Below are 144,179 nucleotides of genomic sequence, written 5' to 3'. Positions count from 1 at the left end.
GACATATGTGTCTGAGCCACAGCGTCCTCTTGGGAGGGACAGAGCTAAAAAGTCAGGGAAAGGTGGCGAGAGGTCAGGGGAAGCCAGGCAGGAGCCAGAGAGCCTGGGGAGAAGGAACTGTCACGGAAAATGGTACAAATTCACCGGGCCCCCAGCCCACCACCAGAAAGGCAGCAGGAGGAGGCCCCATAGAGGGCCTACCCCGAAAGATGGAAAACTAGGGAGCAACGATTGAAGGCCAAGGCTAAGTGCTCCCATGGCTATTGGTTCCTCTCTCCCTGAGCACTACTAGGAGGAAGGGGAGATCTCTAAAGTCCAACGTGGTTTGGATTCTCATAAACCGTCCCCAGGGGACCATACAACTAAGCGAGATCCCTGGATGGCCAGACTATCCTGTCAGCATCTACTGAGGCTGGGAGTGCACTTGGCCCCACTCTGCTCAGAGCCAGACAACAAAAAAGTTGCATCTGGGCCCTCTTGGACAGCAGGGCGGTGGGCCTGGAGTGGGTCACAAGGCCTGAATGGAGCGGCCTGGCCTGGAGACGTGTGGCAGCCACAGGGCAGGGGACACAGACCCCAGACCGTGGGCCCAGACAGAAAGACATACAGGGACAGACACAGGGACTGGGGGTTGTGGGGAATGGAGGAATATTGCTGTAACGGTGGGTAACACCCCACATCTCAATGGCCTGACCAGTCATAAAAGTTCACTTCCTCAGTCAAAGCCCAACTCGAGTGTTAGGGTGGCCTGCCATGTGGCCTGTCAGGGCCCAGGCTGCTTTCTCTTGTGTCTCTGCCCCCTTAAAGATCTCTGACTCCTCCCTGTTCAGTCAGCAGAGTGGGACAGACACCCTGGAGTGTGCCCCCAATTCTTGATCCTTCTGCCTGGAAGTGACAGGCAACAACACCCTGCCCACATTCCCTTGGCGGGAACTAGGAATGTGGCCCCACCTAGAGGGAAAGGGGTCAAAAGGATGGGGTCCCTGGCTGGGTGGCTGCTTCTTAGCCAAAGACTCCACCCTCCATGGCCTGGAAAGGGGGTCCTGAAACTGTGGCGGACTGCTGGCCAGCTCTGCCTGCATCGCTAGCATTTACTGGGCATTTATGCTGGGCCAGGGCTCCTATAAAGTACAATTTATCCTGGTCTTCACAACAAGCCTTGAAAATGGAAGACTGTTAATCCCTTTATATGCGGAGAAACCAAAGCTCAGAGAAGTAAAGAGGCTTAGCCCTTGGTGGGGGAATCTGGATTTGAACCCCAGGACTTGGATATCAGGGTCTGTGGCATTTGGTTTTCCCAACTCACCAAACCGTTTCTCTGGAAAACGCCTGAGAGCTGGAGAGGGACAGACAGGAGGGAAGCGGGGAGGGCAGTGAGGAGTCAAGGAAAAGGACGAGCTTGTGAGCTTTCTCTGCCTGACCTCAGCCCTTGGAGGAAGGATCTGGCTTTAGCCGTCCCCCACAGGCCTGAATTCGAATCCCACCTCTGCAGATGCTAGCACGCAGGGTCTTGAAGGGTTGAGGGCTCCATGAAAACACAGCAGGATGGAAGTGCTTTATAAACACCAACAAGAGACAGTTCCGGGGATAGGAGGCCTGCCCTGAGGGGTGTGTGCCTGGAAGAGTGACAAGATGGGGAGCAGCCTGGGGACTGGGGAGGCATGAAGCTCTGCTGGCTCCCTGCCCTGGCCGGCACGGGGTGGAGGGGAGGATGGAAATAAGGCATTTGGTGGCCCCTGTGTTTCCAGGCTGCCTGAGGTCGGGAACACCTTTCCTGACTGGGACGGTGACTCAGGAAATGAAAAATGAATGGGTCGCTAAAATGTTTTACTTCCCTGGCTGCGCCCTCACTGTCAGTTCGAGGCCTTCAATGAGGGACCGAGCGTCCCTCGACCCTTCACCTTCGCGGATGATGCGGGGTCCTGCTTCCCCCCTCGCAGGTCCCAGAACAGCCTGCCGCTACACGGCTTATAAACTGTTATGGCCCAATGAAGAACTCACCCTTAAATGTCACTTACTGGGAATTAAGGTAAAGATGGACAGAGGGACCTACGTTGGCACAGCCCGATGTGGGGGCTGACAGGGTGGGGGTCAGCCTCCTTGGGAAAGGCAGTCAGACGTTAGGTCTGGGGTTAATGAAAAGTGCCCCCATCCCCCGGGGTGATCATTATCTCCAATAATTATCCCTGCTTAGTGGCAGAGGCGGGAGGGGGGGTTAGGTGGGGGTAGGAAGTGGGGGTAGGGCTAGAAAAGCTGTCATTAGACTGGATGGGCTAAGAATATAGAACAGGCACCGTGGACCTGGGGTCCCCGTGCCCACCTGCCTCAGCTCTCTCTCTCTGTCCCTCTGTCTCTCTCCCCTCTCTCCTTCTTTATCCCTCCCTTGCCCCACCCCTACTTTCCTAGCTCTGCCGCCCACCCCCGCTACCCCACAGAGGTCTGCATGGTTCCTGGGTTTCTCTTTGCCCTAGTGGACTCTAAGCACAGAATTGGGGAGGAACTGTAATGAGTCTGATCCAGGCCAGAGGACTGTGGTCAGGGGTGTCATGCCAGCTTCCCTGACTAACTTTGGGGCCACGGAGAAGTCAGTTTCTAGCTTTGTCCTTGGAGGCTCTTCTCTGGAAGAAGTTAGACCACAAGTCTCAGGTCCTCCCAGCAAGAACCCTTCGAGTCTCCTCTCTGTCCCATACCTTTTTTTTTTTTCATTGAAAAATAAACCTCACATCCAGAAAAGGGCACGAAACAAAGTTTCCACTTAACAAATTACTTTATTTTTTAAAATATTTTATTTATTTATTTATTTGACAGAGAGATAGAGAGTACAAGTAAGCTGAGCAGCAGGCAGAGGGAGAGAGAGAAGCAGGCTCCCCACCAAGCAGGGAGTGGGATGTGGGGCTCGATCCCAGGACCCTGGGATCATGACCTGAGCCAAAGGCAACCGCTTAAGTGACTGAGCCAGCCAGGTGCCCCAATAAATTATTTTAAAACAAACACCAGGGTAATCCCCACCCCAGTCAGCTGGGACCAGAATGTTGCCAGCTCTAGCAACCCTGTGGACCCCTTCCCAGTCCACCTCCCTCTTCCCCGGGATGGTCCCCAGGCAATCACTTCTGGCATCTCTTTCTAGTTTGTGTGCTCCCTCAGCCAGCCGGTGTTGTTTTGCCTATTTCTGAACTTTACATAAATAGACTCGTATGTTACGTCTTCTTTTGTGTCTGGCTTTATTCAACCAAGCTGGTGGTGTTTGTGCGCCTGGGCCACATGGTTGGTGTAGTCACGGTTCATTCGTTCTCTGTCCTAGAATTGTTGCTGTCTCTGGGCCCCAGACCCACCACCCATCTGCCCTGCCCTGGAGTCACCAGCTGCAGCACCTTAGCACTCCTGGCTACCTGCATGCTGGGGACGGGGCTGGCCCTTGCAGCAGCCACCCAGAGTCCTCTGCAGCCCCTGTAGACAGGCGTGTCCACATTGTACAGTGAGGAGTGCTGGGGCCAAAGTGAACAAACCCCAGTGTCTGGGCCCTGCACCCAAGCTTTCCCACCCTCCTGTGAGTGCTGGCTGCTAACAGGGAGCCCAGGGAGACTTTGGCACCCACAGAGATAAGTTCTAATGGTGGCGTCCCAGGCAGGAGCTGGGGAGAGAACCTGAAATAGCATTTCCCTATTGTTGCCTGGCAGATGTTTGCTAAGTGAATGAATGACCGCCCTCCCAGGATCCCTCAAACCAGGCTTCTAGGTGGCCAGCCCTTCTGCCTTCCTCCCAGCTGCCAATCACACTGGCTCTTGGAACTAGTATCTCTCTCTCTCTGAGACCCTGTGGGCCGGTGGAATTCTCCCAGACTCAAAACCTCCCTCCTTCCTTCCCTCTCTGTGAGATTAACTGCCTGCTCCTGGGCTCAGAAAGGAACTATAAGGATGGCTCCTGGTCATGTTGTGGGTCTCCCCAGCCCTTCCTGCCTGGAAGTTCCCTTAGGTCTAACCTCCATCCCCCTTACCTTCCCCGCCGCTGACTTTGCTGCTCTGCTGGTTCTGATGAAGCCAGGGAGGAGAGGAGGCGCAGCAAATAACACACCTGTGGCTTTGTAATGTAGGAAGCACCTGCTAATACACTAACTGAATGTGGACGGTGCCTACCATCCTGTTCCAAGCATTTGACATTTTTTAAAAGATTTTATTTATTTATTTGACACAGACAGAGACATCAAGAAAGGGAACACAAGCAGGGGTAGTGGGAGAGGGAGAAGGATGCTTCCGCTGAGCAGGGAGCCCAACGCGGGGCTCAATCCCAGGACTCTGGGATCATGGCCTGAGCAGAAGGCAGAGGCTTAACGACAGAGCCACCCAGGTGCCCCAGCATTTGACATTTTTAACTCATTTAACCCTAAGTACCACCTCTGCAGCAGGTACTCTTATTATCCCCCTCCGTTGAAAGGAGGGAGCTGAGAAGTTAAGGAGCTGGTCCAAGGTAGAGTTGCCGGATAAAATACAGAATGAGCAGTTAAATTTGAATTTCAGATATACAAGGAATTTTTTTAAGTATAAATATGGCCCAAATGTCGCATATCAAATTCACATGGGCATCCTGTTTTTTTCTGATTTCCTCAATCTGCCAACCCTAGTCCAAGGTCACCCAGCAAGTAATGGTGGAGTCCAATTCAAACCCCAGCTCGCCTCTGCTCCATTGGGATCTGCGCTAAGGCCCTGGCGCCCGGTGGAAGAAGCAGATGGATTTGAGACTATTTTGTAAATCAAACCGGCAGGGCTAGGAAACAGATTTTATATGGAGGCTAAAAGAAGCCCAGTTTCTGGCTCCAGTAGATAAGATTCAAAGAAGAGAGTTTTCTTGCTAGGGATCACTGGGCTCAGAGGAGGCAGATCCCCTGAAGGCCAAGGCCAAGTCCCCTGGGGGTTCTAGGTCATCTGATGGCCAGTGGCCACACCCTCTAATTTCCAACTAGCCACAGGGTCTGGCCTGGGCCCTGCCTGGCTCCAACCCAGACACCCCGGTCCTTCCCGCTCTCTGGTAGACTCCCCATTTCCAGCCTTAAGAGCCAAACCACCTCATCCGACTGCTAAAACCTCGCCAGGGTCTGCCCTCTGCCTTCCATCCCATCCTTCCCCAGAGCTAATTGCCTTATTTAGATGTAGCCACGAGGCTTAGCTGTAAAAATTGCAAAAATGAATATGGGATGGTGTCTGAGGCTGCAAATGTGGGTATGTGCTTTTATTTTACACCAAATAATGCATTTAATTACTTCTTCCAGAGGAAGCCTGTTTGGCAGATAGCGAAGGCAATGCTAATAATAGCACTTTGCACCGAGTGCCTCAAACACAGAGGAAGAGCCATGAAAGGGTCCCGTTTTCTGTTCCCAACAACTTGAAAGCTCCGCGAACACGCGTGCCTCCTTCCTCAGGAGCAGAGGGGATTGTGAAGAAAATGCTGTGGGTTTTCGCTTTTAACTTGCTGTTTTGATCCTTTGCAGCCACTAGAATGCAGGACCCCGGGAGAGACTGGGGTGTAGGAGGGCTGCTTGTCACGCCCCCTCTTCTCCCTCCTACCACCCTCTTAAAGGGCAGGGCCAGAGGAGCCCCCCCAAAATAACCCCCTTCCTTGGCTGAGGCACAGTTTTGTTCAAAGAGCATAGAACAATGAATCAGGAGAATTCCGTTTTGCCTTTGGTTAAATTCTGCTCCATATACAGGCCTCAGTCTTGCCGGGGGTGTTGGCCTTCATGTTCCTCATCTGTAAAATGGGTCTCATAATGACATCTACAGTCCAAGAGTGTTGTGAGTTCATATACATGGGCTTAGAACAGGGCCTGACACATAGAAAAGGGCAATTAATTTAGCCATAATAACAGTTTATTATTTGCTGAGCCAGGAGGTGTTTAGACCAGCTCAGAGACCAGGGAGATAAGAGTGTATGGAGACAGGTGTGACAAATTCAGATGTAAACTGAAAAAAACAAAATGGGTCTGTGGTCTGCTCATAGCTCTGGGACAACCTGGGACCACTGGGCCGAGATTTAGGGTCCCTTCTAGCACTAAAAATCTATGATTTAGATCCAACCTCTAGCCCTCAGATATAGAACTAGAAGGTGCCTTGGAGCCCATTGTGTCCGGCCAACTCCCTCACCCATTTTACAGATGAGGAACTGGAGGCCCAGGGAGGGGAAGAGCCTTGTGAGTTGTATGCGCGGGTGAGGGGGGGTGGGACTCTGAGCCAGGCTGTCACGTGTCCCTTGCATGACACGTTCCCACACACACCACTCCCCCACCAACCCCCCAGGCTGGCTGCCATGTGCTCTTGGGGAAGCTGCTGCACTTTTCCACACGACACGCTTGGTGTTTCCGTCCATGTAGAAGGAAGGGATGCCAAAACAGCATGGGGAAACCAGTGTGAGTTTATCCTTGCTGTGTCATCTGGGCAAGTAACATCAGTCCCTGAGCCTTGTCCTTTTCCATCCTTTACTACCACAGCCAATGCAGCTCTCCCTCTACAGGCTTGCTGTGTGGAGACCCTTTTTTTCTAAGCTGCTTTACCTGGATGAACTCATTTGTTCCTGACAACAATGCTGGGAACTGAGTCCTGTTATTATCCCCAATTTGTAGATGAGAAAACTGAGGCCCACAGAGGTCAAGTAAGTTGCCTAAGGTCATGTACTTCTCTTGAGCTTGTCACTGGGAAGGGTTCAATGTCCGCTGCATATGCCAGTGAGCTCGGGAAACATCACTCAGCAACATTCAGTGAGTATCAGCATCCCCGCACCCAGGCCCAATCTAGTCAGTACCTTCTAGGAACCTCTCATCACAGCCAAGACTCCCAGGAACCAGGAGACCTATTGCACACCATATGGCTATGGAATTAATAAAGTGTTGTAACCAAAGATTGGAAAAGAGATGAGGGGACTTGACTCCTGGAGTGGAACTATTAAAAAAAGAAAGAAGCTACTCAGCTCTGCAACAGAGGAGTGGGAACGAGGCCCAGGTCTCCTCTTAGAAGCTGGGCAAACACCAGGCAAGGGAGCATCCCTAACCAGCATAATGTGCCTGCTGTTGGTCATAAAGACGCAGATTATTGGCGTAATGGTGATAGAAGAACTGAGGAGTAACGGAAGGACCTCTTAGCAAGGCGGAGAGAGATAAGAAGGCAGGTTTATTGCCTTTAGCAAAGAGGGATACTCAGAGTTGGGACTCCCATCCTGATGACAGAAGACAGAGTCCACCTCACCGAGCTCTGGGGCTGTGACCCTCTATCAACCTCTGGTCACGGGTAAGGAGATGAATCAGAACCAGCAGAGCCTTTGCTCCCCATCTTTGTTTTTCTGGAGACCTGTCCATACTCTACACCAGCAGCAGAAGCCAGAACAGGCTTCCTGACCTCTGCCATCCTCCATCCCTGCCTATCCAGGCAGAGCAACTCCCCCCATCTTCTGTTTTTCCTGGTGCTAGGGCTGCGACTTACTGGCCATGTAACCTTGGGCAAGTCACTGCACCTCTCTGGGCTTCAGCGCTGTCATCTGTGAAATGGGCATAATAAAAGAAACCACTTCTTGGGATAAGTGTGGTGATTAAATGAGGCTTGTGAAGTGCTTAGCCCAGACTTTCACCCTGTGTAAGCGCTCAATAAATGTATTTTTAAATTATTATTAAGACCAGTTTGGCCCTTACCAGATTATATTATAATCTGATGATGAGTCTGTCTCCCCAACTGGACCATGGGCTCCAGACTTCTCATGTCCCAGTAACAACCTTATGACCTAGTTTCTGTTGCCCCATTTAAAGTATAATGACATTGAAACTCAGAGCAATTAGCCGGCCACCTGCCCCAACGTCACACAGCTGGTATCAGACAGGGGCTAGGTCCCTGCAAAGCCGTGCCAGAGGGAAACACTGTGCCAGGGATGCGTGGGAGCCCCTTGTCATATGAGAGAAATTTGGATGAACATGGAAGGTACAGCTCACAGGCAGCACCATAATGAAGGGAAGGGGACTTCCAGAGTTTTCCTCAGCAGGAGTTCTGTGTGGAGGGGTGAGAGGTCGGAGAACTTTAAGGATAGCTGATCTGATCTCCCTTGACTGACATTCACCCAAACAAGTCTATATAACCCGACCGTTCCCCCGAAAGAGGCTTCACATGTTAGTGGACATTGCATCCACCTGGGAAGCTAATTTAAAAATTCAGACCCCTTGGCCACCCCACAGGTAATTATCATCCCCAGTTGGCGGGTGTGGAAACTAAGGCTCAGAGAGGCTAGGTAACTTGCTCAGGACCACACAGCGGAGCTGGAATGGAACTTCAGGGCTCAAGCCCTGAACCACAGTGCCAGACTCTGTCTCAGGCCCAGGTGCAGGCATCTGAGGAAGCCACAACCAATCCCTTGGGGGAGCAAGACCATGGACAGGGGCCAGAGCTGGACAAAAAGAGTCAGGACCCCAAACTCAGAGGCAGGCCTTCTAGGCAGGGTTGTGTTTCCACTGGGGGCTGGCGGCTCAGAGAAGAAACTGAGGCAGAAGCACATAGGCTCAGCTGTGTGGACTGGCTCAGCAAGGCAGCAGGGCAAGTTCCTCATGGTCAAGGACACTGGCTCTGCAGTTAGCAGGGACTGTGTGACCTTGGGCAAGTGATTTGACCTCTTTTAATCTATTTTTAAAAACTATAACTGGATAACAACCAGCCCTACCACATAGGGCCCTTTGAGGCATAAGTGAGCAGATGCACACATCCTAGCTCCAGGGGTCCCTGGATAGGTGGTGGTTTAGCCTCCTACAGACCCAGCTCTGAATCACTGCCCCAACCCCCAGCAGTAGCTGGGTATACCACCCCGAAACTGCCTGAGGCCACCTTGAAGCCAGCAGGACTCCCCTTCCTCTCCAGGAGGGGAGCAGAAAGGAGGCCTACGCTGGCTCCTGATGCAGCCGTGCTGCTAATAGAGTTCCCTGCCCCCGCCCCGGGCTGCCATCTGTGCAGGGCTGGACAGACCTGCAGGTGTCAGAGGGCAGTTCATTTATAACCCACCCGGCTACCCATTTACACTGAGCCAGAAGGGCCGCAAGCCCTGAACCCTCAGACTCTCAGCAGGAGAAGGAGAGGAGAGCAGAATCGGGAAGAAGTTCCGGCCTGAATTCCTTTCCTCCCAGGGACGGACAGGTAGACAAAGGGGCATGGAGGTGAGGCCTTCTTCCTTTGACTCCATCTATCAAAGCCGTGGTCTCATGTCCACATCTCATTAATCTGCACACTTCCTTGAGAAGCAGAAGTGGGGGAGAGCCTGTGGGGGCAGGGGCTCTGCGGCTCCCCCGCCTGCATCCAGCCCCCGTGCTTATCAGCTCTGCGACCTTGGACAAGTTGTTTCTGCTCTCTGGGCCTCCGTTTCCTCATCTAGAAGCTGGAGACACTACCAGAAGCCACCTCCCGGTGCTGTTGTAAGGATTAAATGATAATACTGATAAAGATTTCCAACAATCACAGGCACATGGTGAATGCTCAACCATCATTATCAGCGGCTGGTCCATCTGGTGTCACCGTGGGCACTGGGGGGCCTAGACATAATAATGAGGCTGATGTGCCTCATGGCTTCCCTGGGGCTGAGGAGGGGGGCATTTAATGAGTAACAGGTCAGATAATTGAAGAAGGGCCACACAGTGGAGGAGGGAGAAGGGGGAAAGCGGAGGGTGTCCCTGGAAGTCTGGGTTGAAGCTATCCTGCCTGGCTCATGCCTTTCCCTCCTTCATTCTTCACTTTTCTTCACTTTCCGAGCCACTTCTAAGGGAAAAACAGAGAGAACATCTGTTGTTGGTCATCCCCCCCCCATTACCAGGCTGGCCTCAGGCCACTAGGCAGTCCTTTAGGATCTCTGCCCCTTGGTTGGCCCAGGACTCCAACAGATTCGCGTGGTCCCCACTAAAGGGGAAAGCAGATTGTTGACCAGGAACCAAGAAGCTCTGTTGTCTTTGGGAATAGTCCAGCGAGGGCCCCAACAAGAAGGCATTTTGTTTCAACTGTACATTCAGAAGAGGCTCCCTCACGTGTGTTATCTCCTCCACTCAGACATCCAGCTCTCTGAAGAAACAGTCACTGTTCTGTTCCCTTGTTTAGGGGCTCCCTGAGGGCAGGGTTTTGTACCCCCCCTTCAGATTGAGTCTCACTGAGGGCAGGGCTGTGGTTTCCCCCTCAGACTGGGATCCCTGAGGGCAGAGCTCTGTCTTCCCCCTCAGACCGGGATTCCCTGAGGCAGGACTGGGTTTCCCCCTCAGACTGGGATCCTTGAAGGCAGGACTGTGTCTCTGCTCAGACTGGGGCTTCCTGAGAGCAGGGTTGTGTCTCCCCTGAGATCGGGGGTCCCTGAGGTAGGGCTGTGTTTCCCCTCAGATTGGGGTCCCTGAGGCAGGGCTGTTTCTTCCCTCAGACTGGGACTCCCTGAGGCACGGCTTGTCACTCTTCAGACTAGGACTCCCTGAGGCAGGGCTCGTCTCCCCTTAAGAGTGGGGCTCCCTGAGGGCAGGTGGATACCACTTCATGTATCTTCTGGAACAAGACTCATGGGTGTTCTAGGGAGGGAATGATGGATGTTCCCTTTACCTCACAATTCCTTTCCTCCTGCGCCTCTTGGGTGGCTCAGTGGGTTAGCATCCGACTCTTGGTTTTGGCTCAGATCATGATCTCAGGGTCATGGGATCAAGCCCCATGTCAGGGTCTGCCCCCAGAGAGGAGTCTGATTGAAACTCTCCCTCTCCCTCTGCCCCTTCCCCTGCTCGTGCTTGCTCTCTTTTTCTCAAATAAATAAATAAATAAATAAATCTTAAAAAAAAAAAAATCCTGTCATCCTATCTAGGTAGATGGGCAGTGAGATAGAAAATTAAAGGTCCTGGCAGGAAGTGGAAAGACCAGTGAGAGCCGTGGAGTCCATGTTTCAGCAGTGGAGAGCTGATGGGGGTTCTGTCCAGGACGCACCCCACCTTCCCTGCCCCAGCCCCAGTTGCAACCAGCAGTTTTCACAGACCTGGGTCTGGCTTCAGGGGCAGGGGGTAATGCGGACAGCTCCCCAGTGCCCAGCCATCTCCAGAGCCCCAGAGGGAAGCACCTGTGCTGTGAGAGCCAGAAGGCCCATCTCTACACACACACCACAGAGATTGCTTCAGTTTGAGTGACTGCCCATCTAGTGTTTGTTGAATGAATAATTGCCAACAGTTATTCCCCCAGCCTGGTTGGCTCACGTCTACCAGCCTCTACCTGTCCAAATCCTCCCAGGCACAGATTCTCTCAACCTTCTCAACTGCACCCCGGCCCCCCATTATATTCAAACGTGGCCCTCAACTCCACTGCTCAACCTTGGCAGGGGGAACCAAGGGAGTTTCCTAAAACACTAATGCCTGGGCTCCACTGCCCCAGGGATTCTGATTTCATTGCCTGGGTGTGGGGCCCAGGACACTGATTCTGTTTAATTCCCCAGGTGATGCTAACCTCCTACAAGGTTGAGAACCACAGGATCAAGAGACCAGGCTGTGGTGTCCTCCAGAGGAAGAGGGAGCCCTTGATTATCACTAAATCCCAGTGCCTAACATCATGCTTGGCACATAGCAGATGCTCAATCAAAGTTTGCTAATAAACGATTTCATGCCAGATGGGCTGATCCCCTTCCTGGAGGTGAGACTGTGATGAAGAGCTTATCTCTGTTGACTGACAGACTTGATTCAAATTCTGCCATTTCCTCAGCCAGGCATGTGGAGCCTCAGTCTCCTCACCTGTGAATGGGGTTAATAAGAGCCAGCTACCTCCCTGAGTTGTTCTGATGGGGATGGAGAGCACATCTGCAAAGGCTTAGCTCAGGCTGTCTGTGTTAATCTGGGTCCTGGCGGGAAGCAGAAGGTTCATTCAAATCACTGAGGAGAGTCTATCAGAGGGGTTGCCTGCAAAGATGTGGGCAGAGTTGAGGAAAACAGTGAGGGATGTCACAGAAAGAACCCCAGGGCTGGCACCACTGGGGAGCTATTAGCACCCCTAGGCCTAGAGGAAGTTGGGGAGAAAGGGGTCATGGGGAGCAGGAAACAAAGCTATGCTGTGGGAGAGGGGCTGAGAGGAAGCGGCCACCGCATCTCGCCCCAAACACCCACCTCGGCCTTCCTCCCCTTCCTCCCCTTCCTCCTCCATCTCTTAGTGCGACCTCCTATTGGACAACACCAAGCAGGGGGGGATCTCCCGGAGCCCAGGGGAAGCAACCCATAGAGCTCAGCCTCCCAGGGGCCCCAGGCGGGGAGGAAGAGGGCAGAGAAGGGGGGGTTCAAAGGAACAGACAGAAGATACGCAGTGCCTTGCCATATGGTAAACACTGATTAAATAGTACTGCTCTCATTACTGTTCAAGGGGCTCCTGTGGACCGTTTTGTGACATCTGACTTGGACAATTTAATGGTATCATAGGCACACGTCAGGTCTCCCTAGCATTAGCGGACGGTCTGGGGGCTGGGGACAGCTCCTTAGCTGTTCCATCTGCACACGGCAGGGACCCTGCACACACTGGAGGGAGAAAGGACCTCAGGAAGGAATGACAGCACCTTTCCGTGTTCAGCCGTGGGCTTCTGCATGTTTGACAAGCCATCAAAATGGCTTTGCAATAGCAAGCTTCATTAAAATGGAAGCATGGTGTTCTAGTATGCAGATGGGGCCACTTTATTACTTTTTAATTTGTTTACAGAAAGCCCATGTTTGGTGTACACCATCTTTGCAAATAGTAACAAATGGGCATGTTTGCTGCCTCCAAAGCTGCCGTGTCCCTGGATAAATAGGCTGAAACCGTGTTTGAACACTGCGCTTGGTTACTCTTAATAGAATCTGACATGATCCTCAAAACGTGCGGGAGGCTGCAGGGAGGGGGACACAAAATGTGTGGTGGGTGTGGTGTGCCGTGTGTCGTGTGCGTGTGTCTTTCGGGGACATGTGCCCCTCTCTGGACTCACCTTCTTGAACTGCACAATAAGAGCCCTGGGCCAGATGGTCTCCACAGCCTTTGCAGCTTTCCTATCCCAGGGCTTTGTGAATTCTCTCCCACCCTAGGAGCTACAAACCTCCCTGAACCGATTCCCAGGGGAGGCCCTCTTCACTAGGATGAAATAAAACTACAAATTACCAAATGCATTTTGAAAATGGGTCAAATTGAATGAAGAATACTTAATGGAGCGTTAACTATTCAAGCAACAGTTACAAATACTTACACTGCAGTCCCCGAAAGCAACAATATTTGTAAATCCACTAGAACCCTCCAATCCCAATTTCACTCGTTAGTAGCTGTGTGATGTCGGATAAGTTGCTTAACCTCTCTGTGCCTCAGTTTGCTCCTCCATGAAGAGGGGGTAAAAATGGGACCATTGTGGGGGCTAGATGACATGACTCTTGCAAAGTATGCAAAGCCCTTCCCAGAGCAGGGCTGATTATTAACAACTGTCATTATCTTATGTGTGGTAGTAGTGTTTGTATTCAAGAGAAAGGACTTAGGCAATCTCTGTTTCATGAATTGCCCATTCAACAGAGCCTGTCCTGTCCTGACCATGACCAAGGAAGTGGCCTCGCCCCCACAGGTTTATTTCCCTTGAGATGCACATCACAACCTAAACCCCCTTTCTTATTTAGCTTTCTGTTTATGTCGGTCTCTCTCCACCTCAGTATGGGCTGCACGAGGGCATGGACCTTTTCAGTCTTATTTGTGGCTGCCTTCCCAGCGCCCAGAATGGCATCTAACTTGTAGTTCTCCACAAGTTCTCGTCCAGGGAATGAACACGCGGTGCCCGCACCGTGCCTGCGGTGGTGACCAGACCTGAGCATGAACTCTGGAAACCACTGGTCAAGATCAGGCCCCACCTGGACGCCACATATATGGACTGAGTGTTTTCTACACACACAGCCAGCCTCCGAGATCCCAGTTCATGAAACTGTCCATTAGTTGGCCTTGTGTTTTGACTTTTAGGATAAAGCAAGATCGGAAAACCATGGGGAAGAGCACATCCTATTACTTGGGAGGAAGTCCCAGACCGAGCAGCCTTGAGCCATCACCTGAGCCCCCACTCCTTGCAGTAACTCCTTATCCTGGAAATGGGTCCCCAGCTGAGGCTCCTGGAGGAGGATACACCCCTTCAGATGGCCTGGCGCTTTACAGTTTAGAAAGTTCTCTTAGAGTCCCCATCCCACCTGATTCTCCTTGGGGATCACAATCCCCATTTTATAGATGCAGAAGCCAGGTGTGGAGGCAAGACAGCCTGGCCAGGGCACTTTCCAACGATACACTGAGGCCTCAGCAGAAAGGAATGTTAATTACCCTGCTGACTAAGGCATGGGAAGGAGTTGGTGCGTTTCAAATAAATTTTCTTTCTTTTTTTTTTCACAAGTAGGCAGAGAGGCAGGCAGGGTTGGGGGGGAAGCAGGCTCCCTTCTGAGCAAAGAGCCTGATGCAGGGCTCCATCCCAGGACCCTGGGATCATGACCTGAGCCAAAGGCAGAGGATTAACCCACTGAGCCACCCAGGGGCCCTCAAACAAATTTTCAACTACAAAGAGAATGAAACTGAAAGGAATGGGCTACTCTCAGCAACCAGAATATTAGATTAACCAGGAACACAACCCCTCGCCTCAGCCCTCAACACTCTAGCTGGAAACATACCTTAAAGATCATCCTGTTGGATGCTTCTTAGGATTTCAGAAATTATATGTTACTTTTCTTTTTTTTAAAGATTTTATTTATTTATTGAGAGAGAGAGAGCGCGCATTGGGGAGGAAGGGAAGAGGGAAAGGGAGAGGGAGAAGCAGACTCCCGGCTGAGTGGGGAGCCTGACATGGGGCTTGATCCCAGGACCCCAAGATCATGACCTGAGCCAAAGGCAGATGCTTAACCAACTGGGTCCCCCAGGTGCCCCAGAAATTATACATTTCTAATTGATCACTCTAGCAGAGATTCACCCAGTATGGTAAAAACAAAAAGTCCACCTTTCCTGAGAAGTATTTAAAGGCATTCTCTTATTACAATAAAAATACCCAACCAAGGGGCACCTGGGTGGCTCAGTCAGTAAAGTGCCTGCCTTCTGCTCAGGTCATGGTTCCAGCATCCAGGAATGGAGTCCCACATCAGGCTCTCTGCTCAGCGGGGAGCCTGCTTCTCCCTCTGCCCCTCCCCCATTGCTACTCACTCACTCTCTCTTAAAGGTTTTAAACCTTGGTTCTCCCCAGGACAGGAAAAAGGAAAGGCCAGACGCCTACTGCTCCTTTTATTTGGGGCCCAATGAATCCTTCTCACCTCTCAGAAACTTCCAAATAACCCTCTCCCTTCCAGTAATTCTAGGAGAATGAAATTGACTCCCACCTGCTGCTCCTACCACCATTCAAGCTAATCGCTCAGGGAGAGGCAGGGCAGCTTCTCTGTGTGCCTGTGGTCTCCTCCTTCTCCTCCTCCTCACTGGCCCAGGGATATTGATAACCTCCATCAGTGATGTCACAGGACTAGGTGGGGAGGAGGCCACTGTCCTGCAGGTGACATAAAGACAGAGGACTCCAGCCAAGTGGCTGGGAAGCGGCCAGAGCCGAGGAAGGGGGCCAGGAGCCCCTCCATGGGTCTGCGTTGGAGGCTTTCATGTGAGGCGACAGCAGCTTATTACAGCTAATTTCCTTCCCCTTGCTAGAACCACAAATCCACAGGGTTTTCACAGCATATTTGTGTATCTGGCACTCTCAGCTCGCCTCCCCTTGGGGACTATAAGAGACGCTGAGGAAAGAAACAACATGGTCTTCCATAATTTCAAAGTCAGTTCCAGAGTTAATAATAAATTAAGAGCTGGGGGCGGGTGGAAGGGGACTAGATGTGGAAGGCCCACTCCCTGCCAGTGTTGACTGGCTCCTCCGGGAACATCTTCTAGGAGTCAGGAGAAATAATGGAATCTCTGGGATCTGAGATGCCCAGGTGGCTTCCCCAAGGTCACATGGCCACTGGATGCCAGATCTTTGTGGTACCAAACCTAGTGGGTGTCCTCTACTCTCCCCACCGAGGATGGCTGGTTGGGGAATGGAAGAATTGAAGCACATTCTCTCTCATGGATCTCTTTCTCCCTCTTGGTGGACAGTGGGGGCACCGGAGTAGGTCCCAGCACCCCCCTCAGAGCATCTGCTGATCCCAGAGAAAGGGCAGGACAGAGCTGGAAATTTCCTCTCCCTGGAAGATAACTAAACCCACTCACCTCTGAGGAGGTTTCTGGACCAGCAGCCACCTCAGCTGGAAATTCAACAGTCCCAAATACCTGTGTAATTTCGTTAGTCAGTTTTTGGTCCTAGGAAGACTATCTCCCAGACTGGGAGCTCCCTGAAGACCAGGGCCTCTGCCGTCAGCCTGGAAGCTCAATTAATTCTTGCCAGGGCTAAGATCGGGAGGGGACTTGGAAGCAGGGGTGTGAGGACTGCAGCCGTGTGTTGGGCACTGCTGGGCAGGTTAAGCCTGGAGAAGACAGTGAGGGTGGGGTTGGACAAGATGGCCGCCCCATCATCCCGGAAGGGCTGTCCTGTGAATCCTCCAGGATTCACTCCTTCCAAATCCTGCCCCCAAGAAGAAGGCTAGAATTAAGGGGAGAAGATACAGTGGACTGGACTTTGTTTCCAGAAAAGGATCAACTTTCTAAGAGAGTTGGACAGGCGAGAGGTAGTGAGCCTCCCCCTATGAAAGGCGGAGCTTCTGAGGAGGGGTCCGAAGCAACAGTTGGCAGCTGGACCAAGTGTCTTTAAGATCCTTTCCAAACCCAAGGGTCAGTCAGTGATGGTGGATATTCTAGTCTCATCCACCCCCCACACCTAGGGCTGCTCCTCCTAATAACCCCAGGGATGGACCAGAGGTAAATGGGCAAGAGGACACAGGGACAAGGCCCCAGCCAAGGAGGCCACTAAATCCATTAGTCAGGCAAACAGCTACAGCAGAGAAGCACGAACACAGCGGTGGCTGCTGCGGGCCTGGAAGATGGCCCTGCCATCTGCAGCTGAACAGACAAATAAATAGGGAAATAAACCTTCCTTGCTGGCCAGGATGGGCTCTGTCCTCACTATTGCAGGGGAGCGAGGCCTCTGCTCACCTAGCACAGGGCACCTGCTCGTTCTTCACAAGGGAACCTGGGCCAGAGCCAGGGAGTGACTTGCCCACAGTCACATGGCCACTGGCTCACAAGGGGCAGGGGCAGGGCACAGCCCTGGGGCTCCTCACTTGCAAGCCAGTGCTCTTTCCCCCACTCTTGGCTGCTCCCACAGAGCCATCTGCTCCAGCAGCGGCTGGGATTCCTTTTGAAAAATATGTTCATCTCAGGCAAGTCCCAAAGTGGACAGAGAGATGATATATGTGTTCTTCGCTGACCCAGGAAGAGCAGGCAGAAGGAGCTCCTGATATTTCTGGGATATCCAGGAATGTGTTACGCTCAGTTTCCTTGTTTCCACCCCAAGCCATGGCAATTGGGAAGCATGGGAAAATTCCTGCGTCTTTTGCTTCCTTCCAGGAGCTCTTCCACACCTACATTCTCCAGTGGCTGATGGGCGAATAAACCACTCCACTAGAAGATCTTGAAGACTCAAAGAGTTGCCCCTCCCAGGAGAATTTACATTTTAAGTCAGCCTCTGCTAGAGAGGAAGGCTTAATAAAGTGTCTAGAACCTGGACATCAAGGACTTTCAGGATGAGAGGGAGAGATGTGGGGGACCAAAGATGCCTTCCCAGGGCTCCACAGCTACTCTTGGATGGAGAGGGAAGCCTGAGGTGGAGGTGGGGGCACTCTGCAGGAGGGGAGGCAGATAACAAGGACCTGGGCACATCACTCAGTGTTGGGGGCAGCCCTCTCCATCAGGCACCAATGGCAGGGCTGTCCCCAGCTAGCCTTGTCCTGTAGAGATCAGTTACCTCTCCCTGTTTGTTGCTGAATCCTGGAGAACAGGAATTAGAATATTCAACACTAATCTACATCTGAACCAACAACCACCAGGACCCACTGCGGACCATCCTCCTTCACCACCCCTCCCCCAGCCCCCCAAACAGACACTCCCATCTCACTGACTTGGGTCCCCTCTTGGACCTCATTTTTATTTATTTATTTATTTTATTTCCTCTTGGACCTCATTAATCACACACTGCCTGCATGCTTAAGACTGGATGCAGTGACCCCCCCCCCAACACCTGGGGGTGGGGGAGCAGTCCCTGCTGGAGGTTTCTAGCTCCATCAATCCTAGGGCACTGGGAGAAGGAGCAACTCCTAGGGATAGTGCAGTAAAAGGAAGCTTGTTCACAGGCTCCAGAGCAGGGCCTGAGCAGAGCCCGGAGCTCCTGATCCCTCCCCTACCCCTCCTCTCAGACCCAGGGCAATTTCCCCAGAAGTGTGCTCACGCTGCGCCCTTCGAGCCTCAGCGCCAATTGACTGGATTTCAATCAGAAATCCATCTCCCTTAAGGACCGCTTTGGATAAAAGCAGAAGTAACCTGCAATCTAGATGCTGATGCCAAGTCATAATGGGGGAGCCGGAGAGAGGCCAGCTGCCCCACTCCGGTCCCCAGCCCGCAGCGAGGATGGAACCAGGCTTCCGCGGCGGCCAACCCAGCTTCCACCGACCTAGAGAAAGGGGGTAGCCCAGTCTCCCTGCGTCTCTGCCACCCGCCGCGACGGGCCGAGCCGCCGAGCCTGGGTGAGGGGTTAATGGGCTGCTAGCCCTTAGCCAGGGTCCGGGAGCCAGCAGTGCGCACGGGGGGCGCCCCCCGGGCGGTTCCCGAGGCGCGAGCGACAAAGTCGCCTATAGGCTGGCTGAAGGGGACCAGACGTGCCCTTAAGAGCGGGAGGAGCCGGGGGCTCAGCACCTCTCCCGACCCACCCGCCCACCCCAACCTCATCGCAAGCTGCCACTTCTGTCACTCGTTCCTCTCCTGGTCTGTCTACTGCAGTCAGGAAAGGGTCATTCCGCGAGAGGGTGGCTGCTCCAGTCCCCTCCCCGGCAAGACCCCGCACCCCGCGGGCGGGGCAGGAGGGACCCCCGCGGAGCGCTGGCTGCTCTGGTGCGCAGCGCGGGCAGCCTCCATGGTAAATAATGCACGCCTCCCGGTCCCGGCTGCAGCAGGTAGTGTATCAAAGTAATATCGCGCTGAGAATTGCAGTGTAATCGCCGTAATTTAGGGCCCCATGGGTGAGCCCGTTTCGGAAAGGCTGCGCGCCCGGACGGGCAAGGTGACTGGAGCGTCTGCGCCGGCTTTGACCTCTGGATTTCCTCCAAGCTAAGTGAAGCCATAAAAAATTCAGAAGCCCAGGCTGTCTCCCAGCAAATGGGGTGTGGGCAGAGAGATGGCATTGTCTATCTAGACCCAGAGAGACGGATGCGGGGCCGGGAGGAAAACGCTGCCGCTGTGCGCGCACATCCAGATACGTTGGTCGCCCGCACGCTGCGCTCGTCCCCTCCCAGGTGGCCGAGAGAGGCCGGAGCGGTGTGTCAGGGGCATTCTGCCAGGAGCCCGGAGATGTTTTCATTAGGACTTGGGCGGCCCCTGCAGCCTGCCGGCGGATCCGTCCCTCCCACGGGCTGCTCGGCAACCGGCTTCCAGACCCTCCTAGGATCCGGCTGGGCCGCGCGGCCGCTCCTCCTCCCTGAGCTAGGAAGTCGTCGGGCATTAATATTCCTGCCCAGGTCCTCCTGAGTGGTCTGCTGCCCGCCTCCCCTCCCCCAGCCCAGCCGGGGAAAGTCATCGTGGGGTGGAAAGATGATAATAGGAAATGTATTTGCAGGCTCCCTTCGAACTTCTTGATGGGAGCCAGCTGGAAGCGCCCGAGCCGCGCTGTCCCTCTGCGCTCCGCTTCTGGTGACCTAGAAGGTGATAATCATGAGCTTCTCTCAGGAAAGACAAAGAAATGGAAAAACTTATCAGGCCCTGCAGCCCTGTCACATTGCATTAGCAGAGAGCCTGTGTATGTGGCCCCGCTCAGCTTAGGTGCTGGAGGGGCTGTTTCGTGTCTCTTCAAAAACCCCCCACCCCACACCTAATTGTCTGGATTCAGGAGTTCTCTTCCCTTCCCAGCCCTCTCCAAATCATTTTAATCTCTCCATGAAGAGATGTGACATACACCAAGCTTTCCTGGGCTGACAATCTGCTAATGTCCCCCCCCCAAGACCCGCACCGGTTTCCAAGCTCCCCTTTTCTCTCTTTCACATTGGCAGTGAGCCTGGGAGCTGGTGGGGCCCTTACAAACCAGCAGTTCTCGTTAAACAAGCGGTGGTTACCCTTACAGCAGAACATTCTACAGTCGGTAAGAATCAATACATTGTACCCCTGAAACTAATCTAACGCTGTATGTTTATTACACTTCAATTAAAATATTTAATAAAAAACAATGAAGGAGATTAGTGTGTGTGTGTGTGTGTGTGTGTGTGTGTGTGTGTGTGTAAAGATGTCCAGGCTATATTGTTAAACAGAAAAAAAGCAAGTTGCAGAATAGCATGTAGAGAACGATCTCATTGGTGTTACATTTTAAATAAAGGCTATATATACTCACATGCTTGCATATGCATAGAAAATGTCTGAGAAGATAAAAAAGACTGTTAACAGTGGTTGTCCCATGGGATATGGAGAAAGGACTTTAACCTCTTACTTTTAGATTTTTGTACTGTTCAATTTTTTTCAACAAACAATTGCATTGCTTTCATAATTTAAACATAAATCTCAAAAAAAAAAAAGAGAGAGAGAGAGAGAGAGAGAGAGAAACAAAGAAAGAAAGAACAAGAAAAAAAGAGGAAGAAATCTTTCATCCTAATCCCCTCATTTGAAACTGGGGCCCAGAGAGGGAAAGTAACCATCTCAAGTTGCGCTGTCCTATCCTGTTCCCACACCAGGCTCCTTCCCAGGCACACCCAACCACCAGTCAGGCTCAGGGGGCCCCCAAGGGAATGATTGCCTTTCCCAGAGCAGTAATGGCCTCCGACAGGAGTGTGACTTGATTGGAGGGAGCAGCCAGATAAGGGCAAGGAGAACCAAAGACAAGATTTAGAGACATATTTGGACACTTAGCCAGGGTGGTGACAGATTTGGATGCTTGCCTATGGCCTTGCTTTCATCCAGCCCCCATAGGCCCAGTCTTCTGACCCAGCTGGCTTCTCTTAGACCAGCCTTAGCAAGGATGGGAACTGAAGGGTCATGCTTAGGGGGTCCAACTATCTTGACTTGTCCAGAACTGTCCAGAACCAGAGGGTTCTCAGAAGGTAGGCCTTTCAGAGCTAAAATTGAGCCCATTCTAGGCAAACTGGGACATGGACACCTTGTGCAGCAACCCATGAGAGTTCGGCCAGGACACCCCTTGACAGCCCAAAGGTAAAGATTCTAGGTTATCTCCAGGCAAGGACAGCCAGCACCTGCTCTGGCTTTTCTGAGATGTACAAAGCTGTAAGAGTGAATTTATGCCTTGTCAGTTGTGATTTCCCTTCAGTTCAAGCACGTGCCCGCAGGTGTGTGTGCACACACGTACACAGAACCCCTCCTTCCTTCCTTTAGTCTGTCCATTGACACATCAGCCAGGGCCCAGCTAGACCACCCAGAGCCCCCATGTGTCTCTGAGCAGCATAATCCTCAAGAAATTCCAGAGTCTTTAATTACACACGGGTGCATTGCAATTTCTCATCTCTCCCTCCCCACCTCAGGAGACAAAAAGGAAATTTCACACCCTAGTGAGCCCAGCTCGTCTTTTCCTTCTTGATGCCAGCCTGGGGTTAAAAAGCAGGGACAGGCAACACATACCTCCTCTGGGTCCTGATTCCTTGGCTGATTTTGAGATTCTAAGCACGCCTCTTAAAGATCATAATCTGATTTTGCCATGCTCGCCTTCCCAGCCGATTAATGGCACTCTGGCTTCCATGTTGCAGCACCACGGTTCTCCAGAATGCCGCCTTCCACACCCCGCCCCCACCCCACCCCCAGGAGCCTTGGGCCCTCCTTGAGACTGATAAGCCAGAGGAGAAAAGGGCAAGTTTAAGCAAGGGGCTATAAGAGAAGAAATGAGAGATCCAAGGTCAGGTACTTGTTCTGTCACTAACTAGCTGTGTGACTTTGGACAAATTGCTTCCCCTCTCTGGTCTTCAGTTTTCTCATCCACAAAATAAAGGGGTTGACCTAAAGGCGGTCTCTAAAGTCCCTATAGGCCTAATAAACCAAACTTGCTCAGCTAAAATCCTGGCTTCCCCTTCTTGGTGGGTGAACTTGGACAAGTTACTTAACCTTTCTGTGCCTCAGTATCTTCATCTGTCTCATTGGATTGTAGTAAGGGTTAAGCGTGGCAATATTTGTAAAGTCCTTAAAGCAGTGCCAAGCATATACTAAAGCACTCGTGACAGATATCTGTGCCCTGACCATATGCCCTCCGCACTCACTCATCCCATGTGTAGCCCTTGGACTTGCTCCTGCTCCAAGGACCTGCATTCCTCTGCCTGAGAGCTTTCTTTGATTCCCCTCCTCCCACCCCCGGACTGCTTGCCTGGAGCTCCAGGCAGGCTGGAAGTGTGAGGGCTTTAAGTGTCCCAGAGCAGCCCTCACCCACCAGACCATAGGAGCCGACGTATAAATACCCCAGCAGCCTTGTCCCTCACTGGGGCAACTCTGAGGCTTGCTCCACACGGTTCCCCAGAGACCCAGCAGGACTGAACCCAGGATCCTGGGCAGGAACTGCTCTTCCATGCACCCTTTCCTGGATTTCCTCCTTCCTCTGCCTCCCTCCACCTCCCTCCGGGTGTTTCCCAAGATCACCCTCTGGATAAGCTACTTGCACACACATCTTTCCCTCAATTATTACTCTGAGATAAGACACTTTATAGACATGACCTTCACGTGTTGCGACAACTCTGTGAAGTGAGTGTGATCGTTCTGTGTTACAGATGTGGAAACCGAGGCCCACAAAAGTTAAACACCCTGCCCCAAATCACATGAGTGATTTGAACCCCGGTGTGTCAGACTCCATTGCCCCTGCATTTCCACCTGCCTGCCTCTGAATCCTGCTGCAGGGACAGACACTCCATTCTTTCAGAGCTACAGCGGCTGCTCCTTTGCTCCCGGCAGGGAAAAGGGGCACAGGGCCAGAGCCATCTGTGAAGTTTCCTCCCTGGCAGCCACTGAGAAGCCACCTAAGGACTCCTTTTCCAATCACACGGACACCCACAGAGCCCTTGGGTGGCACAGTCCTGGGCAGAGCTATCAGGCGCTTGGTACCAAAGCCCCAGTTTAAGTGCAAACACGTGGAGACCCTTGGGGGAAAAGAAGTGGCCTCCCAGGGTGCAGCGGACCAACCAAGCAGCTGCCTGCCCAGAGGGGATGCCATGTTTCCTGGCCCCCAGCTGGGCCTCCCTCTCGGCCTCAGAAGTGCCTGCTGGAGGCAAGAGCAATGGGCCATATGCCCCAAATGGGAGGAACTGAGCTTCACAGCCATCCCCCAGTAGAAGACCTCACAACAGACTTGGGCTCATTACAGTCCCTGATGTTTTAAGTCAGGTTTTAGACTTATCAATAGCTTTTATATGCACATGGTTCCAAACTCAAAAAGACTCCCTCCCTTCTTGGCACTCCACTTTCCCTCCCTGAAGACAACAGCCGCTGTTGCTGATTTACTGTGAATCCTCTCAGAGATATTCTACGGATAGACAAGCACACAAATGGAGGCATTATAGCACCTCGTTCTTTTTTCTCCAGAACAATATATCTTGGAGATCTTTCCATATGAGTACATAAAGAACTTCCTCATTCCCTTTTACAGCTGTTAGTATCCCAGTGTATTTATGTCCCATAATTGATTTAACCAATCCCCAATGGATGGATATGGCCATCCGTTTCCGATCTTTTGCTAACACAGACTTTGTACATATGTTATTTTGCACACTTGGGAATATATAGGAAAATTAGCTAGAGATGGAATTGCTGGGCCAGGGGATAAGTGCATTTGTAATTTTGAAAGATGCTGCCAGACTGATCTCCAAATCATGGCGAATCAGCCATGTGCCCTGCTGAGGGCCAACAGTGCCCGGCATGCGTGTGCCTTGCTGACTTTGATCTCACAACAGCCCTGGGAGGGTGGCATTATTATGCTTGTTTGATGAGAAAAGTGACAGATACTCAACTTTGCCTAAGATGACCCAATAAACCTTTTATTGAGCATTTAATTGCACGCCAGGCTCTGGGCTAAGTGCTTTACATTCGTTATCGTATTTAACACTCCCAATAATACTATGAGGCACTTCTTCTTACTATCATCATCCTTCACTTTACAGATGAACCAAGTGTTGGGGCTCAGAGAGGTTTAGTTTTCCCAGCATCACACAGCCAGTAAGTGGCAGAACCAGATGTGAAATTTCTCGGTGTGGTTCCAGAGCCTGGTCCACAGCTGCTCCCAGGAGGTGCTCACAGACCCCCTATTTCCTGTCTTATCATGTGCCCTGAACTCCGCTAGGCACCGTGTGTGTGCACAAGCAGAGTTCCTCAAGGCGTTAGAGAGAGAGAGACAGGGCTGGAAAGGACCATGAAAATGCTTTTCAAAGGGGGATCTCTGCCCTGGGGCAGGAAGGGATGGGTTGAAAATGTGGCCATGAAGAGTGGTTTCTGGTTGCTTCAATGCCTCAGGCACTACTAGGATCTAAACTGTCCTGCCCTGGGGACACCTGGGTGGCTCAGTGGGTTAAGCCTCTGCCTTTGGCTCAGGTCATGATCTCAGGGTCCTGGGATCAAGCCCTGCATCAGGCTCTCTGCTCAGCAGGGAGCCTGCTTCTCAACACCCCCCTGCCCCCCCATCTACTTGTGATCTCTCTCTCTCTCTGTGTCAAATAAATAATAATAATAATAATAATAATAAACTGTCCTGCCCTGAAGGGGAGGATCTCACAAAGAATTGTTCCCCCCAAAATGCCTGAAGCACCTCTATTAAGAAACTCTGGGACCTTTTATTCAGCGAATGAAGAAATAAAGGGAGGATTCATTTGGGGGCAGGAACAGGAGTACGGTTAGAAGCAAAGCCAAGACTAGAAATTGCGCCGCTGATCTCCAGGCTAGATCCCAGTGCTCTAAACGCTGGGTTCCATGGAGCCGCCTCCTGCACACGCTTGCATAAAGAGAACCAGACTCAGCAGCTTAGTGTGTGTGTGTGGGGGGGTGCTTATTTATGAATCACCTGCTGCATACACATAATCATTTAAGTTCCACAGTAATCTTACCATGTACATCCCCAGCTCAAGGGCAGCACTAGGAATTGGAGAACACAGGGATACGTTAAGTCCACTTAACGTGGTAGATCTGGGGAGAAGGCTGAAACCCACGCAGAAAGCATGCCACTGACGACGTGGACAGCAGTGAGCTAACAGGGCTGATTAGAGGTTCTTGAACCAGAACATGACTTCATCAAATGTGTGTTTTAGTCTACTCACTCTGGTGGCAATGCTTTGCACATGCTGTTCCCCCTGCTCAGAATACCTTTCCTCCCTAATACACCTAGAGCTTTATAGCTGAAAGTTCTCTATGAAGCATTTTCTGACCCCCCTAGGAGTCTGATCAGGTGCATCCACACCCCTGTGTTAGATGGGGAACCCCCAAAGCAGTGGCTGGGTCTTATCTTTGCATTCCCAGGCTCTGGTCCAATGTCAGGTACATAGTGGGAACTCCATAAATGTTTATGGAATGAATGAATGAATGAATGAATGGGAGAGATAGTGGCAGCAGGAAGAAAAAGGAAATATGAAGCCAGATTGAAGGAAGATGGACAGGGCCTCTTCACTAGTTAGATAGAATAATAACAGCTTACACTTTCATAGCACTTACTGTATACCAGACACCATAATAGAGGTATTATTATTATCCCCATTTGACAGAGGAGGACACTAGGGCTCAGAGAAATTATATAGCCAGGAAGAGCTTGAGGCCACATAGCTAGTAAGTGGTGGAACTAAGCTTTGAACCTAGGCAAGTAAAGTCAAAACTGTGCATTCTGGGCAACTGGAATCCTAATGCCCAGAAACCCCAGCTCTTCTGATCTCTGATCTGTTGCATTATCCCTGCTTTAACATATCCCTCCCATTTATTATCTCGAACCCTCTCCCAGGACCCAAGCTTCAGCCCCTACAAAATGTACAGCCTGGACAGAAGGGGCAGTGTCCTCTCCCTTTCTAGAGCTGGGGGGCTGGGGAGCACGTGGAAGTGGCGGCAGGGATCAGAGCCCACCCCAGTGGCTTTCGGCCTGCCCCAGTGGGCTCTGGGCGCCCCGCCAGTGCAGGCTGCAGTGCCATCTCTCTGCTGCACCTCCTCCTTCACCCAAGTCACACTCCACACGCTCAGGTTCCTTTGTGGTGGGTGTTTTGATTAATTTTATTCTAATTAATTCAGTAATCTCAAGCTGTTTGCAAAATCTGCACTGAGCGCTGCTCCGTGATGGATCTGCAGAAGGGGCTGCAGACAAACACACGATTCATTTCTCCGTTGGTGCTATATATATCTTACGTCTGGGAGGGGGTGGGCTGGGGAAAGGAGCGGGAACACTGCCTGCCTGCTGCCTTTCAGTGTCATCTCCCAAATGCCCTCTGCTTGCTTGGGGTCGGCGCTTATGGACGGAGGGTGGTAGGAAGACAAACAACCCCAAGGCTTTCTTGCAGGCAGGCTTGGTGGCAGGGATGTCAGTGCCACTTCTGTCTCTTTTTTTTTTTTTTTTTTTTGTGGCTCCTCGGGTGGTTTGCTTACCCTCACCAACTTCAGCACCCTCACCTGGAAAATGGAGGTGAAGTGCCTGCCCTGGCTACCTCATGGGCTCTCAGAACCAGCTAGAGTCTGGGGACAGGCTTGGGAAATTATATAGAAACAAAGTGCTGCTGGCATCAGTATTAGAGAGCGGTAGAGCATGATGGCTAAGACTCAAACTAGATTTTCTGCCTCAACCTCTAACTACCTGAGTACCTTTGGAAAGGTTATTTCACCTCTTAGTACCTCAGTTTCCACACCTGGAAAATGGGGGTGGGGGAGAACACCCACCTTACAAGAATTCTTATAAGGATTAACTGAATATGTGTTTTTACTTTTCTTTCTTTTTAAATTTTATTTATTTATTTTTTCTTTCTTTTTTTAGAAGAAGATTCCTCACCCACTGTGGGGCCCAACATGGGGCTTCAACTCACAATCCTGAGATCAAGACCTCAGCTGAAATCAAGAGTTGGATGCTTAACTGAATGAACCATCCAGGCACCCTGAATGTGAGTTTTTAGAACAGTGCTTGGCATGGAGTCAAGCATTAAAAAAAATTACTATTATTATAGTTATCTTAGTCACCTTCATCCCTCTAAAATCTTCCCGGTGCAACACAATGACCAGTTAGGCAGGAAGCCTCTGATTAACCATGACAAAACTTGAGCCCTGGTCCCAAAGCACCCATCCTTCCCTCATTTCTTTGAATGCACTGAAGTCTTCAGCCATAATCTCTATGTTTTCTTTGGGTGGCCCATTTTTGCTTCCTGCTCAACAGAACACCCCAGATTACAAGACCCAACTTGCCCTAAGTCTATAATTCCCAATGATGGGATTAAAGGGGCTGGATCCATGGCTATTCCAGAAGTCCCATCCAAAGAGACTTAGAGGCAGCAAGATGACTAGAAGGGAACTCATCTCGAAGCTGAGTTTGCTAAGTATTCACAATGATTTTACTTAAAATCTAAATAAATATAGTAAAGTTTCTTTTTAAGTGAGGCAATGTTGATTGTCTATATGAATGATGATTTTCCTTTATACAAAGGGACATTGGAAGGGACATATGGAAATGATGGAGGAGAATCTCTCCCAATACAAATTTGTACTAGTGCCATTAAGAGGAAAATCCACTGAATCAACAACCAAGGTGGTAATGGAATGGGAAAGGAAGTGATGCTTTAGACGGGTAGTCAGGGAAGGTCTTTTTGAGAAGGTGTCATGTGAGTCAATGTCTAAGACATGAAATAAAGCCTGTTGCATTGCCAGCAGGGTGATGAGCACTCCAGATAGAGGGCATAGTCATGCAAAGACCCTGAGATAGGAATGAACCTGGGATATCTGGAAGACTGAGAGCAGTGGCTGAGGGGGACAGAAGGATAAATCAGAGTCGTAAGTCCACCAGGTCCAGACTAAAGGGTCTCACAGGTCATGGTAAGGAGCTGGATTTCATTCTAAATGCATTGGGAGCCACTGAAAAGTTTTAAGCAAGAAACTGACCCAATCTCTTTGTTTTTAAAGGTCACCTTAGGGGCACCTGGGTGACTCAGTTGGTTAAGCGGCTGACTTACAGCTCAGGTCATGATCTCAAGGTCCTGGGATAGAGTCCAATGTTGGGCTCTCCACTCAGTCTGCTTGTCCCTCTCCCTCTGCCCCTCCCCCTACTTGTGTGCTCACTTTCTCTCTCAAATAAAAAAGATCTTTCTAAAAAAGATAACCTTAACTACCTCTCTAGAATTCATTCATTCATCCTCCCATCCATTCATTGACAAGAATTACCATGCACCTATTGTGTGCCAGTCTGTGCCAGGAACTGGCAGTTCAGAGTGGAGTAGGACATTACCCTCCCCTCCTAAATAAACCTCAGCACTGATGAAGAAACAGACATAGAGATGCCTTAAAGGCAGGGTGGCAAGTGCCATGGTAGAACTGTGTACAGGATTTGACTGTGGAGGAAAGGCCAGGGGCCTGAGATTGGGAACAGAAAAAGCTATTGGTTAGAGCAGTTATTCTCCAAATTGAGTACTTCAGAATCCCCTGAAGGGATTGCTAATAATAGATTGTTGTTGCACACACTCTCCCCACACAGATTCTGATTTGTCCAATCTGGACTGGGGCCTGGGAATTTGCATTTCTAGCTAGTTTCCAGGTGACGCTCATGCTGCTGATCCAAGGAGTACACTTTGAGAACCACTGGGTAGGAGGCTCTCAGCTTCTATGAACCAAAATATCTAGTTCTGGGAATCCATTTCAGCACCTGGGGTCTTGGACAGTTCCTGGCATCCCCCTTCAGTGTTTCTCTTCCACCCCAGGTGTGAGACAGGGGAGTCTGCTGAGAACAGGTGAGAATGGTGATTTCGCCACCATTTACCTCCATCAGCTTCCCCTTGAATTCCACTCACAACCCCTCCCTCTCCCCCTCTCCCTCCCTGGGAGGCACATCTTCAAACTCTGTCCTGCAACTGAAGGAGCAATTTCACTCTCAGTCGCTTTCATTGATTCCTTTCAGGATGCAGAAGACCTCAGCCACCACTGAACACAGTTTCCATTCAGCCAGCCGACAGCCCTCATCTCCCTCTTTTCTCAAAACTGTGCATAGGGCTGGGGGATTCCAAGTCCCCCAGCCTTCACCCAGCCTTCATCTGCATGTCATAGGCTTTATTCATTTCACCACCCTAATGGTCAGACATCTCACCCTCTTCCCCTCTTCCCCTCTTCCTGCCTTTTTCTGTGCCATGAGTGTCCCCTTCTCTCCCTATCATTTTTTCCTAGTTCCCTCCCCTCCTCAGCCCTTTGCCCATACCCTTCATGCTAAATTTGGTCAGCTCTCCCAGGAAAACCTAAATTACCAGGATTCCTAGTTATCTTGGCCCTGAGTCCCTCAAAGAGTTGGGGATGAGGTTTCCAACATCAACCAGAGCCCAAATTTCAAAATTAACAAGAATTCTCCAATTTGGGGTTTTCCCAACTATCCTCCAAGACCAGAAATATCCTTGGAGTTTCAGTGGGCAGCAGATCCACTCCCCTCTCCTCCACCAGATTATAAACTCTGAGAACAAGGAGCTTCGCTACTCAACATTGAGATATGCTCCCCACAGTGTCTAGCACCTAGCCCCTGCTCAGTAAATGGCCCCTTTATTATTACCAGTGTCATGATTACATTATTAGTGTTATTGTGCCCTCCCTTCCTTGTGCCTTGCCCGGTACTTGGCACATAGGGTCTCAAAGCCTTCCAGGTAAACACGTAACAGAATGCAGAGTTGTCATTCTCACCTCGATAGTCTCGCCTCCTACTGCCTCATTCACCTGTAACAGCTTCTCCCTCATTTGCCTTTTTTTTTTTTTTCTCCTTAACTGCCGCTGTGTTCCGAGCCGGAGCATTTGAACGATTTTTGTGCAATAACTCCCCACCCCCAACGCCCAGATCTTGGAGGCCTGGGAGATTAGTGTCAGGAGATTTGGTGGGTAATGGGTTCTGGGCAGTAGCAAACGGCCCCCTTTTCAGAGATACAATTATGCAGGTTACACTTCCCTGGCTTCAGACACAGCTACGGACCTCAGGGAAACTGGTGTCAGCACGTACGGTGCATGGGGCCACATCATATAGAATATTCTCCACTTGCTGTAAAGCTGTTGACAAATATATAAGAAACAAGACGGTTTTCTTTTCCTTCTTTTTTTTCCTCCTTTAGCCAAATACTGCAGGCCCTCGTGAGTCACAAAAGTTTTGAGATATTACTCAGGAATGTAGGAGGAAAACTCCATATTTCCCCTTGTCAAAGGTTTGGTTTTCTTATTTATTTACTAGCGTGCCACTGGGTAAATTGAACCCTGAACAACATTAAAAGGAAATAAACATATCTTTCAGCTGCTCACGGACCTGGCACTCACCAGGGAACTGGGTTATCAGCAAGCCTCCCCAGCCAAGGATGAAGTCGCAGCCTGGAGGTGCAGTGGGGGTCTAGGGGCCTACAAAGCAGGGGACCTTCAGCTCCCCGCTCTAGGTGTGTCGGAGATCCCCTCCCACCCACTGGCTTCCAAGACTCATGACAAACACCACTCGATGTCCACAGCAGTGGACAGAATGGCACACAGAATGGCTCCCTTTTTATCCCTGCTTTTGTAGTCCTTGTGCTTCTCACCAATCCCTACACACACACACACACACACACACACACACACACACACACACACACACCCCAGCAATGACAAACAAACCAGAACCACAGGAGGAATGTCATCTCAGAGTCATATCTGCATGGTTGAAATCAGAGGATGAGATGCATGAGAGCATTCTTATGGCCTGTTTACAGTCACCGAGAATCAATACTTACTTTTGGAAAAGAAATACACACACACACACACACACACACACACACACACACACACACACATATATATAGCTATGGTGGATGGATGGATCCCTCTCACCCTGAAAACCATGACAGATGGGTTTTGCTCGGACCTCTATGCATTTTAAAGGTGCATTTAAACTCACTAAATTAGAATCTGGGTCGGTGGTGGCACCCACCCAGCCCTGGCCTGGCCTCCTCTCTCCCTCAGCAGGGGGCAGCCAACAAGGGCTTCTTTCAAAATTCAATCTCGCCTGAGTGGTGTGACTGCTTCTCTCTCTGTTTCCATAACGAGAAAAGCTGGGCCCTCTCCTCAGGGGGCAAGCCTGCACCAGGTGGGTTTATGCGGGTGAAGGCAGAAGCCCCACTGCCCCGTGATCTTCAGAGGCCTCGACCCCACCCCAGTTATGACTCAAGATTGATTGGGATCAGGGCAAGCCGTCCCACACAAGCTCCAGGAATGCAAAACCACTTCTGACACTCATTCTCTTGCTCAAGAACCTGCAGTGGCTCCCAGTTACCCAGAGCAACTAAGCTTCTCAGTCGCAAACCATAGGCAGGGATGGAGAGCCAAGGCCCAGCGGGGCTCAGCAGGGAGAGTATAGTGATTGACTGGCAGGGTCTGCCATGGATGGAGGTGGGTGATAGGAAGCACAGATGCCAAAGAACTGTCTTCCCTGGATTCCAGAATTAAGTCCAAATACCTCTGCTGCTCTTTCAAATCCCTCCACTGTCTAGCCGCTCTCTAGTGTCATCACCTCCTTCTCTCCAATAAGGTCACCTCTCTCACACCAGGCTTCACACTTTACTGGCATGGGTGACCTCTGTACCCACTTCCTCCTGTCATCTCTCCATTCTTTGTCTATGAGTTTGATTCCTACTTCTTCCTACGGTCCAGTTCAATTCCCCCTCCCCTGAACAGCTTTCTTATCTGCTTCAGTCTGTGCTGGGTCTCAAGGCACTGAAGGATACTACCGCATACTGAAATATCTATGTCTTTGGCATTTTTCCTATTTCTAAGTCTCATTTCCCCGGCATGATTGAAACCTTCACCCCACCATCACCTCCAAATAAGAATCACATCTTAATTTCTTTTTGCACACCCCCAAAGCACTTCACACAATCTGGCCGAGACCCAAGACCCAGAAGAGGACTTCTACAGGCTTCAACAAGTGCTTTGAGACCTCTAGGGTCTTAGAAACTGAACCTGTGGGGCCAAAGATGGTGTCAGAGGGGCCCACCCTGGACCGGGAGTCATCTTGACCCAAATTTCATCCTTGACTCACTGTGCTACCTGTGGCTTGGGCACAACTTAACTCAGTTTCTGGGCCTTGAAGTGTCATCTGCAAAATAGGTAGCCACTTTTTGCCCCCTTCCACCCTGCCCACAAGGCAAGGGGCAGAGTTTCAATTTCCCCTCTGCCACCATCAAGGCAGAGGCACAGCGCCGGAGACTGGGCCTCCCTGAGCCCCAGCGTCCTTCCTGAAACATTCTCAAAGGAGAACAGTGTTCAAAAAGGGTTTTCTCCCTTCTCCTTGGTCCTACTCCCTGAAGCACAGTGGAGAGTAACTGGGGAGGAGGTGAGGAAGGGGGAGGTGGGAGAGATGTGGGGTCCAGCATCTTAAGTTTGGTACCACTTGCCTTATGCTAGAGTTTTCTCTCTCTCTCTCTTTGGTGGTTGTTGTTGTTGTTGTTGAAAGGGAAGGGGGGGAGGGGCAAAAGAGAGAGAGATCATCTTAAGCAGAATCCACACCCAGTGTGGAGCCTATCATGGGGCTCAATCTCACAACCCTGAGATCATAACCTGAGCCGAAATCAAGAGTCAGATGTTTAACTGACTGAGCCACCCAGGTACCCCCAGAGTTCTCTTATTCCCCCTCACCTGTCCTTGGGCTAAGGAAGAGTTTGGGAAGACAGATGTGCTCTACAGGGTCCATAAGGCAGGGGTCATGGGAGCCCTCGGGCCTCCATTGGCTGAAGGGGGTAGATAAATCTGAAGCCTGGAAGTCAGTCATGGGACAAGTCAAGGGAGGTAGGGAAGTCTGAAGGCCCAGTGGCCTCCCTGAGGAGCAAGGTCAAGTGGAGAAGGGCTGAGAAGACAGACCCTAGTTGGAGGATCAAAGAGGGGTAGAGAGCAGAGGTCTCCCAAGCCAGCAGGGCCCTAGTCCTATTAGTCACTGGCCCCTCCCACTCAGATGTACATAGATCCTTCTTGGCCCCACACAGGGACCACAACACCTCCCTTCCCCCTACATGCAGACCACAGCTGTTCTGCCCCGCCTTCTCCCAGGTAGTCACGTGGGAGAAGAATCACCACAAATGGTTATTACAAAAATGATGGGAAAATATCTGTGGCAGAGTTAAGTGCAGAAAGCAGGACACAGCACAGTATATGCAGTGAGAGTACCATAGTGTAAAAGATGTTGAGAAGCGGTAGCCAGCAGACAATAAGCCTGGGTTTCGCTCCCAGCTCTGTCTCTTCCAAGCTGCATGACCTTGACCAAGTATTGACCTTTCTGTGTTTCAGTTTCCTCATCTGTAAAATAGAGATGACTAATATGGCACTCCCTCTACACCCTGCAGTGAGTTAATCTTCAGAAAGCACTTAGCCCAGTGCTTCATATCACTGCCGAAGCCACTGGGATGGAAGCTCAAAAGGGTGCAGACTTTTATCTCTTTGATTTCCTGTTTTATCCCTGCACCTAGAATACCACCTAGCACATGGAGACATCAACAAATTATGTATGAATGAATGAATGAATGTTGGTGGGAGGGGAGACATACAGATCAATCAGAGGCTGCCACACGCCCACTCTCGGGGAAAGCAAACACACATTCTGTGACTATGTATGTGAGTCTGGCTTTCCACAAACACTGAGCCTTCACTCTCTGCCTGGCAATGTGCTATGGGGTGGCAGGGGTACCACGTAGGGATGAAAGAAGCCAGGGCCCTACGGTAGAGACTGATAACTATCTTCTTTCCTTTCTCCTCTTCTACCCTACTCCTGGAGCTTTTGGCAGGTCATAGGGCTAAATAGAAAAAAAAGACTACATTTCCCAGCTGCCCTTGCAGTTAGACATACTCACATGATGCAATTCTGACCACTAATATTTATTTATTTATTTATTTATTTATTTTTAAGATTTTATTTATTTATTTGTCAGAGAGAGAGTATACACAAGCAGGCAGAGTGGCAGGCAGAGGCAGCGAGAGAAGCAGGCTCCCTGCTAAGCAAGGAGCCCGATGTGGGACTCCATCCCAGGACCCCGGGATCATGACCTGAGCTGAAGGCAGCGGCTCAACCAACTGAGCCACCCAGGTGTCCCTGACCACTAATATTTAAAAGGGATGTGTCAAATGAGAGCTTCCTTAATAGACAGGTGGCACTCACTCTTCCCCTGGTTGACTAGAAAGTGAACAAAATGACTGGAATTGGAGCAGCCATGTTAGACTATGAGGGGACATTGGTCATGAAAGCCATCTGTCACAGAGCAACAAGATGGTAGGAGCCTAGATCTCAGAGGACCCAATGGAGCAGAGCCACCATATTAGCCCTGGATGCCAGACTTTCAAGAAAGAAAGAACTAAAACCTCTAAATTGCATAAACCAATATTTTTAGGGTTTACTATTATCTGAAGCCCATCTCAATCCTAAGTGATGACTCTCCCATCTCTGGAAGCTCATAGTCAACTAGGGGAGGCACCTAAGGAAACAGACCAACTCTACTGAGTGAGGTAGTAAGGGACATGCACAGGGTACTTACTGTAGGAAGTACACAGAGGATGGGAGACCACAATCCAGCTGGGAAGAGGGTGTCGGGGGAAAGGCTTTCAAAGAATGGGGAGGAATTTTCAAGATGGTGGGAGGTGGGGACAGTGGGGAAAACTCTGGGAGGGGAAGGGAATTTTGTCCCAAGAGACTGAAGAAGGTTTTCCAGAATGAGTGGAGTCAGACTTTGATGAGAGGGACTATGTCAGGCCAAGGCTGGGAGGAAGGACATTCCTGGCTGAGGAACAGCAAGTGCAAAGGCAAAGAGGCGATGGCTGATGGACAGGGATGGTCTGGAGTCATTTGAGCACCGTGTGTGCATAGGGATGGGGTAGGAATCATGGCAGATGAATTGTGAGTGTTTTAAACCCTGGTTGGAGTAAGACTGGAAAGCTCTGTACCAAGTGGCTAGTGTTTCAAGTGTGTGATATGTATAAACTCCCTCAACCTCACTATAACCTGATGAGGCAAGCACTCTTAGAATCTCCTTTGCAGATGCAGAAACTAGGTGAAGGAAGATTTAAATCCCTTGCTCCAGACTGTATAGGAGTGAATGACAGGGTTCAGATTGGAGTCTGGGCAGTGGGACTCCTCAACCCATGTGCTTCCCCGAGACCCTATGCATTCTCTCAGAGCTGCAGACTTCACAGGGATTGGTATTCTTAGCCCTTTCTCTCCACCTGCACTGGCACACCCCTGCCTATCCACACCTGGCATCCTCTGCAGGCTCATATTGGCACCCGTCCTACTTATGGCAATGCCAGGAGATTTTGATCTTGGTCCTAAAGGGAAAGGGAGAGAAGGGTCTCCTTGGGGGTGGGGTGGGGGGCAGCAAAATCCAGAGCAGCCAGAGAGAAAGGCACATCTGAAAAGGGGAACCTGGATTTATTCAGACAGGGTCCTCCTTTCATTTTAGGGGGGAGATTTCCAAAAGGAAACTTCCAGTACCTAATCTCGTTTGTACAATAGGGAAGTAATGACCATTTATACATTAATGCTTTTCTTAGGTGTTTCCATTTACCCCGGCAGGTCAACTCTATGAAGTTTCTAATCTCACCGTCATTTTACAGACAATCTGAGGCACAGAGATGGGAAGTAACTTGCCTGAGGTTGCCCATCATAAATGATGGAGCCCGTCTGCGTGACCCCCAAGTCCACTCGCAGTCGCCTGGCTCTTACTGAGTTCTCTGTCAGAGATCTTTTTATCCGTGATAGAATTCCGTTCAGATGCTGCTGCCTCCTCCCTCCCTCCCTTCCCCCTCCCATCCTGCTCCCACAATCTGTAGTCAACATATGCCTCGAAAAGGCGACAAAGCCACAGACGTCCTCAGAGGCTTAAAAAAAAATGTAGTATTATTATGCAAGAGCTGAGAGAATCATTGCTACAAACACCCTTTGCCTTACTCAGTCCCGGCACGTTTGGAAAACCCGTCCTAAAACAGGAATCTGAGTGCCTTCGGGCACCGAAGACCTTGGACTGGTCCTCCACCATCCCCCGCCTTAGGGAAGGAGGCCTCTTAAATCCGCGCTGAGCCGGGGAAGGGCCCCTCTGGAACTGATGGAGACGCGCGCTTCCCCCGCTCTGGCCACAGATTTGTAATAACCTCTTGGCGGGGAGAGGCCCAGAGCAGGGGTGCGACGCCACGCTAGTGCAGGGGTGCGACCTCACGCCCGTGCGGGGCGCGCCCCTCACTCACCACGCAGCGTACCTCTGTCCCAGGCGTGGCGGGCGGCGGGCCCACCCCCCTCGCCCGCTGGCCTCGCCCCCAACCCCCGCCCCCTGTCCCGGGTTCCCAGGTCCCTCGGTGCCCCACTGCCCGGCTGGTCCGGCTTCCAGGGCTCCGCAACCGCTCCCGGCCCGCCTGCTCCAGACCTTGTGGCATTTTAAGCCCCAACTTGAAGCTGACTGATGGCTGGCTGCTGGGCGGCCCACACGTCTGGAGTTCTTCCCGGGAGAAGCCCCAAGTACAGCCCAGTAAATCAATAAACAAATTAATAAGCAAATACTGCTGTCTGCCGAGCCGAACTGGGACTCCCGGGCGAAAAAAATTTCAAATCAGCACCAGACGGCCACAGGGCATGCCGGGAACCGGGGTACATTTCGGGGTGGAAATTTCAAAGTTCCCCGCCCTGGCCCCCAGGACTCGAAGCAAGGCTGGGGGCGGCAGCCGGGCCGGAGCTGAGCCGGAGGGAGGTTGCTACGGAGGAAAGCCCAGTTGCAGCCTGAGTTCACCTTCATCCCCAGTTGCTCCTGGGTCCTCTGTCTCCCGCCGAGAGAGAGGCTCGGGCACAGCTGGCGGCAGCTTTGACCTGGGTCCCACAGACGATGATGACGTGGGTGACAAAGGAGCCTTGAATCACAGAAGGCACCAATTACGGGAGTTGGCCCCTTATTGCCGACTGGCGGCTCCTCCCCATAGTGGCTGCAGGGGGGCTTCTGTTCACTTCCTGGACTGGCGTGCGCAAGGAGCAGGAGGGGCCGGCAGCCAGAGGGAAGCCAGGTGACCCCCGCGGACGCCACCGCCATGACCCCATTTGTGAGAAGGTGTGCAAGTAGGGGTGCCGGTGCCTGGGGAAGACCGGAACTCCGGCTCTGGCACAAATCTCGGAGCTAGCCGCCTCCCCAGGCTTCAGAGCATCCACACTCCCACCCCCACCCGGAAAGTGCCGAGGGGCCAGGGTCAGGATGCAAACAGACGGGCCTGGACAGCTGAAAATAGACTCAACCGGACCTCCAGAGAACTCCAGCCAGGAAGCCTGCGGCGCCCTTTTCTGAAAGGCCCTCCAGAATGCTCGTGTCTTCTCTTTTGTGCTCACAAATGCCACCCAATCGCTGCGAGGCCACTGAAGCCGAATAATAAGGCAGAGAGAGTGTCTGCCTGGGGCGCTGGCCTCTGGGCTGTCTGCCAGGGCTGTCAGGCCGCCCAGACTTCAATACCAACAGAGCTAAGGGACAAGAAAACAGCTCCTGTAAAGGCTTGGAAGCTGGGGAGGGAAATGACCTGTCTTGTGAAGTGACAGAGTTCAGTCTGCCCGAGGCCTTCTGACGTGAGGCTGTTGCAAGGATGCCCGTGTGGGCAGGCTCTCCCCCACCGGCTGGGCACTAATCGTGCCCACAGTCGGCAAAACGGGCCTTGTAAGCACTGCGCTGCCTGGTTGCCTATGGCTCATGCTGCTAATGAGCCTGGGCCCACCATTTCTTCTGCTGCCATTGGGGAGGGGTCTTGTCAAGCTGCTACAGCACTCAGCAAACACTCTTCAGAAGGGAGGGCAGATGCCAGCCCCAAACACCCAGGACACGGGGAGAATTCTGATCATGCAGTCCACGTGCTGACCAACCTCCGGTGATCTGCCCTTGGTTCACAGAACCACGTCAAGATTCGCGAACATTCCAGTATTCCTCTGCGGACTCAGTCATAGGGTGCCCACTCTGTCCCTTTGAGGAAGGTGTCCAGGTGGTGACAGTGAGCGAGACAGACATCGTTCCCACCCCGCCTGAGCGTGCAGTAAGAAGATGCCTGGCTTCCAGTTTCAAAAGGTGGGCTGGGGTGGGCAGGGTACTCTCCAGAGGGAGGCTGGGGTTTCAAGAGGACTTAGAGGCAGGCTGGGCTGGGCTGGGAGCAGAATGCATCGCAGAGGGTGGAGAGGAGGCTGGCAAAGGGCAGAGGCCAGGATCAGCCAGTCAGGGAGAAGAGGAAGCCAACCTGCCCAGAGGGTGAGGGTGTGAGGCAAACAGAAATCTGTCCAGCTTCCAGGCCAGGGGGAGAGACAGAGGACCCAGACCCGGGGCCTGCCTCCTGCCTCCGGAGCCACTTGCCTCATTAATTGGCATACAACTGCCCAGCGAGCTCAGGCCCACACTCATCCCATAGCAATCACCACATGAGAGGAAGAGAGCAGGGTTTGGAGGAAATGCCAGAGGAAAAAGAGATCAGGCCCAAGACAGCTACCTTGCTGGCCCCAGAGAAGCCAACAGAAGGTACATGGCTGGGGAGCGCAGACCCAGGGGCCAAATCCTAGCTCTGTGTCTTACTAGCTGTGTGGCCCTGTGTGAGTCACTTCCCCTCTCTGTGCCTCAGTCTCCTCATTTGTAAAATGAAGGTAAAAACAGTATCAATGTTCATAGGTTGTTGTGGGAATTAGGTGAGTTCAAGTATATGAAGCACCTAGAGCAGCTTCCAGCGCCCAGTAAGAGCTATGACTTTTACTCTGAGGAAACAAGACGGCTGGACCTCCTCGCAAGGAAGGTGTGCTGGGCCCAGCCACTTCAGCAGCGTAGGCAAAGGAAGGAGAAAGAAAGAAGAGAAGAAAGGGGGACGAGTAGGCCTGGAACCAGAGGCTGCTGCAGCGAGTTCAGGCCCGCGCTGTGTTTGCTGAGTGTTGTAGCAGCCTGACAACTAAAGGCCCCAGGCTTTTAGAGGAACCATGGCACACGAGTGGGAACCCACTAGGCTCTGACATGTGTGCCTGTGTGCACATATATGTGTATGTAAGAGAGAGATTTTTTGTACTGTTGAATGCACTGATCTGAAGTGTACTGCGTAGTCAGTTTTTACATATGTGTACACTTGTATAATCACTACACAGGCCAGGATAATATTTCCATCACCCCAGAATGTTCCTACGGGGACAGTGGCCTTTAACACAGTCTTCATCGAAGCAGGGAGCCCACACCCCAACGAGGCATGAATCTACTGGGTGCCACTTCTATTTTATCTCATCCTTTTCAATTTGGCTTTGTGCGTGTACTTTATAATGCATGTAATACATTAGCACAGGAGTGCATGTTTAGAATTAATAGGTAAACATACGTTTGCTGGGTATATGAGCTGAATGTCTCTCCTGCTTGTTCCCTTGGCCTTCCTCCTCCACCCTGCCCTGGGGTTTCCGGTAAGATCTGGCTAGTGCGAGGGCTGACAGGAGGATAGGCCAGGGAAAGAATTTATTTTCAGGCCTCTCTCCCTGGGGGGCCACCTCAGATGGCTGTGTCCCTCACCGGGCAGCTCCTCACAGGTTGGCTCTCTCCCTCCAAATTTTGACAGTCATTCCCTCCCCTCCCCAGCAGATGGAAGGATGGCCTTTGCTCTCCTTACCACACTGTCTGTAGTGGTTCCTTTGTATATAAACTTTCTTGGATCACCCTAATTTGAATATGACATCTCTTTCCTGCCAGGACCCTGGCTGATATACAGGCACATCCTAATAAACGTCTTATCCACGGGGATATGTGCTCAAAACATTTGAAGATCACTGTTCACTGCGTAGTCAGTTTGTCCAGAAATCTGGACCCATCAGGGCAGTCTTCCTATTCCAAGAGGAGATGTGAAGGTAGCTGTTTCCAGCATTTGCTGCCCCCTCCCAGCAGCAGGTGTCCAGTCCACTTTGGAGATGGAGTGGCCCAGCCCACACTTGTGGCTCACCGAGGGTTCCTCCATTGGGATTGGCCCGGAAGCACCCTCCGGTTCACTCAGCTGCCTCACAGCCCCCATTTCCTGCTGGTGAGGAGAGTTTGATAGTTTGCTTGCAAAGGTGCAAGCGGGGTAGGGAAACCCACAAGGCATACTGTAGTACCCTCGGGCTGGCGAAATTGGAGAGCCCCTAAGGGAGGAGCAGTGTGGAGGGGGCTGCCTGGCCTGGGTAACTGTGGATACAGGGATGCGACCAGCTCATGGTAACCTCGCTGGGGGGATCTGGGTTCCTAACTTCCCTGTCCTCCCTTTTTCCTCCAAACCCAATAGGAAGCCAGAGGTCAGGGGAGCCCTTGGATGTGTCCAGAGACAACAGCTTTCCTGGCCAGGCAGCGGGGTGTGGAAAGGTGGGACTCAGATCTGGAGGGACAAAGGGAAGACTTCCTGCCCAGCACCGGAAATGACTTCTGTTCCCAAAATGCTTTGCCGCTACCCCCCAGGGCCCCTGGTCCCCCTGGTGCTCAGGGTGACCACAGCACAGCTCCATACAGCTCTCCAGATACAGAGCAGGAGGGACTCTTATCCCAAGGAGAGGCTGGAGGAGTGAGTGGAAGTTTGGAGGAAGAAGTCTGAACCTTCCCAGCAGGCAGGTGGAGGCAGCTAAGCAGTGATCTGGCTGATTCGAGGCCTGAGCCGGCATCCAGCACAGATGGACAGAATCTCTCTGATTCCTCACAGCCTCAAAGAGAGGAGGCGAGGGAGAGGGGAGGCCACAGATAAAAACGCCACTGCCTCCAGCAAGCCATTTAGGAAGAGCTCCTGAGCCTTTGTTCACTGCAAATACACAGAACTGGTTCTCGCTTCCCCTGGAGCGAAGGTTCTGGTATTTATGGCTGGGAAGGAGAGGGGAGAGGCAGCTGGCAGAAAAGGGGGAAGGGATTTCTCTCTCCCTCTCATCCCTGGGAAAACTCAGACCCCCTCAAACCCAGCTCTGCTTGTTTCTTTTCTGTGTAGCTCTGGGCAGTTTCCTGCATTTCTCTGGGCCACAGTGTCCTCATCTGGAAAGTGGCAATCATAGCACCCTCTTCCCGGGGTTCTTGGAGGAGTAAATGCGACAACACGTGTGCAAGCATATGTCCCTCACCAGAAGAAACGGAGGATGGTGGGCAAGTGCCATTTTATGGAATACCCAAAAGGAATACTTATCTCTAAATATGTCTTGTTGAAATAACAGGACCTTTCTCCCGCCCTCTACTGGTTTACTGAGTGTCTTCATGCCCCCGTCCCTCACCCCTCTTTGTGGGCTGCCCTGGAGCAGGGGAGAGGATGGGGGGGCCAGCAGCTGAGCCAGAGATCAGACACACACAGACATCAAGTGTGGGAACTCTGGAGATGGGAGGACACAAGTTCGGTGTATGGCAATTCTGGGAAGGGGGAAATCGGGCCAGGGGGTGCAAGGAGTGTGCCTAAGCAGTGGCAGGGGCAGAGAAGCCTCCCAGGTAGGAGGAGGAGCCTGGAACAGGAACAGCACCCATGGGGGAAGGTGCTGGGAGGAACTGGCCAGAAGGGCCACATACAGGTCCTGGGATAGTCCGCACTCTCGAACACCACACCATGTGCTTTTTTTTTTTTAATTAATTTTTTAAAAAGATTTTATTTATTCATTTGACAGATCACAAGTAGGCAGAGAGGCAGGCAGAGAGAGGGGGTGGAAAACAGGCTCCCTGCTGAGCAGAGACCCCCCCCCCCCATGCAGGGCTTGATCCCAGGACCCTGGGATCATGACCTGAGCCAAAGGCAGAGGCTTTAACCTGCTGAGCCACGCAGGCGCCCCACCATGTGTCTTTTTTGTTTGTTTGTTTGTTTGTTTTCTGGTGGAGATTTGTTTATTTATTTGAGGGGGGGAGGGGCAGAGGGAGAGAATCTTCAAGCAGACTCCTAGTTGAGCACAGACCCCAATACCAACCCTGGGCTCAATCTCACAACCTTGAGGTCACTACCTAAGCTGAAACTAAGAGTCAGACCCCCCCTTTTTTTTAAACATTTTATTTATTAGAGAGCATAAGCGGGGAAGGAGGGGCAAGGGGAGGAGAGGCAGATGGAGAGAGGCAGACTCCCTGATGAGCAAAGCCTGATGCGGGGCTTGATCCCAGGACCCTGGGCAGATGCCTAAATGACTGAGCCACCCAGAAGCCCCAAGTCAGACGCTTCACCAACTGAGCTGCCCAGGTGCCCCACCACAGTATGTATCTTGATAACCACAGAGGTAGAGACCCTATCCCGGAGAAGCCCCTCCAAATCTTTGTCCCTCTTACTATCTTTCTGCTCCTTCCTCTAAGCAAAACCCCATGCCTTAATCAGTCCAGACTGCTGGTGTCTGCCAGAGAAAGTGATTCCTTTTTGTTAGCCCTGGAGTCCCTACAAATTCATTCACTCATTCATTCACTCACACATTCAACAAATATTTATTGAACATCTATTACTTATGTTCACTATTTTAGGCCCTGGGGGATACATCAGTGAATGAAATGGAGCCATGTCCTAAGGTAGAGAGACAACAAACAAACAAACAAAAAAAATAAGCAAAATATATAGGAGGTGTTATGGAGGAAAAGGAAGGAGAATAAGAGGATGTGGGAGGGAGGTCAATTTAAAGAAAGTGCCAGAGGGTATCTCATCAGGAAATTGCCTTCGGAGTAAAGACCTGAAGGGAACAAGGGAGGAAGCCATGTAGGCGCCTGAAGGGAGAGCATTCCAAGCAGAATGAACAGCAGGTACACAGACACCGAGGTGGGAGTGCCTGACATATCTGAGCAAGAGCAAAAGGCCAGCGTAGCTGGGGTAGAGTGCATAAGGGAGAGTAATAGGTGACATCAGAGCTCATGGGAGGATCAAGCTGTGGAAGGCCTTGGAGACTGTTTTAAGATCCTCCCCTCAATCAGGCCCTTAATGTGGCATTTGGTTTCCCTCTTTCAAGCCACACTTGAGTTATTTCAAAATTTCAAATCTCCTGTATCAATTAGGGTGCATTTGGCAATTAGGTTGCATTTGAAAACCCAACAGTCAGTGCCTCAGATCAGTGCCTCAGATCAGATCAGATGAGTGCCTCAGATAGATCATAAGGATATATATTGTGTCCTGGACAAGTGTCTGAAGGTAGTGGGTCCCAAAACTAGTTTCACAGTTCACAGATGTCACCAATGCCCCAGCCTCTTCCTGTCTTTTTCATTCTGTCACCCTCAATGTGTCTCCTCATGGTGACAGGATGGCTGCTACAATTTCAAGCCTCACACCCCCTCCCAACAGCTTCCCAAGTAGAAATGAAAGTCTTGGACAAAGAAAAATGCATGTGTTTAGTGAGAAAACAGGAAGATTTTCTTCTTCCATATGTCTCTTATCATGGAGGAAAGAGTCTCCCAGAAGACCCAAAGACCTTTTGTTTCATTGGCCAGAATGGGGTCACATGCCTACTCCTCAGCCAATCACTGTGGAAGGGAACAGATGGTCTTAATTGATTTGTACCAATCATGATTCATCTTGGACCTGGACACGTTGACTGGTGGAGAAAATTGGGGCTTTTTTAGCAAGGGAGGAGGAAAGCTATGGGGTAGGTGATGGGTACTGTCTACCATCCGTCCCAGGTCCCCTCAACCACCCACCTGCCCTCCCACCCCATCTGTGATCCCTTCACCTATACCCTGGAGCCCAGCCTTCAGGGTTATCATTCCACTGAACTCATTGTTGTTCTTCCTAAGTTAACATCTCTGCCTGGCTTTCCTGTCCCAGCAAATGGCAACACCACCCACTAGCCCAAGACAGAATTACATGCTTGCAATGTGCCAACAGGCACACCAGTGATATATTGCATTAGTATTACGTTACTAGAGAATGTGATGCAAACAGAGCTCTGTGGTTTAGCCTGGCCTCTTGAAGTCTTGCCATTTGCTGTGAGAAGAACAAGTTCCCGGCAAGCTATTATCCCTTCAGCCTGAGTCCCCAAATGAGAGAGACATGGAGCAGATATGAATCTGAGCAGAATCACCCAGCTATCCTAAAATCCTATGAGCAAGAAGGGCATATCTGTTCCTGTAGTCACTGAGATTTTTTAAGATTATTTGTTACACAACATTATTGCAACAGTAGCTGGCCAATATAATGGGCATTCAGTTTGTTTCCAGTTCTTGGCTAGTACAACAAGGCACCTGCTTGTAATAGGTCACCTCGTGCACCCGTGTATCTTCAACTTTTCTAGTTAGTGCTGATTTGTTTTCCAAAATTTTGTACTAATTTACACCCCACCAGCAATGTATCAGAGTTTCCATGGCTCCACGTTCCTGTCAACACTTGGTTTTGTCAGATGTCTGCTGATCTGATGGGTGTGAAATTGCATTGTCTGTCTAACTCTTACTCATTCGTCCCTTCCTCTGAGCCTCCTTCCCTAACTCCTTTGTTGGAACTAGGTCTGCATTCTTAACACATTCCTGGCTCCTTATGCTTGCCTCTCACAGTTCTAGTCACATGGCATTGTGTTTCTCTTTTAGTCTATCACCAGACAGAGTCCCTGTATCCCAGCCCCAGTATAGAGATCAGCACTTAGTAGGCACTCAGTAAATAATTGTTGAATGAATATTTGATGAGAAACTTAAATGAAGCTGGTCAGCTCCTGAGTGTACGAGTTGAGGCAACTGATTCATCACAGGTACAAGGTGTGTAAAATGTCAGAGACCGATTGCTTTTCATGTGGGTATCTGATTTGGGCTTTGAATGCTGCTGGTTTTTAGCTGAAAATGTGATCAGACCAATGTGGATCTCAGGAGACTAGCAGCAGCTACAGAAGTGAGTGAAAGCTAAACCCAACGTTTTGTGGGAAAATGTGATCTAAAAAAAAGCAGGTAATGGCAAATAGCTAGAATTTACTATTGTTGCACGCTATTCTAAACATTTTATACATATATGGAGGCTTACAACAACCCTATGGGGGTAATATCAGAGGAGGAAACCAAGAAAAGCAACTCGCCTGAGGTACACAGCTGGTGAGTGGAGGACCTTGACTGGTTTGAACTCAGGCAGTCCGGCTTCAGAGCCTGAGCTTTTAATCACCATTCTCTGCTGCTGTTCTGGAAACCACACATACCCCCAAGGCAATTGCTTTAGAGATCATGGAAGTTGGCACCTCCCAGAGATCCCTTCCCTGAAACGCTGAGAACCCATTTGGATGGTATGGTTGTGTTTGATATATCTAAGATCATATTCAAAGGTCAGAGTTCTGAGCGATCCTTGAAAATGCATCTCTACTGTCAGTCAGAGCAATGGAAAGAACACAGATCTGGGAGCAGGGAGACTTGGGTTTTAATCCACTCTTGGCCACAGTCTTAGTTTAGGTTATTTTTGTTACATGAAGAAAAAAATAACTCCAAAATTCCCAAGATGAAGAGAAAAGCTGTATTATAAGGGATGGGTTGTGCTGGTGGGAGGCCCAAGTGTTGATCTAAGAACGTATGCACTGATAGGACACTTTCTGTGCCTTTCTCTCTGGGCTTTTTAAGACCAGCATTTCATTCCTGGGTCAAATTCTTGGGTGATGAAATCTGATTGGTCCAGCTTCAGTCAGGTGTTTTCCCTCAGGTCCAATCAACCGTGGGGAGGAAGTAAGATCACTTAAACCCCAGGCAAGGGGGATCATTCTGAGGTGGGTGGATATCTCTGGAAGGTGTCTAGTAAAGTTGCAAATTCACTGTAGACCTTAGAGAAGCCATCTGCCCCCACCCCACACCCCGGGACTGAGTTTTCTCATTTGTATCTTGTTTACCATTATATTTGCTATGCCTTGCACATAATAGATATTTAATAGATATTTGTTCAATGACTGAATGGGATCAAGCCATCTCTATATTACCTTCTGACTGTGATAGTGTGTCTTCTAGAATGTTTATATGTGAGCTGGGGGGGTTATGAGAGCTGACAGTGAGGAAGAAGAGGGAGAGGAGGGTGGACAGACACTGACTGGAGGTGTCCAGGGAAGCCAATTTAAGCAGTCCTTTCTCTGGGCATCTTTCCAGTGTCAATCCTCTGTCCTCACCAAGCAGCCTTCTGGACAGAATTTGGCTTCTCTAATGGACTTTGCCCCTGGAGAGTTAGTGCCCTTTATAAGTTAAATTGGCTTCCTGACAATAGCCAGCACAGTGTCCTTTGGTAAACATGGTCTTAAAGAGATGACCCTGGATTTTTTTTTCTTTTTCTTTTCAACCCTGGATGTGATTCCAAGGTCTAGAACCCAGACTCTTCCAGTTACTATGTGACTTGGGTGGGTCACTTAACCACTTGGTACATCAAAATCTTCGTCAGCCACACAGATATGAGAATATTTGTTCTGCCTCACTCATAGGAGTGCTTGAGGGATATTGCTTGTAAAATTATCCAAAATGATTGAACTACATTTACGAAGTGCTGACTCGATGCTAGACACAGCATTATATGCTAAAAATGGAGGATTTCGCATAATCCTCACAAGAATTTTAGGAGGTACCTACTAAGATTATCCCCATTTTTTATAAATGAGGAAACTAGGGCTCAGAGGTTAAGTAACTTGCCCAAGTTCACACAGTTGATGAGCAACAGAGCCAGGTTCAGAGCCATTCTGAACCACAAAGCTCCACGGCCTTTGTCAGTGGCCCAGCTATAGACAAATGCATGACAGTGTGGTGGTAATTATTATTACCAGAGCCAAAGCCCCCTTGGTCAAAATTAACTTTGAGTTTCCTGACATGGGACCTAGGACACCAAAACTTGGACTCCAGAGAAACAGAACTTCAGGGTATCTACCCTCAGTAAAAAAAAGGGGAAAAAAGTCTAGAAAATATATGAATTAAGAAATCTCTAAGCTGTGAATGAAAGAAACTTAGCTCAAACTAGCTTCCTCAAAAAAGGAGATTTATCGGCCTCCCTCTTGGGAGGGGGTGAGGGTGAGGAACCTCCAAGCTCAGGGCACTTTCTCTCTCTGTCTCTCATAGGTGTTGCTTTGTGCACGCAGCCTGCCTTCTATCATACTTCACATGAGCTGCTTCTCCTGGAAGAGTGACCAGCCACCAGCACTTCCAGGATCACATCTCAATAGCTCTATAACTAGAGCTGAGATGGGATTTCATTTCCCAGCTAGAGATTAAGAATCTCACTGAAGCACTCCATTGGCCCAGTTCAGTCATGTGTCCTCTCCTTTGAGCCAATCAGGACAGCCAGGAGCATGTGGTTCTATGATTGGCTGCCCAGCTTAGGTCACATGCCACACCTTGGATCAAGTACCACCTATGTGGTAGTGGGGGACAGTGGAGATGGCAACAAAGATATGGACTGGGGGGGGGCAGAGCTCTGAAGCCGGTGGTCGCCCCAGTTTGTGTACTCTTCAGCTGGTGGCTCCAAACTTCTTAATCCACATGTACTAATAAAAGTCACCTGGTGGGCTGTTAGTTTCATTTTCTTGTCTTTTTCTTCAAAGGTGTTCAGGTAGTCTTCTAGAGAGTTGGGGGAGTGGATCTGTCCTTTTCTGCAAGCCACTTCATTCACAAATGTACCTCAACTTCCTTGCCTGCAAAATAGGGCTGATCCAGCATCCGCCCAACTTCCTTACAGGGATGTGTGGGGACCCACAGAGCTAATGGATGTGAAAATTGCTTTAGAAAGAACAAAGTGCCATATTTACAAACACAGGATGTATTTATTGATTTATTTATGCTCCTTTGTGTTCCAGAAAAGGATTTGAGGTAGTTTACTAAAATGCACACAATACAGCGGGATAAAAATAGATAAAGTGATAGAGCAAAGGGAAAACAAGGGTAGAAGAATAAAATAAAGCCAGGGAAGATGCTGGTACATGGAAATCCATGCTCCAAATCCCTGAACAAGTTCAGATCTGAGCTTCCTCATGAACTAAAACGTGGGAAGCACAATCAGTTACAAAATGTATAGCAGCCATTAAGGTAAAAACGTAACAGCATACCAGGAAAGTTTTCATAGCTTATCTTGACACTCATATCTGATCAAGATGATATTGTGGATATCAATATATTATGAATATGCATATTCAACAATATTTAGATCTCTGTCCTTCCATTTTCACGCTGTCACTTGACATCTACTTCAGAGTCTCATGTGGAGTCATCTATGATTTGATTTCATTTAGCTAAAAACCAGATACCAATTAAATAGCAAGCAAAAACATCCCTTTCATCTCTTCTGGCTTTCTTTCTCTGGGAAAATGAGATCAGATGCACGGAATGGTACATGAGTTCCCCAGTGAAGTACAGGACAAAAAAGTTCGAGCATTTTGGCTTCGCTGAAACATATAAAAATCACCAAGACATAAAACTGATCCAAGCAGGCCATAAAGACACTGCTGCCTTTGCCTCAGAACTTGGGCTATAATCTGCTGTCCTGGAAGAAAATTCAAACATAAATCAGCCCCCACTGTATTTTTAACCACCTACGAAATTCTTCATTTCCTGCCTGAAATGCTTCTGACAGTGAATGATTCCATTCTCCCCCACTTCTGCTCTGAGAAGGTGCCCTCGAGGCAGTGGTGGGAAGGGGAAGGCTGGGGTCCAGGTCCGGACCCCTTGGGTCAGGCAAGTCCAGTATGCACAAAGGGGTGGAAAAATCGACTAAGGGTCTCTGTAACAAATAAGCCAGGGTTGTGGCTAGCCTACACAGTGATTTTGTGCAAAGTTGAAAGGGTTACCCTGTAGGCATAGGAAGTCCCTTGGGGTCCTACCTGGGGTGCCCTCTTCCCCATCTTCACCCAACCTAATCTCATCTACCCTCCCAGACCCATAATCTCCACAAAGCCCACAGCATTCTCTTTTTTTCTGAGTTTCTAATGCATCAACAGTACGTACCAGACAGCTGGCATTTAATTATATGATGTCTGGTGTTCACTATTTCATGTTGTCAGTCTGTCTCTCTAACTAGATCAAAGCTATCTTGAGGGTAATGATCAGTTTTTATTTGATATGTCTACCTTACAGCCAAGGAGGGTGCCTTATGTCTAGATGCTTTACATATAACAAGGTCATTAAAACAGAATCTTAGGGTGTCTAAGCGGTCTAGTTCCCCCTCCCAGTCCCCATGCCCATTTCACAGATGAGGAAATCAAAAACCCAAGAGGAGGCTTTATCTGCCCAAGGTCATGCAGTGAGAACCCAGCCTAGCCAGGAATGAACCTGTTCTCCTGTCTGCCAAGGCAGTGTCCTATTTCCCTTAAACACTTAGCTCTAAAACTCACAGACAGTTCAGAATCACAGCCCACTGGAGAACAAAGACAGACGGACAGCCTGCCCACAGTAATCGATCTGCATGTGGGCAGAGTTTCTAGCACAAAGCCAGGCCAAGCTGCAGTAGGCTCGCCAGACAGCTCCCGTGGTAATCAAAGCTGGTCTTTGTATGTAGCAGGGGGACGAAAGGACCTCAGTGGGTCACCTGGGGCTTTTCAGCCTCCCCAGCACCACAGGATCACGCCATCTGTAATGTCTAGGCACATAAAACCCATGATTGATGGTCTCAGCAGGAAGGACAAGTAGATAGGTGGAGAGACGTCACAGAGAGACACTTGTGTATGTTAGGGGCTGCCTTTTGCAGTGAACCCACTTGATAGCAAGAAACCACCTAAGTATTTGCCCCAAACTCCTAACAACAGGTATTTTACAACAGTGTCAAAGCTGATCAAAACCAATATCAAAATAATAACAAAAAAAAATACAAGTGGCAACAGTTGCTAAGCAAACCTTATACCAGAAAGCTGGCAGCAGAAGCATCAGTCCTGCCGAGTCCCTGCTGGTCATTCACAAAGCACAGCACCGGCTGCTTCGTAATGCTCACGATGACCCTACAAGCCTGGTCTCATGAGCTCGTTTCGTTTTGCAGGCATGGGAAATTATGGTTCAGGAGACGTAAGTGTCATGTCCCACATCACACCACTGCTAAGTGGCAGAGCTGGGGAAGGGAGTCCGGGTGGGTCTCCCTCACTACCCTTACGCTACAACCCACATGTGCATTTCTTCCAGCCCCATTTCAAGTTATTTGTCCTCTTATCAGAACCATGGGACAAGGTTTGGGTGGAAAATCCAAGGCTCTTCCAGAAAAAGATAACAGCTTGCCCAATATTTCACAAGGGAATTGGAGCAGGGGGAGAAAAGGGACTGAAGCCCACTTAGATCTCCCTGGCTTTTTCTTGGTGCCAAACAAACGCATGAGAAGCCACTTTCTAAAAGAACACAGTGTTTTCCCCTCTCTTCTCACCTCCCCTGGGCCTGTGCCTGTGATAATTGGGAAGTACAAAGTCTGGTTTTTCTGGGATTGGAACCAATGCTGTGAAGAGTGTTCTGACAATAAATGCTGTTGATTGACAATTGATGGACAATGTTCTTGAGCAAGTGTTTCCTGTGCCAGGTGTGTTAAGCTGAGAACTGCTCTAAACAACTACTCAACAGCCTGCTTCCTGTTTAGACAGAATTTACTACACTTTCCCTCTATGGGCCTCAGTCATGTGGCCAGGCGAGATGCTATCTCAGGTTCCCTCCAGCTCCATTACTCAATGACTCTGTCCAGAAGAGAACACAGATCTGAAAACAATTCTCCTCCACCCCCCAAACATTGAGTCAGGGTTAATCATTCACACAAAGAAACACAAGCTCCAGTAGAGAGGTAACTGGTCAGAAAATAAGGCGTTTCGTTCTAGTATCATATACTTTGGGCTAATAATTCCACTTATTTGTGAATTTATCTTAAAGAACCATGTACACAAAGATGTTTGCTTTGGCATTATTTGGAAGTAATGTCCCATAGAATAATGTCCAATACCAGAATGGTGTGACTCACCCGGCAGTATATACAGCTATCACAAAAGGTTATTTGAAAGACATGAGAGAATGTCTATGACTGCTTTTTTTTTTTTTTTAAAGATTTTATTTATTTATTTATTTGACAGAGAAAGAGAGAGCATGCACACAAGCAGGGGCAGCAGCAGAGGGAGTGAGAGAAGCAGGCTCCCCACCGGGCAGGGAGCCTGATGCAGGGCTCAATCCCAAGACCCTGGGATCATGATCTGAGCCAAAGGCAGATGCTTAACCAACTGAGCCACCCAGGCGCCCCTATGACCGGCTTTCAAATTGCAGTTCAGTATCCATTAATGGGTCATGAAATAAACTTAATAGGTCTCCTGCCACCAACTCTTTTTTAAAATGAAATAGACTGGAATAGAAAATAGAGTACATAACAGGTGGTAAAGACGTTCATCAGGAAACCAGTTTAGGGTATGTGGATAACTGGGCCAAAATACCCACAGTATTTTTGTATCATATGGTCACAATTAAAACATCTCTGAAGGGGGTGTCTGGGTGTCTCAGTCACTTAGCATCTGTCTCTGGCTCAGATCATGATCTCAGGGTCCTGGGATCGAGCCCCACATCCAGCTCCCGGCTCAGCAGGGAGCTTGCTTCTCCCTATCCCGTTCCCCCAGCTTGTGGTCTCTCTCTCTCTCCCCTGTCAATTAAAAACAAAACAACAACAACAACAAAACCAAAAATCTCTAAGGACATGTCTACAGTGTACTGTACAATAGGATTACAAGAGTGTAAAACACTCTGAGGCAAAGCCTAGAAGGGAATACACAGGAACAAAGGTAAGAATTGCATTAAGAGTGGTAGGATAGGGTGCCTGGGTGGCTCAGTGGGCTAAGCATCTGCCTTCAACTCAGGTCATGATCTCAGAGTCTTGGGATTGAGCCCCGCATTAGGCTCTCTGCTCAGAAGGGAGCCTGCTTCCCCCTCTCTCTCTGCCTACTTGTGATCTCTCTGTCAAATAAATAAATAAAATCCAAAAAAAAAAAAAAAAAAAGAATGGTGGGATAAAGGGTGTTGTTTTTCATTTATAAGTTTTCTGTGATGTTTGTAGGCAGGGTTGTTTTGTTTTTTGTTTTTTTTTTTAAGATTTTATTTATTTATTTGACATACAGAGATCACAAGTAGAGAGGCAGGCAGGGAGAGAGAGAGGAGAAAGCAGGCTCTCCGTGGAGCAGAGAGCCCGACCTGGGGCTCCATCCCAGGACCCTGGGATCATGACCCAAGCCGAAGGCAGAGACTTTAACCCACTGAGCCAGCCGGGCGCCTATTTTTGTTTTTTAATTTTATTTTTAAGCAACGTCTGCACCCCAGGTGGGACTTGAACTCACAACCCCAAGATCAAGAGTCACATGCTCCACCTCCTGAGCCAGCCAAGAGCCCCTGTAGGTGGTTCTTAGCAATAAAACAATAAACATGAGTAGAGGGGCGCCTGGGTGGCTCAGTGGGTTAAAGCCTCGGCCATCCGCTCAGGTCATGATCTCAGGGTCCTGGGATCGAGCCCCGCATCGGGCTCTCTGTTCAGCAGGGAGCCTGCTTCCTCCCCCCTCTCTGCCTGCCCTTCTGCCTACTTGTGATCTCTGTCAAATGAATAAATAAAATCTTTAAAAAAAAATAAAAAATAAAAATGAGTAGAAACACATGACCAAAAACCAAAACAAAACAAAGGAATACCAACTTGTCATTATGAGAGCCCAGGGGGCCAAAGGACTCAAGGTGGGGCTTCATGGAGGAGCACAGCTTCAGAATGAGCCTTGAACATGGGACAGAATTTGAACGGGGCACGGGGAATGGCCTCTAAATAAGTAGGGTGTTCACTAAAAGGACGAAGGATACAGAAGGATAAAATAGGGTGAAAAAATGCCTCCGTGATGTAAAATGGTTTCATCTAAGAAGGAAAGGGGCACCTCCATCTCTGGAGGATGGGCGACTACTCCTCCGGAGCCAATCTAGCCATCCCCTCCCGGCCCTGACCTGAGATCTCAAACTACAGGTTGCCCCTCATAAACATGGCCGCGCCAAGATGGCCACGCCCCCTCAACAGGGTCGTGACCACCAGTAGCCCCGCCTCCCGCCGTCTCTGCGGCCAATGAGAGGGAAGTACGGGTGTTGGTGCATGCGTGGTGCCACCAGAGGGTGCGTCCAATAATGACTGGGGGATCGCGGCGAGTAACATGACCAAAAAGAAGCGGGAGAATCTGGGCGTCGCTCTGGAGGTGAGGGGACAAGTCGGGTTGGGCCGCGTCGTTAGCTGCCTTCTCCCTGCGGCGGGGTACAGTGGGACGGCTCGGCCGCAGGTTGGAGGAGTGGCTGAGGGGAGGAAGTGAGGGCGACGCGGATTTGAGAGAGGGACGCGAGGGGCTTGAGAGCTTCGGATGAGGTACCCGAAGATGAGGGGCGGGATGGGTGAAATGGAGTTTGGTGAGCCCGAGGGGGCACCGGAGGTGAAGGGACCTTTACAGAGAGGAGACGTGGAGGTGAAGGGGAGGCCCCGAAGAGGACTGGCCCCGGAAATAAGGAGGCCCAGAGAGGAGACATGTGACTGAAGAGGACGCAAAAGGAACGGGCCCTCGGGGAACAGGGCGCTCCAAACGGATAGATACCTGTGGATGAGGGCCCCCCCAAAAGTGAGAGAGCGCATACTGTTTAGTGTATTACTAAATGGCTTAAACATCCCCTGAGATGGGAAATTTTTCCCCTGGGGTACTGAAGCACGTAGCCTGAAAATTACTATGGGAATTATGGGAATTTGTGGAGAATTCTGGAATGATGAAGTTCCCAAAGAGCTTAAAAATAATGTACTGCATATGGAAGGGAAAGAAAATTGAGGCATATTGAGCAGCTGCTATGTCCTACTTCATTTGCATTCTCAGTCCTCACTACAAGCCTGTGAGTTTTGTTTTGTTTTTTAAATTTTATTTATTTATTTGAGAGAGGGAGAAGCAGACTACCCCCGCCCCCCAGCGGGGTGCCCGATGTGGGGCTCAGATCCCAGGACCTTGGGATCATGACCCCAGCCGAAGACAGTCGTTTAGCCAACTGAGCCACCCAGGCACCCCAGGTCTGTGAGAGTTTTAAACCAGTGGGGAAACAGGTTTCAGGCAGAGCCCAGGCCAAAGCAGTGGAGGAGCTGAGACGCAGCACAGGCGATTTGCCCTCTAGGGCATCTTATTTCTTCAGTGTTACATACAGTTCCCTCAGATACTGTCCCAAGAGTTACCAGAGAGATACGGGATAATCTTTGGGAGTTTACTGCCAGTTCAGTAGTTCTCAATAGAATGCATTAAGAATAATTTGCAGAGGGGCACCTGGGTGGCTCAGTGGGTTAAGCCTCTGCCTTCAGCTCAGGTCATGATCTCAGGGTCCTGGGATCGAGCCCCACATCGGGCTCTCTGCTCAGCAGGGAGCCTGCTTTCTTCTCTCTCTCTGCCTGCCTCTCTGCCTACTTGTGATCCCTCTCTGTCAAATAAATAAATAAAATCTTTTAAAAAAAAATTTGCAGAGTTTGTTTAAAATGGAGACTTGAACTGTCTCCCACCCCAAGTAATTCAGTAAGACTTGGGTATACATTTTCAACAAGGAATCTGCATTTTTTAAGTAGGCTCCATGGCCAGCCTGGGGCTTGAACTTAGAAACCTGATATGGAGAGTCCCGTGCTTGACGGACTGAGCCAGCCGAGCACTCCCAGGAATCTGCATTTTTAACCAGCTACATGCACCCATGTTGATGCAGGAGGTTTTAATACCACGTCTTAAGAAATATTGCCCTACTTGGTACAAAAAAAAAGATTGGTGGAAATATGAACCTCCCTCTAAAAGAGAATATGAGTGGTAAAATGAGGTGCACTGTGTGGTGGGAAAAGCATAGACTTTATTAGATTAGGACACAATAATTGCTGAAGTAGAGAAACCCTAAAATTCATTGGCTTCAGAAAGTTTATTTTTTTCTAGTAGGGTAGAGCAGGGATTGGCAGATGTTGCCTATAAATGGCCAGATAGTACATTTCTAGGCTATGTGGGCCATATGGTCTCTGTTGTAACTACAGTTGATCCTAATTATTCACGGATTCTGTATCTGTGAATTTGCCTTCCTGCTAAAAATGTATTTGTAACCCCCAGATCAGTACTTGCAGTGCTTTTGCAGTAATTCACAAACAAACCAGTGAAAAATTTGAGTCACCTGAGGCACAGCTAAGGTCGAACAAAGTAACACTCTGCCGTCTTATTTCAGCTTATACTATAAACAGGTGTCTTTTTTGTGGTCTATTTAGTGCCATGTTTTTTGCGTTTGTGTGCTTTTTGTTGGTGATTTTGTTGCTTAAAATGGCCCTCAAGTGTAGTGCTGAAGTACTGTCTAGTTTTCCTAATGTGCAAGAAGGCTATATTTGCCTTACAGAGAAAATATATGTTAGATCGGTTTTGTTCAGAGTTGAGTTATTGTGCTTTTGGCTGTGATTTCACTGTTAATGAATCAGTAATATATATTAAATAAAGTTTCTGAACAGAAAAACACACAAAACACAAGGTTTTGTATTGATCACTTGATAAAATTGTTGTGACCAGAGGCTCATAGGAATCTAACCTGGTTCAGTATTTGGTAATTCATTGTTGGCAGCAACTTTATAGAACATAGCTACCATAAATAAGGAGCATCAACTATGCTTAGATAGGCGATCTTAGCACAATGGCAGCCATAGACAATATGTGAATTAATGGGTGTAGTTGTGTTCCAATAAAACTTTACAGCGGACTGTATTTGGCCCCCAGGCCGTAGTTTGCCAATCTGTGGTCTAGAGTGGTTCTGCTATAGTCCCCTCATCTTGTGACCTGCCATCCCTCAGTGCCTTAATGTCACCTCATGAATGAAATTAAGTCACATCCCATTGATGTGTCCACTGGCAAGGAAAGAGTGGAAGAAGCATAAGCGTCATTGTCTTAAGAGTCATGGGTGCAGGGGCGCCTGGGTGGCTCAGTTGGTTAAGTATCCTACTTGTGATTTCGGCTCAAGTTTTGATCTCATGGGTTGTGGGATCGAGCCCCGCCTTGGGCTCCTCCCTCTGGAGAATCTCCCTGAGATTCTCTCTCACTCTCTGTCCCTCGCCCCATTCAGATGCTCCCTTGCATGTGCACTCTCTCTTTTCAAATAAATAAATCTTAAAATAATAATAACAATGGGCCCAGAGTGCCCACTTTCCGTTGGTAAAGATGTGAGCTAAGACTCGAGACCTCACCCAACTGCAAGGAGCCAACTGCAAGAATGCCAAATGCATTCATTGGCTAGGAGGCCACATGCCCAACTACAGCTTGATGGCTATGGAAAAAGGGCCTAGCATGTTTAGTGGACAGCCTGTAGTCTCTACTGCAGATTGCAATTTACCTCAAGTGTGTTTTTTAAAAATTCTTTATTTAAATTCAATTTAGTTAACATATACTGTATTATTTCAGGGGTAGAATTTAGTGATTCATCAGTTGCATGTAACACCCAGTGTCATCATACCACGCGCCCTCCTTAATGCCCATCACCCAGTTACCCCATCCCCCTACCCAGCTCCCCTCCAGCAACCCTTAGTTTCTTTCCTATAGTTCAGCGTCTCTTATGGTTTGCCTCCCTATATTTATCTCATTTTATTTTTCCTTCCTTTCCCTTATGTTCATCTATTTCTTAAATTCCACATGAGTGAAATCATAGGGTATTTTTCTTTCCCTGATTTATTTCACTTAGAATTATACCCTCCAGTTCCATCCACGTCATTGCTGATGGCAAGATTTCATTCTTTTTTATGACTGAATAATATTCCTGTGTGTGTGTGTACACATACATACATATATACACACCACATCCTTATCCATTCATCTGTTGATAGACATCTGGGCTTTTTCAATATTTTGGCTATTGTGGACATTGCTGCTGTAAACATTGGCGTGCAGGTTCCCATTCAGATCACAATATTTGTAACCTTTGGGTAGTGCATTTGCTGAGTTGTAGGATAATTCTATTTTAACCATACTGTTTTCCAGAGTGTCTGTACCAGCTTATAATCCCACCAACAGTATAAGAGGGTTCCCCTTTCTCTGCATTCTTGCCAGCACCTGTTGTTTCCTGAGTTGTTGATTTTAGCCATTCTGACTGGTGTGAGGTGATATCTCATCGTGGTTTTGATTTGTAACCTCAAGTGTGGTTTTGGGGAGACGATATATCTGAAATCCCAGCCATTGGGTCTCCAACCCCTCTTCCTTTGCCCACCTCCACTGCAGAGGTTAGAAAAGCTCAAGAGATGCTTTCCCAGACTCAAGTATGGTTTTGAGAGGACCATATGTGTGAAATATGTAGCACACGCAGGGCTCATGGTGGAGATAATCAACAAACAGTGCCCTTATTAGTAGCCTTTATAGTTCTTTTGCAGTATTCCATCATGGTTAAGTCCAGCCCCCTTGTTCAGACTTAGTTTCTTTTTCTGTAACATGATGACCTTCAGTTTCATCAGGGGTTATAAGTTCATTGACTGTGATCCAAATACAGGTCACCAAAGTCTTGTGTGGCTGACACAGGTTTCTAAAATGTTTTAAATTTGGTGGGCCTGTGCTCTCCTAGTACGTTCACATTCACCTTTTTTTTTTTTTTAAGTCCTGTCAGTACCAATGTAGATATTTACGTTTGTAACTATCTAGAGTTTGTTTAAAAAAAAAACAAAAAACAAAAAAAACTCTAAGGTTACTTTTTGCTTTGATATTTTAAGATTCGAGATCTATAACTGTGCACCTTAGGAAAAGCTTGGCATGTGGCTGTCTCCCCACCTGTTCCTCCATTGCCCCCAGCAGATCTGAGTATTGAATATGCACTGATGCTCAGTAGCAGTGGATATTGTCCTCTTATTAAAAGTCATGTGCCCAGAGCCAATGAAGTGGTGATTTAATCAAAATGTTTGTTAATCTGACGAGTGCAATAAAACCCCCACAAGTGAGCGATCTCAGCACCTGCAAACAGTCTCCACTTGTTGTAATGAAGCAATTACCAAGCAGGCAGCACTCACCCTGAGGGCTGGCTTGGGCCAGCTGTACTGGGCAGTCACCTCCCAGGTCAATCAAGGCACCCCCTAGCAGCCTCCATTCCTACGTCTCCTCTCAAGGTCTGTTTATCCAACTCATTTGCCACCCCGTAAGATCTCAAAGTTGGAAAAGACTGGCTATGAGTTTAGCTTCTGAGAGTTAATTCTGAATAATGAGAGCATTCAGATGAGAAATCACCAGCTTTGCTACTGATTTTTTTTTTTAAGGTTTTATTTATTTAGTTGACAGAGAAGTAGGCAGAGAGGCAGGCAGAGAGAGAATTTGCTACTGATTTTAATGTGTGGAAGGAGGGAAAGTTGCATTTCAGTCTAAACTGATAGATTTTGACTGATGTAAATTCCTGTTTGTTTTTGTAACTCTGATAGTAATGAGCTGTTACTTGGTCATTGTATTTTCTTTCACAGTTAGACCATTCAGCTTGGTGTCTTTAGATGTTTCAACAGCCAGTGTGTCCTCACAGATGTGTGGTGTCTTAGCTGACATCTTAAGGGGATAACTAGGTTGGATCTGGTCCCTAGTACAAAAATCTATCAGTTTGAAACGTTTGGCTATAAGGTACAGAAACTGACCTAAGTAAATAGGAATATACATTCTTCTCCATAACAAATTTGGAGGTAAATGGCTACGGCATTGGTTCAAAAGCTAGGTCAAGGCTGGTATTTCTACATTCTCTTAGCTGTTTCCTCATATTCTCAAGATAGCTACCACAGCTCTAGTCATTATATCCAACTTTAAGTTAGGAAGAAGGATAAAGGAACTACAACACTGTTCCTTTTTTTTTTTTTTTTTTTAAGATTTTATTTACTTGAGAGAGAGAGAGATCACAGAGGCAGAGGGAGAAGCAGACTGGTTGCTGAGCAGAGAGCCCAATGTGGGACTCGATCCCAGGATCCTGAGATCATGACTTGAGCCAAAGGCAGACATTTAACCGACGAGCCACCCAGGCACCCAATGTCCCTTTTTATCAGCAAAGCATAAGCTGTCCCAGGGGTCTTCCAGCTGATTTCTGGAACATTTCATTGGCCGGTACTGGATCATGACCATCCCTGGCTGCAGTGAGTGTGGGAAAGCATCTCTCTAGCTTTTCTAACCTCTGTAGTGGGCAAAGGAAGAGGGATTGGGAATCAATGTTGTGTTGGCCAACTAATAGTATTTGCTATAGGAGATAAAAGTGAATGGGAGTCATTTAAATTCACAAGAATCCTTACCAGAAAAAGAGGTGATAAATTGAGGGTAGAAAATTACATAGGCAAGATGAGCACAGGAGGAAAGAACCTTGACATTGTAATTATTCGTTCAGTATAAGCCACTGCTGTAAGCTCTCTGTGGGCATAGAGAGGCAGAAGCACCAAGTTGTTGGTTTGCAAACTGGCCCCCTTCCATGGAGGACAGAGAGACCCAAGAAAAAGGCAGTCCACGCCAGGTTGGTAGGTGGCAGGTTTAATAAGCAAGGGAATTTACTGGTGAGGCTTGTCTTGGGTAGTGAATAAGAGGACTAGATCTCTGCACCCGCCCGCCAAATCTTCAGAGTTTGTCCAGAGGCCTTGACTGGGTTCAGTCACGTATACTGTCCAGATGGTCTCCACAACACATGGTCTCTCAAGGCTATGTCCTTGGAATAGCTCCCACTGTGGGAACAGTGGGCAGAACGTACATTCCAAGGTCAGTGGAGGGATGAGGAGCCTCCAATTGCCCTGGTCCCGTGCTCAAGTCAACCGGTGGTCACATCCTCTTCGTTACCTCCTCCAGCACCAAGATGAAGACAGTCATAGGCTGTGCACAAGGTTGGGGGTCATCTACCAATTTTCTGAGACAAGGGGCAGAAGCAGCTTAGTGGACCATCAATAAATATTTACTGAAATGGCTTGAGTAGCTGGAGGAAGCGCTTGAACCCTCGCCCTTGCCGTCTGGGCCCTCTTGAGTGGTTCACTGGTCAGGGTTAGGAGGCTAGCATGGGGCAGGCAGTTGGACACCACCTTTCGGGGGAGCCACCCACCCAGGGGTCGGGAGAAGGGCCACTGACCATTAAATGAGCCTCACCTGCTGTCAGGCGCAAGCGACAGGTTGCCATTGGGCAGGTGATTCCTCTCGGCAGCCTGTGTCTGGCTCCATTCCACTTGACAGGGGTCAGGAGACTAAAACCTCATTACCTAACACGGCTGGATGTCAGCATGTGTGGAGTGGCTGTTTGCCAGCATCTTAATTAATGAATTCATAAGGCATGGGGTGGATGCCAGTTCTTGAATAGTGCTTTGAGCCTTTCAGCGATGAAGAAGCTTTTGCTAATTTATCAAAAAATATATATTGGGGGAAAGAGGAGAAAACAAACCCCAAACATTCTGGCCCAGGGACAGCTGAAGGCTTCAGGCAAGGACTGCCGTGGCTCTCCTTGTAGAGCTGCTCAGCACACCAGAAGGTCTCACAAGGTCTCAGAGCTTGCAAGCGTTTCAGCAGGGCCCCTTGTGTGCCTGACCTGGGGCGGTGGAGGAGAGGGCAGTGAGTCTCCGGAGAAATGACAAGCCCTTTGGCTCTCTGCTTTTCCTGAAAATTACTCGTTGATTAAAAACCGGGAAGATTTACAGTCTTCATCTGCTCACCCTGGGAGAGAAATTTCTGATGATTTGGGGAGACATGGATGGAGGTTTTGTCTTCTGTCCCCACAGAGCCCTGAGCCTCCTCCACAGAAAAACATCCCTTCAGCAGTGTCAGGGCAAAAGGCCCTTTGGGGTTTGAGGCTGGTCACCTGGGAAATCGAGGCCCATGACCCTCATGTGATTTGGCAGTGTGGCCTGATGGCCTCAGATGGAAAGCCCCAGCACTCTTGCCACAGAAATCTGGGCAGGTGTTCTGGCCTCTTTACCCATTATAATAAATGTCCTGGGGCCTCCCTGACATGTGAAAATGAGTGGATTTCCAGAAATCCAGTTCCTAGGCTGCTGGGGCTGGAGATAAAACAGCTGGCACCATTCTCAGGGCTGTGAATTGGCATGTGAAAAGAAAGGCCTTGCTACCCACTAGGGAAAGAAGGGCTTATCAAGCCTACCGTAGCTCACCTTTCTCCTTCTCAAAACTGGGTCTGTTTTTTGTGAATTTCGGACTGCTGTGGCAGTTTAGGCAATCTGGGGCGGGGGGAGGCGGGTAGGGATCTTCGAGAAGCCGGAAGCTGGAGGGTAGGTAGTTGCCTTCAACATGAGGATATGCACCCTGTTCCCATCTCACTGTCTCCAAGCAGATTTCAGTCAGGTTCTTGCCTCACAGAGAGTATCTGTTACGTGGACAGAGACCAGGCAAAGCCCTTGTACAAGATTATTCAGAGTAGAGAATCTGTTGAAAGCAGATCAACAAGCTTAGATTGGCTTCGACTGGGATGTGGAATGACTTTGTTCCACAGAACCCTTCTTTGTCGTGAATGTTTTCATGAGGGATTTTGGAGCAAGAGCTTGAAGTGTTGGGAAGAACATAAGCTCTGAAGCAGAAAAACCTCAGATTCAGACCCTCAGTTCTGCCACTTCCCAATTACATGACCTTGATTTAAATCTCTACACTGGGAGTTTACTCCTCTCTAAAACAGAAACAGCCCCTTCCTTGCAGAGTTGCTGCAGACATTGGTAGCCTACACGAGCTGCACAAACTGCCTAGCCTGGAGTACAAGGACTGGGGGTTATTCCCAGGAGCTGAGAGGCTTAGGTAGGTCGGTATGTTGGGTGGCAGCTAACAGCACAGACTTGGACTGCCCAGCACCCACCATGTGCGCCCTGTGACCCTGGACAAATGACTTCCATCTCCACAGCCCAAGCTTCCTCATCTGCAAAAGGTGAATACAGGAGTTCCCCCTTACCCATGGTTTTACCTTCTGAGGTTTCAGGTACCCACAGTCAACTCAGCCTGGAAGCAGATGATCCCCCTTCTGACATATTGCCACAATGCCTACATCATTCACCTCATATCACCTTATCATGTAGGCATTTTTTCATCTCCTATCAGCATAGGAAGGGTGAATATAGTACAGTAAGATACTTTGAGAGAGAGACTACATTCACATAACTTTTATATATCCCCTTTTGTCATAATTGTTTTATTTTTTAATTTTTAAAAAATTTTCCTTATTTATTGCACAGAGAGAGAGACAGTGAGAGAGCGAACACAAGCAGGGGGAGTGGGAGAGGGAGAAGCAGGCTTCCTGCTGAGCAGGGAGCCCAATGCAGGGCCCGATCTCAGGACCCTGAGATCATGACCTGAGCTGAAGCCAGATGCCGAACAGCTGAGCCACCCAGGCGCCCCCATAATTGTTTTATTATTAGCTATTGTTGTTAACCTCTTATTGTACCTTATACATAAATAAAACTTTAACATAGGTATGTACGTATAGGAAAAAACATATACACACATACAACCATATATATATCATATATATACCATACAGACCATATATATACCATATACTATATTTATTTATTTATTTATTTCAGTACTATCTGTGGTTTCAGGCATCCATTGGGGTCTTGTTCCCAGCAGATGGGGGGACCACTGACTGATGCTACTACTACCCCCTCATAGGGTTATTGTGAGCATTCTGTGCATGAGGTGCTGAGAACTGTGCCTGGCGTATAGCACATGCTATGGAAGTGTTGGCTGCTACTGGTAGTGTGATTTAATGTTGGGTGGATTTCAGCTTCTGTAAGTTGCTTTGACTTGTGCTGTGCCATCTACGTACCCCCACACCATGCTCTTTATTAGCAAGTACCTGGCCAGGGAGCTGTAGGATATAACCCCATAACCACTGCCTGACTCCTGAAGTTAACCTGTTCCAGAAACTTCTGGCAGACAGTGGCCAGAAACTGTGAGCAAGTCTGGGAAAACCGGAAATAACTTCCTAAACCAGAAAGCAGAGTGCCCTGCGTAACCCAGAGCTCTAAGTCCTGAGGGTGCTTTCTGCCTTTTTCTGAAGAAAGCCTCGCCCTAGACAGTGGCTTGGGGTGGGTGGGGAGTCGCCTCCCAGGCTGGGGAGAGGCTCTTGGGAGCACCATTCAGGTACCCTCACTAGGAGCACCTGCAACAGGGGAGTGGCAGCCTGTGGCTTATGCCTGTCAGCAGGATATGAGCTGTGCACGAGGGCCCGGCAGCCGCCGGACCTGGAGTGGCCCCCCTACACCCCAAGGGGACCTGATCTGACCAGTGTGCTGGGTAGTTATCCGTGCATGAGCTGGCACTAGGGTTCTCTGTCTCCAAAGAGGCCTCACTCGGGGTTTCAATTCCAGGAGGCTCCACACTCGTGAAAAGATGCCTCACGGGGATTTCAGACGAATTTTACAGTTTCTCTTAACACAGTGGTTTTATGGCGTTATAGGACCCCAGGGAGACTTCCCTAAAGCTCTGAGAATAAGGTGTTATTCCCCAACTCAGGTGGCAGAGGGGATTTTGCTTAGCTGGCGCAGGGCTCATGACTGGCAGGTACAGCACATGGAGCACACGGCACTCAGAGCCACATCCGAAAGGCACAGGGGGAAGGCTTCGGGAAGTCTCTGCCCCTGGTGACTGGAAGTGAAAAAGCCCTCACTTCCCTTGGCACCTGCCAACAGGATCAGTGGCCCCATTTGGCTGGGGTGGGGCCTCTGCTGACCTTGACTGCCTGCCCCGCTGACCTCAGATCTTCACATTCTTATGTAGGAAACGCACCCCCCCAACACCACCCAGGCTCCAGACTCTGATTCCCCAGTCCGTGCTTGGGTCAGAAAGGCAGTGGCTCTCAGTCTGCAGTAGAGTCACTCGTGGGCCTTTCCTGATGAAGTGCAGACTTCCTGGATCCCCGTTCCAGGGCCTCCTCTGGGACGTTCAGCTCCCTCCCACTCCCTGCCATATATACTTTTTCCCTTCCACTCTGCATCTTCCTTTCTGTGCTCAGACCAGCAGTCCCCATGGTCTGGTCTTGGGGTGAATCAACTGTCCTACCAGGACACCCTGCACATTTACCACCTACCTCTCAGTCCCCTGAACCGCAGCACATGAGTTTTCACAACTACCAACTCCCCAGCTCTGTGTGTAATGCCAGAAGGCAGAGTTTGCTAAGCTCCCACCACCACCTTTCAGACTTCTTGTGTCCCTTTGTAGCTGTGCTTCACCTGCTCATCATCATCTCAGAGAGACACAGTGTTCTTTGTCCCTGTATAAAAATGGGACACTTGGTCTTCTGAATACTGTGTGTGTGTGTGTGTGTGTGTGTAATGTAATTTTATTACTAATTTAATAATTATATATAATATAATGTAATTTTTTATTGAGGGTATCCATTCTCACTCCCACACTGTGCCTGAATGAGTGCCTCGTCCCAGTCCCCACCTCAGCCATTACAAGTTTGCCTATGACAGTCAGTCACAGCCAGCCTTGCTGCCCCCGTAGCTCCAGGAAAGTCTCAGTACCTGAGCCACTTTTGGGCTGGCCACACTCTTTCTGCCAGTTGACCCTGTATCCATCCTGCTGGGCAGGAGTCCTGGGAGCCTCTGTGGCCTTGAGTGTAACTTCTTCCTGCTAGAGTTGGTCCGATCTCTTTGATGGGGCCTCTTTCTGCTGTAGTCCTGGGGCTTCACATTTCTGCTCCCTGTAGAGCCATGGTGTGGGTAAACATGGTCTCTGTCTGCCAGGCCCTGCCTGCCATTCCACGTCTCCTCAGATGCCTATTCATGCCCAGACCGCACCTGAGCTGTCTGCCCTTAGACACTGCTCTGGGCCTCATCGTCGGGTGCCACCAGGCCCATCCTCAGCAAGTTTGTGCTGGCTGAAGAGCCCAGCCTTGTTTTAGCTCCAGGCAGGGACATGAGGTTCCCAGCATGCTGTGTTCCGAGCCAGCTGGTTGGGCTAGCCTTTAGAGGCGGTGCTGTTCTGATAGGCTACCCTGCAGGCCCCCTCTCCCCTCACCCCATTGCTGAACCCCTCTGTAGACTCAGAGGAGAGCCATATCCCAGCTAGATGGCCTCCCCTTGCCACTGGTGCCAGCCAGTGATGAGTGGAGATTCCTTTCCATCACACACCCACACTTCTGTCTCCTCTTACTCTGTCACATTAACTCACTTTTCTTTCTGTTCCCCAAAGTTCCAGTGAAAACCATTCTTGGCTAATAATGACAGCACGCACTTATTTAACTCTTATGTTCTAAGCAGCTTACATGTATTGGCTCATAGCATCCTCACAAAACCTTTTTGAAATATTAACCATTAACTTCATTTTACACATGAATAAAATGAGGCACAGAATTAAGGAAGTCCTTTGGAGGGCAAGTGAGCAGCAATCTGAGGCACCCAATTACAGCCCACCCTCCTCACTACAATACTTCTCAGGACCTGCAGTTTCAGGCTTCTGCGCACTTGGGCTCCCTACTGCTTGTCCAGCTTTGACCCTGTGTTTTTAAAATCTTCCTGACATTTGTCTTCTTATTCTGGCCCTAACCCTGTGGCCTCTCTCCTGTGCTGGCTATATTGTCCTCTGTTGCCTTTAGCCTGGCAGCAGAGAGAAAGCTACCCAAGGACTCTAGATTTGCACTGGGGAATCTGCGAAGTGCATAATTCACATAAATGCCATCAAGAATTGACTGAAAACCCAAGGAGCGGCTTCCTTTAAGGCCCACTTCCTGGGTCCTCTCTCCCATTTCTGGCCCATTTGAGTCAGCCCCACTCTGTAGGCACCACTCCTGACCCCAGGCACAACTAAAAGGTGCATCCTGACCTTCCCTCCCTACCTTCTTGTAGCTGGGTCACTCTTAAGTCTTTGCACCCATTATTATAGCTGCTTGAGAGCCAGCTTCTGCTTCAGCAAATGCTGCAGGGTGTTTGACTGCCAGCGGGGTCACCTTCTGAGGACGGGTTTGTGGCCTGCTGAAGAGCTTCCTGACAGTCTCAGCCTCCCCTCACTCAGCCCACATCAAGCAGCTGGGTTATAAAAAAAAAGGGGGGGGGGACTTGCTATTTAGAAGGGAATCAGAGAGAGCTGTCAGCAGGACATAAATATTCATAGAGGGAGGTTAGAACTTGAGTCCCTAAAACCTTGATTTGTGTTCGTCCGTTTAAGCCTCATTAAAAAGTGGTAAATGAAAGTGGGGATATTCAGTGGAATTGCAGATAAATTGGGCTTGTTCAGATAAAGGCCTCTGACTGCCAGCTCCACAGGCCCTGCCCAGAGCACAACGGCAGATTGGCTTGGCCACTTGTGGTTTGCCAACCTCAATTTAAAGATTTTGCTTAGCATGAGTTCCCAGCCTTGTTCTGGGCCAATTACCACTTGTTTGGGTACCTGGTAGCCTTCCAAAGGTGTTTAGGGACAGAAATCCCCCAAGCTGCTTCTTCCCAGAATGACATGCGAACTAGGACTTGGCCCAAGGGGCACCAGGAAGAAATCTAACCTAGGCTAAAGATTTGCACTGGGTTATCCACAAAGTACATAATCTGTGTGCAAGTATAGTTGCTTCTCCTAGCCTCTTCAGGCTTCTGTGGGCACTAGGGGAGGGTTTCAGGCTCGAGTTGTTACATGAGGTCTAGATCTGTCCCTAGCTCCTTGGCCCATCCATGTCCAACCCGAGTCATTCCTCCAAGGCTACAAACACAAAGACTGAAGTGGGCCAGGCTTTTGTGGTGACCACAAAGGAGAGACTGGTGGCCACCATTCTAGGATAGGAGCTACGAAATCAGGCATCCTTAGGAGCCAGGCAGTCATATACACAAGTGGAATGGGCCGCACTGGGCAACACTTGATCCCTGGGCTACAAGTTTACACCATAGGCCCTAGGGGTTCCCAGAGTCTGGTAAGGTGAGGTTGGATGCTCATAGCTGGGATGACCTAATGTGCTGTCGGCCTTATGAAAGAAGGACTAATTCATTTGCCAAGGGAAGGACGTGGTACCTCTCCAGCCAAGGGCAGCAGAGAAGGCCTTGCAGAGGAGGTAGCGCTTCAAGAATTAAGCTTTGGGATCCAGTGTGGAATTTGGTGCCCTGACTGTGGTTTCTATACCATGGGATGGTAGGGTCCCCAGGGGCTGGATTGAGGGTCCTGCTATGGCGAGTGGGTCACGTGGTGGCCTGAAGCACCTGCTCTTCTCATCCAGCCCCAATGACCATCACATTAGGCTGTTACTATTCCCTGAGCCTGGCTGCCCGGTGCTTATTTCCCTGCGGTACAGGTTCCTGGATAGCCTTTGGCCTCCCTAGGTCCAGGCCGCAGCTCCTTGCTAAGGCTGTTCCCCAGGACAATCCTACGTTTGGTGCCAATTAGCAGAAAAATGATACAGTTAACCAGGCAGTCAACTCAGGGCTCTTCAGTTGCTCCCTCCCACAGGGCCCACCTTCTGGAGCTGGAGTTGGCAGCCAGCTGAGGCTGTAGGGAAGGGACTAGATGGTGTGTCATTTGGGGCAGGTCTTGTGACAAGGCAAAGTGGCTGACCTAGAAGTGGCTGGGTAGGTGCTGGCCAGGGAGAGGGGCAGAAGGTTTCAAGTGCATCTCTTCTGACACGGGCCCCGAAACACCCACTTGAAACTGGGATCCATATGTGTAATCATTGATTACCGTCTTCACAGGGGCCTTTCTGGAAGGGACTGGCTAAAGAACTGGCTGAGGCCAGTAAGGAGAGGGGGGACTCCAGTCTGTTTCAGAAAAGTCATTCTCTTTGGGGATCCCAGTCTCCCATTTGTGAAATAGAGATCATATTTGTTATCCCTCCCAGGGATGTAGTGAGAGTGAGTGAAGTCAGATGGAAAATTGAGCATCCTGGGCACGCAAGGCACTATTCTGTCAGCTGCCTTAAGGGGCACAAGGCCCTCTGAACCTTTCCACCCACTGAAACCTGGGCTCCCGCCAGCAGGGCAGGGGTACTGGAACAGACCTGGGCTGAGAGAGGTGGCCAGAAAGACAAGACACCTGGAGACAGACAGACACAGATGAACTTCCAAAGCTACATGTATCATACCAGGAACTAGGCTTAGACGATCCAGTCCAGTATTTTACAAAATATTTTCCCACAACTCACATTATTTGCCCAAGAACATGGCTTTGAAACTATAATCAAAACAAATGGGAAAACTTATACCTTTGGCAGCCAGCCTTTGAGGAGCTTAGCTGTTTTGCCCTACAAGCTACAGCTGCCTTGATAATGTTTTTGCACAAGAACCAAGTCAGAAAGAACAAGTTTTTGTGCTGTTCGGTTGTTGTTGTTTTTACACTCAGTGGATTTTATGGATTCTCATGGGAAAATACATATTCTTAACAACTTAAGGCCACCTTAAGTGTGTCAGTGCAAAAAACACCTCTGCTTTTTGTCCCCTAGATGTCTAATCCCCCCATCCCTCACGTGTGTGGAGCACTGGGGGAAGGCAGCACCTCACTGCATTCTAGGTTAGGCCTGTGTCCCAGGTGCCTGCTGCATTCCCCAGCCCTGGTGGCTCCTGTGGTCTGCACAGCCAGGCTGTGTGCTGGGGAGACAGCTGACTAAGGGACTGGTCCTGTCTGCCCCCAACCCAGGCTTGGTCCAGAGGGGCGGGGCTGCTGTGAAAACCGCACCCCACCCAGAGCTGCTTCCGGTGGGGCCCCACTGTGTGGAAGCAGGGGACAACAGAACAGGCTGGGGGGCCAGGGTCAGGAGACGCAGGGCACTGTCCAAGAAGACTCCTAGAGGCTCCTTCCTCCCCATTCCAAGATCCTAACTTTTGAAAGTTTTAAGGCTCTAGCACCCATCTCTAGTTGTTGGGTGTGCTGTGTGTTTCAGATCGATGGGCTGGAGGAGAAGCTGTCACAGTGCCGGAGAGACCTGGAGACTGTGAACTCCAGGCTCTGTGGGGCGGAGCTGAGCCCAGAGGCCAGGTAACACATCTGCCCTGGACTCCCACCTTCCCCCACGCCCTCATATTTATCCTGAGGCTCTGGCCCTGAGCTTCCATTCACCCTGCCCCTTGCCACTAGAGATCTGGGCCCCTGTTCACCTGGTCCATCCTGCCCCCGTGTGTCAGCTGCCCCTCAGATGGGAAGAAAAGGGCTTGAGCCATAAAACTCCTTCTTTCCTCACAGGAAGTCTCTGGAGAAGGAGAAAAACAGCCTGATGAACAAAGCCTCCAACTACGGTAAGAAAGTTCCCTTCCTTTACCAGCTTCATCCTCCAGTCCCAGGGTCAGGAGGGGACGGATAGCCCAGGGAGCCCATCAGGTCATGGGGATCAAAAGGGTTCTTTGGGAGGGAGTGCACCCTCTCCCACACCACCCCGTGACCCACCTCCACCCCCCCCCATCTCCCCACCCCTCTGCCAAGGCTCTAGGAATCCTCTGTAAGCCTGGCAGCATGGAAGGAAAGCAGGTTTGTTCCTTTCTTCCAGGGGAGATAGAGAAGCCTATGGGTCTGTTCTTCCTCTGTGCGATGAAGGGGAATGGTAGTAGTCAGGTCCAGAAAAGACTCTCACATCCACCCAGACTGAGTGAGATCAGTACCCCCGCCCCTGCCACCCCCCCTCCCCTCCCACCTCATCCTGGGAAAACCCTAGAGGTGAAGGAAGGGCTTACTGTGGGTGGAGCAATGCTGCCACCTTCTGGGGGCTGGGGGCAGAGTCAGGTAGAGCCAAGAGGGTGCAGGGTTGGAGCAGGACTACTGCCCCCCCAACCCCCTCCTGGCCCCAACCCTACCCCATCCAGCCTGAGAGGAAGATGGTCTGCAGAGGTTCCTCAAACCTCTTGGATTGGTTCTCCCCTTGAGAGACCAGACTTGCCAAGAATCAGCCCCAGAACAGTCCAGATGACAGGGACTCTCCCAGAGGGACCAGTTTGAATCAACATTGTAAGCATAGCACACGTGTGTGCACACACATCCCCTACCTGGGCCCCAGTCTCAGTCTGGCCTGCCCAAAGTTGATTTCCAGGTACCTACCCACTCTTTCACACAAGTAGGGGAGGGATACCCATTCTGCCTCCAGCCTAGCAATTTTTACAATCGCAGCCTCAGCCCTCAATTTACCTGAGAGGTAGCACGGTACCACCCACCTGCATGTCACACAAAGGGATGAATGGATGCTCTTTCCTCTAGAATAGGACTGGTTTCCTCTAGAGGTGAGCCCAACCACCTTGTGGGCACACTGCCTTCTTCTAGCATCCCTGGTTCTTGCTTAGCTGGGCATGCAGCGGGGGCAGGACTGGAAGCACCGATGGTGTGGCCCCCACCCTGTATCTACTCCAGTGTCAGGCTCAAAAAGTCCCAGCCACCCTGAGATTCTAGTTGGCCAGATGAGACCCCCTGCAAGGAGGAGCACCACAAAGCACCCCACGCCCATGCCCTGCCAGCAGTGGCAGGCCGGAGCACTCACCTGGTGATGCCATGTCAGCACCTAGCTTGGCTATCAGGTGTGGCCTTTTTGATGACCTTACACACTCCATCCTCCACTTCCACTGCATTTGAAGAATGGTGGAGCAGCACTGGGTGCTGGGATGCCTTTGGGCCAGGATCTGCAGCCAAAGGTGGTGAGAATTTGGGCAGATCAAGGAGGATTGTCATTTTTGTGGATAAAGAAGTATAGAAGCTGGGCGGGAACACCTCTGCTTTCAACAGTGTGTACACGCATTTGCCAGAGAGCAGAGGCAGAGGCGAGTAGCAGATGGGCCCAGACTATCTGTTCACCACCCTGTTTTCTCCCAGAGAAGGAGCTGAAGTTGCTTCGACAGGAGAACCGGAAAAACATGCTGCTCTCTGTGGCCATCTTCCTCCTCCTGACACTCATCTACACCTACTGGACCATGTGAGCCAGAGATTTCACCAGTCAGCACAAGCTTTGCCTTGGCCCCCTGGTCACTACTAGCCAGGCCCTTCAAGCCTCAAGACAACCAAGGCACAGGAGAATTTCTCCCCAACCCAGACCCTGGAGCAGGGCTTCCTGTCGGTCCAGCCCCTCACCCCCTGGTCCTGCTGTGGGGCCTGGGTCTCCAGAAGGACTGTGTGCTGGTTCCTCCCTCAGCCCAAGGGAAAGGCAATAAAGAACAGCCAGGCTTCTCCCGTCTGCTGAGTAAATGTCACAGTCTGACTGCAGCTGGAGGGCAGTGGGGGTGGCACTCGGGAATCAAGAAAAGATGTTCAAGGGAAAGTGCTTAGCTTAGAACTCAGGAGTTGGGGAAAGGGGCATCGCAAAGGTGAGTCCCCAGCTTAAGTGGGGAATAAGACCACGGTAAGCATTTGTAAAGCCAAAACTATTCTGGGAGCCATTTCCAGGGCTTAGGCATGGCACCACCTGTCCACCGCCTCCACCAAACATACTGTCTTGCCCTCCGGTCTGCCACTGCCTGTAATTACAGCAGAAAAAATGCAGCCTGTGCACAGGGGGTGACTGGGGACTTGAAGTGGTCAGATGGAGGTCTCACAGGGGTATGGAGTTAATCCATCTTCAAGAGGCAAGCAGGGCTGGTGAGGCCTGGCAGAGGGAATGGGCAGCAAGAGCCATGATAATGACTGGACAGACTTATGGTGACAGTGGCCAGTAAATCAGGCAGGGCTCACTGGGAGAAGCGGTCATGGCAGGGCTGATCAGAGCAGGGGCCAGGAACAGTAAACACATACCCTGCCTCCCCAACTCTACCCCTGGCACACCGGGACCAAGAGGGTCAGGAGTGGGAGGCTGGAGCAAGGCACAGCACAGTAGGGCTGGGCATGGAGACTATACCAATTAAGAAAGTGAAAACAAGGAAAGGAGCTGCCCTGGGAGCTAAGGCTGTGAGACATCAAGGAAGGACCCTCAGGGCCAGGGTGAAGGAAGGAGCCAAGCAGAGGCAAGCTATGGGAGGCCAGCACCAGAGCTGTGGAGCTGGCGGAGAAGCTCTAGCCCTGAGCTGAGAGGGAGGTGCCATCGGCACCTGCGTGCCTAACCCCAAGCGCAGCCCGTGGCACTCCCCAGTGCAGACTCAGAATGGAGGGGAGGCTGGCTAGGGGTCAGCGAAATCTTCTCTCCTTCCCTTTTCCTCCGGTCTAGTGACACTAATTGGTCTGACGCCTCTGTTGTTTTAGTCACACAGACTGATCCTGGATTGTCACAGTGCCACCATGGAGTGAGCCGTGTGATTTATGTGGAGGGGGGAAGTTGCCTCCCTGCCCCGCTGGGCTGTAGGTTCATTCATTCTCCAGTCGCTGCTTCCAACAGGAGCTGCATAATTTCTGGACTCTTCTGGGGCCCTCTCCAGAAGCAAGCAGCAGGGCCTGCAGGGCCCAGGAACTTGCACAGGCTCTGAGTAAACCAACCTGCTTTTCCCCCTCTTCTTAAGCAGAGCTTCCCCCCTTCTCCAGCCCAAGCAGTTTCATCCAAGCCAATCCCAGACCACACAGCACCAAGGACAAACAGCAATAGCCCCAGCACAGAGCCACACAGGAATTAAAAATATGTTTATCTTTAATGATCCAAGATTCTGCAAGACACACTGATATACCCAGAACTGGGTGGAAATACAGCTTTCTCAGCGGTGCTGCTGCCAACCTGGGAGGGAAAGGCTAGTTGCTGGCTGGAGACCCTCCCCCGCCCCCTCCCCCCCCCCCCCCAGGTATAGTTCAACCTCGGGGAAGTCTCAGTGCCTTATCTCCATGGAAACCAGCCCAGCACTGGGATGCTGCTCTAGGGAGCCCATAGGAGCATCTCTGAGAGGTATTTCCCATTAAAAACAACCATAGGTGCCCTCCCCCACCCAGAGCTACTGCCCAGCTTCCCCTCTTCCCCCTCTGCCAAAACAGAGGAAATGGAGTGACCACAAAAGGACAAACAAAAGTGACTGTACTTCCTACTGGGCAAGAAAAACAAAGGGAGGGGTTAGCAAGGTGGCTGTGGCAAATGGCGGTGCCATGATTGCCAAAGGGCCAGGTGTGACCCAACCCCAGAGGTACCCTGTGTTGCCAGGGGGCCACTGCTCTGGGGCACAGAAAAAGGCAGGTCTTCAAGGCTGCTTCCTCCTCTAGAGCTGCCCAAGGTTCAGATTGAAAGGGGGTGGGGCCCAGGAAGGCAGTCACACCCACTGCTAAGACACTACCTGTGTCGTGATGCAGTGTCAGGGATGTGTGGCCCACAAGCCTCCCTTCCCGGCCTGCGGGACTATCAGAGGTCCGGCTGAGAACTCCAGGGAAGACCAGGACAGGGGTCAGGGGAGGAGACCAAATCTTCTCCAACTTGGCGTCAAAACAGAGCAAGTTCAAAGAAACAAAACATTGATTTGTACAGCAGCTGCCCCTGGCCTACACCCACTTGGGGTCAGCCCAATAAAAAGCTGGGCAGAGCAGGAGCATGGCCGCCCTCAGGGCAGTGCAAGGAACTCAGAAAAGTGAGTCTACAGGATACAAGGAGAGAATGGCAGAGCCAACGCCCTGCTGTTCTCTGACAGGTCCTCCACTGGCCACACGTTCCCTGGGCCCTGACCTCCAACCCACCGTCGGAGCAGCATCCTCAGGCTGAGCCCTGGCAGGCAGGTCTCCGGGGAGGGAAGTTCAAAAGGTGTCCCAGAAGGAACGCCTCTGGGACAGAGAGTCCTCTGAAGGCCCCTGACTGAGTTCTTCAGGGAGAACAGAGAGGAGACCACCCACCCCTTATGGGCAGGCTGCAGTGACTGCGCTCCCCAGTCCCTCTCCTTGAAGAGCGCCCTGACTCAGAGAACGACAGGTCAATCGGCAGGGGTGGGCATCCCCACGCCCTCAAGCGCTGTGTGTCTGGATGAACGACAGGACATCTTCCTTGGACAGCTTGTCTGGGTCCTGGGGCTTCTGGGAGTCATGCACACGGATGCCATCCCCCCACTCCCAGAAGAGCCTGCCATAGTAGCAGATGCTGGGGAGAAGGAAGAGAAAGGAAGTCAGAGGGCTGTACTCAGGTGGTGCAGGACCAAGAGACCACCCCAGCCCTGGCGACCGTGATTTAGAAGGTTGGTTCTTAAGAGTCGGGTCTGGTGGTGGGCCGGGGGCGGCGCGGGTCATTTAACTCCAGGTTAGGGTCTTCCCTCTGGTGGCCAGAAGGTACCCAGTAGGCCCCAACTCCTCCTCCCTAACTTTCAGAATCAGCTTTTCCCAACAAAAAGAGGCTGCTAATCATGTCCAACTGGATTCCTACAATTACTGATATTCCTGGTTTATCTGTCTGTGCTGCTTTATTAAAACAGTGTGGCCACAGAAACTAGTGTCAGTTGCTAATTACAGGCACATTAGGGCTACTGGCTACTACCTAGAACTAACAATCTGGCAAATGGACACTAGGTCCTTGTGATGGATGACTAGGACCTTGAGTCCCAAGAGGCAGGGCTGCAGGCCCTCAATATGTTCCCACCAGCAGGCCAGTACTGGAAAGTAACATAAACAGTGGCTGCTCCAAGGGGCAGATGCCCTGCCTGGGTGAGGCCCTGCCCACCGAGGACCCCCAACCATCACAGCAGTTCCTAGCATCCCTCACCTCGTACTGAGCCTCTCTATGCAGAAGGGGGCCACATCCCTACCCTTGGGAGGAGCCTGGCCCATGCACAGGGGAGCCCCTGCTTGGGCAGCCATCTTTCTCAGGACTTGGGGGTGTGCCCCAAGAAGGCTGGCATCCTGGCAGGAGCGCCTGAAGCTGCAGAAGGGGAAGGCACAGAGGAGGGCCACTTACTGAAAGGGGGCAATGGAGTCTGCAGGGAGGTCGAAGGTAGAGATTTTGGTTTTCTTGTTGTAGAAGAACTTCCTCTTGAAGCTTTTGCTGAATCCCATAGTCCACGGCTCTGGCAGAAGGAAGAAGGAAAGGTTATAAAGGACATCCATTATTCATGGGGAACAGGGGTAGACCAACATAAGGGTGTGTCTTGCACTCCTGTTCTTCCATTCCCTTCCTAAAACGTAGGCAGAGAATAGCCTGTGAGGATGCAGCCTTGATCACCAGCCCAAAGAGGCTCAAGGACAACTAAGATAATTACTTCTCAGCAACCCCACCCCAGTCCTACCAACTTGCCACCAGGGCAGCAACTCCAGGACCCTGGCAAAGAGAGGGCTCTGTTAGCCAGAGGGCACTGAGGAAAAAGGGATGGTACCAAAGATGCAAATGGCCAAACTTGACTTTCTGGATCTGCTGCTGCCCCCTGAGAAGGCCCGTTTCCTACCATGAGGACACCATTTGTGCACAGACCAATTGGGCTTCTCTCTCCCCAGCCCCAACCCAATCCCCAGGGAGGAAAAGCAGTCCCCACCCCTCCAAAATCACCTCCAGGAAATGCCAGCCTGGCTGCTGTGCACCTCAGCAGGCAGCTTTTGGCTCTGGCTCAGTCAGGGTCTGGGCCAGTCATCCCGGCTGCAGGAAGCGGGCAGGGAACTATCCCTCATCACCTACCATTCACTGTCCTGACGATGTAGAGGCCAGTAGGCACAAAGTGCCGGTCATCCCGCCCTGTGTAGCTGAGCTTCGGAGTGCCACTGGAGCCCTTGATGATCTTCATTTCTAACCTGATTTCCCCAAGGTACGTAAACAGGAAGTGTGAGTCCATACGTGGAGGGAGAGCAGGAGAGAGTGAGGGAGCCCTCACATTAGCCTCTGGCTAATACCAAAATCTCACCATCCATGGCATTTTATCTCAGCTCAACATAAGAAACTGAGGCAGAGACAGGAGTCATTCCAGGCCACACAGCAAGGAAGTTTGTGCAGAGCTGGATGGAGGACTCGAGCTCTGAACTCTTAATTAAGCAGTGGAGGCAGGAAAGTGACAAATGGCCCCGCTCTGTTGCTGCTGTTGGAGGTTTCAGGGTGATACCAGTTGGGTAGAGTCTGAGATCAGAGGTGCCACTGGGCCTTCACTCCACCACCTAAGGCACTGCAGTGGCCACTAAAGAGTTAACACAAGACCACAGAGGCCTGGCCCAGCTCCCGTGGCCATGGTGGGCACAGGCCACAGGATGAGAGCCACAGATTGCAGCAGCCCACACACCACTAAGGATCCGAGGGAGCAGTTCTGTACCCTCCACCCCAGGCTCGATCTCTGTCAGCACCAGGAGCGGGGATTTACAGCATTTCAAGCAGCTTGCAGCTTTGCCCCTCACAGGGACAATCGTAACTATTACAGCATCAGTGAGCCCGTATTTCTGCCTGACACACCCCCGCCCTGCTCCCCTCCTGACAGTGTGCTGAATCAGCTCTCAGCCAGGGGGCTCTTGGCTGTAGCCGTGGGGTCAGAGGCAGCCTGCCAGGCCCAACTCACTGCCTCCCCCGCAGCCCATCTCTGCAAAAAAAGAACACTGCACCCCCCGCCCCAACTCCTCTCAAATCCTGAGCAAAGGCAGAGTTACTCACCTGACAAAAATCTTCTCCATCTCCTCCAGCCTGTACACCTCCTTCACCCTGTGTGTAGAGGGACAGAGGACAAAGGTTTCCTGGAGGATGGGGGGTGGACATTCTTGTCTGGCAGCAGCCAGGAGGCAGGAGGTGGTACCTGTCCTCATCCTCTGCTTCAGGCCCCTGTACTCCCAACCCACCAGAATGAGGACCCCAGTCTGGCTCGGTGCTGTCCCTCACAGCCATGCCGCTAGCTCAGAGCTACCAAACAACACCTTCGGCCTGCCCCAAGCCACTGGGGAGCACAACTACGGTTATGGAAGAAGGGCAAGAGGGCAAGGTGAGGCAGACAAAGCTGTCTCTGCCAGCATTCCCACCCCAGGTCAGCTTCCCTGTTGCCATGGGCAGAAGCGCCAAGGTCAACGCTCATCCCCAGATCTGTCGCCATGGATTTTGGCAGAGTTACTTCCAAACAGTAGCAGAGTTACTTGTAGCAGAGTTACTTCCAAACAGTTCTAACAGGCCTTTTACCATACGGGGTAGGGGGTCCCTACCCAAGGCACAGGGCTCCTCCATCTCTGGGGGCCCTTGAATATATCTTTGGAACTGCTACTAGGTAAGGTCCCCAGGGAGCCCAGCAACCAGACCATCAGCCACACAGGGAGGGTCCCTGGAAGGTGGCCCTCAGGACCTGGCAAACAGGAGATTCTAAATGAAGTGTAAACAGACACCTCAGTCTCTAGTCACGTAAGCCCCAAAGGTAATAACCTCTGACCTGGGCACAGCCTGGAAAGTCTGTTCTCCATCTGTTGAATCCCTGACTGTCTTCATCCTCCTCTCCTCCCTTAGGGGCCTGGAACTTTCACACTACCTAACGTGGCAACAAACTTTCTCTTTTTCATGTTCAAAAACTCCCATTTCCTTAGCACCCTTTTCTTACCTGAAAAAAAATTGAAAAGGCCAGGTGATATGCTAATGACATTCGCGCGTGAACGTGCGATTCACAAGGTTTGTGAGCACCCTCAGGAGCACGTGCATCTTAAATGCAGACACCTTAACCCCTAGGAATGAAGCTCTCCTCTGGAGGTTGGCCCATAGGGACAGACAGGGTGGGAAGAGATTCTGGGGCGAAGCAGACACCTATCCTAGGAAACCTCCCCCCCAAACAATTCACACTCACCAAGGGTAGTCTTACCTAAAGCCAACCTTGCCTGGTCCCCTCTACTGAGCTCTCCCATCCCCCACAGGATGGGGAAGCCAGCACTGGCCACAAAGCGGCAATGGGGAACGGGGCTTTGGAAGGGAGAGACCACATGCTCACCTGATGGGATTCATGTCAGGCCGACTGGGCTTGGAAACCGCTTTCACAAATTTCTCAGCAAGCTGAATTCTACAGTTCAAACAGAGGCTGTCAGAGGCAAGCAAAGGCACCTCCGCTAGCATCCCGGCCCCCAGAACATTTCCATGGCAGCCATGAAGGAACACTTCCAAGCGTGCAGCACAACTGCTCTGAGATGCAGCCCTCCCACCCCCAGGGAGCCCACCCCACCCTGCACTGCCATCCTTACGCAGGCCTGCCCTCTCTCTGGATTCCCACACCCCCACACCCGGTTCGGCTCCACCCTGGGAGGCTTTCCTGCAGTGTGCCTTGAGGTGTGCTTGGTCCCCCCCCCCCACTATAACCTCAAGTATCATCTTTCTTGTATGTGTCCACTCACCCCAAACCACTGATACCACAGCATACCACACAGAAGAACCACCTTAGGAGTGACGTCAGCAACATGGCAGTGTGAGCTGTCCCTCTTTTTTGTCCCCTGCCCACAACTGATCAGGTACCCATCCACAAACAAAAGGGATCCAGATGAACAGACTGAAATGGGACTACCCATGCTTAAGACATGTTCTGTAGAGACCCTTCCTCTCTCTGTAAGGTTAACATCATCTTGCTCAGCCTTAACACAAACATCACTTCTGATCTGAACAGCTATGGCAAAAGAGAGTGTGCTGGTATCTATGGCCATCAAGGCCCATGCCCTAGCAACCTGTGCAGCGCCCACAGTAATTCCTGTCCCTGCCCCTGGAATGGGAAACTAAGGCTATCTTTCAGCAAGGAAGGCCCAGGGGAGGGGCCAAGCCCGAGGCTGCTGCCACAGGGTTGCCCTGGCCTACCGAGCCCTCCCTCCCCAGGGCCCAGGTCAAACCGCTGGTTGAAGTGCTGCTCCCGCACGTCACTGCCATTCAGCACGAGGACATCAAGGATGTGGATGGCACTAATCTTCCGCTGGGCCTTACCCTAGAAGGACAAGTACACTGCCCACCTTGCCAGGCACTGGCCTGGGGCCCACTTGGCCCACCCCGGCACTCTGGCCTCCATTCTACCTAGAGCCGGAGAAGGGAAGGGCGCCAAACACAGGATATTTCTCTTGCCTCCGCCCCCCACCCCCTTCCTAGCTCATTCTCAGCACCACACTGGCCCAGACTTCTGAGCAGGCACAGATCTGAGGCTTTGGCTGATGAGCCCCCTAGGACCCAGGGAGAGGAGACCACCATGGCCCTCCAGGTGGGGCCTAGCTTCCCAATCCTGTCATTTTCACTGACAGTTCTGAAAGTCATCTGTATGGCTGTAATGGCCAACGCTCAAGGGATCCCTGGTAAAAACAAAATCAGCAGCTTAAAAAATACCAGTAAGCCCACCAGGGCCCTCGCTGCCTAAAAATGATCTAGATCCCCTCTTATACACATGGGGATTGTGGTCCTTCCTACCTGAACATATCATGGTTTACAGCAACTACTTGAGGAGGAAGAATCATTACAAAGCCTTCCTCTAGCCCTGGGCCCCATCAAGCACCATATACAACATAACCCAGTTAACTCAGGGGGAGCTTAGCTATACAGCTTTGCTGGCAGGACCAGAACACATGAGCAGAACCACCTCTGACCTCCCCTTTCAGCTCATGGACGATCTCCACAGACAGCAGAGTATCCCGGGGTAGCTCTGTCTTCAGGTCCAGCTTGACCCAGCGGTCTGACTGGCGGCCATCCCATGTGTAAATCTGGGACTTCTATGGGCAGAGAGAAAGGGCCCATTCAAGCAGGCATGGAGATCAAGATGTGAGAGACTCAGTTCTCAAAACGGCTTTCAGTTGGCAGCTATAAGCTGATGGGGCTGGGAAATGTCAGAAGAAAATATCTAGGAGAGATTAGCCGTTATACTTCAGTGATAGGGATCTGGTGGTCCTAGTGGGACAGAATAGGCTCAGGGCACCATTCAAAAGGCTTAGGTCCCCAATGAGTGGCCGTTAAAAAAGATCAAGCTTAGTGTATGTATCTCTAAGGTGAGCTTGCAGAAAGATCCAGTAAGCTGGGAGGGGGGGCAAGGGGGGGTACAGAAAGTAAAAAGAGAAAAAGATCAAGTGTGAGAGAATACAAAGTATGTGAGGGAGCAGAGATAAAGTTACACAAAATACAAGGCAGAGTGGAAAGAAAGCAATGATGACTTTACCCAGTTAAGATACAGAATTGCCAAGGCTTGGGGCCCCTGCAGGCTCAGTCAGTTAAGGATCCGACTCTGTTCTGACTCAGGTCATAATCTCAGGGCCTTGAGATCCTTGGGCTCAGTCCTAGGCAAGGAGCCTGCTTAAGATTCTCTCTTTCCCTCTCCCCCACTCCCCTTCGCTCATACACATGCGCTCTCTCTCAAAAAAAAAAAAAAAAAAAAAAAAAAAAAAAAAATTTGCCAAGGCTTTCCCTTATCTTAGACTCCAAGGGCTCCAGAGCAAAACAGGATGACAAGGGATGGTGTTGCAAAGAAATGGCTGTGTGGATTCAAACCATATTAGTCTGCTGACCATTCTGCTAGGCTAGGAAGCTTAATCGCACAAGAAAAGAAGCAGTGTTCCCTTTAGCAATGCACAGCGATGAGTAAGCAAACGTGTGAACTGAAAGGATGAAAAACTGAATATGGCTGAATGACACCTGGCTAACTCAGAGGAAGAAAGTGAAGCTCTAAGAAATATCTTCCCTGAGGTCAAAGCCCCAGCTCCTTGGTGCCAAGGGAACATACACCAAGCGTGGCAGGCAGCTGTCCAGACCCACAGACCTAGACCAAGGTTCCACACCCCAACTACTAGATGGGAAGCCAGTGGCAGACTTACCCCCAGGCCGATGAGGAACTTCTGCTCGCTGCCAGACACCATGCAGCGGTAGTCGAGCACTGGGCGGATCTTCTCCAGGGTTTTGGAGGTAAGCAGCGTGGGCTTATAGCTGAAGATGTCAATCTCAGTGCCCTGCAGCCCCGGGTCAGAGAAAACACGGCTGGGTTGGGGGAACGGACAGGCGCTCAGTAGGGGTGACTGTACGGCAGCAGGGGCAGGCTGGGAAGGGTGAGGGACAGGAAGCACTGGTTCTCTAAAACATACCCTCCTGTACCCCTGCTCTACCTAACCAGGCACTAACTGGAATCTAATTCCATCTGCTTGAAGTGTTCCTTTAGGACCTATTAGGACAGGCTGGGAAGGGAAAGAACACCGAGTCCCTGAGTACAGATCAATTTACCAGAGCCATAAGGAAATGTCACCAGAATATAAAAGCCACCCCTTCAATAAAACTGAAGGCGAGGGCTCATCAGTAGTTAGTCTGAGAGCAGTTAAGTGACCTCTCCACCCCATTTAGAAAAATGTACACATGCTACTCTTTCGAGGTCATCTTGAACCACATTCCCCAGTCCTTGACCCCATAAAACCAGCACAATGGCCCATAATCTGGGCCAGATTTAAATGAAGCCCAGAGAAAAGCTGGAAGTCAGGTGGTAGAAAAAAAACAGGGTGGAAGAATTCCAGGACCAGCTCACCAGAAACAGAACAGGGAGTCCAGGGTTAGGCCAGCTCCACTATGGAGCTCCCCTGACAGCCTCCCCCGGCCCTCTGCCTAGCTCCCCCGCCTGAGATCATCCCACACTTCATTGTCTCCCCAGCAGGCAAATCTCATGTGACCCTGAACTTGCCAAGGAGTGATAGCCAGCCCCACCCTTCGGGCAAGTGGGAACACTAAGCACATCACATCTCTGGACAAGCATCTTCAGGCATCACCCGACACCGAAGATACCACCTATGGTGGCCTCAGCCTAGCCCCTCAGAGCCTGGGAGGTACTTGCACAAACCCTCTGGAGGCCACGCTTGGGGCATCTCAGTGATACTTCCACATCTAAAGTTAGGCCTCTCTAACTTGATTTTCACCAGATACCAAGCTTACCTGGATTAGCTCAAAGAACTTAGATTTGGGGTCTGAGGAAGAAGGAGCAACTCGAGCCTGGTCTGGGATCTGAAAGGAGACAGCAACAAGCTTTGATTTTCAAATGCACTTTCGACAAAGGCTGTGTGTGAGCTTATGCAGGCGAGGAGACAGGTCCAGAGAGGGGAAAAGACAATGGCACCTAACAAAGGGGGCTAGAAAGCAGGAGATGGAGATGGGTAATCCAGCCACTGCCCGATTTCAGGCCTTGTGGTTGTACACCACAAAGGCCACTTCCCTCTCTCTGGGGCTCACTGTGGCCAGTGTTGCTGTACAGGCCCCCAGAAGCAAAATGAGGCCTGGTCACCCACCACTCTTGTCCTTTCTGACCCAATTGTAGGACCACACTGACAGGGAAAGGCCGAAGAAGGTAACTCCTGTCAGTGCTGAGACAGCCAGCTCTGAAATGCCATGAGGGTAGGCAGACATTTTCACACAAGAGGAGATCCTAAGGTGACAGGGTTGGTCAGTTCATTCTTGTCTACAGCTTCCCTGCCTTGGAGCAACAATGGGCTGGGGAGATGCTCACCCCCCAAAGTCGAAGGCACTCTTTCCGGATCTCTGCCTGCCGAGGCTCACTCAGGGTCCTGGGAAAATGAAGCCAATAAGTGATTAAAACCTCCAAGAGGTGTACCCTTCAGGACCCCAGAGAGAGGAAGCCCACATGAGTAAACGTGTGTGGACACACTGAGGCCACAATGCCATCAGCTCAGGGTGCTAACAACACTTACACAGCTCTGCCCGTTAAAGATGGGCACTCAGAGGTACACAAAATGGAATGACCTCCCCTTTCCACCACAAAGGGAAGGGAGACTATCTCCCTGATCACCCTGGATGCCAGAATTCCCCACACAGCCTTCTCTCAATGACCCATCAGCATGTTCTGGCTCCTCCTCTGCTGAGAGAGGCCACATTAAGTCCATCCCAGTGGACATCACTATGTCCCAGAATGCTGGATCAGCTTCTGCTCACCCCCTACCAGAGGGCTAGTTTTTCTTGACCAGTCCTGTCTCCCCTCTCTGGACCACTCTTAACTCCATATCCCCTGAACATCATATATGCTATTCATACTGTGCCACTTTACCTCCTCTGACACACTATTAATAACTCATGCTATATCCTTTTCCTGGGTTACTCTTCTCTACCCAAACACAAACACTAAGTCTTTGAGGGCAAGGTTCATGCCATATACTTCTCTAGCATGCTTCACAGACTACAGCAGAGTATAAGATAAAAGAGTAGATGTTTTAAAACATTTGTTGAAATGAAATAAACAAAGAGCATACAGCAAAATGAAAAGATCTTCCCTTGAAATAGGTGAATTCTGGGGAGTGGGCAACACTTACGTGTCTTGAACAAAGGCATGGATTTTGGCCAGAGCTTTGATCTGCAGACTACAATGGCTAGAGAGAGAGACGGGAAAAAAAAAAAAAAAAAAGATTTAATTTCAGAAGGATTACCATACAAGAGAAGTTCAGCCAGAGCAGTGCTATCTATTTTTGGGGCAGAAGCTGGAGACCTGAAAGAGAACTCCCTTGACCACACCCCAAGGTAGAGTTACATGGGGCCTGCTTATAATAAAGCAGAATTGAGTCAAACCCTGCAGACACTCAGCTCCCAAGTCCTGCTAAAAGGCAAGTTCTGATCCCATCCTTAAAAATTTGATAGCAGTAGTGAACTAATTCTAAATAAAGCAACAACAAAATCCAGACCCAGTTCAACTACAGACTAAACCCTATACTAACAACTGCCTTTTCTACTTTAATCCCCAGTGTTCTTTTACACACAATGTCTGGCATTAAATAAAAAAGCATGTGACATGTGATAAAGCAAGAAAATGTGACCAACTAGCAAGAAGAAAAACAATGTGACAGCACAAGATCCAGAAAAGGGTCCGAATGTTGGAATTATCAGACAGGGCCCCTAAAATAACTGAAAAACATGTTAAAGGATCTAGCAGAAAAGATGTAAAATGTGCATGTAACACAGAGAATTTTAGCAGAGATGTAGAAACCACACTTCTAAAAAACAAAGATTCTAAAGATAAAATATATAATATTATAGATGAAGAATGATTTTGATGGGCTTAACAGCAGTCTGAGAACAGTAGAGGAAAGGATCAGTAAACCTGGGGACTGAAAAATAAAGAGAAAAAAGTGAAAAAACCCACGAGCACTGAAGCTCTATAGGACAGCAGCAAACAATTCAACATAAATAAGGAGAGTCTCAGAAACAGAAAAAAGAGTAGGACAAAAATACTGATAATAGCCAAGAACTTTCCCAAACTGATAAATGAAATCAATCCACAGATCCAATGTCAGAGAACCCCAAGCAGAATCAATACAAAGAAAACCATACATAAACACATCATAGTCAACATGCTAAAAACAAAGATAAAGGGAAAATCTTGAAAGCAGTCAGTGGAAAAAGAACACATGACACGCACAAAAACAGTTAAGAATAATGACTGAATCTCATCAGAAACAAGGATGGCAGAGAACAATGGAACATTATCTTTCAAGTGCTGAAACAGAAACATAGCCAACCTCGAATTCTATATCCAATGAAAATATCCTTCAAAGATGAAAGGGAAATAAATACATTATCAAAAGACAAAAGCTGAAGTAATCACTCCAGCACACTTGCCCAACAAAAATAGGCCAAAAGAAATTCTTTGGGCCAGAGGGAAATGATTCCAAATAGAAACCTGGGTCTGCAGAAAGAAATGAAGAACACCAAAACAGGTAACTAGGTCAGTCAATATGAAGGACCTTTAAAAAAACAATTGTACAAATACAGGCATACCTTGTTTTATTGTGCTTCACATGCCCACACTTCACAGATAATGCATTTTTTACGAATTGCAGGTTTTTGGCAGCCCTGTGTCGAGCAGACCTATTGGTGCCATTTTCACAACAGCACTTGCTCACATCATGTCTCCGTGTCACATTTTGGTAATTCTCACAATATTTCAAACTTATTATTATTATTATTATTATCATTTTCTATTTGTCATGGTGATCTGTGATCAGCAAACTTTGGAGCCTGAAGATGAAACTGAAATGCTATAAAACCTTAACAGATGAGGAGCTGTTTCTTATGGATAAGCAAAGAAAGTAGTTTCTTTTTTTTTTTTTTTTTTAATTTTATTTATTTATTTAACAGGCAGAGATCACAAGCAGGCAGAGAGGTGGGCAGAGAGACAGGAAGGGAAGCAGGCTCCCCGCTGAGCAGAGAGCCTGACGCGGGGCTCGATCCCAGGACCCTGGGACCATGACCTGAGCCGAAGGCAGAGGCTTTAACCCACTGAGCCACCCAGGCGCCCCAAGAAAGTAGTTTCTTGAGATGGAATCTACTGCCGGTGACAATGTTATGAAGACTGTTGAGATGACAACAAAGGATTTAGGATATTACTTAAACTTAGTTGATAAAGCAGTGGTAGGGTCTGAGAGGACTGACTCCAATTTTGAAAGAAGTTCTGTTGGTAAAATGGTATCAAACAACACTGCATGCACAGAGAAACTGTTCATGAAAGGAAGAGTCATTCAGTGTGGCAAATGTCTTATTTTTAGAAATTGTTGTTTTATTTTAAGAAATTGCCACAACCACCCCTACCTTTAGTAACCACCACCCTGCTCAGTCAGCAGCTATCAGCACCAAGGCAAGACTGTGCACCAGCAAAAAGATTACAACTCACTGAAAGCACAGACAATGCTTAGCATTTTTTAGCAATGAAGCATTTTTGAATTAAGATTTGTACATTGTTTTTTGTACATAGTGCTACTGTACACTTAACAGACTATAGTATAGTGTAAACAAAACTTTATATGCACTGAGAAACAAAAAAATTAATTTGTCTTGCTGTATTGCAATATTCACCTTATTGAGGTAGTCTAGAACCAAACCCGCATTATCTCCGAAATATGCCTGTACAGGCATGTGTACCTTTAAATCTCTTTAAAAAGATGATATGGACTTTATAATTTAAAATTAAAATAACAGCAAAGTAAAGTAGGGTTTATAAGAAATAAGAACACGCACATGCAAGTAAATGTATATTTACTATGGTAAGGTTCTTACATTGTTCATGAGATAGAATACTTTTTGAAGGTAAACCATGGTAAGGTACAGATGCATACTGTAATCTCTGAAACAGCTAAAACATAAGACAAAAGGTATATAAAAGAAAAAACCCAAGGAGATATAAAGGACTATTGAAAAATACCAAACTTTTGCCCTCCCCCCACTAAAAGGAAAGAAGGAAGAAAGAAAAAGAAGACAGGATAGGGACGCCTGGGTGGCTCAGTTGGTTGAGCTGCTGCCTTCGGCTCAGGTCGTGATCCCAGGGTCCTGGGATCAAGTCCCCATCGGGCTCGGCAGGGAGCCTGCTTCTCTCACTGCCTCTGCCTGCCTCTCTGCCTGCTTGTGTGTACTCTCTCTCTCTCTGGCAAATAAATAAAATCTTAAAAAAAAAAAAAAAGACATGATAAACAGAAATCAAACCACCAAGATACAGGATTTAAACCCAAACATATCAATAATTACATTCCATGTAACTGTACTAAACACTCTAATTAAAAGGCAGAGACTGATACATTATATGTTAATAAAAATAATAAAAAAATTTTTAAAGGCAGAGACTGTCACACTGGATAAGAAGGTAAAATCCAACATATGCTATTTACAAGGACAAAGACAGGTTGAAAATAAAAGAACATAAGAAGACAAACCAAATAAATACTACAAAAGAAAGCTGATGTGGCTGTATTAATACCAAACAAGATAAACTTCAAGACAAAGAGTATTACTAAAGATAAAGAAGGATATTTCATAATAACAAAAGGTTAATTCATTAAGAATAACAGAGAATACGAATACGATTTAGAAACTAATGTACCTCATGAACATAGACTCAATAAAATATTAGTAATCAAATATAGCAATATATGAGCGATACTCATAATCAAACTGCATTCAAAAATGCAAGATTTGTTTACCATTTGAAAATCACTCAATGTAACTGTATTGAGGGAATAAAGAAAAATAACATAATTTCTATAGACACAGAAAAATTATTTGGCAGAATTAAACATCCATTCATGATAAAAACTCTAAAAAAACTCAAAATAGAATAAAACTCTTCAACCTGATAAAGGACTCTAAAAAAAACAGCAACATCATACATAATAAATGATTAAACACTTTATCCTTAAAATCAAGAATAAGGCAAGGCTATCTGCTTTTATCACTTCAATTCAACATCAAATTGGAGGAACAGTCAGTGCAATAAGACAAGAAAAAAAAAACACAAAGCTACCATATGATCCAGCAATTCCACTTGTATTTATCGATAAGAACTGAAATCAGGATCTTGAAAAGATTCAGTACCCCCATGTTCACTGTAGCACTATGCACAAAAGCTAAGATGTAGAAACAACTTAAATGTCCACTGACAGATGAATAAAGAAAATGTGGTAATATACCTATGATGGAGTATTTTTATTTTATTTTATTTATTTATTTCACAGAGAGAGATCACAAGTAGGCAGAGAGAGTGGGGGAAGCAGGCTCCCCGCAGAGCAGAGAGCCCGACGCAGGGCTCGATCCCAGGACCCTGAGATCAAGACCTGAGCCGAAGTCAGAGGCTTAACCCTCTGAGCCACCCAGGTGCCCCATGATGGAGTATTTTTAAAAATGTTTTATTTTAAGTAAACTCCACACCACACGTAGGGTTCAAACTCACAACTCCAAGATCAAGAGTCACAGACTCTACCGACAGAGCCAACAAGGCACTCCTTTACATACACTGGAGTATTATTCCAACTTTAAAAACAAAGAAAATTAAGCAACATGAGACAACATGAATGAACCTTGGGGACATCATGCTACGTGGAATAAACTAGTCATAGAAAGATCAATGCTGCATGATTCCAATTTTATAAGGTATTTGAAATAGTCAAATTCATAGAACCAGTAAGTAAATGAAACATTCTCATAGGATACAGTCAGTATACAGAAATCAATTGTATTTCCTCATACTAGCAATGAACTAGAAAATAAAATTTTAAACATACTACTTACAATACATCCAAATGCACAAAATTCTTAAGGAAATTTAGCAAAAGATATGTAAGACCTCTATACTGAAAACTGTAAAACTCTACTAAGAGACATTAAAGAAACTAAATAAATGGACATTTTTTAATTTATGGATGGGAAGATTCAATTTTATTAAGATGTCCATTCTCACCAAATTAATTCATAAATTCAGTGTAATCTCCATCAAAACTCCAGGAGGCTTTTGTAGGAACTGACAAACTGATTCTAAAATTACACAGAACTGCAAAAAAAAAACAAACAAAACAAAACAAAACCTAGACTAGCTAACAGTCTTGAAAAAGATCAATGCTGGAGAACATACACTACCTGTCCTCAAGGTAATTTGTTTCAAGGTACAGTCATCAAGAGAATATGACAAAGGACAGGCAAACATTCATAGAGTAGAACAGAATGCTCTAGATATAATCAATCACACATATATAAATAATTTTCAAAAAGAGTGCCAAAGCAATTAAATGGAAAGAGGAATGTATTTGTAACAAATGATGCTAGAACGGGTATCTATAGGGGGGAAAAAAAGAACTTTGACCCCTACCATCACACCACATGCAAAAATTAATTTCAGGTAGATACAGACCTAAATGAAACTTCTAGATGAAAACAGGACAATATTTTCATGACTTTAGTGTAGGCCAAGACTGTTTAGGGGAAAAAATCAAGTCACTAACAAAAAGAAAAGAATGATAAATTAGATTTCATCATCAAAATTTAAAAATTCTAGGCATCTAAACTGAAAGAAAAATAAGTAAAATTATCTCAGTTCACAGATAACATGACCTTTTATGCAAAATACCCTAAAGATTCCACCAAAAACAATTATAACTAATAAGCAAATTTGGCCAACCTACAGGATACAAAAATCAACACACAAAAACCAGTCATTTCTATACACTAATAATGAACAATCTGAAAAGGATTAAGAAAACAACTCCATTTACAACAGTGTCAAAAAAAAAAAATACTTAGGAACAAATTAAAGAACCGTAAGACTTGTACACTAAAAGCTACAAAACACTGCTGACAAAAATGGAAAAAGACATAAATGAATGGGAAAACATCCTGTGATCATAGATTGGAAGACTCAATATTGTTAACATGATAATACTATCCAAAGCAATCTACAGATGCAATGCAATCCCTATCAAAATCCCAACAGCAATTTTTGCAAAAACAGGAAAACCCATCCTAAAATTCATATGGCATTTCAAGGGACCCCAAAGCCAAAATAATCTTGAAAAAGAAAAACAAATTGAAGGACTCATACCTCCTCCTCCTTTCAAAACTTACTACAAAGCTAGAGTAATCAAAACTGTGGTACTGGCATAAAGACAGACATATAGACCAAAAGAACAGAACAGAGAATCCAGAAATAAATCCTTGCATATATGATCAAATGATTTTCAACAAGGGTACCAAGACCATTCAATGAGGAAAGAACAGTCATTTCAACAAGTGGGTTGGGGAAACTGAATATCTACATGCAAAAGAATGAATTTGGTCCCTTACCTTACATCTACAAAAATTAACTCAAAATGGATCAAAGACCTAAATAAAAAAGCTAAAACTATAAAACTCTTAGAAGAAAACAGAGAAAAATGCTTAAGATGTTGGATTCAGTAATGACTTCCTGAATATTACATCAAAAGCATAAGCAATAAAAGAAAAAGTAAATTGAACTATATCAAATTAAAAACTATACACTGAAGGACATAATCAATACACGGGGAAAAAGGCAAAGAAGGAAAGAAAATATTTTCAAATCATATATCTGATGAGGGATTAATATCCAGAATATATAAAGAACTCCTACAACTCAACAATGAAAACAAACCAATTTAAAAATAGGCAAAGGACTAGAACAGGCATTCCTCCAACGAAGATACATAAATAGCCCAATATAAAAATATGTACATATCATTAGTGATTAGGAAGTGCAAGTCAAAACTACAGTAAGATACAATTTCATACCCATTAGGATGGCTATTATCCAAAAAACAAAAAACAAACAAAAAAAAAGAGAGACAGACAGACAATAATAGGCGCTAATCAAGATGTGGAGAAATCTGGTGGGAAGGTGAAATGGGACAGATGCTGTAAAAAATAGTATGGCAGTTCTTCAGTAGCTGCGCCATTTAAGCAGAATTACTACATGATCCAACAATTCCACTTTTTGGTATATACAGAAAAGAAGTGAAAGGGGGGGTTCAGTTACTTACACACCAATATTCAGAGCAGTATTATTCACAATAGCTAAAATGTGGGAACGATCCAAATGTCCAACAACAGATGAATGGATAAACAAAATGTGGTATATACATATGGAATATATTATTTAGCCCTGAAACACTGAAATTCCGACACGTGCTACAACATGATGAATCATGAAAACATGCTAAGTGAAATAAGCCAGACACAGAAGAACAAATATTGTATGATTTCCCCTTATATGAGGTACCTAGACTAGGTATATTCATAAAGCTAGAAAGTATAATAGAGACTACCAGGGGCTTGGGGTGGGGGAAATGGGGAGTTATTGTTTAACAGATACAGAGTTTCTGTTTTGGATGATTAACGTTCTGGAAATATACAGTGATGATGGTTCCACAACAATGTGAATGACTATATTTAATGCCACTGAATTATACATTTTAAAAAGGGTCAAAATGGTAAACTTTATGTATACGTAACCACAATTAAAAAAAGATAAAAATTTTTAAACTTCTGCTTATCAAAAGATATCATTAAGAAAATAAATAGGTTAAGTCACACATTAGGACAAAATATTCACAACAAACATATTTGAAACTAGACTTGTATTCAAAACATAGAAAGAGTTCCTACAATTTAAGAAAAAGACAAATCAATTTTAAGTGGTCTAAAGACTTAAAGAGACACATCATAAAAGAAATATACAAACAGCCAATAAACAAATGAAAAGAAGCTCAACATCATTAGTCATCACAGAAATGCAAATCAAAACCACAAGAGATACCACCTCACATAATGGTTATTATGAAAGAAAGAAATATTGTGAAAGTATTGTTAAAATTATGAAAGAAAAGAAATAACACATGCTAGGGAGGATGTGGAGAAAAGGGCATCCTTGTGCAGTGTTGGTAGGAATGTAAATTGGTGCACACACTATGGAAAACAGTATAGAATTTTCTCAAAAAATTAAAAAAATACAGAACTACTACCATAGTCCAGCAATTCTACTTCTAGGTATTTAACCAAAGAAAACAAAAAACTAATCTGAAAAGCCCACTGGTGCTCCTATGTTCATCACAGTATTACAATAGCCAAAATATGGAAGCAAGCTGAATGGCCATCAATAGATGAATGGATAAAGCAGATGAATATATATAACAGAATATTACTTCATCATGAAAAAAGAACAAAATCTTACCATCTACAACCATATGGATGGACCTAGAGGCTATTATGCTATAATAAGTAAAATAAGTGAATAGTCAGACGCAGAAAGACAAAAACCACATGACTTTACTTATATGTGGAATTGAAAAAACAAAACAAATGAACAAATAAAAGCAAAACAGAAACAGACTTACAGATATAGACAACACTCCGATGGTTGAAAGAGGGGAAGGAATTGGGGGGGATGGACAAAATAGGTGAGGGGGATTAAATGGTACAATCTTCCAGTTAAATAAATAAGACATAGGAATATAAAGTACAGCATAAGGAATACAGTTAATAATACTGTAACAACTTTGTATGGTGACATATGGTAACTAGACTTACTGTAGCGGCCATTTCATATATGTATATAAACAATGAATCACTGTGTTGTACACCTGAAACTAAAACACTATTCAATTTTAAAAATATTTAAAAAAAAAAAAAACCCCGCAACGGTCAAATACTACACCTCTACCAGAATGGCAAAAATGAAAAAGACTAACAATACCAAATGTTGGCAAAGACGTAGAGCAATCAGAATTTCACACTCTGCTGGAGGGTGTATAAACTGGCACAAGCACTTTAGAAAACTGCACGGCATTATTAAAAAGTTAAATACACATCTAACTTATGATCTAGAATTTCTGTTCTTGGATATTTATCTAAGAGAAATGAAAACATTTGTCCATCAAAAGCCCTTCACAAAAGTGTTTTAGCAGCTTTGTTCATAACAGCCCCAAACTAGAAATATAGTATGTGTCCATCAGGAGAGAATAAATTTGGTATGTCCATACAATGGAATACTACTCAGCAATGAAAAGGAACAAACAAACACTACAAGAAAGAATCTCAGAAACACTATGGTAAGGAGAAAAAAATATGGACACAAAAGTGTCTATGTATGATTCCATTTATACAAAGTTCTAGAACGCCAAAACTAACCTATGATGATAAAAATAAGAGTGGTTACTTCAGGATTGATGGACAGAGACACAAAGGAATTTCCTGAGGTTACAGTAATGTTGGTTTTTTTTTTAATCTTAATAGAAATGTAGGCTACATTAATATATGCATTTGTCAAAAATGACTGAAGTGTCCACATAAAGATCTACATTTCAATTATGGAAGTATACATCAATCTTTTCAAGAAAAGAAAGAGAACTGGGGCACCTGGATGGCTCAGTTGTTAAGCAGCTGCCTTTGGCTCAGGTCATGATCCCAGGGTCTTGCAATCGAGCCCCACTTCAGGCTCTCCACTCAACAGGAAGCCTGCTTCTCCCTGTCCTACTCCCCCTGCTTGTGTTCCCTCTCTCACGGTCTCTGTCAACGAAATAAATAAAATTTAAAAAAAGAAAAGAGAATGGATTTGATATTGGATTGCTTAAACACTGAACTTTTGGGAGCACTGAGAAGTCCAGTTCTTTTTTTTTTTTTTTTTCTTTAAGATTATTTATTCATGGTCTTGGGATCGAGCCCTGCATCAGGCTCTCTGCTCAGCAGAAGCCTGCTTCCCCCTCTCTCTGTCTGCCTCTCTGCCTAGCTCTGATTTCTCTCTGTCAAATAAATAAAATCTTTGAGAAAAAAAAAGATTATTTATTCAAGAGAGAGTGGGTAAGAGAGAGAACATGAGTGGAGTGGAGGGGCAGGGAGAGAAAAGCAGACTTGCCGCTGAGCAGGGAGCAGGATATGGGGCTTGATCCCAGGACCTGAGCCAAAGGCAGACACTTAACCGACGGAGCCTCCCAGGATCCCCTGAGATGTCCAGCTCTGCTGTGCGTCCTCACGCGCTCATAGCAGATGACAACACAGTTCAGCAAAAAGAAGTCCAGGAATGTTACAAAGCCATGGTTTTGCTGACTCTAGACCAATTCAGCCTGCTTCCTCATGTATAACATGCTGAAGCTCAGCATCTGCTCCACCTTGGTACCTCCCATTACCATCAAGATAAGAGCACTTTGCTGGCAGTACTGTGGAGAGTTAAAATACTACAGGATGATGGATAAATGGGTAAAGACTTCCTCTTCTATGATTCTCCAAGGCCACCCATACCTTCAGACTTCTCTGGGAAAAGGGACTGTACCCTTAGAAATGACCTTTCCAACACCTGTCTGCTCCATGAGAAAGCACCTGCACTGATTCACTGCTACTATACAACTCTCCAACATACCATCAAAAATTTTTCTCTCCGGCTTGCCCACTTAGAAGACTGAGCCAACTGTCACTACTTTAAATTATTACCAGTAATAAGAAGCGGGGACAGGGGGTGGGAATCAAAGAAGGTTTAAAAAAAATAAAACAGAACAACATTCAGATCACCCGACTGGGGAATTGATGAACTGGCAAAAAAGCTTTAATACCAGAAACTTCCAAAGCATGCTGCATCCTTGCTTCCTAGCCACCTCCTGTCTCCAAACAGGGAGCTTCACAAGGCAACAACCATGACAGCCTTTCACAAACAGAAGCAATTCAAGAGCAGTCACTCCTGCCTCCAGGGACACAGGACAAGGCTGCTCTCTGTCAGGTTTCACTGTCATCCTCAGGCTCCCATGGGCAGGGCTGTACCAACCAGGTTCCCACTGGCCACACTGGAACAGGGCATGGGAGTAGGATGAGGGTCCCCCAACTCCTCAAAGTCCAAGGAGCTCTGGAACAAGCAGACCAATCCTAGTTACCAATTTTTTAGGACTGACCAAGTGATACGAAGAGCCAATCATTCAGTCCTTCATTCTCCGGTCTTCCTTGATACCCCAGTGGTGTCAGCAAAAAACACCCGGTCTTGCTTACCTCTCATTGGATCGTATCATGTAGTCAGTAAATTCATGGTCTCCCTTGATCACCTCCAAGGGGACCACAAGGTTGACATCAGAATCGGTGTTCTGCAGTTGGTTGAGTTTAATATTGACTGAGAAGAGGTAATCCCGCACGTCATCTATGCCCACCTTCAGGCCCTTGCACACCACATACCTGGGGGAAGAGACCCTGTCAGTCCACTGAGCAAGGGCTTCTCCCCCACATTCCTCCTCCCCAAACTCCCTGCTGAGTCATAAAGCTAAACAGACTTAAGTCCATGCACAAAGAAAAGCACAGACTCTGCTGCAAAAGTTCAGTTCAATTCTTTCCTTTTTATGTTGGGCTGTATTTCTACCCTCTGCAGCAGTGGTTCCTGCCCTATGCCAGGCCGGCTGCATCACCATCACCAGGGAGTCTGTTAAATTACAGACTTACTTAATAGACTCTCCAGGAATGGGGCCCAGAAACCTGTGTTTTTAACAAGCCACCTAGCAGTTCAGACTGGCCACAACTTCTCTCACATCATGCAGGAGCACTGCATACTGTGTCCCCACTGGGATAACAACAGTGCCTCTGGTTGGCAGCCCCCTTTACCTTGCCTGGCCCATGTCCCTCCAGGTGCCCCTTCTTCTGGTCACCTTCTCCTTCCTGGACCAAGCCAAGGATCCCCCATCTAAGTGTGCGGAATCAGGCTTGTGGAGAAGGAGGCAGAGGCTGAAGTGGCACACCACAGAACCATGAGGGTCAGAATTCGGACTCCTACTGGTTCTAACTACGTCCTTAAAAATCAGGGTTTTAATGTAGCTTGAGTAGTTATGCCAGAGATGCAGCAGGATGTGCTGTTCTAACACGTAGTCAACTAGTCTGATTAGAATGGAGAGGAAAGCCTCACCTCTCTGAGTTGGCAGGACGGCTGGTAATTGGCTTAAAGAGACACACTCGTTCAAAGCAGCAGTAGAGCAAGTAGATGAGCCCCACACTGAATGGTGTGAATAGGTCAAAGGTTTTACAGATGAAGTGGCCTCCTAGAGTCGAGCAAAAACACCAACAGCAGTCAGTGAGTTCTATCCCAGGAGGCAGTAAGGTAACCTCAGGGAGTAAATATGACAAAGCCAAGGACCCACTGCCTGGGCCCATTAAAGGAGGCAATTTAAGGGGAAGACTCAGCTTTCGAGGGGCTTCTGGGGCTTCTATAGCATGTACTCCCCTAAATTCCTCATTTAGCCTCATTTAGTCACCTGAGATAAGCAGGGGTTTTTTGTTTGTTTTACTCCCAAGCCCCGTACATGCTCTTGTCCAACGGGGCCTCTAATGGGTCTTAGGCCGGGGAGACAGCTGAGAAGTGTCACCTGTTCGGACAACAGACAGCGCCATGAGGAACTGACAGAGCAGCAGCTGCTTGCTGAGGATCTCTTGCAGGTTCTCCTGCCCCTCCACAGAGAAACCCTGAAATGAGAGGGTAAGAAGCAGAGTAGGAAAGAGACACAATGAGGACTTCATTCATCCCTACCCCATCCTCACTGAGACGTCTTCAAGTGTTTTCATTGACTTCCACCATCTGACTGATACAGACGCAGCTCAGCGTTTAACTTATTTAGCACAGTCGTATTTTAGCATGGGTGAAGTCAGCACTAGGACCCAGGCCTGACTACTAGAACAGGGCCTTCCTTCTGCTTCATCGCTCCCAGGGGATAGAACCAAGTCTACTTTTTGAAGGAGACTGTCCAAAAAATTGTAAAACCTGTGTGGGAATCCAGGGGAAGAGTAAGGGAGGACAGAGGCAAAATACTGGCTGGCCACAGGCCAACTACAAGCTAGGAAACAGAATACCCTGTTCAGCCCAAGAGCCACGGAGTGGTGTGACGTCTCTGCCTGGGCTTACTCAGCCACTGTGCTGATCACCGACCAGGCCCCAGTATGGTGACAGAAGAAAAGTTAGCTCAACTCTTGTCACAGTAATCTCTCTTTCTCTGCTGACCAAAACCCCCTTCCTGTCTCAAGACCATGGAGCCTCTCCAGCTGGCAGGGCCTCTGGCCAGGGTGTTTGTTCAAAGAATGTGCCTTCCTGTTCCTCGAGTGGTCTCCCTGCCTGTGAGATGCCAACAGGGAGCAGAGAGTCAAGCTCACACAGAAGTAAAGGAGGCCAGTGGCTGGAGGAGCCGGGGAGAGGAGAGCTGCTGTTTACTGGCCACAGAGTTTCAATTTCACAAAAAGAAAAAAAGCAGGGTAATCTGTTTCAAAAAATGGGGGACATACTTAACACTACTAAACCGTATACTTAAAAATGGCTGAGATGGGGGCACCTGGGTGGCTCAGTGGGTTAAAGCCTCTGCCTTCGGCTCAGGTCATGATCCCAGGGTCCTGGGATGGAGCCCCACATCGGGCTCTCTGCTCAGCAGGGAGCCTGCTTCCTCCTCTCTCTCTGGGCCTGCCTCTCTGCCTACTTGTAATCTCTGTCAAATAAATAAATAAATAAATCTTTATTTTTTAAAAAAAAAGGCTGAGATGGAACACTGTGTATGTTTTTTAATCACAATTTTTTTAAAAAGTAAAGGAGGCTAACCTCTGTTAAGCTAGCTCCAGCCAGACCAGGTCTCCCTCACTCAGTCCTGTAACAGTAATAGCTAACTGACTCAGAGTCCAAAATTGTTTAGCCATGTCCTCCAAATTTATAAATTTTTCTCAAAATGCATGTCTATTTGTAGGGTCAATCAAAAGAAAAAAGCCCAAGTCACCAGTCTATATTGCCTAAGCAGAAAGACAACCCTCAAGTTTGCACTCTGGCTGCCAACCACATGGCACTAACGGCCTCAAAAGCACCATTAGGCCCCCATGTCTGCTCAGCGGCAGCAGCCCCCCTTCCCTTTATCCCCCAAGCCTGTCTCTGTGCTGTTCCCTGCAATGCTTCAGATCCTGTGCTGGCATCTGCCCGTTCCTTCACCTTTCCACATTGTTACTGCTTGAGAGGCCACCCAAGGACCTCTGAGGCTCTTCTCAATTCTCCATATGACACTGGAGCAATTGCCACATTCTCTGTCCTTCCTCTTAGAGGAAGTAGCGGCCCTCTGCAGAAAAGACTACTGGCAGTAACATAATGGGATGCCCTCTGTACCTCAAGCAGCTGCCCAAAGAACAAGGCTCCCTGAATATTCACTTGAGCCCAACCACTGATCTCCAACCAGAGCCTCCTGTGGGTTCCCCCGAGCTGCTGCCTTTGGTTTTCTGGTCATCTGTCAGCCATCCAGAGGCTTAGGGGTGTAAGGACAGCCTCTACCAGGAAACACACCCAGGTGACAAATGATGGAAATGTTCTTCCCAATCACTTTTGCCTAGTCCACTGTGGTCACGAGTTTCACCTACCATCTCTTACAGACAACCAAGGCCCTCTGAGGAAGTGAGCTAAGAATCCACTTGCTCCAAGCAAAGATGTCCACAACATTACAATGTTGACAAAAGAATCACTGAAAATGTGTGCAAAAAGAATAAAAACATACATCACACATCCCTACTATCTGAATAGTGAACCACCACCCTCTGGGGCAGCAAAGGACCAAATAAAACAAAACAAGCCTCTAACATGATAAATCCCTAAAGCATCACCCTATGGAGAAAAGATCACCTACCCCATCAGCCATCAGAAAGTGGACACCCTTGCGATCTGTGTTATCCAGGACAAAATTCCGAAAAGCAGTGATATTCTCCGGGCGGGTGATATCTCCATCTCCATCGATCCCACCTTCACCTGGCAGGGCACAAAATTCACATTCAGCTCATCCACCCCTGCATCCCAGGAGCTGGGACACAAGCGCTCTGGGGCTGGGAACACAGGTTCTCCTTGAGGACCAGGAGAAAAGGCCCTGTGGGGAGCAACTCACTGCTGGATCTATCCTGCCAAGCTGCCTTGTAGTGATAGACTAAGAGGCAAAAACAAGGCCCTGCAATAATAGGGCAGAATTCAAAAAGAGTTGACCAGTGAAGGGTCACCAACTGAAACAGAGGAGCTTCCTCTCCAAGACTGAAGTTGTGTTTAAAGCACCAACATAGGGGTGTCTGCGTGGCTCAGTGGGTTAAAGCCTCTGCCTTCAGCTTGGGTCATGATCCCAGGGTCCTGGGATCGAGCCCCGCATCCAGCTCTCTGCTCAGCAGGGAGTCTGCTTCCTCCTCTCTCTCTGCCTACTTGTGATCTCTGTCTGTCAAATAAATAAAATCTTTTAATTAATAAATAAATAAAATAATAAAGCACCGACATTTAGAAACCAGTATCAATTTTTAAATAAGAACTGTTATGAAAGAACTTGGGAATTGCTGCCAAATCACAGCAATCAAGAAAGAGTGGAGGGGACCGCGTGGGGCTGCTGAGCTGTCTGTTACCCAGCGCGTTCTACAGCCGGTGCACAGTGCCGGAGACGGGCATGGGGTTTGTATTTGTTAATAACTCTGCCAATTCTCAGCCGGAGATCAGGCAGTTTCATTATCTCCTGTCACCACAAGAGAAGAAAAGGGGATTTAATATGGTTTTGATGAGAGTTTGCCTTGTGGAGTGTTTAACCTGCATCCTACAGGCCTGGGGTAAAAAGAGACAGTCTAGAGGGAACCAAGATCTTCACGACATGGACTGGAAACCCCACGCTGAGGGACCCAGTAAAGGAAACATGCCCAGTGGATAATAACTGCTTCTGACCTAGAGTCCCCACGGAGGACAGTCTCCCATTGCCCCCAGGACCTCCTCCTCCGTGTCCTTACCATAGTAGGGTTCGAAGAGCTCACTGGAGGCCGAGTAGAAGTCCTCCAGTTTGAAGTCATTAGGGCCCTTCAGAGTCATTCCAAAGCCCTTCGCATGCCACTTCTTCCTCCATAGCACATACTCCGAGAAACCGCCTGGGCCTGCACAGACGTCAGCAAAGTATAGAAGCTCAGCTTCCCGGTCCTTTACCAGTGGTTTCTGCAAAGGCAAGTGGAGGACAAGGGAGGAAGGGAAAAAGTCTGGCTCAATGGGGAACAGGAAGGAGAATGCAGGGGGAGTAAAATGAGCCTTTCAACAAGCACAGTGCAGAGCTCCCAGCAGGGCCACAACACCCAGGAGATGTACCCTCTGCAGTCCCTACCCTCTGGAGTTGCCCATCCCTACTTCAAAATACCTCTGGTGCCCTCAACCATAGGGCCCAGCTCAGACTCCTAATAAAAACATCTTAATAGGAATCTGAGCATGCATTTTTATTTCTCAGAGTCTTTTCCTTACCATATCCTGACTTACAAGAGTCCCACTGAGCAGACTAGATGCTGTATCCCCCACTTACAGACAGAGAAAAAAAGACACCAAGACACAAAGCAACCTGTTCATAGCCTGCATGCAAGAAAGCTTATTCAGAATCCAGTCAGCCTGACTGCTAGACTCAGGTCTTCCCATCCAAAGCCCGAGGGGCTCTAACATCTCCCCCTCCCAATCACAGGGCCTACCTTTCCAAACCACAGCCTTTGCTTCCCTTCTCTTCCTTCTCGACTCTCCCTACTTTTTTCCAATTAACTTTTTATTTTAGAATAATTTTAGAGTTACAGAAAAGCTGCAAAGACAGAGTTCTCATATACTCTTCATCCAGATTCTAATTCTGTTGACATCTTACCTGGCCATTTGTCAAAACTAAGAAACCAACATTGGTACACTATTAACTAAATTCGACTTGATTCGGGTTTTATTAGTCTTTGTTTTGTCCCAGAATCCAATCCAATATACCACAGTGCACTGAGTCTCCTCCCTTTTTTTTTTTTTTTTTGAGTCTCCTCCTTTTTGCAGTCCCTTCTCCTGCCTTTGCCCCTCTGTGGGCCAGGTGCATGGGGCGGCGGTGCAGAGCTGGAGGTGGACAAGGCAGAGGGTGAAGGAGACACTGGTGTGCAGCCCCCAGAGGGCCCACCCACCTCAGAAATAACTACATTACAATCATCATTTGAATTTTTACTGAATTACAGGTTTGGTCACTCCAGTACCTTTTAACTCTTAATCTGAAATTTAAGTTGAACCCAGCACTGGCCCATACTGTTTTTCCCTTCTATACACCTGGTTGTAGAGGGTGAATTCTACTTGTCCCGACCTGGCTCCAAGGCACAGTGGATATGCCATCTGCACTGGTGACAAGAGGAGGCTGAGCTCTAGAGCAAATGACTAAAGAGGACCCTGAGGAACATCCAGCGAGAAGGAGCTTAGGCAGCTCAGCCCTCCCTCCCTCTCCATAGGTTTGTCATGGCTGAGTACTTGTCCAGAGTTCTGTAACTGCTAGATAAAGATCAGAAAGCTTTAGGGGAAGGTTTTAAGAAAGAAATGGAAAATACTAATGTTCACAATCTCATCACTTTCTGGGTGAAAAGGGCCCTGCCTCTGATGATAGCTATCCAGCTTCATCAAAACAGTGAAGAAGTCTCCGGAGAAACTGACTTTAGCTAAAAATAAACTTCATCATCCTATGACAAGCCCACCCAGGCATGCGGAGATGTATCAGTTCTTGCTCTTCTTTCCCACCAATCTAGCCCAGTATTCTTTGTTCCTGAGCCATCAATTATTCATATTTTTGGATTATATTCATTTGCACACAAAAAAAAGACCTAACGGCATTTACTGAGAACATTATGTAGCATTTTCTAGGCAGTACAGTGGCAAGGAGGCAAGAGTCACAAGTTTAAGGCCTGCACACACTGGGAAGAGGAAAAACAACGTTCCTCACCACTGGCCATACCCAGCCCAGGCTTAGGCTTTCCCAGCGAGCTGCTGGCTCAGGAAGGCTGGGCGAAGGAAGGAAAATGAATCAATGAAAGAATATCACCTCCATAAAGAGGGCATAAGTATGATTTCATTCTTTGATTTCAAGACATGTGGCCCTCACAGGTCATGGCCAGAAGGTCTTTTCATAGAAAGGACAGCTGGAGTTCTCACCTCTGCCACTTACTGGCTGTGCAGTTAAGGGCAGCATACAATTTACGCCTTTAAGCTTGAGCTCCCTCAACTGTAAATTGGGACTAATGTAGGTTCTCAAGGCTATTGTGGGATTAAAGTACCATATGTCAAAGATGGTTATAAACTGTAAATACTAAACAAACATAAGATGATACAATATTTAACTAGATCAAATTCCTTGGAGTCAAAATTCTTGTCCCTTTCCATCACCTCATGCAGTACTCATGCTCAATGGGTACTTTGTAAGTGCTATCTAATTTCTTCTAAGATACCACTGCAATTCTAAGATTCACATTCAGTTTTTGTCTCCTGTAAGGCTTCACGGACAACATCTACTTACCTCAGCAATATCCCCAAGCACACAAAGCCCACACATAATGTTATGGTTTATTATAGGCTAGCATATCCCCAAAGAATCTAAACTCCCTTCTTTCCCTCGTCTCTTCCAATTCTTGTTTATAACTTGTTTCCCTACATAGTCACTTCTCTCCTTTTACCACAACCCACAGAACCAGAATGCCAGTGAAAAACTTCATAGTACCCCACCTCCCACCTCCCCACACTGCCCAGGCTTCAAGTTCTCCATGTTCTTCTAAAACTTGCCTGATCCAAGAACTACTGAGACCCTAGCAAACCCTTCAGCCACTCCCATCTCTGCGGGTGACTGTGCTAGAGCACTCTGCTCACCTGAAAAACACACTCTGGTCCTCAGGGGAAAACAGAGATGAAAAGAGAGAAGAAAACAGTAGGGGCTGGAGAGAAATCACTTCCTATAGTGGAGTGCAGAGAAACATCTCTGAAAGGGCAATTCTCCATGGCCACTAACAATCAGTTCAGGTCCAGAAGGTGCCTGAAGCATTACAAACACGGCTGCCTTTTCCTATGTAACTAACATCTCCACCCTTGACCTGAATGGTACAACCCTGGTGCCTCCTTCGCTTTCCTGACAGCAAAAGACAATAACCAGATCCCAGCTGCTGGAGGCGTTTACAATCAAAAGCCCAAAATGATGTGGCTTCCCAGCAGCCTGACAGAGCTCCTCTGCCAGGCAGGGGTTTAAAGGAAATCATTTGGAGCTCAGAAAATTAAACCAACATTATATCAACCTAATTTTCTCAACTCCAAGAGGCCTTTTGTGCTGCCTGCTGGTCCTGGAAAACAGGGAGGAAGACCTGGGGGAGAGAAATGACTATGGGCTGGAGGGGTCCACATGCCAGTTTTGCCAGCATGGAGGGAAGCAGTAAGGGAGGTGGAACTGAAACATTAAAGAACTTGGAAAATAAGTTCCTTTAGCGGGTGGATAATCAGGGGCCTAGTGGAAGTAGAGTGAAGCAGAAACAGGTTTGGGAACAGCTGGCTCCTGGCCCGTCACTGTCAAAGAGAACTAACTTTTAGGACTGAGTGAAAGTGCTCTGAAACCCTGAAGGGAATGCTAGAATGAAACTTCCTTTTTTCTCTATCATTATGGTGTGTCTGTGTTCAGAGAAATGAGATGGAGCACAGCAGAAAATCATTTTGCTCTACCACTTCTTGAGAAGGGCCAAAATCTAATAATTATGATCCCACACGAAGCTGGTTCAGAAAGGCAGAAAGGGAAAGTGGTCACATCTGAAATCACAGATCTTAGAACTGGAACAGATCCTAAAGGCCTCTGGTGCTACCTCAACCCTCTGACATGATAGTAGGGCTAATTTCAGGGATGAGGCAGCTGAAGCCCAAAAAAGGGATGAACTTAAGTGACACCACCTACAATGTAAGTGCTGTACTTCCTGCCCCACAACCCGTCACTGAACAACACAGCCTAGATTTTCAGATAGGATACTAATTTTAAACGGACCAGTGAAAGGACCCAGATGCTTACATTTCATTCAATACTCACATCACATTTCCCCAAGCACTCCCTTCTCATACCAGCCACAGCACACAAATCAGATGATGTCACAGGTTTGAATTTGGAAAACAAGCTCACTGTAAAGACTACATACTCATCCTGGCAGCAACTGGCCTCCACAGAAAGGCTTTACAAACATCCCCACCCCACACCCTTGCCAGTTCTCGAATCCACCAGAACTTCCAAAACCTAAATGCCACAGGGGAAGGGATCCCATCTATCTCATTCAAAATTATATTCCTGGTGCCCAGCACATGGTAGGAGCTGGATAAATACATGTTTGATGGATGCAGAAGGAAGGCCCATGCTCTATCTCTTACCCTCCTCCTCCCTGCTCCCTAGGCCTACAGATGTCACAACTGCTGATTTTGCCCAGAAACGTCCCTTTGCCGCTGCTGTAAGCCCTACCTTCCTCCACCTGGGGTGAGCAGCAGGATCTGCAGAGTTGGAGGCTACAATTCTGGGCCTGAAGCCCCAGAGACAACTGCTTACTGGAGCATCCCTGGGACCATAGGAAGCACCATGGGACCTAATTTGAGAAGCTCAAAGCAAAATCTCTCTCACATAGCAGGAATAGTCTCCTGACATTGCACAAATGGCAATTTCTAGGCCACTGAAGCGTAAGCCCATTTAGCACTATGAATTCAGACAAAGAATTTTGTTCTTACCCCACAAGAGTCCCGTGGATTTGTAAACATGCGATCAAACACAAAATCCATGTTAGCCATCTTCATGGCCGCCCTGCAATAAAGACAGAAAAGCACAACTCAATACACCATATGTATGGAAAGCTATGAAAAGGTGGAACAGTGGATGTCAGGGGAAGGGAGAGGTGGGCAATGTCAGCAAACCTGTTTAGGAAGAAGACTCCTCGGATCATCTCGTAGGGATTGGCCCGGGTCCGAGCTCGCCGCATCTCCTCCCCATCCAGAACATCGAACACACTCTGCCCAGGGAGAGTCAGAACCTTAAGGTGAGCATCACCCTCCAGGAAGGGACAGGGGATTTAAGAGCTTAAGGAGCCCATCTCAGCCCTTGGAGGAGCTACAATACTGCCGCATCCCAGCTCTGAAATGACCAGTTGTGTGACCCTAGACAAACTGCTCAATCTCTCAGACCCTCAACTACTTCACCTCTGAAGTGGTAAAAAAAAAAATGATAAATAAAATGTATTTATCATTTATTTATATATCCCTGCAAAATGGTTAATAAATGGCACCTGTGGGTAGGCACAAAGCCACCTGCTGGCATCACAAATCCTCAGAGCAAATCTGTTTCTCCAGTCCAGCAGCAACTTTCCAAGGGACCAGAGTACTGATAGTAAGGCTCACTCAGAGGGCAAAGCAAACCAAAACCAGTGTTTTGTGATTGCACCTACCCACACAGTAGGGATTCCTTCTCCCTTCTTCTATTTTCTCCCTGAGGAAAAAAAGCCTCACTTCACAAGAGTTCCAGTCACCTTAAGGATATTCCCAACCCTCTGCCTACAAAAAAAATTTCGTGAGGCTGGTCTGAGGCTTCTTCTCTAACCCATTTCCTCCTCAGAGCTTCCCTGGCTCATTCTGCCCTGGGCCATGTACTTCCTGACACAAACTCACACCAAAAGCTATCAAGGAAAGACTGACATTTGCCCAGCATGTTAGGAGCTTCACGCTGACTATCCAATTTAATTCTCAAAACAATCCCGGGAAGTATTTTCTCCCCATTTTACAGATGAGGAAACTTCAGAGCAGCTAAAGCAACTGACCCAAGGTCACACAGCAAGAAAGCTGCAAAGGACCTAAATTCACAAGGATGTGAATTCAGGTCTACCTGACACTAAAGAATCATTCCAAACTTTTCACTACACCAGCCCCCTCAGGACTGGGATGGACCGACCCACTGAGGTTAAGTGGAGCCTTTCCTGGCTACTGACCACAGGAAGAGCACAATACTACAAGGCCCCAGGAAAAGGATACACTAGAGAAATGTGGCAAGCCACACATCTCATCTCCAAGAAAAATCTTAGCTAAACTTCAGTCCCCCACCCCCAACCAATTCAAAAGAACTGTAAGAGCCCAGCACATGCCCTCACACAAGGTATTCCAGCCCCACAGGCCTTACCTTACACTGCAAAACACTGTGAAGCAGCTCTTCCCCACAAAACTCTGTCTCGTCTTCAATAATCATCTTTCTCTACAGAAAGAAGAAAATAATCGATAATGACTACGTATGACTGCAGTTGGGGGAATGAATGGAGAAATGAGGGTTCTAAGTGAGTAGAGCAAGAAGGGGCTTGAGTCTCTGCCAAGAACATCAATCCCTGAGGGGCAGGAAAGAGAAAATCCTAAACCCCTCTGGCTGTACTCCAGATGGCTGGGAGATGAAGCAGCCCCCTGGGCACTCTGACTAGAGCACCATATGGATACAAGACTCATGAATGCTGAGGCTGAGAAAGCACACAGGAAGGAAACATTCAAGCTGTCTGCCCCCAGAGCATGGAGGCAGAAGGATGGGGACTGCCCTTAAATGACAGAAGCCTGTCCTTCAACCAGGAAGCCTCTTGATCTGTAAGGGGTACAACTGACCTGGTAGCATCAGAGATAAGGAGGGCTCAAGAGACCCTCACAGAGGTGTCAAATCAAACCTCATGGCTCAGTGAGGCTATCTCTAAACCAACGATGCTCAAACTTGGGTGTTCTCAGGTTTTACACATTTCAAAACCACTAAGAACCCCAAAGAGCTTTTGTTTATGTGGGGATATATACACAGCAACATTTATTATTAGAAACTAAGACAATTTATTCAGTGTAAAAGAACACATTATGTTAACATAAATATTTTTATGAAAAATAACTATATTTCCCAAAAAAACTTTTAATGAGAAGAGTGCACTGTTTTTCATTTTTACAAATCTCTTACTATTTGGCTTAATGTAAGATGGCCAGACTCTCCTCTCTGCATTTGCGTTCAACTGGTTGTGATACAGCCTCTAGAAGACTCCACTGGAACTTGTGAGAGAATGAGTGAAAAAAAGCACGTAAATTTCCAGTACCATTATGAAAATAACTTTGACCCTGTAGAGTCCCTGAAAGGGTCTTGGGAGATCCCCAGGGGGCCCTACACTTGGAGAATTGCTCTCTAGACCATACTGATTTGGTAGCTATGTACTTTATTTGTAGTTTTCCAGAAGGAGATTAAACAAATTCCCTCTGTAACAACTCCCTCATTATTTTTCTGTGGACAGGGACAGTGTCTTTTCATCTAACTGGAACAGTGCCCAGCAGTGACCAGAATATACACAAATGTATAATAAGTTACTCTAAAAAGCATCCATGAGAAAGACAGAAGTTAGGCATTTTGTGCTGCCTTGCAAGTTAAATGACTAGGAGAAAAAAACGCTGTCACATCTCCCAGGGGCATACCTGTAAACCCCTTGACACACCATCTTGACAAAACTTATTCTTGCCAGTAATGTCAGATTCACATTTTTCTTACACTATGAGTATACATACATACACACTGGACTCAAGGAGAAAAGTCAGGAGGTAAGTGCCAAGAATTCAGGGTACATTTTCTTGAAGTCCTACCTTTCCCACAACCATCCAATCGCTCATTTCCTGAGTGTCAGGAATTTCAGTGGTACATTCTGGAAACCATGACACCTGCTCACAGGCACTGGGCTACAAACAAAAAAGAGGAAAGTAAGTCGAGGAAGATGGCCCATCAGAGCTATGCTCCAACTTGCAAGGGCCTCCCCAAAAACAATCAAAAGGGATTCAGACAAATGGAAGGTTCTGGGAAGCTGAGGCCTAATGTGCTGGTCAGACATGAGAACTGAGCCAGGATACTGAGGGTTAACTTTGGAAGGCCAGCTACAATTCTAGTCTGAATCTTAAGAAACTTCCCAAACCTTCAAAGTTTCTTTCATTTGTTCCAAAAATATGTACTATGGGCTAAGTACTCAGAATGCAGTTAAAATGACATGATCCTTGATTGAAAGGGCCTACAATCAGATTACTAGGGACACAGAGAAGTACACACAGGATATAAGTCTATGAAAAGGTAATTATACCAGGAAGAACCAATGGCAATGAGTCTCATCTCCAATGCCCTTCAAAATGTTATTCACAAATAGGATTCCTTGCCTATTCAATCCCAAAGCAGAAACTAGCATCTCAATGGTGCTTTCTCTTAATTTTTGAATTACATTATACATAAGAAATATCTGCAGTCTTTTTTTTTTAAGATTTTATTTATTTTTAAGTAATCTCTATTTATTTATTTTTAAGTAACCCAATATGGGGCTCGAACTTACAACCCCAAGATCAAGAACTGCACACTCCACCAACTTAGCGAGCCAAATACCCCTCCGCAGTCCTTTAAAAAATACTGATAACAAGGCCTCACCCTCAGAGTATATGATTCTGTCAGTCTGAGGCAGAAGCTTGGTATAATCACACTTTTTTAGAAGACCCTAGATGATTGCCCTAGATGTGCAGCCAGGACTATGTTCATTGGGCTAGAGACACAGATTATAAAACCTAAACAGGTGGCTAATCTGCATGGCAGCTCTACCCACTACCTCCCAAGCAAGTATGGAGAAGAGATTCACCGTTGCAAACTGAAGCAATGTGATTAAAGGTAATACTACATGCTCTGAAAGGCATAAAATGGTAACACAATGCAAGGTCTTGAGGGCAATCCAACCATCAACAACACAGAAAAAGTATAAAAGAAAATTTACAGAAGCCCTTTTGTCAATGAATCTGGCAGTGAATCACGGCTCCCCCTCCCCCAGTCAAATCCATCACCTTTAACCATTTATAAATGGTTATAAGTATAAACTCTATGGGAAAAAAAGCTTATGTACACTTGGGATGTCCCTTTGGAGAGAGTAAGCAGACTCAACTTCTCCACAGAAGCATGAACATTAGGAGCAAAAATGGACTGCAAAGTGCTGTCTGTCAAGGGTCAAACCTTGCCCTCTATAATCCTGCGCTGCAGAAGCCACCAGGCACTTCCTCTGCAGTGACTGGACAGTCACCTGAGGCAACACAGATTCCTCTCCCTCGAAGAAGTGGATACCAACTAATAGTTAAGACAAACTCTTAACCAAGAAATAGAGCATCTTTTGTAGGAGAAAAATTAATACACAGTAAATGACAATTAGGACAGCCTTGCCTCAAAAAGGAATTTCAATAGCCTGTCTCCATGAAAAATAGAGACTTTTTTTTTAAGATTTTATTTATTTATTTGACAGGCAGAGATCACAAGCAGGCAGAGAGGCAGGCAGAGAGAGAGGAGGAAGCAGGCTCCCCACTGAGCAGTGAGCCCGATGTGGGGCTCGATCCCAGGACCCCGGGATCATGACCTGAGCTGCAGGCAGAGGCCTTAACCCACTGAGCCACCCAGGTGCCCCAAAAAATAGAGATTTTTATGGGCAAATTTGAGACTTTGAGTTTAGCTAAGTTCTAATTCTGCCCCACTATGAGGATGGAGACTCTTTACTGGTTTTCATACAAATGAAGACCCAAAAAGCACCAAGAATTTCTGAGGTAAAAACCTACATCTAGGACCCAATTACAAATATTTACCCTATTCTTCACTGTCTCATCTGCTATTCTGCTGGTCTCATCTCCTTCCAACTACAAGGCAACACAGCAGGACCACCCCCAGAAGCCATTAGCTCCTGGCTTGTCAGCATCTTACTCTGAAGCCTTATTAGGCTTTTATCACGTGCAATTCACGGGAATTCTTTCCTGAACTGGAACATCAGACAGACAAATAAAATATCAATTCTCCAGAGTTCACAGCCACATGTGAAGCTCAACTACACCAGCTATGTAGAAGACTAGACATTTGTGTTCTATTTTCTCTAGCTTCAACTCTATAATGGCAATATTTCATCATTATTTTTAGTTGTTTCACTACACCTACTTGGAATTCTCTGTGAAATAAGAGAGGACATATACAAATGAATAAAAGTAAAATCTCAACATCATCTGTGCCATGAAAAAGGATATGAGTCTCTTTTGGTAGTTAGGTTCAAACAAACTGGTACCCACGCAGATAAGCAGACTAAAGCCACCACCAGGAAAGCTACACAGTATAAATAAACACATACACAGACCTCGGGTGTCATAAAGCCGTAGAGGTATAGGACCTTCGAGGGCACCTAATCCAGTCACTCACCCAATGGGGGAGTAGGTCCTCACTCACCGCTTTGAATCCTTTCAGCAGAGGGAACTCATTGCCTTATGAGGTACCTCAGCCACTAGTGGAAAAGCATATCTATTAAAGTTCTTTGTGGAACCAAACTCTGCCTTCCAGCATCTTCTACTCACAGTTGTTAACAGAAAATAAATCCACAGCCTAGCATATCTCCCTCAGTATATCTCTTCTGTTTCCATTCTGGACACCCCCAGTACCTTCCATGTAAAAACTCAGTTCTAATTCCCACTGCCTCTGGAGACTTCTAGTTTGTTAACATGGCTACTTAGAGCCATGCACATGAAAACACAAGCTGGCCTTCCAGTCTCCTCCTCCCCTCACCAGTTACCTCTGGCTCATCTCGCCAGTCCACATTCAGCTCTTGATCAAAGCCCTGCAGTGTCAGACCCAAGCCTCTTCGGCCTTTCTGATTAGAGGCCTCAACGATGTCCTTCCGACCCTGGCTGTATTTACCCAATCCTTCACCTTCCCTGAAGCCCATCTTGGCCTGAAAAAGAGACAAAATAGAGCATTTATATAAATAAAGAGATAATAACAGAACACTTGCATAAACCAACAGACATTTACTCAGCCTCTACCATGTGTCAGACATTATGCTAAACTCTGAGAAACACAGATAAGTAAGGCTGAAAGTTTTCCTTCTAGCCTAATGAAGAAAATAAGCATAAATAAGTAACTATAGTTTATCTGTGCAGCAGTGGCTATTTACTCTGGAGGTGAAAGTCTAGGGCAACCAGAACTTGGATAAATGAGAAGGCACCTCATAGCTGTAATTAAAAGCACCAAGAGCACTTAATGAATTTCACTGGACATCTGCACAACTACCCTTCCAGCTAATTTCTCTGATTAAGTGAAAAGTAGATCTAGAGTTGAGTTGGTAAAGAGAACATAATTTACAGTGGAACTGCTTCAAGCAGCAACTCCACCTTACCCACAGCCACTCAAATAGCCTTACTATGTAAAGACAGTGAGGGCTTGCAGGAGCCCACTTGAACTCGCTTCATGTAAAACTAAGGTATGGACCCATAAGTACCATAAGACACCAGACAGGGCCTTTTTTTTTTTTTTTTTCCTTAAAGAGAGAGCGGGGAGAGAGAGAGAGAGAGAATCCCAAGCAGACTCTATGCCCAGTGCAGGGCCCAGTGAGGGGCTCAATCTCACAACCCTGAGATCATGACCTGCGCTGAAACACTCAACTGACTGAGCCACCCAGGTGCCCTGGGAATATTTTTTTAAGTGTCACAACTGTCCATAAGCTCACATAAACTCTAGAGTCACTAGGCCCAGATATATACCCCCAAAATCAGAGACCTAAATCCCAAACCCCAAGGACCGTTGTCTAATAAAATAACTCCAACCCTAAGAAAATGTAATCCCCTCTTGAAGGTCTATATTCCCTTTGGAAGGGGTATTACCAACTCAAGAGCTGGAGAGAATTCCTATAGTAGCCACAAATCTCTCTCCAGGTCAAAAAGGCTGACTGAGGGGTACTCTCTCTTTCTCTCCCCCTGCCCCTCTCCTTCCCACTCTCTCTCTCAAATAAATAAATCTTTAAAAACAAAACAAAAAGGCTGACTCAGTCACAAACCTCCCCATTGTCCACTTCCCCAACTCTGCAGCCCCCCAACTAGAATCCTGACTATGACCTTAGAAGTGGCAGTTCCCATTCCTTAATGAATCCAAATGAAAACGGAGGAGTTAATACCTGTAATATTAAAGCTAGCCAGAAAGCAAACTTGGATTTCCCAACCTTTGCGCACTTACACTGAAGTTTTATCAGGAAAGCAAGCAGGTCTTCCTAGTCACTTTTCTTCTTCTGGTGTATCAATGGGGTATAGAAGCTAGGAAGGAAAACTGGACCTTTTTTTCAAAGTCATATTAAAGACTGTACTACTCTCATTTATTTTGGGGCACATGGAGTGAGCAGGATTTTACTCATTCTCTTGAGATCACTCACTAGAGCAAAAACTCACATGATGAAGCCTCTTTACCCAACCACACACGTCCATGTGTAGGGAAGTACATTCACATGTACTCATGATAAGCTTTCATTACTAAGGAGACCAAAGGGTGATCCAGCTTTGGATAGGACACTACAAGCAGGCCTGCATAGCCACTTCCCATGGATGATTCAAACGTGACAGATACTTCTGTTAAAAAAGGGGCCACATTCTCTACTAAATCTCCACTAGAAAGCAAAGGAAAAACTCATGCCCTAGCTTTTCTTCTTTTCACATCAATACAATTTCCCTTCTCTTACTCCACTGGTAGAGCTTTAGAAACCCAACCCAAGCACTGACATACCATAAGCTTCTGGGAGACACTATTATACATGGAATAGCGAGAAGAAGTTCCCTCCACAAGGGAGTCTGCTTTGAATGCATCGTCAAAAGAGTCAGAGCTGTGTTGCTTCCCCTCGGTCTCACTGTCAGACCCACTCAGGCTCGTGGTAGATGCTGAAAAAGAAAAAAAGAAAATGCTCAGGTGAGTTTATGGCACCAAGTAGCCTCTAAAAGTCCAAGTTTCATTTATTCAACTAGTGTTCAGTATATGCACTATACACATCATGTTCTTTAAAGGAGCCAGGGTCAAATGTATTCTCTACTTCTTATTGTGTTATCTTGGACAAGTCACTGAAAGTTCCTAATGGTACCTGACAGACGATGGGAGCTCAAAATATCAGGTATCCTTTCCCATTCTTTCAATTTTTCCCCTACAAAACTGAGATGGTACTACCTACCACATGGACTTATATGAAGATTAAATGAAATAATGTGTCTGAAAGTACACTGTCAAATATAAAATGTATTTATTAAAGATATGATTGTTATTTCTGCTGCTTATTATTTGAACATCACCTTCCAAACATGGATACTTAGTTCCATTTTCAAAATTTTATCACAGGACTAACAGTCTGATTGTTTAATCTCCTAGATTCCTTTGTTTTCACCGTCCTTCAAACTCACAGGTAAGAGGGTATGTCTATAGCATTGCCCCAGAGAAGAGCTGGCTCACAGATGAGCTATGACATTTTATAGAAGTAACTGTTCTCTTTCTATCACCACCCTGGCCTTCACACTAAACTCTCCGTGTTGATGAGTCAAAGCCTGGCTGCTTGTGGGAAGTGTTGAGGAAAGGCAGCAGTGTAAAACAACCCTTCAAAGATCCATGAAGGTCACTATTCAGGTATTCATAACTTGCAATGGCATCATAATTCTAAAGCCTATCTGCACTGATTCATCCACTTCCCCATAAGAACATAAACTTGTTCAGGGTTAGCATTTGAGAAGAACAAAATGCTCTCCCCAGCCCCCCGGGCCCTATTCTCCCTCACACTGTGCTCCAGGGGCAGCAGCACCACCAGCACAGCATCCAGCACAAATGCCATCCCACTGGCCAGGGTCATTCTTGGAGAGCAAGAACTGTGTCACACTCAACTTTCCATCTCCAACACCTCGATCGAGTCTTCCCATTCAACAAAAAATTAAGTACTCACTACAGTGAATTTTTAAAAAATTTTAAGTCTTGACTGACAGCCTTAATATATTAATTACTAATACATTTGTTTATAGAGTGAGGCATGTACAAAGTAATCTAGGAATTGAAACATAAATTTTCCTTTCAACAGTTTCATATAGAAGAAAAAACTTGAAAATAGTAATACCCATAGGACAAAATTTGTACTACTACCAAAAATAGCTTCAAGTATCATTTAGGTACATTTAACTTTGTTCCAGTGTTAAAACTTCGACAAAGACGGTTTTAAATAAAGCAGCTTTATAACCTGGTGCCATTAAAAAGAAATTTTAAGTCTTTAAACTTTTGTTAAAAAGGTTAAACAATAACAAAGAGTTTAAGCATGAGTATGAAATGCCTGTATCTTAATAGAGAATTGGGCCTTCCTTGGACTATTATTTAAGAACTCCCATTCCCCCACGCCTCCAGCCAGTAGGTTGAAATACGGTATCTGTCAGACCTGTAAAGGGAATAAAACACTGGTATTGTTTAATTGATCAGACAACTTTGGCCCAGGACATGTTCTTTTTTCTTTTCTTTTAAATTTATTTGACAGACAGAGATCACAAGTAGTCAGAGAGACAGGCAGAGAGAGAGAAGGAAACAGGCTCCCTGCCGAGCAGAGACCCCGATGCGGGGCTCGATCCCAGGACCCTGGGATCATGACTTGAGCCAAAGGCAGAGACTTAACCCACTGAGCCACCCAGGCACCCCAGGCCAGGACATGTTCTATAAAAGGTCCATGGTATATATAATGGGCCTCTCTCCTACAGAAATAATCCTACTCTCAGAGAGTTTAAAAACCAGATAACTAAGGTCCAGGTTGAAAATGGTGATGGCAGGTGGGTCCTGGGTTTCTGAGCTGCTAAGTCAGTCAGGGACATATGTGGGGCAGTCCATATTGAGTGGCACCCATGGCGGTGAGGAGGGCTCTGCTCAGATGTGGAAAGCCCTCCCCTACTTCATAGCGCTCCCTGATGTGGGAGTATGCTAAATGTCTTCCTGAAGTCACATCACAGAGAGCATGGAGAGCCCCGAGTTCGTCGCCTACCTCATTCCTGCACCAGGTTCAAGCCCTTTCCCAGGGGAGATGATAGTCACACTCTATTCCATAACTCTCACATGAATCTACTTCCAACCACCTATGAAAATGAATAAGGAGAACCTGGACCACTACCCAGCGGGGACCACAGCACTGGTTTGGACCATGACTCTGTATGAGGACCAGAAAAGTATATGGGACCTCAAGCTCACCTTCCTTACTTGTGTCAAATGATGACCAGAATACTGATCTTCCATCCTTTTGTTTATGGCAGGAGATGGCTTAAATAAATAAGTTAGATTGGTCCATGAAGAAAGTATTAAAATAATAAAAATTTTTAAAAAACACAAAAATCAGATAGCTAAAATAAACATTTTTTTTTTCTTTTAGTGATATAACATTTTGCAGAAGAAAGAAAAGGCTTACAAACATATTTGAAAAAACTAGAATAAACTTAAAACCAACATTCTGGCTCCTAAGCAGTTGCAAGGAGAAATTTTGGTTGAGAATATCCTCATGTTAGAGGCACCGAATCTACCCCTTCCTCTTTTTCTTTTTTTAAAGATTGTATTTATTTATTTATTTATTTGAGAGAGAGAGAGAGAGCACGCGTGCATGAGAAGCAGGGAGGGGCAGACAGACTCTCCACTGAGCAGGGAGCTCAACGTGGGGCTTGATGCAGGGATCATGACATGAGCAGAAGGCAGATGCTTAACTGACTAAGCCGCCCAGGTACCCCTACCCCTACCCCTTTCCTCTTAGAAAGCTATCCAGTTCCCTAAGGAGCTGACTTGCTTACACAGACCAACACAGCACATGTCACAGAGTGCCAGAGAGTGCTACTCAGAAGGAAAGACCCAGAACATTAACAATGAGTAACCATGGAAACTGTGAGGTGAGGTTATATTTCTTTTCTGTTTTGCACTTTTCTTCATTTTCTGTGTGAGAAGAATATATTCATTTGAAAATCAGAGTAAAGAAAATACAGCTATAAAGAAATAAAGTACCATTCCTTAAGAAATTTGGTTCCCTTCCAGACCAAGCTTGAGAGGACAGCAGATCTAAGGGAAAAGACTTCTCAAGTGGCTCGAGACTAACCCCGGGTCTCTCCTCTCTTGTCTCCCATGCAAGAGAAAGAGGCACGTTCTAAAACAGAGGGCCCACATGCTAAAGAACCGTACTTCCAAAGATGTAGCCTCTCTTCACTCAGTCACTTCCATACTGACTGGTACAGAAAGAGGGGGGTGCCAAGAATGTGGGTGGCTCCCTGAGCACAGTCCCAAAGTCTCTTCTGTGCAGCCCAGGGACCTGGGGTCTTAACTCACCAGAAGCTACAACGTTAGATCAGTTACTATCCCTTTCACCAGCTTTCTGGGGATTCACAGGTGAACCTCCGAAAAGATTAGGAAAACCTGGTATCCTTATCAAAGGAGAGTGTGCCCTTGGTCCAGCTCTAGGTGGAGTTGCCAGGCTGTCAGGTTTGCCTGAGGACACAGCAGTGGGCACTCATCAGTGGTATGAACATCATTCCTCCGCATGCAGGGTACAAACCACCCTCAGATCTCAAAGAGAAATCTTTTGTTTTCTTTGTCTTCATACCATTCTTGGAGCAAAATGACAAGGAGAACCAAATTTGGGTGGAGGGCTCATTAGGCAAATCAGCGGTTGCCTAAATGTAAAATACCAGCACCAGACTCTGGGACAGAGATGTTTCCACTCCATCCCCTTCCCTAGGAGTTACCCAGCATACGGATGTCTGTTCAGGTTCCGAGAGTGAGGTGAATGAAAGCTAAAATCCATCCTACTAAGCATTTCTTTGTGAGATCAAGAAGTGTGCTGGATAAGCCTTATTTGTCTTTTACTTCATGTGGTATTTGAAGCAAGTTTTTAGTCTGATGATTTAAGACAAAGTTGCCTAGACTAGTCCTGATGTCCACAGACAGCCACAGCCACTGACCATTTTCATGCCTGGGCCTTTGGGGCCATGCTTTTCAGGTGGAAAGAAGACAACTGTTGTGGCTGCAGCAATAACTAAAGAGGAGATTTCATCTCCTAAGACTGGTAAGAATTCAGCAAACACTGAGCAGACAATTTTGTACTGAAGATATAAATTAACAGAGTAATAAGGTCAGTCTATTAAAATGATTAGTTTCATTAAGAACTTGCCAAAGCTGGGTGGCGTTCCCATTTACCTCCCCAGGAGCTTCCCTTCTAAAACCTAACATAGCCCAAAACATTATTTAGAGTTTTCATTTAAGATTTCTTCTCTACCTGATAGAAATCATTACTCTTAAGTCATTTTAAAGAAGAAAAGTTCAAAATTTTTCACATAGCAACAGAACAGCAGGGCAAAAATTTTTTACATGGCAACAGAACAGTAGGGCAAACATGCCAACATTAAAAATCACAGTGACAACACATACGGAGAGGCAGCTCCAACCACTAATGGCCAAGGTGAGCAGCACACAGATACGAAGGAATAAATTATGGGTTTTAATAAATATCACAACCTGCCTAACAACTGCTATGGACTATACTCATTCCTGTTTAAAGACTCAATTTCTCCTTCATGCCAGACAAATGGTAACTCGTTAGAGCAATTTAAACAGATACCGATAAAGGAAGTTTTTGATTAAGGTCATGAATCTGGGCTGACAGTAAAGCAATGGTGTTTCAGGGAGAATAGCCTATTTAGCGAAGAATTAAACCTGGTAGAGGGAAAGGCACTACTAGTGTGGTACCTGTAAAAGGGCCTGGCAACTTCCAAAGCAACACGCTGTGGGAGGGCCAGGAGCCCACACTGGATGTACAGCTAAGGAGAAAAGAAAATTGTCTTGGAGACTAGACCACAGTTTTCCTGAGAGAAACAACCAAAAAGAAAAAAATGACCCCTATCTGCCTCTTCTTACTTCAAAAGGTTGTTATTTAATAGCAGATTTCTAAGAGTTTATTTAGGCTTAAAAATGCCTTCAAACTCCTCTTAAAATACTCAAAAGAACACATGATCCCACAGTGGCCATCACAACAACATTCCTTTTTTTCGTTACTCTGGTCAGATGTCAATCTCTGACCTGGCACTGCACTTACTTTGTCGATAAAGTAAAACAAACAAACTGATTAAACTAAACAGATCTATTAATGAGGCATCACACTGATCTAGCAGAGAAAGCACAAATAAGGCTCAGAAAGACAGAAACAGTAACCACTATTTTTCTGTTTTTCTACTTGTACTCCCTAAAGAGCATTTTTCAATCACTTGTTCAACAGTACGTCCAGGTAGAAGTGGTTGAAGCAAAAGGGAACACATTTGCTTTACTGCAATGACTTGACTAGGAAAGCTGCATATAAATCTCAGCGGATATATATCTTCTGGTGAGACAGTAAATTACCAGGGCACACCGTCCAGGGGACACCTAAGAAAAGCCAATTCCAGGGGCGCCTGGGTGGCTCAGTCAGTCAAGTATCTGTCTTTGGCTCAGGTCATGATTCCAGGGTACTGGAATCAAGCCCCTTGTCTGGCTCCCTGCTCAGCGGGAAGTCTGCTTCTCCCTCTTCCCCTGCCCCTCTGCCCTTCCTCTCACCCCCAACTCGTGTTCTCTTGCTCTCAAATAAATAAAATTTTAAAAAAAGAAAGAAAAGCCAATTCAGAACAGAGATGATATAAATGCTAATTACTTAATGAAATGATCTTCTGTAGAATGGAGGAGGAAGAGGCAAAATGAAAGAGGTAAAGCATTTTAAGATTCTTGGAAAAGATACTACTGTTGCCTTCTATCAATTCTATTCAGTAACTATTTACTGAGCATTTATTCCATGCCAGGTATGGGATTGGGGGGGAGTGGCACAGAGAGCAATCTTGCTGATAAAGACATCAGACTCCAGCCTTCAGTTTTTATGACAACAAAAAAGCTAAAGTAAGCTAAAACAGGGAAATCTAGCATTGTTTATTTGCCTCTGCCTCTTGCCTCATTTTCGGAAAAATAAAAAGGACGAGGGGCACCTGGGTGGCTCAGCAGGTTTAGTGTCCAACTCCTGATTTCAGCTCGAGTCATGATCCCAGGGTCATGAGATTGAGCCCCATGTCAGGCTCTGCGTGGAGCCTGCTTAAGAGTCTCTTTCCCTCTGCCCCCCTCCCTTTCTCTCTTTTACATTCTAAAAAAAAACAAAAAACAAAACAAAACAAAAAGTACCACATGGCCTATTGCCAAATGCATATAAGGTACTGGCCATTTAGATTTCCATTCTGTACACACAATAGCAAGTCAATCCTAACTGAATCACATGGTGCTACTTCCAGAAAAGGTTAAAGCTATTTGGTACAATTAAGGGAAATGCAGGGGGCAGTGGACAATCTCAATTCCGTCGATTTTAAAAGCTTGAAATTTAAATCAGACTGGTTCCCTTAAAAGACCCTTAACCACATGCCTCCCTCTACCTGTCAGTTGCCCTCTCTTTACCACAAGAAGACGCCCCCTGAGATCCACTCAGAACTAGATACCTCCAGCCCCTGAGTACATTTATTCTCCCAGACATGCTCTCCCTTTTTTTCCTTATAGGCCATCTCTCCCAATAATCCAGAGCTCTACCTAAGGAGACTCTACCTTCACCAAGCTGCTCAAATCCCAGGTGAAAAGCAAAACTCCCTTTCTTCAATAGTCCCTAGAACCAGTACACCCACTATGTTTTTGCCTTTCTACTTGTACCTCAATTACAGATAGCCTTTCTCAGCTACTCTGGAATCCACTGTGACAACTTTAAAGAGACTCATATCTCCACACACAAGGTTATAAGAGAGTCTCTTATTCAACCAGACCACAACTGCACCAAACGCTTCAGCTGTACTGCCTTCTCCTTTCTGAACCAGCTTCTCAGTACAACTGATGAGTAACTGCCCCTCAATTACAACTGCCTACCACTTGTAAATTGTACTTCCTACCACTCTCAAAGGATGCTTTACACCCTTTCAGTCACTAGTCTACTACCAAACTTCATTCTAATTGATCAATGATCCAGCAAAGGCTCCAAAATGCAAGACTGCTGGCGTACCAGGTTGAATAGTGTCCCTCTAAAAAGCTATGTCCATTCTGCACCAGGGAATATGATGTTTGGTAATATGGTCTTTGCAGATGTAATCAAATTTTAAAAACGTCATATTAGATTAGTGTGGGCCCTGATTCAATGACTGATGCCCTTTTAAGAAAAGGAATATTTGCAACAGACACACACAGAGGAAAGACAGAGGCAAAGACTGGAGTTATGCTGTTATAAACCAAGAACACCAAGGATTGCCAGCAACCACCAGAAGCTAGAAGAAGCAAGGAAGGATTCTTCCCAAGAGCCTTCAAAGGAAGCATGGCCCTGCTGACAGCTGGATTTCAGATATGTAGCCTCCAGAACTATGCAGAACAGACTTCTGTTGTTTTAAGCCACCCAGTTTGTGGTACTTTGTTGCAGCACCCCTAGGAATTGAATACAGCTGGCAAGTCAAGGTAAATGCAAATGAAGCTGCTTGATATTTGAGGCAAGCTTCTAGGCACTCTACAATTTCTTTCACAGAAAGGCATCTATGGACACTGCATATGTCCATAACCCTAAAAAACAGGGAAAGCAAAATGTTAGTTTCAACCAGATCAGTGAACTCTTTTGAGCTTAACGTCAACAGTGAACACAGAGATGCTCCAATTCATTTGGGTGTTTCTGATCACAACAGTTGAGGGAATTGAGAAATCAGAACACAAAAACCTGAGGGGAATTAGGCCAGATCACTGCAGCAAAGAGCCCATCCCCTGTGAAAGAGCCCCAGGATCATTAACAGCAATTAAGAGCACAGGGCACTCAGCGCTCACCACTACTTCCAACTGGTTTAAGGCAGCAAAAGAGTGCCACCTACTGAAAGACCAGCCACAGAATTAAGGCACTACTGTAAAAATTCCAATTATTTAAAACAAGTTGCCCATTCCTAGTAGAATGGGCTGAAGGAAAGAGAGGCTATAGCCAACATCTCTCTATAGAACTTGCCTAATTTCCCTCAGGGGGCAGACGACTGTGTTCTGCCCAATTCAGGCACCAGGGAGTCAAACAACCAGATGGCCAGTGGCCTCACATCATGTGGGCAAGCATACCTTTTGCTGCATGATTGACGGAAGAGGGAGGTTCATCATCAGACGTAGAACTGAGGCTCAGGGCAAGCTCTGCAACTCTCTTCTTCTGTTTCTTGATAGGGGCAGTGCATTCTGGATCATTTCTCCTCTTCATTGTTACTGCAACCATAAATCCAGATAGTCAGCTGCCCCTGTTAGAGCCACTAGGATCAGAGCAGGGATTCCAAAATATAAATCATCAATGGGATGGGATTTGGCAATTCCAAACAGTTTCCAATGCCAGCACTTGAATAGCCTTTTTCTCAAACTGAGGTTCAGAAAGGATGCTAGCCAGCCTCTAGTCTTCAATAATAGCTGTTAGTTTTACTGGAAAATGTGTGGTGCTCACAGACCCAGAGGCCTCAGGGCCTTGATGTCCCATACCAAAACGTCATGGATCAACTCTACAAGCCACAGGGAAGAAAAAGCCTTGGGTACTTATTATTCTATACTTTTCATGCAACATTGGCCATGTGTGACAACAATGTACACTGGACATTATGAAACCTAGTGAATATCAACCAATATTTCCAAGGTGAAGGGGCCAGCCCAGAATGACAGCTCCATCACCATCATTATTTTACCAACTCAGAGATTACATAATATGATACAAATGCTGGTTTTGTTTATTTCAGGATGTTTGAAACCATGAAAGAACTGGGGAAGTTTTTAATGAGAATAAGGAACGGAAGCAGTGGTTGACTCAGGACTAAGAAAATAGAAGGGTGGGAAAATTATTCAAACTGGAGATAGCCACATCATGAACTCTGGTGTAAAAATAATTTTAACAACACCAATACATCTCCATGAAAAAAGAATGGAGATGATCAGGCACCATGTCACCATCATCCATGCCCACTGGTAGGTATATGAGAGGTAAGCATGATTGGGGCGGAGCAGGCGGGCAATGAGATGGAATGAAGTGATTATACCATCCTGAAACCTTAAGGAATGATCAAGTTAAAGAACAAGAGAGAGTAGTAGTGAATACAGTGTGGTTTACACACAACTGATGGGCTATAAGGAGACTCAGAAAAGAGAACTCAAAACATAGAAGCAAACAGGTGGGTGACCAGCTGGGTTGCAATTCCTTGAGGAAGGGGAGGTGCAGAGGTACCAAACAGACTTTTAACTGGATCACAGCTGAGAGAGCAATGAATGCAACGATACCACTGATCCCCTCAACCTCACAAAACCTTGAATCACATGTTTCACTTCTCTGCAGCTCAAGGTTGAGCCTGTCAACCCAATGCATTATCTTATCCTAAGGAGGCAGCCTCTTATTAGCCACAGGCCGGGGCTATCCTGGGGAAGTTAGAACGGGGAACCTTGAACAAAGAGAAAGCAAAACCACGTTTCACTTTAAACCACCGTCTTAAATGCCCCCCCAAAATGCCCATAACAAAAGCAAAAAGGGCCATCTGATTCTTAGCGACTGTGGGAGACTGCAAGCAAAACGGGAAACTCAATGTGGACTGCGTTGGGGTGGGTGCAAAAAAAGGAAAGTGAATAGTTGTGTGAAAGGCAGGAGATACTGATGCTCCTCCCCCAACCACCTGAGATTCAGGCCTTCCAAATCATCTACTCCAACCCTCTCATTTTCCACTAGATAGAACCGATGCCCGAGAGGGAAGGCCGCACACCTTAACCGGTGCCCCGCTCAAGTGATCGACACAGGCCAGAAGAATGCGCCCAGGCAGGGAACTTCTGTGTGTAAGGCAAAAGGTCTAGTTCTACCTGCTGCTCCCCTAAGGAAAGGGTTCAAATCCCCTCTCCAGTCTTCTCTCCCAGGGTGTCGGTTTCGCCACCCTTATTCACTGAGGGAGATGAGCACCTCTCTCTCCCGGCCAGTCTTTTCATTTGAAAACAACGTGAGTGTGTGAATGTGTGCGCAGAGACGTTTGTCAGCGGCAACTCGGGCTGCCAGGAGCTGGAGGAGCAGGTCGGGGACGGAGGAGGGTTGAAGGAAGTCGGGGAGAGAGTAGGGGCGGCGAGGGTCACCACCGCGAGCGCGCGGCCGAGGCGGCGGTGGAGGGGAGAGGGATGCTTAGCCCGCGCGCCCGCCCTCCCGCTCGCTCCCCCCAGGCCGCGCGTCGGCACTCACGCTGAGGGGAGAGGGTGAGCTGCCTGGGAGCGGAGAGGGGGGGGCTCAGGCTGCCGTTGCCGCCGCCGCCACCAGGCCTGGCCCTGCCGCTGCCAGAGCCGCCGCCTCCTCCCTCAGTTTCGTTTCCCCACCGCCAGCCCGGTCCGCCGGCCGCGCTGTCGCGCTCGGGTCCCGCCCTGCGGCCTGCGCAGCTTGATGACGTCACGGGCAGCCCGCACCCTCTGCGCGGCCGGGTCCCGGCCCCGGGGAAGAAGACACGGATTCGGGCCCGCCCCACCCCCAGCCAGGGCCGTCCAGGGCGCCTGCGCGCAAGAGCCTAGGGGGAAGGGTACAAAAGCAAAAGTAACCGAGTTATCTTCCTTCCCGCTCTAGGCACGAGTAACAAATATAAAAAAATTTAAAAAGCGGGTGTCGTCACATTTCACCTGATCTCATTATTATTTTCATTTTACAGATTAAGAGCAAGTTGAGAGAGGTAAATGGTGAACTGGTTAAGGTCAGAAACGCAGTCCTCTTGTTCACTGCTGTATCCCCAACATCCTGCGTATAATACATCCTCAACAGATGTTGAACGAAGGTCGGGAGGAGAGAAGGAATGCTGCCTATGCCATCTTACCGTATTGAAACAGATGGCTTCCCATCCCAAACCCCTCTTCCAATTTTCTGGCCAATATGGCCAAAAGTCTGCTTAACATCCTCGCTTAGTCACTCACACCGATAAATTCAAATCTGATTTTATGTTTTCCTGTAAGCCTGCTCTTTTTCCAGTGAATGGCACCACCGTTCATCCCGTTGGTCCATCCGGAAATCTGAGATGGCCCCATCTCCCTCATTTCCTAGAGCCTCCAATATACACTTCATTGAGTTTACCACCTAATTGTCTGTCAAATGTATACATTCTTTTCCATCCCCATTGCCACAACCCATGCACTCGCCTTCTCTCGACAGGATTTCCCCAATAATCTCCAAATCATTGTTCCTGTCTCCAGTGGTGATGCCTGTAGTGTAAAATTTTAAAAATTTATTCTGATTCTGTCACAACCTGTCAATGATTAAAACCCATCAATGACTTCCCATTTCTCTTAGGTTGTCTTTAAGATGGCAACAAAACTCTTCAGTCTAACCCGGTCTGCAGTCCTTGCCTTGTGTTACTGGTACTTTCTCCCCATCCCCATGTCTCTTAACGGTTCACACCCCCCCCCCCCAACCTGGATAGCTCTTCTCCCCTTTTGCTTGGCTAATCCCTGCTTAACCCTGAGATGTGTTTAGCAACCTTATCTGGAAATCTTTCCTGACTCTGTAAGTCTGAGTTGGGAATCCCATGCCTGAGTTCCCATAGTCCTTCTGCTATCAAAGTACTTATCTCAGTGTGTAATGACCCCTTGACTTCTTTGTTTCCCCCACTCAGTTGTAAACTTTATTTTTTTTAAAGATTTTATTTATTTATTTGACAGAGAGAGATCACAAGTAGGCGGAGAAGCAGGGGGAGGGGGAGGGGAAGCAGGCCCCCCGCTGAGCAGAGAGCCCAATGCAGGGCTCCATCCCAGGACCACAGGATCATGACCCCAGCCCAAGGCAGAGGCTTGAACCACTGAGCCACCCAGGCGCCCCGTCAGTTGTAAACTTTATACAAGAAAGGTTATCTCCATCTGTCTGTATTAAATCCATAAGATCCACAAGATTTAATACAGTGGCTGGTAGTAGGTGCTCAATAGACATTTATAGAATCTGTGGAAGTATGGAAGGTGAATTAAGGTTAAATGATGTGCCCAAGGTCACAGAACTAGGAAGCAGCAAATGAGCATTTAAACCTAGGTCTCTTTGATTCTAAAGCGAAACGTTTTTCTACCTCACCAGGTGCTCTTAAAATATGTATGTTTTGGATACCTTTGATAATCTTAAAGCTTATGGCCCCATTCTCAAAATAATAATTTGAAGGGCATAAAATACAATATATAGAATTACAAAGGAAATCAATTATATTGAAAAAGAATTATTTAACAAGTTTTGTGATTTTTCTGGTAATTTTAATGTAAAGCATTAAATAATGCATTTAAAAATAGAAAAATTAAAAATAAAACTAGTTTTTAATACATAAGAGTAAAATCAATGAATAGTGCTGGAATAACTAGATAAATTTATAGAGAAAAGGTGAACCTTGATTTCTACCTTACATCATATGCAAAACTAAATCAAATGGATCAGACCTAAACATAAGAGCAAAAATGATAAAGCTTATAATAAAAAACATTAGGCAACTATAGTGAACAATAATATATCGTATATTTGAAAGTTACAGAGTAAATCTTAAAAGTTCTCATCACAAGAAAAAATTATAGAGGTGTGAGGTGATAGATATTAACATATTTATGGTAATCATTTCACAATATATGCATATATCAAGTCATTATGTTATACACTTTAAACTGATACTGTATGTCAATTATATCTCCACTAACAGGGGAAAAAGGAAGTTAAAAAAAGAAAACATAGGAGAATATCCTTGCAGACTTGGAGTAGACAAAGATTTTTTCACAAAAGACCCAAAGAGCATTAATCAGAAGAGAAAATTTTTAAAATAGACGTCACCAAAATAAAAGGCTTTGTTCATCAGGAGACACCATTAAGAAATTGAATAGGCAAGCCACAGACTAAGAGAAAAACATTCACAATATGTACATCTGACAAATGACTTACACCCAAAAAATATATAATACTCAATAATAAAAGAAAAACAGGGGCACCTGGGTGGCTCAGTCAGGTAAGCATCTGCCTCCAGCTCAAGTCATGATCCTGGAGTTCTGTGACCAAACCCCAACATAGGCTCCCTGTTCAGTGGGGAGTCTTGTTCTCCTTCTACCTCTGCATCACTCGCGCATGCTCACATGCTCACGCACACTCTCTCTCAAACAAATAAAATCTTCAAAAAAATATTTGGTGCTGAAAAGATATTTGAAGAAATAATGGCTGAAAACTTCCAAAAGATGGGGGGAAACCCATAAACTTACAGATTCCAGAAGCTCACTTTCCAAACAAGAAAAACTCAAAGAAATCTATTCCCAAATGCATCATAATCGAACTGCTGAAAACCAAAGGCAAAGAAAATATCTTGAAAACAGTCAGAGAAAAACTGAGTTATCACATATAGAAAAAGGACAATTAGAGTAACTATGAATTTCACATCAGAAATGTCAGGAATGAAGGAAGAATGATAAAAATGTCAAATATTTAGATAAATACTAGAAACTCTCTTTTTCTTTTAAGTTCTTTAAAATTCACATGAGAGTTGAAAGCAAAAAATATGACATTGTCTGGTGGAGTTTTCAAGGGATGTAGGTGTACTCTATGTATCACAATTATAACATAAATGGGGGAAGGCAATATAACCTATAAGGTTTCTATATTTCACTGAAAGTTGTAATATATTAATTCTAAATAGACTATGAAAAGGAAAGTACATATATTGTGATCCCTAGAACAAGCCCTTCAAAAAGATTTAGGAATTCCGACTTCTGGAATGGCATAGTAAGGACTTCTAAAAATACAGTCTTTGTAAAAGCAAAGAAAACACAGGCAGATTTGTCAAAATCAATTTTTTTAGAACTCTGGAAATTAATCAAAGTCTTGCAACAATTGAAGGAGGCTTTCCTCAGGAAAAAATGGTCTCAGTAAGAACAATGAGATTTGTGACATTTTAACTTGCCCCAATCCTGCTCCCCTATCACCAACTCCATGGTAGACTTGAAAACCAACAACATCACAACTATGGTAGCTATGAAAACCACAAATCTAACAGCAAGTGGCAGTACAAAACAGGTTTGGAACTCCTCCAAAGCCCCACCCACCAGAGAATTATCTCTACTTTAACTGTCTGGTGGTTTGCCAAAAAATTCCTTTCTCAGAGAATGTCTTTATTTGATCTGATCCAGAGGTTACTCTGTGCAAACAGTTCTATTTGCAAAGCATTATCAAAAATAATAAGTGACAACCATTACCTGAGGCAGCATTACCAGTTGGAGCTAACAAAAACTAAAAATAAAGTATCTGGGAATGAGTTACCCAAAGGGATCTCTAAAAAGCCCTAAAATGGGGCACCTGAGTGGCTCATTTGGTTGAGTGGCTGCCTTCAGCTCAGGTCATGATCCCAGAGTCCTGGGATCTGGCCCCACATTGGGGAGAGTTAGTTGTAAACTGCCTGTCAGAGCACTGAAGCCATGCACATACAGACCTTAACAAAGGCTAGGAGATTTATTGGTTCAAGGCATTTAAGGAAATCTGTCCAATCATTAGCTGACAATTAAACTAACCATGCAGAGACTTCAGTGGCCATGACAAAGAGTGCAAACTTTACAGAATTAATTCAGGAAAACCACCAAAAAATAGCAACAAAACCAAACTAGTTGGGTGGGGGTGTCACATTATTTTCAAAATTCAGTTTTCAACACACAAAGAAATGGTAAAGTATGACTCATTCAAGGGGGAGGAGAAGCAGCCAGTAGAAACTATACCAGTGAGTGCCCAGAAGTGAACCTAGTAGACAATGACTTTAAATCATCTATTATAATATGTTCAAAGAATTAAAGGAAATTATATCCAAAGAATTAAATGAAAGTATGAGGGAAGTGTCTCACCAAATAGAGAACATCAATAAAGAACAAAGTAGAAATTCCAGCATTGAAAAGTACAATAACTGACATGAAAATTTCACTGTTGCCATAATAATATGGACTGAATTGTGTCTCCTGTAAAATTTATATGTTGAAGCCCTAACAACCAATGTGACTGCATCTGGAAATAGGGCTTTTAGGAGGTAACTAAGGTTAAATGGGGTCATAAGGGAGCCTCAGTAAGATTAACCACTGACTTTGCATCAGAAATCATGGAGGCCAGAAGGCAGTAGGATGACATATTCAAAATGCTTAAAGAAAAAGACGGTCAACCAAGAATTCTATACCCAGCAAAACTTAAAAAAAAAAAAGCAAAAAAAAAAAAAAAAACACACACACAAAAAAACAAAAAAACCCTGGGGGTTGGGGGTCATAAAGAAGAAATGTAGACATTCCCAGATAAACAAAAGCAGAATTTATTATTATCAGACCTGCCTTACAAGAAATACTGAAATGAATCCTTTAAGTTGAAAGAAAGGACACTAGATAGTAAGTTGAATCCATGCAAAGAAACGTATAACACCAGTAAAGGTTACCTCAAATCCATTTTGGGAGTAGACAAATGAAAAACAGTAAATAAATTACATTCAGAGTTCTCTGTCTTATATTTCCTACTGTATTTATAACTGTCACTTAATCAGAAAACAAAGTCAGAAGTAACTTGAGAGGATGTATTTTTATTTCTTACTTAAAAAATATATAATATGAATTTTTAAAAGTATACACAGAGATAAAGTTAAAAAAGTCACTGTATCAATTACAATGGAACATTTTTAAATTTTTATAATTTATTTAAATTCAATTCATTAACATGGTGTATCATTAGTTTCAGATGAAGAGTTCAGTTATTTATCCATTACATAACACCCAGTGCCCTCCATAATGCCTATCACCCAGTACACCATTCCCCACCCACCTCCCCTCCAGCAACTCTGCTTGTTTCCTATAGCTAAAAGTCTCTTATTATTTGTCTCCTTCTCTGATTTTGTGTTATTTTATTTTTCCTTCCCTTCCCCTATGATCATCCATTTTATTTCTTAAATTCCACATATAAATGAAACCATATGATTATTGTCTTTTTCTGACTGACTTATTATTCTCACAAAATTATTCTCACAAATAATCCAAAAAAGTCAGGAAAGGGGAGACAGTGGTATGGAAAATAGAACAAACAGAATATAAATAACAAAATGGCAGACCTATAGCTAAACATAGCATAATTGTATTTAGTCTCAATGGTCTAAACACATCAATTATAAAGGATAAAATAATCAAGAACCAACTTATACACTATCTATAAAAATTCACTAAATGTAAGAGTCAGTTAAAATTAAAAGAATCAAGAAATAATATACCAAGCAAACACTGACCAAAAGAAAGCTTAAAGATCTAGAATAATATCTGTCAAAGTAGACTTCAGAGTGAGGAAAATTATCAGGAATAAAGAAATACATTGCATGGAGCACCTGGGTAGCTCAGTTGGTTAAGGATATGACTCTTGGGGTGCCTGGGTGGCTCAGTGGGTTAAGGCCTCTGCCTTCGGCTCGGGTCATGATCTCGGGGTCCTGGGATCGAGCCCCACGTGGGACTCTTTGCTCAGCAGGGAGCCTGCTTCCCTTCCTCTCTCTCTGCCTGCTTCTCTCCTTACTTGTGATCTCTGTCTGTCAAATAAATAAATTTAAAAAAAAAAAAAGTAAAAAAAAAAAAGGATATGACTCTTGATTTCTGCTCAGGTCATGACCTCAGGGTCCTGAGACTGAGCCCCACATCAGGCTCTGTGCTGAGCATGGAGTGCTTGAGATTCTCTGTCTCTCCCTCTGCCCCTCCCCACGCTCATACACACACACACACACACAATCTAAATAAATAAATAAAGACTTTGTATAATGATAAAGGGGTAAATTCATCAAGAAGACATAACAATCTTCAACATGTATGTATGTACCAGAGCTTCAAAATAAAAGTGAAGACAGATGGAAATGAAAGGGAAAATGGACAACTCCACAATTATGGTTGGTGACTTCATTTCTCAGTAATCAGTGGGACAGGAGACAGAAATCAGCAAAGATACAGAAAAACTGAACAGCTTCATCAACCAACTGGATCTAACAAACACTTAGAGAACACTTCATCCAACGACAACAGAATACATTTCAAGTACACATGTGCACCGAGATAGACCATATTCTGGATCATTAAACAAACCTTAATAAATTTAAAATAATTGAAATCATACAAAGTAAGTTCTCTATGTAATATTAAAGTAGAAATCAATAACAGAAAGATAACTTAAAAATCTCCAAATACTTGGTAGTTATTTTAATTATTCCAAATGATCTATGGATCAAAAAGAAATCTCAAGTGGAATTAGAGAATATTTTGATCAAAATAAAAATGCAACATAAAATAATTTCCAAGATGCAGTTAAACCATGCATCTAGGTAAATTTTATTGCATTAAATGCAAATATCAGAGAAGAAGAAAAATCAAATTCAAGAATGTATTTTTTTAAGATTCTATTTATTTACTTGATAATCTGCCTATCACAAGTAGGCAGAGAGATGGGGCAGCTGGGGGGGGGGGATGTGGTAGAAGCACGCTCCCTGCTGAGCAGAGAGCCTGATGAGGGGCTCAATCCCAGGACCCTGAAACCATGACCTGAGCTGAAGGCAGAGGCTCAACCCACTGAGCCACCCAGGCACCCCTAGCAATGTATTAAAAAAATAATCCTACACCATGGCAAGCAGGGTTTATTCCAAGAATGCAGCAACAATTAAATGTTAAAAAGGTCAATGTAATCCATCATATTAACAGACTTAAAAATCAAACCACATGATAATAATTGATGCAAAAAGTATTTAACAAAATCCAGCACTCATTTATTACTAAAATCTAATTTTAAAATGATATATATGTATATATATACCATATATTAATTATCACAATATAATGTAGTGATATATTATTATATATTACTTATTATGTACACTAAGTATCCTAATTAACAATTTAAAAGTCTGAATGCTTTTTATCTAAGGTCAAAAACAAGACAAGGATAAACACATATATTCAAATCATACTGGAAGTCCTAGTCAGTGTAATAAGGCAAGAGAAAAAAGACATATGATTGCAAAGGAAGGAATAAGAGGATCTTAATCACACACAACACAATATCTACACAGATAATTCCAAGGAGTCTACAAAAAACTTCCTAAATTAATAAGTGAGTTTTGTAAGTTTGCAGAATTCAGCGTCAACAGATATAAATTGGCATTCCTAGGTACTAGCAATTAACAATTGGACATCAAATTTTTAAAAACACCATCTACAAAAGCTTCAAGAAAATGAAATATTCTAACAAACCTTGTTCAAGGTATGTCTACTAAAACAAAAACAAAAACAAACAAACATATTAGGTACTGATGCAATAAATCAAAGACAACTTATGTAGAGAGAAATGCCACATTCATGAGCTAGATGACTCTGTGTAATTAAGATATCAATTATCCTTAAATGATCTATCAATATAGAGCAATTCTGATAAAAATTCCAGCAGAAAAATTTATAGATATAGACACATTGATTTTTAAATTTATGCACAAAAGCAAAGAAATTGGGTAGACAAAAACAATCTCAAAAAGAAGAAGGTGGAGAGTTCATACTCCATGATTTTAAGACTTACTAAAAAGCTTTAGTGATCAAGGCAGGGTGGCAATGATATAGAAATAGACACATAATCAATGGAACAGAATATAAAGATAATAAATGAACTCATACAAACATAGCCAATTGATTTTTGACAAAGGCAGCTCAATGGAGAGAAGGTTGTCTTTTCAACAGATGGTGTTAGAATACCAATTAAATATCATATGCAGAATCATCATTATCATCATCTTGAACTAGACTGCAACTTAATACAAAAATTAAACTCAAACAGATCACTGATCCAAACATAAACTCTAATGCTATAAAACTTTTAGAAAAAAAATAGGAGGAAATCTTCATAATGTTAGTTTAGGCAATGAGTTCATAGATATGGCACCAAATCATGACGATCCATAGAAGGGGCATGTGCACCCGAATGTTTATAGCAGCAATGTCCACAATAGTCAAACTATGGAAAGAACCTAGATGTCCATCAACAGATGAATGGATAAAGAAGATGTGGTATACACACACACACACACACACACACACACACACACACACACACACACAGGAATACTATGCAGCCATCAAAAGAAGTGAAATCTTGTTATTTGTAACAACGTGGATGGAACTAGGGGGTATTATGCTGAGCGAAATAAGTCAATCAGAGAAAGACAATTATCATATGATCTACCTGATATGAGGAATTTGAGAGGCAAAGTGGGGGGTTTGGGGAGTAGGGAAGGAAAAAATGAAACAAGATGGGATCAGGAGGGAGACAAAGCATAAGGGACTCTTAATCTCACAAAACAAACTGAGGATTGCTGGGGGGAGAGGGAGAGGGAGAGGGTGGTTGGGTTATGGGCATTGGGGAGGGTATGTCCTATGGTGAGTACTGTGAAGTGTGTAAGCCTGATGATTCACAGACCTGCACCTCTGGGCCTAATAATACATTATATGTTAATAAAGAAAATATGGATCACAAATAAACACCTGAAAAGATACTCAACATCATTAGCCATTAGGGAAATGCAGATTAAAACCACAGTTAGATCCACACCTATTAGAATGCCTACAATTAAAAAAAAAATCATAATACTAAGTGTGGTGAAGATACAAAGCAACTGAAACTCTTGTATGTTGCTGGTGGGTGTACAGAATGGCACAAGCAATCTCAATAAGTTTCATTTGGCAGTTTGGCAGAATCTTATAAATTTAATACATATACACACCTTATTACCCAGCAGTCACACTTATCTATTTACCCTATATAAATGAATCTTTCTTTGTAAGACTTTATGTTTAAGTAATCTCTACATCCTACATGGGACCTGAGCTCACAACCCCAGGATCAAGAGTCACATACTCTTCCGACTGAGCCAGCAAGGCACCCCTGTATAAAGGAATCTTATGTTCACACAAAAACCAAATACAAATGTTTATATAGTGAGTAGCTCTATTCATGATTGTTAAAATCTGGAAAGAACTGAGGTGTTCTTCAAGGAGGATGGGTAAACAATCTATGATATACCAGTATAATAGAATGCCATGCAAGCAATAAAAAAGAACTATTGATGTAGGGAACAACGTGAAAGAATTTTAAATGCTGAGTAAAAGAACCCAGACTCCAGTGATTACATACTGTATGATTCCATCTACATAAACTTCTGGAAAAGACAAAACTATAGGAATAAAGAATAGATAGGTGATTGTTAGGAGTTAGGAATGGAAGGGGGTGGGGAGCAAGGTTTGACCATAAAACAAAATGGGATCCATGAGGGACTATTTAGGATGATGAAACTATTTTAAATGCTGATTGTGGTGGTGGTTATGCTGATCTACATGGGTTAAAACTTACAGGACCATACACCAAAGACCCAATTTGACTATATGTTGTTAGTTATCAAGAACACACAAATTCAAACCATAATGAGGGATGCCTGTGTGGCTCAGTCAGTTGGGTATCTGACTTTTGGTTTTGGTGAGGTCATGATCTCAGGATCGTCAGGTAGAGCCCCTGATGGGCTCCACGCTCAGCAGAGAGTCTGCGTCCCCTCTCTCTCACCCTCTGCCCCTCCCCCCACTCGTGAACTCTCTCAAATAAATACAATCTTAAAAAAAAAAAAATATTCTCTCTCTCCCTTGCCTTCTGCCTCTCCCCCTCTAAAAAAACAAAAACAAAACAAAACAAAAACTGAGATGCCTGGGTGGCTTGGTTGGTTAAGTGTCGGCCTTTGGTTCAGGTCATGATCCCAGGATCCTGAGATTGAGTCCCGCTTTGGGCTCCTTGCTCGGTGGGGTGGCTACTTCTCCCTCTGCCTGCCACTCCCCCTGTTTGTGCTCACTCACTCTCTCTCTGACAAATAAATAAAATCTTTAAAAAACAACAACAACAAAAACCATAATGAAACACCACTTTACACCCACTTTAAAGCCACTAGAATGGCTAAAGTTAAATATATGGCACAGACAGAACCAAATGCTGACAAGGATATGGAGCAACCAGGACTCTCATACATTGCTCGGAAATCACTGTGGCAATTTCTCATGAAGTTAGACATAACTTATTTTACGGCCCAGCCATTTCACCCCTAGGTATTACAAGAGAAATAAAAAGATATGCACATGAAAAGACTTGTATATGAATGTGCATAGCAGCTGTATTGGTAATCACCTCAAACATAAAATACTATGCAAAAGAAGCCAAGCAGTTGAAGTTCAAGAGCAGTCAAAACTAATCAATAGTGATATCAGAACAGTGATTGGCTCTGGAACAGAAGAATTGACTGAAAAGGGGTGTGAAGGAACTTTCTAAGGTGCTAGAAATATTTTACATTTTGATTGAACTGGTGGTCACACAGGGACATACATTGTCAAAATTTGTAAACTGTTCACACTTAGTGCTGTGATTTAACTGGATATAAAATTTATCTCCATAAAAAAATTACCATATATATCATACACAACATATATATGTAAGTCAGTGAGAAAGCTGTTATCCAGCTTAAATAAGAAAACTGAATTGTGAGCTGGTCTTTACACTCATGTTTTGTTGAACATTCAATCAATTTTTAATTTTTGTTTTGATGGTCAGAAGTGTTGAAAATCCCCACTTGCAGATTCATAAAGATGTATTGCTACAAATGGAATTAAGGCTTCTAGAGTGTTTTTTAAAATCAAGGCAAGAATAATCCTATCTCAAGGAATACTAGAATTCTTCAAGTGTGTTTGAGTTAAATTTCAATTATTTTTTTGGTCTAAGATCAATGAATTCATCTTCAGTTAGGTCAACATCTTAACATCTTTGATTCAGCTTATATAAGAAAGAAATGGATTGCATATCTATGGTTCAATTTAGGAGCCATCAAGGTAGAAATAACTTTTGAAGGACTTCTGAAGTGTTCCAGAAATTTGCAGATTTCTCTTTCCAAAGAAATTGCCAGAATTTTGTATCACAACTCCATCTTAGACAAGCACGTCCTCCAGTTTCTTCTTTAGCAATTACTTAACCAGGTATGTTTTAAATTTTTTAGGAAGCATCTGTATTGTTGACTTCATAGCATTGAATTGAAAGGTTTCATTCACATGGTTAAAAGTAGATGCCAGGTAAGCCAATACATAGATAAAATTCTTTTTCTCGTGTTCCAAGGGTAGATTTTTTTTTCCTCTCTTTTTAAAATTTCAATTAAATTAAAACTTCTGCCCTTAGAAAGGGGGAAAGAAAAAGGAGAGAGGGAAAGAAACCATAAGAGACTCTTAAGGATCCAGAACAAACAGGGTTGATGGAGGAAGGTAGATGGGGGATGGGCTAGATGGGCTCTGGGTATTGTATGTAAATGATGAATCACCAAATTCTACTGAAACCAATATTGCACTGTATGTTAGCTAACTAAAATTTAAATCAAAATTTAAAAAAACAAAAAACAAAAAACTTCTGCTCTTAGTTCAAAGAAGCACTTGAGCGGCATATTCTCATGAAAGCCAGTGAATTTCTCTCTGGTAGAGAAAGAATTCATCTTTCACTCTCATCTTTATAGCAAACTTTAAAATGCATTTGACTCAAAGATCTGTCCCTGACCAAGCTGGTGACATTTAGGGCTACGGACAAAACTTCTTTTTCAGGGTTGTGAGAAAAATCTTGTTGTCAGTGTATGTCTGCGCAAAAAAGACAATGAGGGATGTGAAAAGTTTCCTTTCTCCTGAGAGTAGCAAAATTAGATGCATTACCAAGCATCTCAGGGCCTCCATCTGTGCAGAAAGTGAAGGTTTTCTTTCCCAAGTTTTATTTGGCAAAATATATTTTTACCATTCTCAAAATGTCCCAAGCCTTTAGAGCTTCCAGAAGGACTCACAAAATAAGAATTCTTCCTTGATGGTACCCTCATGTGTACAGTAAACAGAGAGGGAGCTGGCTATACTGAGAAATATCTGTGGAGCGACACCAACTCATTTATATGCCCTTCCAGGCTGGACGCATGTGAGATGCTCTTTGAATTTTGCTGACATTCTACCTCAATTCACATTAACTTGTATGCATATACACGCCCCACTCTGGCCGTTGCGTTCCAACACATTCAAAACACAAGTAAGAAATATAATACATGGTCTTCATCATCTGTCCTTTTCTTTGACATTTCATTTTAAATTGGGTTTGTCGAAAATAACAAAAATAAAGCTAAAATAAAACATTTGATCTACTTTGCTTCCTTTTTTTAAATTTTGAAATAATTTAAGACTTATAGGAAACTTTCAAGAATAATACAAAGAATTGTCATAGACCTTGGACTATATCCCCCAATTGTTCACATTTGAACCATTTGAAAGTAAGTTGCAGACACAATATCTCTTTATCCCTAAATATTGAAGTATTTATTTCATAAGAATATGGGTAATCTTTTACTTAACTGGAGTATAATGATCAAAATCAGTAAGTTACCATTGATATGCTACTTTAATCTACAGACCTTATTTATATTTCACCAATTGTCCCATAATGTCCTTTATAGTAAATAATAATTTTTTGGGTGAATTAAAAAAATGTGCTACACACACACACACACACACACACACACACACGATGGAAGGAGGAAATCCTGTCATTTGCAACAACATGGATGAACCTGGAGGGCATTATGCTAAATGAAATAAGCCAGGGGGGTGCCTGGGTGGCTCAGTTGGTCAAGCAACTACCTCCCACTCCGGTCATGATCCTGGAGTTCAGGGATCGAGTCCCCCTTCTCATGCTCTCTCTCTCTCTTTCTCCCTCTCCCTCTCTCAAATAAAAAATTAAAATCTTAGGAAAAAAAAAAAAAGAAAGAAAGAAGCCAGGCAGAGAAAGACAAATACTACGGGTTATCACTTATGTGGGGAATCTGAAAGAAAGGGGAAAAAAAAGCTCATAAAAATGGGGAGTAGAAAAGTGATTGTCAGGGCCTGGGAGGTGGGAACGAGAGGGAGAGATTGCTAAACTGGTAGAAATTGTCAGTTATAAGATGAATAAGTTCTGATGATCTAATGTACAGCATGGTGACTATACTGGATAATATTGTATTGTATAATTGGAATTACTAAAAGAGTAGAACTTAAATGTTCTCACAAAATAAAAGGTAAATATATGAGGTGATGGATGCGTTAAATATGGGGGAATCCATTCACAATGTATATTTATATCAAATCATCACATCACATACTTTAAATATCTTGTGATTTTATTTGTCAATCATACCTCAGGAAAGTTGGAAAAAAAAAACTTTCTGGTCCAATCCAGGATCATTTATCAAATTATATGATGTCACTTTAGTCCTCTTTAATCTGGAACAGTTCCTAAATCTTTGTCATTCATAATCTTGACATTTTTAAAAAGTTATTTTGTGGAATACTTCTCAGTTGGAATTTGTCTAATGTTTCCTCATGACGGAATTGGAGTTATATACTTCTGACAAGAATACCATAGAAATGGTATGGAATGGTATGGAATAGTGGGGAACATGATGTCAATTTGTATCATTACTAGTGATGGTAACTTTGATCACCTGTTTAAGAGGATGTCTGTCAAGTTTCTCCACTGTAAAGTTACTATTTTTCCCTTTGCAATTAACAAGTATTTGGAAACTATATTGGTGTTCTATTCCTCATCAAACTTTTACTAACTAGTTCTAGCATCTGATGATGACTCGGCTAAATCAACCTTTACTGTGATAGCTACTAAATGGTAACTTTCCTTTTTTTTATGATTTTATTTATTTATTTGGGACAGAGAGAGAGAGAGAGAGAGCATGAGCAGAAAGAGGGGTGAAGGGAGAGGGAGAAGCAGATTCCCTGCTGAGCAGGAAGCCCGATGTGGGGCTCAATCCCAGGACCCTGAGATCATGACCTGAGCCGAAGGCAGGTGCTTAACAGACTGAGCCACCCAGGCACCCCTAAATGGTAACTTTCTAACTACGTCATTCCTTCTGACTTTTATGGCTGGTATTCTATTGTAAGAAGTTTTCCTTCTCTTTAACGTATATATGTATGTATGTGTATATATATATGTATGTGGTTATAATTGAATTCAGTTATTATGCACTACTGTCATTTATTTTAAGGCTCCAAGTGACATTTTTGAAACTCAGTTTTTGTATGATTTTTAAGTAAACTGTTTTTCATGAACTAGGGAGAAACAAGTAATTTGTATGTTAAGTAAAATGATGTTCAAGAGATATGTATAAGTTATAAAACAAGGCACATTTTCTACTTGATCTGGTTTTATTACCTTTATGGACTTTTAATGCTCAGAGAGGCATATGGATTATAGCAACAAAGGTCAAGAATTCTATCCTCCCAAGAATCTGGTTTTTGTTCCACATGGTGTTGAATAACTCTCTGTGACTTCCTAGAAATAATGGTTCTTGTTTTTTATATCATTCAGCTTTTTACAAGATTTTTATTATCATATATGTCACATCACACAGTAATACAGTGTTTTTTAATTTTTTTAATACAATGTTTTAATAATTGTTTTTTATCATCTGTTTTTTAAGATAGTTAGGAAATGAGGAAAATATGTTTCTCGTCTTTTATATTAACCCACATATACTATATTATATTAACCCACATACTAACCATTTCTGGTGCTCCTAATTTCTTCTTGTGGATTTGAGTCATTTTTTGGTGTCATTTCTTTTTGGTCTGAACAAATTCCCTTCGTGTAACTTAAAGGCAGCTCTGCTAGCAATAAATTTTCTGTCTTTATCTAGAAATGTCTTTATGTGACTTTCCTTTTTGAAGGGGAATTTTGCTGGGTAGAGAATTTTTCATTCAGCCCATTGAATATGTCATCCTGCAGTCTTCTGGCCTCCATTGTTTTGGAAGAGAAGTCAGCCAACAGTGGTATTGATGCTCTCTGTATGTGATAATTTTTCCCTTTCTGCTTTCAGATTTTTTTCTTTGTATTTCAACAGTTAGACTATGATGTGTCTCAGAATGGATCTCTTTGCATTAATCTTACTTGAGGTTTGCTACATTCTTGCATATATAGATCCATGTTTTCATCGGATTTGGAAAGTTTTTGACAAGTATTTATTTTAAAAAGTCTTCCCTTGGGGCACCTGGGTGGCTCAGTCATTAAGTGTCTGCCTTCAGCTTGGGTTATGATCCCAGGTTATGATCCTGGGATCCTGGGATCCTGGGATCCTGGGATCCAGCCCCAGAGGGCTCCCTGCTTGGCGGGAAGTCTGCTTCTCCCTCTCTCTGGAGCTCCCCCTGCTTGTGTTCCCTCTCTCACTATGTCTCTCTCTGTCAAATAAATAAATAAAAATCTTAAAAATAAATAAAACTAAAAAATAATAAAAAGTCTTCCCTTTTAGCTCTCTCCCCTCCTTTCCTTCTTTGGATACAAACATTAGGCATATGTTGGCAATCTTGACGTTGTCCCACAGGTCTCAGAGCACTATTAATTTTTTTTTTCAATCTTCAGATTAGGTAATTTTTTTAAAAGGTTTTATTTATTTCCTCTTTGAGAGAGAGGGAGAGAGAGCAACAGAGAGAGCACAAGCTGGCGGAGTGGCTGAGGGAGAGGGAGAAGCAGAATCCCCACTGAGCAGGGAACCCAACATGGGACTCAATCCCAGGACCCTGAGATCGTGACCTGAGCAGAAAGCCGATGCTTAACCAAAGGCAGGAGCTTAACTGACTGAGCCACACAGGTGCCCTCCAGTTTTCTTATTTTAAATGTTCAGTATTTTCTAGGGAGAAACAGTACACAAATACCACCTGTACAACATACTGTGTGTTCATGCCTTTATTTCAAAACATAAACAATATACAAAAAGGGAGTTTAAGGGGAAAAGGAAAAGAAAAAAACCTCTGCTACTTACAGAACTTGTTACTGTATACACCTGTATCATGTGTTCACAATAATAAATTATCTCAAAGAATATTCTGTAACTGTTATGTTACCTAAACTATTAGACATGTGTTCAAGTGGCTCATCCACATTTCTAGACTGCGTTCTAGAGGCAGAGTTGCACAATGGCTGGCCAGCACCAGCACACAAATGTAAGTAGATGGAAGACTGTAATCATGTATTATCTAGTGGCAGATCTAATGATACTGCACTTCTGAAGTAGAGATAAGTAGAAATAATATTTTGAAATGTCTACAGCAACTTTGATGTGATATGAAAATAGTTACGGTTTCAAGAAACAGACTTCTTTGTTTTTAAGGAACAGATTCTTTTTTATTTTTTTTTTTAAGATTTTTGTTTATTTACTTGGCAGAGAGAGAGACAGTGAGATTGGGAACATAAGCCGGAGGAGTGGGAGAGGGAGAAGCAGGCCTTCCACCGAGCAGGGAGCCCAATGTGAGGCTCGATCCCAGGACCCCGGAATCATAACTCAAGCTGAAGGCAGATGCCCAACGAATGAGCCACCCAGGCGCCCCTAAGTAACAGATTCTTAACTACAGAGGACAAACAGATGGCTACCAGAGGGGAGGAGGGTGAGGGGATGGGAGAAACAGACAATGGGGATTAAGGAACACCGGGTGATAGGTGGACGTGTTGAATCACTATGTTGTACATGTGAAACAAAATTACACTATATGTTAACTAACTACTTTTAAAATAAAAACTTAAACAAAGAAACAAAAAGAAAGCAAAAACCAAAAAGAGGAAAATAGTTGTGGTTTCTATTGGTGATAAAGTCCTAGATAATCGCTATTACTGGGGTTTGTTACCTATTGCATTAGTTTCCCTACTGCTGCATAACAAATTGCCCCAAATTTAGTAGCTTAAAACAACACCAATTACCTCAAACTGTGTCTAGGAGTTAGGAATCTGTGAGCAGCTTAGTTCAGTGGGTATGGCTTGGAGTTTCTCATGAGATTGAAATTGAGCACCTGGCCAGGATTATAGCCATATAAAGGCTTGACTGGGCTGAAAGATCCACATCCAAGCTCACTCATGTAGCTGTTGGTCAAAGCCTCACTTCCCCTATGAACACTATGTCATTCTGGGTGGCAATCTGTCCAGCTGAAAAAAATTATAATGCTAGCTTCCTTTGCAGCTAGGTATGACTATGACTATGACTAGGTTCTGGCCAATGATGTGTTAAGTAGAAGTTGTTGAGTGGAACCTCTGAAAAGTCTTAAAACTTCCCAGGTAGTTGCTGTCCTGGACTATCAAGCAACCACTAAAGACAGTGAAGGAAAAAGAAAGAGCCCGATTCCTTAATAACAATAGAGTTTCCCTTTAGCTCCCTTTCTATTGAGGGCAAATGGCTCATGTAGGGCCCTGGATTAGCCTAACCTAATTCTGATAGGCTTATGTAATCTCACTTCACCCTCACAAAAACCCTGGGAGGAAATATTTTATTATGCTCATTTTATGGGAAGAAAATCAGAAGACAGATTAGTTGACTTACCCGAATTCATCTGAGTGGTAAAGGTGTTAGAGTTGGAATTCAAACCCAGGTGTGTCTGACTCCTTAGCAAGGGCTCATGACCTCCAGAGCACTTGGTTGTTTTGCAACACGGGCAATATAAGTCCTTTACAGTAACAATAAATGACAATAATAGCAAGAGCTCACACCAGGCATTATGCTACAGGCTACATACTTACCATTTCACTTAATCTTCATAACAACCCCCACGAGGTAGGTATTATTATCCCCACTTTACAGATGAGGAAACTGAGACCTGGAAATTTTAAGTCATTTGTCCATGACTCAAGCAGAAACACAGGTGACCAAGATATGATCTCATGTGTACTTTAGAAAGCCACCTTGGGATAAGGAGTGGAAGATGGATTGGAGAGGGAAATAGCAACACCAGGAGCTTACTTAGAAAGCTGTCAAAAGACTTTGAGAACAGGGGAGGAAGACTGAGCACCTGTGCATTCTGTCCCGAGTCCCAACTTCTAAGATGTGTGGTATGTATGTTCTGAGGAAGCTCCTTATAAGAAAACATCTGTAAGACGGTAAGGCTAAGGACATGCCTGTCTCTTTGATCCCTGAGCTTTATTTATTTTTTTAAGTAATCTCTGTGCCCAACGTGGGGCTCAAACTCACAACCCCAAGATCAAGAGTCTCATGAATCAGCCAAGTGCCCCTCCCTGAGCTTTTAGGGAGTTCCTTCTATTCCCTCTTGTCTCTCACCTCCTTTAGCTTCTGGAATGCCTTCTCTCCCAGTCTCACCCAAAGTTTGTAAGGAAGAAAATGGATAGAAGGGAAGAGATGATAAACCTATTTGCTTTAGGATGTTATGAACTTAAAAGAGAACCCACAGTGGGTGGTGGGAAAGGAAGGGAAAGGAGTGGTACCATCAATCAGCAGTTCAAGCTGTTGTTCATTACTCAGTACAGGCCTTTGAGGGGCCATCTGAATTCTTTAACCAGAGCACTCAGAGTGGGAAGTGCCCTCTTATCTGTTAGAAGAGGTAGGGTAACAGGCTAAAAGTCACAAGAGTAAGTAAAAAATAGACTGGAAACTCATACTCTTTTTTTTTTCTTTTTTAAAGATTTTATTTATTTGAGAGAGAGAGAACAATCATGAGCAGGATAGGGGCATAGAGGGTGAAGCGGACTTCCCACTAAGCAAGGAGCCTGATGGGGGACTCAACCCCAGGACACTGGGGTCATGACCTGAGCCGAAGGCAGATGTTTAACTGACTGAGCCACCCAGGTGTCCCAGCTCATACTCTTTTCACCATCACATTTGCTACACAGACAGATAATGGAACCTGATGTTAACTCAAATCAAAATAAAATGTTTTGGAAGGATATAGGCTAGCTCACAGAACTAAGCCGAGGCTAACCAGGCTGTGTCGGCTTTCTGACTCAGGCACACTACTTAGAGAAGGAATACACTGACAGGGTTGAAAGGATATTTCAGAAGAGGCTTGGCAATTATGCAACCAGGAATAACACCCCAAATTCATGCTACAGAACCAGTCTGTTGAACTCACCACTGCCCCTAGCCTCTGGGCACACACACCAAAGCTTGCACGGCAAATACCCTTGAACATGGACAGTGCTGAGCATGATTGCCACAACTGTTTCTAGAAACTGGACTCACGAGCCACCATCTTCCAGAACCACACTTCTGCTGGGCCTGGGTTTTTTGCATCACATTTCCCATTCACACTTCGAGTGTGTTCAATTAGTGGATCCCTGTCGTGTACATAGCTCTAGCAGCAAGGAGTTCTGGAAAAGTGAGTATTTGGTATTTTCAGCTTCTTCATGGAGAGGTGGGCCTTGCTTCATAAGGAAGGAAACTAGTTAAAAATAAGAAAGTAGTTGGGTACCTGCATGACTCTGTCGGTTAAGCGTCCAACTTTTGATCTCAGCTTGGGCCTTGATCTCAGGATTGTGAGTTCAAGGCCTGTGCTGGACTCCACGCTGGGTGTGGAGCTTACCTAGATAGATAGATAGATACATAGATAAATAAACAAATAAAATTAAGTAGTTCAGGTGCTGGACAATCAAAAAGAAGGACAAATGTAGGTGGAACAGTTGCAGGAAAAGGACAGGAACCAAAGATTTTTGTAAGAGCCTTTTAAAATAATGCTTACTTTGTTCCCACTATTGCAGCTGGAGATTAAGGGAGAAAAGAGAGTGGGAGATTAAGGATTACATAAGATTATATTCTCAAATGTGAAGAGTTCTTATGAATATATTATACTGCAAAGTGGCGCCCCATTGGGTGACCAGTCTCCAAGCAGGGGTGCAGCAAGAGGCGGAAGCTCAGTGAGACCCCCTTCCCTCCCCTGGGAGGAGTGGCACAGGTGCACACCACAGGAGTCCATAAAGTTCGGAGTTACATGCCTGAGATAAAAACGCTCTATCATGGGATGCCTGGGTGGCTCAGTTGGTTGGGCATCTGCCTTCAGCTCAGGTCATGATCCCGGGGTCCTGGGATCGAGCCCTGCACTGGGCTCCCTGCTCGGCAAGAGGCCTGTTCCTCTCTCTCCCACTGCCCCTGATTGTACTCCCTCTCTCACTGTCTCTCCACTGTCAAATAAATAATATCATTAAAAAAACAAAAATAAACAAACAAAAACAAAACTGCTGTATCATGGGCTGGCTAAATACAGTCTAGACAGAAACCAAGGAGATAAGAATGCCTTTCTGTGAGGGCACACTAAAGGGTGGGGGGGGGGCGGGTAATGAACTTTCAGCTCTGAGGCTAGAGATTGAGCTCCACTGATTTCATCCCTCACATGGGTTCTGGAGCAGTTTAACCTGAGTCTGACCCCCTACAAGGGGTGACACAACTCCACCCAGGCAAAAACACCTGAGAATCAGTGCAATGGTCCCCTCTCCCAGAAGACCAGCTGGAAATTCCAGTGAATATCAAGTTTCCTGATCAAAAAGAACCGTAAAACTCCAGCTCTTGCAGAAAGAAGTATATAGCATTCATGGTCTTTTTTAAATTATTCTTTAGTCCTTCAATTTTATATTTTATTTTCCTTTTCAGCTATTTTCTTACTCTATCTGTTCTTTTTTTAAGTCTTTTTTAATTTTCATTTTTACACTTATGGTTTTATTTTTCATTTTTGGCTTCCTTTCATTATATTCAACTTCATTTTTATAAATGTATATATAAAAGTTTTTCTTTCTTTCCTATTTTGGGATCTAGTTTCTTCTAACAAACAGACCAAAATACACTCAGAATCTAGTTTATTGTTCTGTTCAACTTCTTGTTTGATGTTATTCTCATTTTTCTTTTCTTTTGTTTTCTGTTCTCTTCTGATTTGTGTAATGCATTTTTTTGGTGTCATTTTTCCTATTTTTGTATTTCTCTCTCTCTCTCTCTTTTAAGGATTTTATTTATTTATTTGACAGATAGATATCACAAGTAGGCAGAGAGGCGGGCAGGGCGGGGGGGGGAGTAGTCTCCCTGCTGAGCAGAGAGCCCGACACAGGGCTTGATCCCAGGACCCTGGGATAATGACCTGAGCCAAAGGCAGAGGCTTTAACCCACTGATCCACCCAGGCGCCCCCCTCTCTCTCTTTTTAAAGACCTTATTTATTTACTGGACAAAGAGAGAGCACACAAGCACAAGCAGAGGGAGCACCAGAGGGAGAGGGAGAAGCAGGTTCCCCACTGAGCAGGGAGCCTGACACAGGGCTTGATCCCAGGACCCTGAGATCATGACCCGAGCCAAAGGCAGATGCTTAACTGACTGAACCACCCAGGCACCCCTCCCTCTCATTCATCAATTCTTTTCTGGATATAGTGAAAAGATGGAAGAACTTATCCCAAAAAAGGGAACAAGAGGCAGTACTCACTGGAGGGATTTAATCAATATGAATATAAGTAAGATGTTGGAACTAGAATTCAAAACAACAATTATAAAGATAATAGCTGGGCTTGAAAAAAGCATAGAAGACACTAGAAAATCCCTTTTTGGAGAAATAAAAGAACTAAAATCTAATCAGGTCAAAATCAGAAAGCCTATTTCTG

At 46.3% G+C, this 144,179-nt stretch overlaps 2 protein-coding genes across 4 annotated transcripts; one reads left to right on the top strand and one right to left on the bottom strand.

Annotated features, from left to right (window-relative positions):
- The first annotated feature begins 53,255 nt into the window (after nucleotides 1-53,255).
- Nucleotides 53,256-71,864, top strand: CCDC167 (coiled-coil domain containing 167). 2 transcript variants are annotated; one of them, XM_080806329.1, is made up of 4 exons: nucleotides 53,256-53,349; nucleotides 68,942-69,036; nucleotides 69,241-69,293; nucleotides 70,854-71,864. In XM_080806329.1, the coding sequence occupies exons 1-4, from the start codon at nucleotides 53,308-53,310 to the stop codon at nucleotides 71,006-71,008; spliced, it is 345 nt and encodes a 114-aa protein (XP_080662455.1). In that variant the 5' UTR covers nucleotides 53,256-53,307; the 3' UTR covers nucleotides 71,009-71,864. The 2 variants fall into 2 exon arrangements, with proteins under 2 accessions (XP_080662455.1, XP_080662456.1); XM_080806330.1 differs by having other exon boundaries at nucleotides 53,265-53,349; nucleotides 70,849-71,221.
- Nucleotides 71,865-72,561: 697 nt separating this feature from the next.
- CMTR1 (cap methyltransferase 1) lies at nucleotides 72,562-122,095 on the bottom strand (the record flags this gene model as incomplete). 2 transcript variants are annotated; one of them, XM_080806328.1, is made up of 24 exons in its annotated part: nucleotides 72,562-73,999; nucleotides 74,807-74,915; nucleotides 75,518-75,630; nucleotides 76,472-76,519; nucleotides 77,775-77,843; nucleotides 78,655-78,746; nucleotides 79,393-79,515; nucleotides 80,608-80,739; nucleotides 81,704-81,772; nucleotides 82,272-82,329; nucleotides 83,089-83,145; nucleotides 94,067-94,246; nucleotides 94,965-95,097; nucleotides 95,422-95,518; nucleotides 97,696-97,814; nucleotides 98,816-99,014; nucleotides 103,575-103,647; nucleotides 103,758-103,852; nucleotides 105,010-105,081; nucleotides 106,476-106,568; nucleotides 109,448-109,606; nucleotides 111,424-111,575; nucleotides 119,800-119,937; nucleotides 121,922-122,095. In XM_080806328.1, 23 exons carry the CDS (start codon nucleotides 119,930-119,932, stop codon nucleotides 73,867-73,869), a joined length of 2,508 nt encoding a protein of 835 aa, XP_080662454.1. In that variant the 3' UTR covers nucleotides 72,562-73,866. The 2 variants fall into 2 exon arrangements, with proteins under 2 accessions (XP_080662454.1, XP_080662453.1); XM_080806327.1 differs by lacking the exon at nucleotides 121,922-122,095 and having other exon boundaries at nucleotides 119,800-119,947.
- Between the last annotated feature and the right edge of the window lie 22,084 nt (nucleotides 122,096-144,179).

Source organism: Martes martes, assembly GCF_963455335.1.
Source record: "Martes martes genome assembly, chromosome: 6".
NCBI classification, from domain to species: Eukaryota; Metazoa; Chordata; class Mammalia; order Carnivora; family Mustelidae; genus Martes; species Martes martes.
Note: the sequence above shows the minus strand (reverse complement) of the source record. Positions and strands in the feature narration are given on the sequence as shown.

Bases quoted from the DNA above. Each gene is read 5' to 3' on its own strand.
- CCDC167 (XM_080806329.1), top strand. From the start codon at position 53,308: ATGACCAAAAAGAAGCGGGAGAATCTGGGCGTCGCTCTGGAG. The intron at 53,350-68,941 runs GTGAGGGGACAA...TGTGTGTTTCAG, and splicing joins ATCTGGGCGTCGCTCTGGAG to ATCGATGGGCTGGAGGAGAA. The intron at 69,294-70,853 runs GTAAGAAAGTTC...CTCCCAGAGAAG, and splicing joins GAACAAAGCCTCCAACTACG to GAGCTGAAGTTGCTTCGACA.